We start from the raw sequence: 140,339 nt of genomic DNA on the forward strand, positions 1-140,339 counted from the left end.
ATTGGGGGCAGAGAGTAGAGGAGAGGGGAAGGGAACACAGTGCTAACCAGGGATTCATAACTGCTCGGTTCACAGGTTCATTTTAAAATTCACTTTATTTTCATGTTTGAACATTTCCAGAGCAAAAACAGAGTAATTCTATACACAGTGAGTATATAGAATTGGAGGCAGGCCAGAAGAGTCCCAGGCAACACAAGAGGACGGTGGTGGACATTCTTGGCACTCCTTGAAGGCAAGTCCTCCAGGCTGGTTGGTTGATGGACGGAGCATGGGGGCAGAAGGAAAGGGAGAGATGGAAGCGAAAGCACCAGGTGCCCAGGTGATGCCAACTCCTAAGCACGCTTAGACTGACAGGGTCAGGAATAACTGGGCAGGGGCAAGGGTGCAGCAGTGGCGAGTCGTGATTGACAGCCTGGGAGATTACCCAGGTGGAACAGTTCAGGAGGCAGACACTCTGTGGACAGTCAGCAGCTATGGGAGTCTAGAACCCAAAAATGCCTGGTTAGAGAAATAAGTTTGAATTACCAATCAATTTATGGTGTTTAAAGCCATTGCAGTTGATAAGTGTCCGAGGAAGAAGGTGTGGAGAAGACCAAGCCCCGAAGTATATCAAGAGACTGAGCATGAGAATGAAGCTGGAGAAAGACCCAGAGGAAGCCAAGCAGATGGTTTTGGAGCCCTCAGTCTGCTGTGCAAAGCAGCGCCTGAGGCCCAGGAAGGTGAAGGCTGAGCAGAGCCTGTCAGCAACCTTGACAAGAGCAATTTGGATGGAGGGTGGAAGGAGACATCGGGACAGAGCCCTCTGAGAGGGGCACCACTGGAGGGAGATGTAGGTTCTAATGCGGGGCAGATTCTGAAGATGACTGTATGCTAACGGCAATGGCCAGGGACTGGGAGGAAAGGGCAGGAGGGCATAGAGGGGTTGGGCCTCTCCCACAGGATCTGGCACCTTGTACTTCTTTGGCCTTCTTACCACTGGGATAGCTAAATATTTAAGCTATGAAGAAGTCCAAGAGCAAGTCTGACCTGTTCCCGACTCTATCCCAGCATCTGGCATGGGGCCTGGAACACTGTGGATATCCCATTAATGTGTGTTACTCGAGTGAACTGAAGACCTTAAACTTTGCTTAGGAAGGTCCTGGGAATATGGGCAAACCCACCTAAAGTCAGAATGTCACAGCCCAAAGTCTGGATATTTCCACAGCCTGGCCACCCTAAAGTCCCAACCTTGAGCTTCCCCACCCCTGAACCTCCTGGTGCCTCTGGCGAGGCCTGGGACATACCGGCTCAGCCTGGTTGAGCCTTTATCCCACACCGACTGGGCCCCTGCCTTGGATGAATACCAACATCTTCACAAGAGAACTTTGCCGGCCACTCCACCACCAGGTGCCAAGTAAAAGGGAAGGAAGAATTCCTACCTACACCTAACACTGGGCGTGTGCTACCCCCTTACCTGGAATTACACTGTCAGATTAGGAATGAATCACAAGCGCCAGAATGACAAGGTCCGTACCTAGAAAGCCACAAGTTTATCCTACAGACAGATGTAGATATATAAACATTAAGTCCGTGTGCCACCCCTTTATCATCCTACTGAGGCCACACTCCTCCTGGACTGTAAACTTCACATGGTGTCTGAGAAACATGCTGGGAAGTCAGTCAAGACCTCCATCCCCAGGCCCCCCAGGGGCAGCCTCTGCCACCAGAGGCTCCAGGCCCAGGTGGTGTGCCCAGGCCCTAGCTCCAGGGTCCCAAATTCCCAAGCACATGTTCAGGGCCCCACCTGCTCAGGCGTTCTCAGCCCTGGCTCCCAGTTGGGCACCTTATATTCGGGCAGCAGCCCCAGGGCCCCCAGCCAGGAGGTGAAGGAGCACTGGGCTGGCTGTGCAGAGAGGTTGAAGCACCTGACAGGCTCTGGCCACACTGGAGGTGGTAGAGACAGTTCTCCTGGAGGTGGAGGACACCCTCCTTCTGCAATCTGGCTTAGCAGGTAGACATATGGCTGACCCGGACTCACGCCCTGCTCCACCAGGACCAGGTGCCCCAACACTCGGATGGCTGACCCCAGGGCAATAAGATCACTTCCAGGTGATCCCTCCTGGGCTGTTTTCTGAACCTTCTTTCTCACTCAGCCACACACCGTGATCACTGTGAGGGGACCCACATAGCTCCCGGGAGTGGGACTACCACTGCCCGTCTCCAAGTATCACAGAACTCATCTGGGGCAGCCCTGCCCTCCTTGCCCAGGGAGGCCAGAGGGAAAGGCCATGGAAGTGCTGGAAAGGTGAGGGCACTTGCTTCCTCGTCCTCAGGAAAAGACACAAATGCCCAAGAAACTGGCCTCTGCCCATCCCGCCTGTCTCACTTTGCCCTTCCCTTCTCTCCCAATATCGGGGTTTGCTCAAAGTAGCTATACTTTGTAACAACAGGATAGAAAATCATTAACAGGCCTAAGACCATGCAAGACAAAGCCTAAACCACATCTGCAGGTCATCAATTTACTTAACAGATCATTTTAGTCTGACTATATGTCTGGCGGTTGTCTCTGATTAACAGACTTCCTTACCTTAAAACATTCCAAGCCTTTAGACAAAGCTTCATTTCTTTACCCAATCACAAATCAAAGAATCTTTAAACCTACCTATAATCTATAAGCCCTGGCTTTGAGATGTCCTGCCTGTTTGTTTGTTTGTTTGTTTGTTTCTTGAGACAGAGTCTCACTCTGTTGCCCGGGCTAGAGTGCATCAGCCTAGCTCACAGCAACCTCAAACTCCTGGGCTCAAGGGATCCTCCTGCCTCGGCCTCCCAAGTAGCTGGGACTACAGACATGCGCCACTATGCCCGGCTAATTTTTTCTGTTTTTAGTAGAGACGGGGGTCTCGCTCTTGCTCAGGCTGGTCTCAAACTCCTGAGCTCAAACGATCCTCCTGCCTCGGCCTCCCAGAGTGCTAGGATGACAGGTGCCAGCCACTGCCCCCGGCCTGATTTATGACTTTACATGTAATTCCTGTCTCCCTGACATGTATAAAACCAACCTGTAACCCAAGCACGGCAAGACCACTTGCTCAAGGCTTCTTGCGTGTGGCTCTCCGGGCCGTGGTCACACATATTTGGCTCAGAATAAACCTCTTTACATTGTTTTACAGAGTTTGGTTTCTTTTCTGTTGACAGCTGGTGGGTGTGAGGGTGGCAAGACCAGCAAAGAAGGCTTTCCCATGATCTCGGTGAGAGCTTGGGCAGCTCCAACAAAGGGATGTGTCACTGGAGAAGGGGGCTTGGAGGTGGGTGCCACAGATCTTGTGAGAACAAGCAAACACCGGGCTCACTGGGGAACACTCTCTGAGATTAAAAAAAAAAAAAAAGTCATAGGAAGGAGCCCACATACTGGTGGAGAAAGTGATGAGCTTAACCCCGTGGCACCCTTTCCCGTCTCTCTGCAGACAGCTTGACAACAAATAGAAGTGCCCAGCCGTGGCTTCTGGGTAGGAGCAAGGTCAGTGAAAGCTATTGAAGGGCTCAGAAGAGACTTGAACAATGGTAAGATAGATCACATTCTTCATAAATATATAAATACTCTCTAAATGAATACAATTGACCCTTGAGCAACACAAGTTTGAAATGCACGTATCCACTTATATGCGGATTTTCTTCTGCCTCTGCCACCCCTGCGAAAAAAAGACCAAACCCTCCTCCTCCTCCTCCTCTTTAGCCTACTCAACATGAAGATAATGAGGATGAGACCTTTATGATAACCCACTTCCACTTAATCACAGTAAATACATTTTCTCTTCCTTGTGATTTTCTTAACATTTTCTTTTCTCTAGCTTATTTTATTGTAAGAATACAGTATATAATATATAATACATACACAAAATGTGTGTTAATCCACGTTCATGTGATCTGTAAGGCTTCTGATCAATAGTAGGCAATTAGGAGTTAAGTTTTGGGGGAGCCAAAAGTTATGTGTAGATTTTTGACTTTGAGGGGAGTCAGCACCCCTAACCCCTGTGTTGTTCAAGGGTCAACTGTATATGATTTTAATTCAATCCCAATTAAATTGGTTCCTTTCTTTTCTTTTCTTTTCTTTTTTCCAGACAGGGTCTTGCTCTGTCGTCCTGGTTAGAGTGCAGTGGCATTATCGTAGCTCACTTGCAACGTCAAACTCCTAGGCTCAAGCAATCCTCCTGCCTCAGCCTCCAGAGTAGCTGGGACTACACGTGAGTGCCACCCTGTCCAGCTAATTTTTCTATTTTTTTTGTGGAGATTCGGGCTCGCTTTTGCTCAGACTGGTCTTTAACTCCTGAGCTCAAGTGATCATCCTACCTCAGCTTCCCAGAGTGCTAGGATCATAGGAGTGAGCCACCTCACTTGGCCAAGTTCCTTTTCTTTAAGCATACTGATTCTAAAGTTCAGTCAGGAAAATCTGATAAAAGAGAGGAGTGATATAAACCTAGCCCCTATCAGTTATTCAGACATATAACTTTGGGGTCATTAAAACAGCTTGGAGCCGGGCGCGGTGGCTCACGCCTGTAATCTTAGCACCCTGGGAGGCTGAGGCCAGATGATCCCTCAAGGTCCGGAGTTCAAGACCAGCCTGAGCAAGAGCAAGGACTCGTCTCTACTAAAAATAGAAAGAAATTAGCTGGACAACTAAAAATATGTAGAAAAAATTAGCCGGGCATGGTGGCGCATGCCTGTAGTCCCAGCTACTCCAGAGGCTGAGGCAGGAGGATTGCTTGAGCCCAGGAGTTTGAGGTTGCTGTGAGCTAGGCTGACACCATGGCACTCTAGCCCAGGCAGCAGAGTGAGACTCTGTCTCAAAAAAATATATAAAAAATAAAAATAAAAAAATAGCTTGGTTATAAGTGTGATGTATAGACAAATTAGGAAACTAGGCATAAGTCTACAAACACACATGAAAGTAAATTTGCTGACATGTTGCATATTATATCAACGGGGTAAAGATGGATTCATTCATTTATTCATCAAATATGTATTTTTTTTTGAGACAGAGTCTCACTGTTGCCCAGGCTACATCAAATATGTATTGAGCAATGACACAGCCATGACTGCTCCGGCACTGGAGCTGTGATGGACGCAGCTGCCTCCTCATGGGGGCTGTGGGGCAGAGGCCTCACCACCAGAGGACCGTGCCTGGGCTGCACCCACGTACAAAGCGCTGAGGCTGGGCTTCCTGGGCTTCTTCAGGGACTGAGTGTGGCCAAGTGTTGCTGGAGTAGAGGGAGCTCAGATGAGGATGGTACCAGGTGGGATAAAAAGCAGCCAGACTAGAGGAGGAAGGCCTCGTGGGGTGGGTCTAATTGTGACTCGGAATGACCAGGACCCCCTGAGCAAAATAAAGACTGACTTTTGTTGTTTCAACTTACACAGGATTCTACTAAATGTGCTATTCTGCCACTTGCTTTTCTTTCTTTTTTCTTTTTGAGACAGGGTCTCGCTCTGTTGCCAAGGCTGGAGTGCAATAGCGTCATCATAGCTCATTGCAACCTCAGACTTCTGGGCTCAAGTTATCCTGCCTCAGCCTCCCAAGTAGCTGAAAGTACAGGCTCAACTCCATGCCTGGCTAATATTTTTTTATTTCTTGTAAAGATGGGTTCTCACTATGTTGCCCAGGCTGGTCTCAAACTCCTGGCCTCAAGCAATCCTCCCACCTTGGCCTCCCAAAGTGCTGGGATTATAGGAGTGAGCCAGAGTGCCCCACTTTCCATTTTTAATGGTTTCAGAGTATCTCATATTATGAAAGTACCAAAATTAATTTAACCAATCCCTTCTTCATGAAATTGAAATTAATTTAAGTGAGCAAAATAGGAGACTCACAAGCTATGGCAGAATTGAAGGAATATAACGGAAACTACTTTTATAATCATGCCTCCTAAGCAAAACACAGACCCACCTCAATAAAGGAAATACTGTAAAATTTGACTATATAAACACTCAAAACTTTATAATTGTTAAAAGTTAAGGGACAAACTGCGCAAAAATATTTGCAACATATGTTATGGTTGAGGGAATAATATACACATCCCATATAAAATATAATAAATGCATGTAATATGTAAATATGTATACATTGAAAACATATGAAGAACTCCTAAAAATTGGTAAAAAAAAAAAAAAAAAAAATTAACTCCATAGGGAAAAAATGGCAAAATACATGAACAGGCAATTCACAGAAGTAAAGTAAGTGGATGTATAAAAATATACTCAGTTAAAACAATAATAAGACATTTCTTGTTTATCTGATTGCCAAATGTTTCAATGTTTTATAGTGTCCACCAATGTCAAGAAATTGGGAATCTCCCACCTTGCTCATGAGAGCATCCAAGGGCCTACCTTCCAAACGGCAATTTGGGAGTATCTATAAACACATGAACGATACCTTTCTTTTAAACCAACCTTCCAGGTCTAGGAACTCCTTAAAAATTCTGGTACAAAGATATTTGCACAAAGTGTATTTGTGCCTAAGTGTATTACTAACTGTAATAATTTTTAAAGTTGGCCCTGGTGCAGAAAGAACCAAAAAGATCAATGGAACAGAAGTGAATCTATAAACAGACGCAAATGTGTTTGGGCATTCAGTTCATGAACAAAGTGGACAAACTTCTTTTCCTAAGAAAACAGTTTCTTGGCCGTTCGCGGTGGCTCACACCTGTAATCCTAGCACTCTGGGAGGCCGAGGCGGGTGGATCGCTCAAGGTCAGGAGTTCGAGACCGGCCTGAGCAAGAGGGAGACCCCGTCTCTACTAAAAATAGAAAGAAATGATCTGGCCAACTAAAAATATATATAGAAAAAATTAGCCAGGCATGGTGGCGCATGCCTGTAGTTCCAGCTACTTGGGAGGCTGAGGCAGTAGGATCGCTTAAGCCCAGGAGTTTGAGGTTGCTGTGAGCTAGGCTGACTCCATGGCAGTCACTCCAACCTGGGCAACAGAGCGAGACTCTGTCTTAAAAAGAATAAATAAATAAAAATAGAAAACAGTTTCTTATCTAATGGAAAACCAAGTCAAAAGTAATAAAAATAAATGATGGGGATAATCTTGTTGATACAAAAGAAAAGGGGGGAATACATGGGACTGGAGGGAGAAGTGGGTTGGAGAAAGTTTGGTCCCCTGCTCTTGGTCAGCAAACTACCCTCCACCAAATCCAGCCTGCAACGTATTTTCCTACTGCCCAGCAAGCTAAGAATTTTCTTCACATTTTTTTACTGGCCGGAAAGAATCAAAAGAATAATATTTTATGACTCGTGAAAATTAGTGTCTGTAAATAAAGTTTTATTGGAACACAGCCACTCCCATTCATTTATTTTTGTCTAATACTTTGGGCTAAAATGACAGAGTTGGGTAGTTACCAACAACACCAAAAGTATTTACTATGTGGCCCTTGCAGATCCCTGCTTTAAGTATAAAAGGTATGAAATTTTGGACTTTTATGCAGGCTGTTAGAGAGGCCCCCGGCTGGGGAAATTGTGATTCTAAAGGTCATTGCCGTTTCTGTGCCTGTGGTCTCCTCCTCCGTCCACCCTAAAACCGGTATGTTCTGAGCGCTCCCCACCTCCAACCCGGCCCCGGCAGGTCAGTGGAGGACAGGAGAGCCACATGTTGCTGTCCAGGCTGCACTTACAGTCACACGTTGCTTAATGATGGGGACACTTCTGAGAAAGGCGTCCATAGGTGATTTTATTGTGCGAAAATCGCCGAATGTCCTTACACAAACTTAGATGGTGTTGCCTCCTACATACCTGGACTATACGGTATGGCCTGTGGCCCTTAAGGGAGTGATTCTTTGCCACAGTTACGAACTCACTAGGCCGTAGCAATTTTTCAGCTCCGTTATAATTCTATGGGACCACCGTCGTATACGTGGTCCGTGGAATGTGGATCCGTCCTTGACCAAAACATCGTTAGGCAGCACAGGACTGTACTTCTGTGTCAGGCGTTGCCTCTCTGGACCAGCTCCTGCCCCTGCCCACGCTATCTGCCATTAACGCACTGTGGATAGAGACCCTCGCCGCCGCTTCCCACCAGATCCCCACCCTAAATCCATCCTGATGCTGCTTTTCCACTATGTCTTCTGTGCGCACTACCCCAAACTCCGCAGGCACCGCTGCTTGTCCGACATGCATTCTGGAACCTTCCAGGATCCTGTCCTGGTGCTCCGGAGCAGAGGCACAAGCAGGAGCCGCCACACCCCGGACTCTGGTCCACGGGCATCGTCCCCACCAGCAGGGTCGCGTGCAGAGCCCAGGTGCAGGCTCCGAATCAGAGTTTCCATCTCTCCAAGCTGAGGGCCTCTGTCTTAGCTCGGGTTGCTATAACACAATGCCATATACTGGGTGGCTTGAACAACAAACGTTCATTTCTCACAGTTCTGGTGGCTGGAAGTCTGAAATCAGGGTGCCAGCACGGCGGGGGTGTGAGGGGGTCTTGGTAAGGGGCCTCTTGTCATTTACACCAGCTGCCTTCTCGCGGTGTGGTCCCGAGGCGCAGTGAGACAGCAAGCGAGCGTCCAGAATGCTTCTTAAAGGCCGGTAATCCCATCTTGAGGATAGGACTCCACCGTCACCACCTAATCACCTCTTAAAGGCCCCACCTTGCCCGGTGTAGTGGCTCTTGTCTGCAGTCCCAGTGACTTGGGAGGCCCAGGCGGGAGGAAAACCTGAGCCCAGCAGTTCGAGACCAGCCTGAGCAACATAGTAAGACGTTCCCCGCCCCCGCCCCCGCCCCCCAAGAAACAAAATAACTTAGCCGGGCTTGGTGGCATGTGCCTGTAGTCCCTGCTACTCGGGAGGCTGAAGCAGAAGGATCACACCATTGCACTATAGATGAACACAGTTTTATTTAATTAATTACCAAAAATATTTTTTATTTTTTTCCGAGACAGAATCTCACTCTGTCACCCAGGCTGCAGTGCAGTGGCAGGATCATAGCTCAAGGCAACCTCAAACTCCTGGGCTCAAGAGAGTCTCCTGCCTCAGCCTCCCAAGTAGCTGGGACTACAGGCAAGGCCACCATTCTCAACTAATTTGTTTATTATTTGTAGAGACAGTGTCTCGCTATATTGCTCAGGCTGGACCAGAACTCCTGGCCTCAAGGGATCCTCCTGCCTCAGCCTCCCAAAGTGCTGGAGTTTGCAGGCATGAGCCACGACACCAGACATAAAATTATTTCTTAAAAATCAATTTGCAATATAGCAATAAATGTGCTTAATAACAAGCTCTAGCATTATATATAATAATTATCATAATTGTTTAAGTACTAAGGAGCACAAATGATGTTTCAAAGTATCTACAACAACTGTGATGTGTTAGGAAAGCACCCGTGATTTCTACTGGCAGTGAAGGTCCTGTTAATCCTACTGTGGTTTGTAGCCTCTATTGGTAATGAAAGGAAGACTCTATTTCAGTTAGTGATTAGGAAAAATATGAGTTCTGTTATTTTTTTCCCATCCAGGTTCACAGACCCCACAGCCCCTGGGAAAGAGAACCTGCCTGCCTTCCCCATGGGTTAATCCTTCACTTCTGCCCAGGGGCAGTAGATGGCGGCAACAGCCAGCTACTCCATCTGACTATTCAACGGGAATTAGGTAGAACTGGAGGAGTTAGGCAGAGCAGGCAAGCAGGGAATTGAAGAGCTTGCGTGGACTGGGCATGACTATATTAGGAGGATAACTAAGAATGCTTTTGTCTAAGTGATTGGCTTTATTTTATAAAAGAATGTGCCTTGAGATAAGAAATTATCCACCAGGCATCTACAAAAAGAGCTGGGCATTGAGGTGGAGGGTACCAGGGTCTCACTCTGTCCCCCAGGTTGGAGTGCAGTGGCACAATCATAGCTCAAGGCAACCTCAAACTCCTGGGCTCAAGCGATCTTCCTGCCTTCCAGCCTCAGCTTTCAGAGCATCTCCCAAATAAATGGCACTACAGGTGCGCGCCACCACACCCAGCTAATTTTTTTTTTTTTTTTTTTTTTAGAGACGAGGTCTCACTATATTGCCCAGGCTGGTCTCAAACTCCTGGCCTCAAGTGATCCTCCTGCCTTGGCCTCTCAAAATGCTAGGATTACACACTGGCCTGATCTTTGTTTAAAATTCTATAAAACTGGAAAAAATAATGTAGAAATGAATGCATTGACATGAAAGTACGTTTGCTGAGTATTTTTGAAAAATCAAGTTACAAAACACAATGCAAAGTATTTCTGTTAAAACATAGCACATCTTTCCGGGAGAGGTGGCACGCGCCAGCAGTCCCACCTACTCTGGAGGCTGAGGCCAGAAGATATTATAGCTTGAGCCTGAGAGTTTGAGACTAGCCTGGGCAACATTGGGAGACTGCCTCAAAAACAAAAAAAAAAAGTTACACATAGGTTAAAATATGCATGAAAAGCACCTGACAAAATATTAGCAATATGGGGGTCATAATTGAGGGTACTTTTCATTTTCTTTGTGCTCATTTATGCTAATTTTTCTTCTTAGGTGTGTCTTATCTTTCAATACTGAGCGTATATTAATGGAGCAATTTTTGTGTCTTCATAGACAGAGAGGAAATCCTAAGGAACTGAAAAAGCAGGCTGGAGGAGAAAGAACAAGTGCGCAGCTCATGAACAAGGAGAGTGGCCAGGTGACAGCTCTGGTGGAGGCTGCCTCTGCTTCCAGCCACCCCCTCCCACCCCTCTACCTCCACAGCCCCCTAACCCCACCCTGTGCTAGACAACTTAGCCTAAGTGCATGCCCACTTAGCCTGATGTTTCTAGGCCAAAACGGGAAGCTAGGGTTGCCACATAGGAAGGAGGAAAGGGCAAGACTCCCTCTCTCCTCATTTCAGGGTCTTCTTTTAACAAGTTATTATACAAAAAGAAAAGGACATAGGGACTTGGAAAGCCTGTTCTGCTGGGAGACAGTGCCATATTTGGTTCTCAGATCTATATCCCTGATAGGCAGAATTCAAAGATGGCCTCAACAGTTCCACCCCCATTTACACATCTGTATTAATAGAATCCTCTCCCTCTGATTAAATATGATGACATTTCACTCCCACAGTCCTGTTACATTTTATGGAAGAAAGATTTTGTAGTTGTAATTGAGGCTCCTGGTATCAACTGAAGAATGATGAGGTTCATAAATTTGGAAAGGAGCCAGGCTAGGTGGCTCATGCCTATAATCCTAGCACATTGGGAGGCCAAGGTGGGAGGATCACTTGAGGCCAGGAGTTCAAGACTAGCCTGGGCAGCATAGTAAGAACCCATATGTACAAAAATTTTTTTGAAATTTAGATAAAATAAATAAATTTGAAAAAGAGAGCTTTATCTCTCATAATGGGTTGCAGCCATCACGGTGGCCATTTTGACAGGCTAGGAAGCAATAGCCTCGGACAGAAGCCAAAAGCTGTACTTTCAGAGAGGAACAATGGAATTATGTTGAACAGAGTGGCTGAATATACATACTTAACAAGCTATAGGAGGAATCATAAATATTTATTAATGGAGAAATACACTCACATGCAATTGAGCTTCATGGTACTTCATGGGATCCATGTTCAGCAGTGTTAGCATGATCCAAAAGTGGAGTTTTCTGCCCTCCAAAGTCAAAAGGTGAAGCAGAGGACACAAAAACCCTTACCGCATGTCCTCTATAAACTGGCCAGAACCACTTTGTAGCCAGTGGTCTTTTATTGGGAAGGAATGTTGGTCATTTGTTGTGCCCAAACTGCAAAAAGGAAGGAGCAGCCGTGGAGCAAGTCTTTCCAAAGGGCCGGTCCTGTCATCCCTTAGGGAAGAAGCCTAACGGCGATTAGTGAGGGAGGAGGTATAACGAGGCACGTGTGACCTCCCATCCTGTCATAGCCAGGAACTCAGTTTTAAGGTTTCTCTGGGGATCCCCTTGGCCAACAGGGGCTCCATTCAGTTGACTGGAGGGCTTAGGATTTTATTTTTATTTCTCACTGCTCAGTTGACTTTGAATTAATCAAAAGGGAAATTATCCTGAATGGGCCTGACTTAATCAGACCAACCCTGTAAGAGAAGGTAAAGTTTCACAGACATGCTATGTACTGCTGACATCAATGAAAGAAGCCTCTGGTTGCTGAGAGCCATCCTAGCTGACAGCCAGCAAGCAAATGGGGATGTCAGTCCCATAACCACAAGGAATTGGTTCTGCCAACAACCAGTAAGAATGGAAGAGAATCCCCAGCCTCAGAGGAGATGCCGGCAATGGCCAACACTGCTGTTTCACCTGCTGAGATATGAGTAGCAGACCTTGCTGATCTGTACCCAGCTTTCTGACCCATAAAAACTGAGATAAATTTGTGCTGTTTTAAGACACTAAATTTGTGGTAGTTTGTTAAGCAGCAATAAAAATAAACTATAGCCTTTCCAATTAATGAACTCATATTTTCTAAAACATTTTCACAGAAAGATATTTTTATCATGAAAGTATTTTTATATATGCAAAGATCTTAAGTGCAAGCTAAGTGAACACATACACTGACACAGCCATATGTGTACCCATCACCCAGGTGAAGATAGAACATTTCCAGCATCCCCGCAAATTTCCTCATGTCCCTTCCAAGACAATAGCCCCACCTTCTTCTCCTGGGTAACAGAATTTCTAACTTCTGTCACCATGGATTAGTTTTACTCATGCTTATATGTCATGTGTATGGAATCCAAAGAATGCAGAATCTTTTGTGTTGGTTGCATTTGCTCAATATTAAAGTCAGTGAAATATATCCATATTGTTTTTTTAGCAGTAAGCTTACTTACATTGTTGTAATTATTCCATGTATGACCATATTCAACTTTATTGATCCAGTATAAAGATGGTGAACATCTGGACTGTGTTTCACAGTAAGCAGTTCTATGCAAACCTACCCCCAAAGGCTGAGGAAGCTGAGAGGTGGAAGGAAGAAGCTGACAAATCTGGTTTCTCAGAAAGAAACATCTAATAGGGACTTGCTAACAGTAGCCATGTCTTAGGCAGTCACAAGACAAGATGGTGTGTCCCTGCACTGTCATTCCCCAGACCCAGGGCTTCTGCATCATAGGGAAGAAACATGTAGGACAATTGAAGTTGACCCCTCAGGGAAAAGCAAGAATTTGCCTAAGGGTGGGATTTATTATGAATCAAGGTTGTTTTGACCTAAGCACAGAATTTATAGCAGGTACATGAAAGTAGAAATCTGTTCACATAAAAAAAAAAAAAACTCTGCACAATAATTTAAAGAGGTTTATTCTGAGCCAATATGAGTAACCATGGCCCAGAGAACATAGTTTCCCCGATGTCCTGAGAAAATGCACCCAAGGCAGCAAGGTTATAGTTTGGTTTTATACACTTTGGGAAGATAGGAATTGTAGGTAAAATCATAAATCAATACATGGAAGGCACACATTGGTTTGCCCCAAAAACGCAGGACATCTCAAAGCCAGGGCTTACAGGTTATAGGTGGATTCAGAGATTCTTTACTTTGTAATTGGTTAAAGCAATAAAACTTTGCCTAAAAGCTTGGAATCAGTAGAAAGGAATGTTTTAAGTTAAGATGAGAAGTCTAATTATAGAGCAAGCCACAATATACCTACTCAAAATGATCTGTTAAGCAAATTGATGGCCTGCAGCTGAAACTTAAGCTTTGCCTTTCATGGCCTAGGTCCTATTAATAATTTGGTATCTTATTGCTACAAAGAGTCTGTTTTGTCAGTGTTATGATCTCTGTTTTAACATTAATAGTAGTCAGTTCTGTCTAAACTCCAGAAGGAAGGGGTTATAAAGAAGTATGTCTGAGCTCCTCTTTCTGTGATGGCTGGGAATCAGTTTTAAGGTTTTACAGGGATCTCTTGGCAAAGAGGGGATCTGTTCAGTCAGTGGAAAGGCTTAGGATTTTATTTTTAGTTTACAAATCTTAGAGGCTTTCCTGGAACTGGGGTTAATCAGAAGTCAACATGGCAGATTAGCATCCAAGATGGAGGTGTCTATTCTCCACAGACTGTTTCCATATGTGAGTTATTAAGACTAAAGTTGCTGGAAACATTTCTGCATGTGACTCTTGTCATTCCTGCACATGTTGCTGTGGAATTGCTCTGTCACAGTGTTACCGAACCCACAAGGGGGGTCTGGCCTGGGTCCAGTTGCCCACCACACAGAAAGCTAATTACTGAGAAAACAAGGATTGCCAAGGGAGAAGGAGAATTTAATACAGATGATGTCACCTGGGAGATGGGAGAACAGCCTTAAATAGATCTCCCCCACCAACTGAGGGTAGGATTTTTATAAGAGGTTCAGGAAGGTGGCTATGTGTACTGGGGCAGGTTATGTTGAAAGCAACATGTGCAGGGAGTCTCATTCAGAAGTCACAGGTGAGTCTCACATGGTAACTCTTGGCGTTGTTATCCTGCAAAGACAGTGTTTCTGGGAGACAACTCAAAAGGTAAAAGAGAAAGATTACAAAGTTCTGGTTAATGAGTGCTACAGGCCTGGGAATCCCAAAGCATAAGAAAGCTACAAGGAAAGCATATATGGGAGCATCATTTTATGTTTGTTCGTGGAGCCGTCTACAACAGGGCAGGGTACACTTTCAGTCAGCCTCAGACTTGGCACTCCTAACATCTGTCTCGCTTCAGTACATGAACATAAGCACGGAGGGTGGAACAGGGCAGTCAATGTGAGATGTATTCTTTGGTAGATTTAAGCTCTGACACAAAGATGTTCATGTGTGTGGAAGGGCAGGCTGAAAATCCTTGATTATGCAAAACTGTCCATGATTATCTGGCTATTTTGTTTGTATTTTAAAAACATCTTTTAATCCTCTTAACAAAGTCTTTTACAGAGGAGAATTTTTGTAGTGAGGTCCAATTTACCATTTTTTTTTTTTTTTTTTTTTTTGGTGTTAAGTCTAAGAACTCTTTACCAAGCTTTAGGTCCTAAAGATTTTCTCTTATTTTTTTTCCTAAAAAATTTTATAGTTTTAAATTCTACTTTTAAGTCTGTGATTTCATTTGAGTTCATTTTTGTACAAGTTGCGAAGTTTTGGCTGAGGTTTGTTTTGGGGGGGAGGTTGTTTGTTTTTTCTTTTTCACAGAAGCTGTGAGAAGATTGGCTGAGGTTTATTTTGGCTAGAGATGTACATTCTTTTGCCTGTGGATGCTCCAGCACCATTTGGTAAAAAGGCTATCACTTCTCCATCACATTACTTTCGCACATTTGTCAAAAGCTAGTTGGGGAGAATATATTTGCAAATGACATATTTGACAAAGAACTTAGAGCTGAAATATATAAAAAGCTACCAAAACTCAACACTAAGAAAAAATTCTCCACATTAACAGTATGAAGGAGAGAAAAACAGCATGATCATCTTGACACTTGACAAAATTCAACACCCTCTCTCATGATAAAAACATTCAACAAACTAGGACATCAAAGGACAGTATCAACAGGGTAAAAGGAGAGAAAATATTTGCAAATCATATGTCTGATAACTGATTAATATCTAGAATATTAGTAAAGAACTCCTACAACTCAACAAAAACCAAACTACCCCATTAAAGAATGAGCAAAGGATTTGAATAGACATTTCTTTGAAGAAGGTATACAAATGGTGATAAGCACATGACAGGATGCTCAACATCACTAATGATTAGCAAAATACAAATCAAAACCACAGTGACATACCACCTCAAAGCCATTAAGATAGCTATTACAAGAAAAACAGAAAAGAACCAAGTGTTGGTGAGAATGTGGACAAATGGATATCTTTGTGAACTGCTGATAGGAATGTAAACTGGTACAGCCACTGTGGAAAACACTATGGTGTTTTTTGTGCACCACAGTGGGCAAACTTTGTCAAAACTTTAAACATATAATTACCATATGATCCAGCAATTCTACTCAAAAGCAATTCTACATATACAAAAGCATTTAAAGCAGGGACTTGAACAGATATTTGTATACCAATGTTCATAGTAGCATTATTCACAATAGCCAAAAGATAGAAACAACCCAAATGACCATTGAAGAATGAATGGATTAAAAAAATGTGGTATATACATATGATGGAATATTATTCAGCCTTAAAAAGGAAGGAAATTCTGACAAAAGCTACAACACGGATGAACCTTGAGGACATTATGCTAAGTGAAGTAAGCCAGACATAAAACAACAAGAGCCCTGCTAGTGGCAGAAGCTGTGGTCCACTTCTGATTTTGTGTGGTTTTGCAGACGCATTTCTTAATCCACGCTAGGGACCTCACTGTGGGGCAGAAAGGGTACCAACTGAGTAGAAGGTCAAGTTATTAAAACATAAAATCCTGAGCTGAGATCATCTCTGCAAGGCTATGAGGCCTGTGAGATACACACATGGGCTTAAGAGCAGACAGCTGTATACTGTCATAAGAATCAAGACACAATCTGTACATTAAGGAACGAAATATTCGTGCCGAGATTTCATGACACAGAATCTAAGTTTAAAAGGCATGATTTAAATGTTTATCTACAGCAAAATCACAACTAAGGATATAGACATATTGGTACAGGGGAAAATCAACAGGAAAACAAACGGTATTTGTTCACCAAATATTGATGGTTATCTCTCAGTTGTAGATTTACGGGATTTTTTATTTCTATAGGTTTTCCTGGATTTTGCTACTTTTTGAAAATAGATTTTTCTAATCAGGAAAAAAAATATTCCCTGTACAGTGCAAGCAAGCGTATTTTGACAAAGCTTCTCTCCAGACCGGATACCTGAGCTGGAAAATGGCTTACAGGGTGGAAACCGCCGGGCTCGGAGGCCTTCCAGGCCGCGGCCAACGTGGGCACCAAGAGACCCTTCCGAACGTATCGTTGCCACTGCCAAAATGTGAATTTAAAAAAAAAAAATGGGAATGAACATTCAGGTTTTCCGCCTCCTTTTTAATTTATAAAAACAACACATGTTCATAGTTTTTGTTTTTGTTTTTTGGTGAGTCTAGGAGTCTACAGGGCTTACGCCACTCCCCGAAGGCGGACGGTGGGGATGATGTCTTGAGTGACCTTCCCAAAATCAGATCTTGAGGTCTGCGCTTCGCGGGTCCCCTCTGTCCAGAGGGCTGGCGGAGCCGTTTCGAAGCCCATGGCTCTGGCCGAGCGGACCCTACCGCAGCGCCGTTCGCCCAAGGCCGGGGGACGCAGTCTTTCCTGAAGTAAAACATGTTAAAAAAAAAAAAAAAAAAAAAAAAAAGGGGGGGGGGTACTGGCGACGAGGTAGCGTGGCCGAGCGGTCTAAGGCGCTGGATTAAGGCTCCAGTCTCTTCGGGAACGTGAGTTCGAATCCCACCGCTGCCAACGTCTTATAGCTTCTCGCCTTGTAGCCTCGTGGGCAAAGAACTCCCTGGAAAGGCCGCTGACAGCCTCACGGTGACGCCTGGCCAGCGAGTGGCTGTCGGGTGAACTGTTTCTGTGCTGGTGTCCTCGACAGCGAAGTGAGCTGTATTCAAGTCTCCACAGGCGCGGAGAGCCAGGTTGAGGCTGGAAAGCAGTGGTATAGGTAACTTTCTCCTCGAGCCTCTGTAACCGGGTGGAGCCAGGGATATTCTGGATGAGCTTCCAATGCTGTATAACAAACGTCAAGTATTAAGCAAAAAGCATCATTTTATCTCTACTCCTGGAAAAAAATAATAAAAACTAAAAATAAAAACCTGTGAAATTAATGCCTATAAATAAAGAAAAAAAATAAATAAAATGACATAAGAAAGGAAAGATGAAAAACACTTTTAAAACTGATGTGAAAAGGGAACACAACAAGCTGTTTCCGCCCGGTTTCGAACCGGGGACCTTTCGCGTGTTAGGCGAACGTGATAACCACTACACTACGGAAACCCGCGGGAAGTAGTTTTGCCGTAATTCTATTGACTGTTGCTGACGAATTCTGCATGACAGGTGGATATTGGTTCTAACGGCTAAGAGAGCCCCACTACCCACACTGGAAGAGACACCCACGCGCGGCTCTGTGCCCAATCCCTCGCCAACAACCCTCAGCTCTGGTGTGGCTCCCTCACTCCCTTATCCGCACTTCTTCCCGAAGCCCAGCACGCCCATAAATTTTGGTAATGCTCTCTGCCCCAGCCCGGCAGTGTGGGATCAAAACAGTCACTAAAATATTTAGCGCTAAGTAGAGTAAAAAGTCGGGCTCGTCCGGGATTTGAACCCGGGACCTCTCGCACCCAAAGCGAGAATCATACCCCTAGACCAACGAGCCAGCTGAGCTAGTGTTTAACGGAGCAACTCATGATCGTATTGTATGCGGATCATTTCCTCACCGAAAAAGTGGATTTTATTTCTAGCAGCCTGGAGACACCTTCAAGGTCTCCGAGTGCTTCAAGCCCAAGCTATCCCTGCTCGTCTCTGCGTCCGCCATCAACTCTCAGCAACTGCTAGCTCCGTATCCCTTGTCCCTCTGAGATATGGAATCCTAATGAGCGCCTCCCCTCTAGAGCCCCTCGAGAAGCAGCAGGGGCGCCCACCCGTTCTGCAGGCTGGGCGCCCTCCCAGTGTAGCCCAAGTGAGGCGCAAAACCCGAAGCCCAGGGCAGGGTGCACAGGCTGGTGACGCGAGGTCTCCGGGAGAGAACGCTGCGTTCGGAGGCGACGCCGGACGGACTGGGTCAACAGCCGCGACAAGCGAAGTGAAACCAGGGGGCGGAGGCTCTTTGTCTTATTAAAATACAAAAAGCAACACATACTTATCTGTAAAACCTTCAGAAAATGTAGGGAAGCCTATGGCAGAAATGACCAATGACGGGCAACGGTGCCCCCTAGGGTGACGGGCCCCCGGGCGTGGCGGCGCTTTCCTCCTCCCTCGCCTCGGACCTGCTCGGGCCCAAGGGCTTTAATAGCACTGGGTCATTCAGTGGTAAAAAAAACAATGATTCGGATTCCCTGCTGTAAAATTCACAATAATCCACTCAAAGCTGTGTCACAGATTTATTTTTGTGTCACCAGCAGGGAAATTCCCTACGGCGTTATAAAACAGCGCGGGAGACACTGTTTTGTATAAAAGGTGATACTTTTTGCATTTCTACTCGCGGCAGCCCCGCGAGACCTCTGCGCTGACCGCTCCAGCCGCTCCCCTCTTCCCCTTCCCCGCGCGGTCCCCTGGCTCGGTGCTGGTCTCTGGCTCATCCCACGGTAAACGTCTGTTCCGTGAAAGGGCCGTGTATGCAAAGAGACCCCAAATGCCGAAGGAGCCGGGAAAGCAAAGGAGACAGACCAATTCGGTTTGCTGGGAAACTGTGATCTTTTTTTTTTTTTTTTTTTTTTTTTTTAAGTATCAGTGTGGTGAAAAAGGTAAAGGGTCATTTATTTAGAGGGACTTACGACGGAGCGTGGTCCCGGGCCAGATCTCCGCACCGCAACTGCCCAGACCCGGGGCTTATAAATCTTGGGGAAAAGTATACGTGCTCTGGAGGCAACAGCCTATGATACATTCAGCGACACCCAGGGCTGCTTTAAGAAGAAAGGCGAAACTTAGAGTGAATAGGTGTTTCTACATAGTAATACATCAGCTAGACATTTTGGAGGCCTTCGGGACTCGGGGTTGGTCAGGCGGATTAGCATTTCAAATAAGGTTGCTCCCGGAGCAGCAGCGCCAAGATTGGACCAGGCAGTCTGGCTGCAGAACCCATCTTCATTACCACCTCTCCTGTGAGAGGATTTCCAGCAAGCCCTAATGGACCACTGGTTTTATTTTATTATTTATTTCCTTGAACAGATCACCCCTACAGAAAATTACCATTTTACGCATCCTGCCCAAATATTCCAGCTTTCCCACGTGCACACGTGTATCAGCCCTTCTGGATCAAACAAGCCAACCGGGCACGTCCCACTCACCACTTCCAGCTCCCTGCGCTTTTCCTGAATCTCAATCTGCTGCTCTTGCTGATGGACTTGGAGGAGCATCTATATTATCAATACCGTAGTCCTCAGGGCTGTAATGAATATTCATGCCTATGTATTTTCGTTGTTGTGTTTTGTTTTGTTTTGTTTTGTTTTGTTTTGTTTTGTTTTTTGAGACAGGGTGTCTTTCTTTCGCCAGGGCTAGATAGCAATAACGTCATCATAGCTCACTGCGACCTCAAACTCCTGGGCTCAAAGGATCCTCCTGCCTCAGCCTCCCAAGTAGCTGAGACCACGGGCCTGCACCACCACGCCTCTTGCTCCGGCTGGTCTCGAACTCCTAAATTCAGGTGATCCTCCCGCCTCGCCCTCCCAGAGTGCTGGGATTACAAGCGTAACCGTATATGTATTTTTGATGTAAAAATATTTCTGAGATAATCATCACTATTTCAAATCAGCACTGTTTGAGACAGCCCTAAATAAGATGTGCCTATATATTATCTGTAATTATCATGTAGTGGTAAAATGTTTATGTTCAAGCTGGTGTTTAATGAACTGCATTCGGTAATATATAATCAGTTCTCATTAACTAATATAGTTAATGTTCTTTTTTCCATTTTGCTATTTATTTTTCCAATATTTTATTACAAAAATTTTCAAACAGAGAGAAAAGTTGAAAGAACTCTATAGTGAACATCCATACACCTACCATGTGGAATTTACAGTTAACATTTTGCCATATTTTCTTTATCACATATCAATCCATCTATACATCCTTCTATCCATCATATTTTCTAATGAATTTCAAAGTAACTTACAATATCAGAACATTTCTTCCCAGACACTTTGGTATGCATACCATTAACTATTCCTTTTTTAAGGCAAAACTTATGTTCAGTGAACTGCAAAAACAGCAAGAGCAATAGTTGATGAGTTTGACAATTGCATACCTGTATAACCCAACCCCTATTAAGTTAAAGAACATTACCATCGTCCCAAAAAGTTACATTGTATTCCTTTCCAGTTGATCCCAGCCCACACTCCCCTGGAGACAACCACTGTACTGAGTTTTTTCACCATAGATTAGTTTTGCTTGTTCTAGAACTTCATATAAATGAAATCATAAAATTTTACTGTTGGGTACTTTCTTCACTCAGCGTAGTTTTGGGGTTTGGGTATTTTTTTAAAAGATTGTTTCATATTGCACATACAAGAAGTTTGTCATTTTTATTGCTGAATGGTATCAATTGTTTTAGTGTACCATAATTTATTCTCTTGTAGATAAACCCCTGGGTTGTTTCCGGTTTTTATTTATTATGCATAATATTGTTATAAACATCTAAAAACATAAAGTAACTCTTGTTACTACATCCCAGGTGAGCTGCCTCCCCCCAGTGTCCATCCCAGCCTAGATAGCTCTCCCTCCCAGCAAGCCTCGCACCCACACCTCCAACACCAGCTGGACAGGGGCGTGAGATTGGGAGCTCTCTTCCGGGCACCTCACCTAGATCTTGCCTGATTAGGCCAGGTGACTTGTGAGTGTACTCCGGCCGCCCTCTCTTGGGCGTGGCTATCGCGCCCAGCCTCTGAGTCCCCCTGAGTGCAAGGCCTGAGTCATTCACTAGTTTGTTCAAGTATTGTTAAGGAACACCTGCTGGCACCCCCGACACGCACACGCACACGCAAACGCACGCACCCTGGGAATCCATGGTTTTAGTCGGGAGGATAGCTATATTTAACTCCCGGTGGTCCCAGCTATCCGACTTCTACAGTGAGGTGACATTTCCAGGGCGGCAGAGTGGACGAGTCCGAGGAACCCGGGACACCCAAGTGCCCGAACATGCCCGCAGACTCCTGGCCTATCCGGAGCGAGTCCCTCGGGTTACCCAGAGTCTCACCTTTTGGGAGGAGAGCCGGCCTGCAAGAGAGAGGGAAGCGTGTGCCTCCGGGTCTGGGCCATCCTCACCCTCCCTCCCCCACGCTCCCCACCCACTCCATTCACCCCTCTTCCTGCCTCTACCCAGGTGCCTGCAGTGTTTTTCTCTCCTCTGGTGGCCCGGGATTCTGATTTCGAACCCTGAGCCACTCTGGAGCAGTGCCTATTGTCAGCCGCGGCCCCACGCGAGGCGGCAGCTCGCTCAGGCTGTCCGAGGCCCCCTTCTGCCAGGGAGAGGGCTCCGCGATCCCAGCCTCCGCCCCGGCCAGGACCGCTCGTGCGCGTGGTGCGGCGAAGGCCGGGGGCGGGGCGGGGGGTGTCCCGGAACACCCCGCGGCCCTGCCTCTGCCACTGGGCAGCGCCCGGCTGCTCGCCGAGGACGTAGGCTCAGACGTCAACATACATTAGTTGTGTGATTTTTTTCTTTAAAAGAAGCCAACGGAGGCCGGGCGCGGTGGCTCACGCCTGTAATCCTAGCTCTGGGAGGCCGAGGCGGGTGGATCGCTCGAGGTCAGGAGTTCGAGACCAGCCTGAGCAAGAGTGAGACCCCCGTCTCTACTAAAAATAGAAAGAAATTATCTGGCCAACTAAAAATATATATACAAAAAAATTAGCCGGGCATGGTGGCTCATGCCTGTAGTCCCAGCTACTCGGGAGGCTGAGGCAGTAGGATCGCTTAAGCCCAGGAGTTTGAGGTTGCTGTGAGCTAGGCTGACGCGACGGCACTCACTCTAGCCCGGGCAACAAAGTGAGACTCTGTCTCAAAAAAAAAAAAAAAAAAAAGAAGCCAACGTTTTAAAAAGACTGAAAGCGAACGTGACAGTTACAGACTGTAGGCCAGAGTGTCACGAATGTGGAAGTTTGCACTTTTCTTTCACAATTCCACAGAGAAGGCTGGACGCAGTGGCTCACGCCTGTAATCTTAGCACTCTGGGAGGCCAAGGCAGGGGGATTGTTTGAGATCAGGAGTTCGAGACTAGCCTGAGTAAGAGCTGGACAACTAAAAATATGTAGGAAAAAATCAGCCGGGCATGGTGGCGCATGCCTGTGGTCCCAGCTACTCGGGAGGCTGAGGCAAGAGGATCGCTTGAGCCCAGGAGTTCAAGGCTGCAGTGAGCTATGATTGCACCACTGCACTCCAGCGTCGGCAACAGAGAGACCCCAGTTTCTTTAAAAATATATATTAGGCCAGACGCGGTGGCTCACGCCTGTAATCCTAGCACTCTGAGAGGCCGAGCAGGGCGCAAGACTGAGACCCGCCCCCATCTCCACTAAAAATAGAAAGAAATTATCTGGACAACTAAACATATATAGAAAAAATTAGCCGGGCATAGTGGCGCATGCCTGTAGTCCCAGCTACTCGGGAGGCTGAGGCAGGAGGATTGCTTGAGCCCAGGAGTTTGAGGGTGCTGTGAGCTAGGCTGACGCCACGGCACTCTAGCCCGGCCAACAGTGCGACTCTGTCTCCAAATATACATATATATATATATATATAAATAATAGTAATGATAGTAAAAGTAACAAATAATCAAACAGTGACTATTCTTGTTATGGTGATCTCCCACACTTAATCTGTTATCTTTTGACAAAGGGGATAAATGATTTCAAGTTAGCTCCTTTTGACTGTATTATTTTCTGCTTTCTTATTGTGAAAAGTGATAGGTTTTACTTGTGGAGACAGAACTAAAGACCAGAGAACCAGTGACTTAAACTATGTTATTTTTCCTTATAATAGGTTAAATTGACATAAAACTCAGTATGTCAAGCATAAAAATATGAATGTTGTCCAGGCGCGGTGGCTCACGCCTATAATTCTAGCACTCTGGGAGGCCCAGGCGGGTGGATTGTTTGAGCTCAGAAGTTCGAGACCAGCCTGAGCAAGAGCGAGACCCCATCTCTACTAACAATAGAAAGAAATTAGCAGCCCAACTAAAAATATATAGAAAAAATTAGCCGGGCATGGTGGTGCATGCCTGTAGTCCCAGCTACTGGGGAGGCTGAGGCAGGAGGATCGCTTGAGCCCAGGAGTTTGAGGTTGCTGTGAGCTAGGCTGACGCCACGGCACTCACTCTAGCCCGGGCAACAGAGTGAGACTCTGTCTCAAAAATAAATAAATCAATAAATAAAAAAATGAATTAAAAATATGAATGTTGTAGAATTTTGTTCTTCACAGAACTTATTAAATCCAAGTATCATTTAGTCTTCTAAAGGATGCAAGTGTGAGCATTTTCAAAACAGAGAAAAGATTAATGCTGTGTGAGGTTAACTAGGTATCAACTAAGTATTGTTAACAATTTAAAGTATTAAAACTGGCCGGGCGCGGTGGCTCACGCCTGTAATCCTAGCACTCTGGGAGGCCGAGGTGGGTGGATTGTTTGAGCTCAGGAGTTTGAAACCAGCCTGAGCAAGAGCGAGACCCCATCTCTACAAGAAAGAAAGAAAGGAGAGAGAGAGAGAGAGGGAAGGAGAGAGAGAGAGAGAGAAGAAAGAAAGAAATTATACGGACAGCTAAAACTATATAGAGAAAAAAATTAGCTGGGCACGGTGACACATGCCTGTAGTCCCAGCTACTGGGGAGGCTGAGGCAGGAGGATCGACTGAGCCCAGGAGTTGGAGGTTGCTGTGAGCTAGGCTGACGCCACGGCACTCACTCTAGCCCGGGCAACAGAGCGAGACTGTCTCAAAAAAAAAAAAAAAGTAATAATAATTCCACAGAGAAAAGAAGCAAATGTTTGTGACACAGAGGTGTTAGGGACCCCGAGGCCAAGGACGCGCGGCAGCGGCGAGCACAGCCGAAGACCTCACGAGGGGGGCCCGGGAGGGGAAGACGGACGCGGGGTGAGGAAGGGGTGCGCCACCCCGTCGTCGCCATCCCGGAGAGAGCGAAAGGACGAGAAGCAGGGCGCGCAGGGCCCGAGTGGGGCGACAAGAGAGGAACGTACAGACCGGCCATGAACTAGCCGGGAGCGCGGGCAGACGAAGTGAGAGAGCCCCGCGGGGCGCGGTCGCGCAGGGCCCAGGAACCCGGGCTCGAAAGTGAAGTCCATGGTGGGACTGGCTCTTTAGGAGACAAGGCAATGGTGGGGAAGGAGCCTAGGGCGGCAGACGCCTGAGAGGAGGTAATTCGGCCAGGGTCTGGGCGCCCGGTAGGGCGGAAATCCAACTTGGCTCGCGTATATTCCGATTTCCTACCTTTTAGGAAAGAGTGAAAAAAACTACGTGGGGAAAAAATACAAGCAGGCCCCAGCGAGATTTGAACTCGCGACCCCTGGTTTACAAGACCAGTGCTCTAACCCCTGAGCTATGGAGCCATCTTCGACAGAAGACTCTGCGCATCGGCAGTTGACGCCGCCCTGGAACTGCGCAGCCGCAGATCGCCGTATCAAGGAGCTAAACGGCGAAGGGGCGGGACGGATGTTTCTCGGTCTAGCAGCCGCTGCCGGTTCCGTAGCGTCAGTAAGTGTAGGAGACGATGGCCGGCAGCTAATCCTGGGAGAGCCTTGGGAAGGCAATGCGGGCGCTGGGCGCGCGCGGACAGACACGGTCAGGGCGAGGCGGTGCCTGCGATGGGAGGAGCTGTGAGGAGGGACCCGGGCATTGCGGCGCCGGCTGTGGTCAGGGACGAGCGTAGGATTGCGAGCGCGGTCCAGAGGTCAAGGCTATAGAAAGGGATAGGGGAGGAATGTCAATGGGCCTGTCCTGCGGGAAATCCAGGCCTGAGCTGTTAAGGTGGGCCCTGGGGTGGGCTGGGTGGTGAGGGAGCAGTGGGGGCATAGAGAGGTAGAGGCTGAGAGGGAGTGTGTGGAGGGACTCAAAAGGTCAAGATGTTTGGAGGTGCTGGGCCAAGAAGGATTAGGCCAAGGTGGGGCAGGGGTGGTGAGGGGTGACCCCAGCATCACCTGTGGGCGAATTAGGAAAAGGCAACTATCAGGACTTGCCTTGACTGTAAGAGCTGGTCTGTCAAGACCCCTAAAAGGCCCACGGGTTGGAGGACAGGGAAAGAGGATGAGGGCCCAGGTGACAGGAGTCCTAGCCTGGCAAAGGACAGAAAGTGGTGGCTTTAGGTGGTGGACCTTTGTCTGGTGGCCCAGCCTGCCGTATGGTCCCTGCAAGGTGAAGCAGCCCCTGGCTGCCCTCTAGTCTTGATGCTGAGGGGCCTGTGAGGGTCTGCTGGCAGGGGCCTGGACTCTCATGGCTCTGCAGCTCACAGGGATCTGGGACTCATGAATGGAGTAAGAAGGGACCAAGTCAGGCCAGTCACTGTTCTCACAGACCCAGAGATCTCAGAGAGCTTATGATGCTCCAAGGACAGGAGAGGAAAGTGCACACACACACACTCTTATACCAGCATTGTGATATACTGCACTGCCCTTTTGACCAGAAACAACATCTCTTCCCCTACACATGCAATTGTAACAGTGACTGTTATTACCTCTCTTCAGATATATGCGTGTGTGTGTAGTTATTCTGCAAATACACATTTTCTGTTAGACACAAAATTACATTTACAAACACAAAAACTGAAAATTATACACACAGCCACCCCCACAGTCCCCATACTTGGCTCTACAGGTAGGGATGGTGCCTCCACCAGACAGCCCACCTTCAGTGTTGCAATACTCAGCACAATTGTTGGATAGTACAAAAGGAATTGTGATATTCAATCAAAAAGCCATACCAGCCAGGTAACACTAGGACTTGATGATAACATTAGGTGATTTAATTAGTAAATGTGTTAGAAATGGGTTTTCCTTGTGGAATCAGTGGAATTCAAATACATGGATTGGCTACAACATTTTAGAGCTACCTTCCATGTATGAACAGGACATAGAATTCACCCTGCAGAATGCTGCCATAGGCTGGACATTTAAATGGCCCTGTCCCCAGCCCATACGACACAGGGTTCTGTTCCCTGGTGCTATGTCAACTGGATGTGCATTTGGAATAGTGTCCTGCTTGACCCACGAGAACCTTGTATGCAAAGTCAGTTTGAAGCATCTCAGGGACAGACCACCGATGCTCCATGACACCTGTAGACAGGACTATTTGACTGTCATTGTCCCTGCATGCCAACACATCTGTCTAAACAACCCATGCACAACAAAATGAGGTCTGAGACTGGTATTCATCTATCCTGGTAGCCAGGTAGTGGGCAAGGAAACCTGTGGCCCTCACCTAAATATGGGGTGGTTAATATTTAACAACAACAGCAAATCAATAATAGGGTATGACCAAACTGACCTACCTCTGTTTGCAACACTTAAATCTTATACATGTACTCATAAATGCCCTCTCCAAAATTCACACCCCCTGTACCCCCCTTCCCTGAGAAATCTGAGATACGAAGACACGTGCACACGCTCCTCCCACCCGTAGACACACATGCTAGCTCACTCTGGCAGAAACCTTTGCTCATGCTTATGCTTCTGTACTCAGACCCAGGGAGTCAAGAATGAGCCAAGCTGCCCCTAAAGATAATCCCACAGTGTGTATTTCCATCTCCTCATACCCCTTCCAGGGGAGCACGGAACAGGGAACAGCCCACTGCCACCCTCCCAGAAGCTCAGCCATCCAGAAGCTGGGAGACAATTAGCCAAGGGGAAAGGAGGCAGCCACCGGCCTCCCCCCCCCAGGGCATGGGCTGAGCAGGCTTTGGCACGGGCATGCTCCACTATTGGCATACATTTGCCAAGTTCCAGAAAGGATCTGTCAGGGGTATACTTGTGTTCTGTGCATTTCTATGCTGGTGCTGGTTGCATCTGTAAAATTATAAATACCAACTTTTGTTTCAAAGTTCCAGAAGCTTTAATCTCAAGGAACGCTGTACTTTGACACTTGGAAGTGGAGGGTTAGGTATCTGTAAGAACATGTGTCACTGGGGTCAGGATGCACATAGCACTCTGTATCATCAGACTAAGGGATGTTGGAAAGTAGCAATGCCTACATGCTGTTGTCCTGGGCTTTTCCCTCACAAATGCATCAAGAGACTCCTCCCAGTTCTGGCTCAGACTATCCTATGAGCTGGGAGCACCTTGCTCCTCCCTGAGTAGACAACTTTATCAGGCCAGTTGGATCCAGAGGTCCAGTGGCCTCTCAAGGCAGAGCTGGCAGCTATCAAGAAGGCAAAGCAGAAGTGATGATGCAACTGGCTGTCCCAGGCCCAAACTTGCCCTTGAGCATAGGACCGGTTTGACATCATTGCATGGAACCAAAGGCCCTCCTGAGTCAGGGCAGTGAGCCGCTGTGATAGGAAGCACCCCCGGCAAGAGCTGGGTTCCTGTCCTCCACCGCCTCCACCTCCTCAGGGCTCTGGCCAAATCCACATGCTGCCCCCAGGGAGGGGACAGCTCCCAAGCATCCAAGGCCTCCTTTCCCTACTCAGATGGCCACAGTTCCTTGCTGTCATGACTCCAGGGTTGTGTGTGTAGCAAGCCCTGGGCAGCCAGGGGCAAGAGTGTGGAGGGCAGACCCAAGACAGACCGACCAGGTGGCTCTGCCAGAGGGTGACGGCTCTTCCCACAGGCAGACAGGAGAGGAGGAACTCCCCCAGTAGTGCCCCTCAAGGCCAGATTCGCAAGTAGGTGCCAGTGGAGCAGACAGAGAAAAGCGGGAACACACGCTCCTGGAAGTTGACGCGGAAGGTGTAGAGGTGGCGCATGTCCTCCACGGCATAGAAGGACACAGCTCCCACCTCCAGGTCCAGGGCCACCCGCACACGCGACAGGTGCCCACAGCTGAGGAGCGTCCGCTCAGGGCTGGTCACAGCCCAGTACTGGCCACTGTTGAGCTGCAGAGCCCAGACCCCCTCCTCGGGGGTGAAGGGCGTGAGGCCCTTGCGTCGCACGCTCTCGCGGGCCACACCGAAGGCCCAGCCGTCCTTGGAGCCCACTTCCACTTCCCAGTGGTGCCGGCCAGAGGAGAAGCCGCAGGACGCCAGGACGCGGGTGTTGGTATCGAAGCGGCGGGGGTGGCTGGGCAGGTCCTGGGCCCGCGGGCCGAGGCGCACACTCTTCAGATCAAGAGAGAGGATCAGGCGCGGGTTGGCCGTGTCGGGGTCCAAGGTGAGCTCCACTGCCGGCAGAGACAGAGGGACAGGAGTCCCCATGCAGGGCCCTGGCAACTCCCCTCCTCACAGGGCCACGCCCCCTCCTGGTGCAGCAAACCTGCCTCCCCTCCCTACGGCATCTTGTGCCAATGCCCAATCCATCCCCACTCTGTGCCTCCCAGGTACTTTGTTTTCTCATTCAATAAGCACTTATTGAAATCAAACAAATGCAATGTATGGGCCTGATTTGGATCCCAATTCACACAAATCAACGAATCCAATTTAATAGACAACTGAGGAAATTCAAATACTAGATGTTGGGAAAAACCATTAATTTTTCTAGGTGTGATGATGGCTTTGTGGTTACATTTTTGAAAAGTCTATCTCTTTAGAGATAACATAATGAGATATTTATGGAAATGATATGTTGTTATCTATGATTTGCTTTAAAATAATACAGTGGAAAGAAGTGGGTAATGGCGTCTATGAAAAATATTGGCTACAAATTGATCACTGCTAAAGGTGTGTGATGAGTACAAAACATTCATTGTGCTTTTCTGTCTACTTTTGAGTATGTTTGAAAATTTCCATAATAAAAATTTAAAATATGTGTACTTATTTATTGTGAGCACCACTATGTGCCTGGCACTGTTGTGGGCCCTGGGAATACCACATAGAACAAGACAGGGCAGTACCCCTGCCCTCTTGTAACATTCTTCTGGCCAGAGAGAGAGGCAGTAAATGACAGACATAGACAGTAAGAGGGGCCAGAGGACCAGCTGCAATTTCTGGAGTGGCCAGGGAGGACCCTCACTGAGAAGGGTGCTGAGCAGAGACACAAAGGAGGTGAGGAAGCTACATGGCTGTCTGGGGGAAGCATGTTGCAGGCTGAGGGGCACACAGTGCAGTGCAAAGGCCGTGAGGTGGATGTGTGTTTGGTGTATTCTAGGAGCAGCAAGGAGGGTGTGTATCAGCACAGAGTGAGCCAGGGGCGGTAGGAGGAGGAGTGTGCAGTGAGGCCAGATCCCTAGGGGCCTTGAAGGCCACTGTGAGGACTCTGGCCTTAACGGAGTGAGAGGGGCCACCATGGGGCTCTGAGCACAAGAGGGGCATGGTCTCACTCTGTTGGTTTATGTAGACTCTGACTTGGCTTGATCCTTGGCATCAGGCATATGTGCCCTTCCCTCCTCTCCCCTCCTTTCCATTCCCCTGAGTGTTGGATCCCACACCCTACAGAGCTCTGCAGGAGTCAGAACCATCTTCCTTTCTGTCTTCAGCCTCCCCTTGCTTCCCTGGTCCCTACATCCCCAGGAGAGGCCTGTGTCTGTCCTGGAGTGGGGACAGGGAAAAGGTTCATCCAGGTGACTGACAAGCCTTCCCCAGTCTGAGTATCCCAAGGTACAGGGCACTCTTGCTCCTGACTGACCTTTAGCTTATGGGCCACCTGAGGAGCCAGAGCTGCCCATTCCCGGGGGAATGGGGCAGGGTGGCAGACTGGCAGAGTCACTGAGATGGGTGGGCAGAAGGAACCAACAGCGTGTAAAACCTTGAGATGGTCGCTGGCAGCGAGTGGGTTCTTTGTTAGGCAAAATACTCAGTACTCACTATCACAACCACCATCCCTACCTTTCTCCTCTTTCTCCAGCTCTCCCCGAAGATCCTCTGAGGAGGAGAAACAAAGCAGGGTGTGTGTGTATGACTCAGGAGATTGTGTAGCAAGGACACTAGCTCTTCCAACGTTTATAGCCCAATGGACTCATTCATTCCCCAGATACTCCAGAGGCTGCGAGTTGCTGTGCAGATACCTGGGCCAAGCATGGGGGTAGGGGCAGGGCCAGACACGAAAGTATCCTAGCTCTGGCCCAAGCTGAACTTCCACTCCTCAGACTTCTTTCACCCCCAACATTCTTCTACCCCATCTGTCCTGGTGGCAAGCTGCATGCCCTGGGGGGCCTGAGTAGATTTGCCACCAATGCCTCCCCATACCAGCCTGGCCTTGGCACACCCAGCTCTCTCCTGTTTTCTGTTTCTGGAAAGGCACACCCTGGGGAGCCCTAAGCTACCAGAATCTGACCACCACCACCCACACTGCATGAACCCAGCCCAGAACCCAGGCCCTTACCTTTGAACTTCTTCAGCAGCCCTTTTAAGATGAAGGTCTTAAGGGAAACATTCCAGACTTTATTCTTCATCTCAGAAGAGACTGTGGTTGGCTTGGGGCCAGGCACATTGCTGCATCTGCAGGACAAGGGCTCTGAGGAAGGCCCACCAACACCGTCCTGCTCCCACTGGGCTGTGACAGTTAGGACGGTGAGATCCTCTTGGCAGAAGGAGGTAGAAAAAGGAGAGCCAGACCTCATGTGGGAAAAGCCGTAGCCAGGCAGGCAGATATTTGCCACAGAAGGTAGCCAGGCGAGGAAGGGCGGGGATCAGGAGGTGAGAGGGGATCAGGAGGTGAGAGGGTGGGCGAGGAATGAAGAGAGAGCCAGCTCAGCCCCAGGCACCATTAGGTTCACTCACCTGTCTAGTGTGCTTTTGAATTCCTGGAAGAAAGGATGGAAGAAAACCAAATCAGCATCAGGTAACTTCCATTCGCCTTTGGGAAATAAACCTTGCCCTTTTGTCAAAGAGTGAGCAGCAGGCAGGTGTGCCACACCTCACTGCCTGCATGGGCTCCAGGTGGCAGTGGCTTCCAGAGGTGTCTGGCTGCTGGGTGTCTCTCCATGTGGACTCCTTACCACAGTTTATTACAGAATCATCACTGGAACCATTCTGCCCTCGAAACTACCTGAGATAAGTCACAGCCCTTAGGCACTGACTGGTCACTCAGACCAGTGTCTTTTAAATGGCTGTTCTTAACCCATTTGTAGTTTGTGAAGTTTATCTAAGTAGATTGTGACTACTTTTTTAATGATATAAAATAGAATAGAGAACATCAAAGGGCATCACATGTAGCAAAGGTATTATTTCTGACTTTTGTCTCGAGTATACTTGTAATATGATGTAATATACATAATTGTGGCTCACAGTCAAGGTTTTATCACATTCCTCTAGACCTCCAACCCCAGGAGAATCAGGGTGCCTCCCCTCAGTGCCCTTTCACTCCAGGTCACATGATTCTGGTAAACCCCCAGGATCTGACTCTGTTCCCCAGCTGCCAATCCTCATGTCTCAGGATAAATGACTCAGACTCACCTGGAGAAAGTCGAGGTCAGGCTTTCCAGCTGTCTCCTGGATCTGGCTGCAGAGCTTGGAGAGCTGGGCAATCTCACCCTGGAGCTGGGTCAGGTTCTCATTCTGCTTCTGTGTCACTTCCCGGGATAGCTCCTCCAGGCGGCTCAGGAGCCGGCCCTCCTGCTCCACCAGGAAGGCCCGCAGCGCCTGGAACTCTGCCCCTACCTTCTCCCGCTCGGCGGCCATCTGCTTCTGTCCCAGAGGAGAAGTTGGAGAGGCAGGGGTCTTGGGCATCGAGATATAACATTTGGAGAGGCACCTCTGAGTCGTCCCACAGGGCAGGGCTCCTCCCCTTCATGGACTGGGGCTCAGGGGCACCCCAAGCAATGTGTGCTATGCACAAGCTCTATTTCCGATATCCCAGCTCTGTGTGAGATGCAGTCTCAACACATGCCGTCCTCTGCAATGCCACAGATGTGCCCCCACATGTCTTTGGACCTGGGCTCTACCACCTAAACTAGGGTAACTTCATACTCCCCCAGAACTACCTGGGGCTGCTGTTTCCTCCCTTATAAAATGGAAGGGATAAATTAATAGGGCCATCATAAGGATTAAACTAAGGTTGCCTTTTTCCTCCCCAAACACATTTATTTCACCATCCACAAACTTTCGCTCTTCACTTTACTTTTTTTTGTTTTTTAATTTAAGACAGGGTCTAGCTGTGTTGCCCAGGCTAGAGTACAGTGGTATGTTTATAGGTCCCTGAGCCCTCAAACTCCTGAGCTCAAGTGATCCTCCTGCCTCAGCCTCCGGAGTAGCTAAGAATACAGGCGAGCACTACCAGGCCCAGCTAGTTTTTAAATTATTTGTAGAGACGGAGGGGGGGGGGGCGGTGTGCCTGTGGGTCTTGTTATGTTGCCCAGGTTGGTCTCAAACTCTTGGTCTCAAGCTATGCCCTGCCTGGGCCTCACAAAGTGCTAGGATTACAGGTCTGAGCCACCTTGCTGGGCCTATTTCTTTTTAAAGAGCACCTTTCCTGTGTAGCAATTACAGCAGTAACACATGCTGAGGATACAAACCTGGGAGACACAGAAAAGTAGAAAGAAGAAAGAAAAATCTGCTGCCAGTGACCAGAGGTAGCGGCACACCCAGAAATAACCAAGTGAGAATATGCTGCACGCAAGCTTGATATTCTGTTCTTTCCATTAACATAATACACAGAATTTTTCACTTCTGTGTTTTTAGGCAAAGACTCACACTCCTGATCTCTTGATTTTTTACATGAACACATGTGTGGCACTTGGCATGCTACAGAGAGCAAGGCTTCTCATGGCCAGTGACAAGTGAGAAGCTCCACTGTCAAAGTTCCTTTTCCTTGGAAACTCTAGAGAAGAGGAAGGAATGGTAGGAAGAGGAGACTGTGGGAACTGTGAAGGGGTGTGGAAGTCAGGAGACCTGTGTTGAGGCCATGGTTCCCCAGACAGCCCACAAGGCCCCTGCCTCACCTTCATCATTGGGATATTGTGCAAGCAGCAGCGACAGCACAGACCACTTTACAGTATTAAGTCACTCAGCCCTGACAACAACCCAGGGAGGTGGGTACCTTCCCATCCCATCTTACAAGTCAGAAGACAAAGATAGACAGACACATCACCAAGAAGTGGTAGGCCAGGCTTCTATCCCAGAGACTCTGACCCCAGAGTCTGAGCTTCTCAATGCTACATCATACTGCCTCCCAAGGAAACAGCACATGTAAAACAGTATTTGCCAAAATACTCTTAATTGGGGTTTCCCAACCTCAGCACTATTGACATTTGGGGCCAGATCATTCTTTGTTGATGGAAGTTGTGCACTGTAGAATGTTTAGCAGCACCTCTGGCATCTACCACTACATGCCAATAGCACCCCTGTCCCAGTGTTGACAACCCAAAATACCCCCAGACATTGCCAAATGTCCCTGGGGTAAGAGCATTTTCAAATAAAAGTGTTCCTTCTCCTTTTGATCATGTAACAATCGTTGTATTCTACCTCCATTTTTTCATTAAGCAGGTACTTTATTGCTATAAAAAATGTGTGGCCTGGAAATGAGGGTGAAGGGGTGGGTGTGGGGAGAGGGAAGATGTGGAAGGTGCTGAGTGATGTCTGTATGTCTGGGGATTCAGGTCAGAGAACCAGAAGCTGCCTGTGCTGTGGGAAGGCCCTCTGGGTCATGGATGTAAACCAATGGCTAAAGAGCTACACACATACTTACTCCAGCAGAAGTGGGATGGAGGGCTAGAGGGATGAGCTCGTCTTTGTGGAGGGAAGTAAGTGATCAGATGGGAAGGTCTAGGATGGACACTGGATGCAGTTGTAACAAATGCAGTTGAGGGTTATGAAAGGACTCTTGGGGTCCAAGGGGGCAGGTGCCCAAAACTCAAGGGTCCTTCCCTGCTACCTCCTGACATTGAAGATAGGAGAGTGCTCAAGTTCCTCTTGTTCCAATTCCAACTCCAGAACTGAATGGCCCTGCCCTAACAGGCCTTAGTAGATCCTTTCACTCTTTCAACACCTGTATATTGAGCTAGGAACTGGATTTGCAAGGTGGAAACTGACAGTCAGTGATGCATGTTTGCCTACCTTAACCAAAATGAGCCCCATTTCACTTTCCTGTTCCACCCTAAGGAAGTCAAAGTATCATCCCAATTGGGGTGGTGGGGGTGGGGAGCAGGCAGTGCCGGCAGCCTGGGGTGCTGCAGCAGGGGCTGCTGTAAACCCAAGTCCCCAAACCTCCTGCCCTCTGCCAGAGCCAGGTTCAGCTCTGATACCCGCTGAGCCCCTTCTCCCTTTGGCTCAATTTCAAAAATGAAAAACTCCGAAAATGGAAACTTTTTTCACTATTCTTTTGGTGACAAAACATGCCTTGAGCTGACATGAGGTTCTTTATTGTATTTATGTTCCCACTTAATATGAATATTCATGTTTCTCTGCAGAAATATTAATGTGTTCAATCGGTGTGTTATGTAATATTAGAGTGACTAAGTCCTGATGCACTGGGATAGTTTCACCTTAAGCCAGCTGTTCTGCAGTAATTATTGTAGCACTCCCTTTCACGCTCAAAAGTTCTGGTTTGTAAAATAAATCATATGGTCATCCTATATAATACGCACCCTATTATCTTTCTAAAATCTACCCTGCTGTTCCACAGCACACACTCCAACACCTCACACACAGAGCCCCTGGGGCGGTGGCGGGCCCATGCTGTCCCCCATGGGGCCCACCTGAGGGGTGCCTGGCTCACCAGGAGCTCCCTGCTCTCCTTCTCTTCCGTGGTCCGGAACACCTCATAGTCCTCCAGTTCCTTCTTCAAGACCCTGAGCCTGGACTCCAAGAGCTCCTGCGTGTAAGAAGGAAAACATTGTGGGGAGAGAATTCTGGGAGTCCCCACACGTGCCTTCCTAGAGCCATCCAGGAGAAAGAGAAGTCCCTATTCATTGAGGAGGACGGGTGGAAGTCATCTCTGTACACCGGGTTGGATATAGTCTGTGCAGGCTACACGCAGATGTGCAGAGCAACAGCAGAGTGACTCCAAAGGCCCCGGGATCTTGCTTCCCCAGAGCGTCTGCTGCACGATCCGGACTGAACCATAAGCCCCCCTGCAGCCCAACCCGCCTTGTCCTCTCCTCAGCTCTCCTCCCCACGATCAGAAAGCCCTCTGGGTGGTTGCAGCAGGGTAGGATAGCAAGGCGAGCCTAGGGACTGTGCTCACTCCGCCCAGACCCTAGCAAGGAAGCAGCCCAGAACCGGCAACCTTGGCACAGCACAGACGGCTCTGGACGCTCTGCATAATGCAGGAGCCCAGGAGCTCAGGAGCCCAGGAGCCCCTCATCCCCGACCTCTTGGCGAGATCTTCCCACTCAGCCCCACAAGGTGGGGCTTTGAGCAGAGCCACGCTCCAGGGAAAGAGATAAGAGCGGGAGCAGTAGATGTGTGGGTGTGACAGAGGCTTCCCGCGGAACAGGCGCAGTAACACAGACCAGGCTAGAGGCGAGGGATAGACAGAGAGAATCTCCAAGTTCGTGGAGGCGTCGCTCAGGTGGCCCTGTATGCGGCGCAGAGCGAAACGTAGTGGGGAGCATTGGGAGGGGTGACAGAGGCAGAGCCGCGCTCAGGCCCGGAACCAGTGCTGGGCAGCCCGGAATAGGAGAAAGGAGGCAGGGGTTCGACTGGGCCCCTGCCTGCCCCTCCGTCCCCTGCGCCGCCTGCGCGGGAAGGCCGGACCAGGGCCGGAGGTCTGGGGGACCGGCAGGGGTGGAGCCTGCGCTCACCTTGGCCTCCTGCACCGCCTCGTCGAGCGGCAACACTGCGTGCGCGCGGTGCTCGCGGGCGCGGTCGCACACCACGCAAATGGCGCGTCCGTCATCCTGGCAGTAGAGCTTGAGAGGTTCGCGGTGTTGAGCGCACCGGACAGCCACCGAGTGGGCCGCCGCCTCCGGGGACCCGAGCTCCCCCGGGGCCGCCGAAGGCAGGCTGAAGCGCCGCAGCAGTGTGGCCACTGCCGCCAGCTGCCTGTTGGGCCGCAACTGACTGGGGCGCGCAGGCTCGCGGCACTGCGGGCAGGGCAGTGGGCAGGGCATCCCGCGGGATGCGGCTGCGGCCCCGGCGCCAGGGCGCTCCCAGCAGCGCGCGATGCAGGCGCGGCAGAAGCTGTGGCCGCACTCGACGGACACCGGCTCGCGGAAGAGCTCTAAGCAGATGGAGCACGTCGCCTCGCCCTGTAGCTCTGCCGCCAGCGCCAGCGCCTCAGCCCCAGCACCCGGGCCGGTCCGCGGTCCCACTGCCGCCATGCGCGTCCTCCGCGCACCCAGGTCGGGCGGCTCCGGGCAGGCCCCTGAACCCGACAGTACGCGGCTCGGAGCGGCCTGGGAGCGCCTACTGGGACAGGAAGGGCGGGGCTGACAGCAGGCCGGCAGAGACGTGAGCAGACGTCTCGGTGGCAGGCCAGGAGACACAGGGCGATTCCAGTGCGGGACAGCGCCCTGCGCCCCGGATCTGGGCTCCCCCAGTAGCCCCCTTAGCCAGAGGCCTCCGTTCTGTCGGCCCCCTCCGTCAGCCTCTCTAGGCCGCCCAGCCTGACCCAGTCGGCCGCGGCAAACGGGCCGCAACAGGTGGGCGCACAAGGCCAGCTGGGTGCCACTCCCGGTTACCGACCGAGGTCGACCCAGCACCACCCGGGCAAGGGCCTGGCGAACCGGCCACGGTGTCAGGTTCCCAGAGCGCGGGTACGTCCGGGCCCTGTGCTGAGCTAAATTTAGATCTGGAATCTAACCTTGTTCCCTCACCCCCAAGCATGGCCTTGTATCCACTTATGTAACTACCTTTCCCGCGACTGTCCCTCTTCTTTATTCTTTATGTAATTTTATTTTTGGGGAGGGGACAGAATCTCGGTCTGTTGCCCAGGCTACCCGGGCTAGAGTGCGGTGGCGTCAGCCTAGCTCACAGCAACCTTAAACTGCTGGGTTCAAGCGATCCTACTGCCTCAGCCTCCCGAGTAGCTGGGACTACAGGCATGCGCCACCACGCCCAGCTAAGTTTTCTATATATATTTTTAGCTGTCCACATAATTTCTTTCTATTTTTAGTAGAGACGGGGGGGGGGGGTGTCTCGCTCTTGCTCAGGTGGTCTCGAACTCCTGAGCTCAAACGATCCGTCCGCCTCGGCCTCCCAGAGTGCTAGGATTACAGGCGTGACCCACCGCGCCCGGCCTCTTTATGTAATTTTTGAACAAATACAACATTTACAACTTTCCCACCTTATTCGGTATTGTTCCCCACCCCCAACCCCATCTCCTAATAACTCAACGTTCTCTCGTCCCTCCAGTTCGTTTCCACGGCCCCACTCCAGAGCTGCCAGTATTATCTGCTTCCGCCTCCTCTCTCCTCATTTCCTCTGGAAGCCACTCGAATCAGGCTTTCGCCCCACCCTCCTCAGAAACTGCTCTTGTCAATGTCACCAGGGACCTCTGCTAATCTACCCCAAATGCCGAGACCTCACCTTGCCTGCCCTCTGATGCTCCCTCCCTCCTGATATCCTTTCTCGGCGCCTTCCAGGACACTGCATTCCCCTGACTTTCCTCCCACACGAATGACTTCCTCCTTCCTCCTTAGCCTCCTGTGGTTTCCTCCTTCTTTCCCTGCACTCACTCCCTCCCTGGACCTATGTCACTCATACCCTTGTAATCACTTCCACTTTCTTGGTTTGAAAAACCCTCTCTCCCTGCTGATGACTGCACAGTATACATCCGAGCCCTCCTCCAACCCATCTAGCGGCTACCACTTCTCTCAGAGTAAAAGTCGAAGTCCTTAAAATAGCCTGAAGGCCTTATCCATTCTTTGTCCTCATTTCCTGCACCCACACCTCCCTGCCCTGTCTTCTGCTCTCTGGAGTTGACTCCATTCTAGCCACATAGCCTTCTTGCTATTCCTGCATAATGTCAGAAACAACCCTACCTCATGTCCTTTGCACTGGCTGTTCCCTTAGCGTGGACCCCTTTTCTCCCAGACCAGCATGGCTCACGTCACACCTCCTTCAACTCTTCTTTCAAATGTCACGTTGTCAGTGAAGCCTGCCCACACACACTATTCAAAATCGCCTGTTAACCAGACTCACTCCCTCCCACTTAGCTCTGTTTTCTCTCTAGCACTCCATCTCCTCTGGAATGCGAGCTGGAAGAGGCAATGGACTGGGTTAGGTTGTTTCACATCGGAACCTCCAGATTCTAGAGCAGTTCTTAGCAAGCTCAGGAAACTTGTCTTGGATTGAACAGATTTAAATGTGGTTCAAAATTCATAAGATGAGCAGTTCACAGTGAAAAGTCAACCCATAGCCTCTATCCAGTTCTTTCCCCAACCCAAGCAATCAACTTTGTAATTTCTAGGTTATTTTATTCAAATAGTCTATATTTTACTACCTCAACCTCTCCTTTTTAAAAAGAAAACGTTGCGTGCTGCACATATTGTTCTTTTTACTGCCCCTTTTCAGGCCACAGTTCATTTTGGGCATTGTGCCTGATGATACTCCCTCCTTTTCCCACTGCTACTCCCAGGTATTTCCACCAGGCTCAGTGTTCCCTGGTGCCACCCAATGGTCGAGATCCGCTGGTGTAGAGTCAGCGGAGGACCGCGCAACGCATCTTGAGCCGGACATAAGCCACCGGCTCCCCTCATCCTGCGCGAGAAAACAATTAAGGGAGTGACGAGAAAAGGCTGAAGCCATAGTGGGGATGTAGCTCAGTGGTAGAGCGCATGCTTTGCATGTATGAGGTCCCGGGTTCGATCCCCGGCATCTCCAGTTGGATTTTACACGTTTCACTTATATTTTCTCTCGTTTCTAATTTCGAAATCCAGTTTATTTGCAGAGTGCTAGGGAAAATCCCAGCGGGTAGAGTCTTCGCAGGTTGGAAAAGTTCCGCTGCAGCTACCGCCCTCCTCCAAGCCCTACCTACTGTCTTTCCCTCCTGAGTAAAAAAAATCCACAGGCGGAGTGCTCTAGTGGCGTCAGGATGTATACGTTTTTCCTTCGCGCCGTGCACTTCATCCCGTGTGGAAAAAGGCTTGATTGCTGGTCGGGTAGAACAAGCAGAAAACGGAAGTACGTGAGAGGGACGGTCAGGCAAGGATGGCAGAGCTTGAATTTCCCGGGCTGCCTAAGGCGCTTTCTTGGTTCTATTGCAGTCCAAATTAATCCAACCGCAATGGTGGAGCCGAAGCCAGCGCCAATCTTAAAGGAAGAGTTATTTACCACTCTCACAGCCCTCCCCAGCCCTATAGGATGATGCCCGGCTAGCTCAGTCGGTAGAGCATGAGACTCTTAATCTCAGGGTCGTGGGTTCGAGCCCCACGTTGGGCGTGGCTCTTTTTGCTTCCAAATCTACCGATGATTGGTCATACCGGACAATTTAATTGGCTGACTGGCTTTTAGAAAACCAAAGAAATCCTGTTCTGGAAACTTTGTATGCGCATTCATTTGAGTGGTTTTTTGTGAGTATTTTCTTGTTCAATCTATCTTTTATCTGGTAACAAAATGAAATTTTTTTTCTTGTCGTAAAATATACATAACAAAATTTACCATTTTAACCATTTTGAAGTGTGCATACAGTTCTGTGGCATTAAATACATTCACATTGTTTTGCAACCATCACCACCATTCACCTCCAGACCTTTTTCTTCTTTCCCAACTGAAGCTCTATACCCATTAAGCGCTAATTCCCCATTCCCCTCTTTCCCCATCCCCTGGCAACCACCATTCTATTAATACTTTCTGTCTCTAAGTACCTTGTATAAGAGAAATGACACAATATTTATTATTTTTGACTGTCTTATTTCACTTAGCATAACGTCTTCAAGGTTCATTCATGTTATAGCATTTGTTAAAATTTCCTTCCTTTTAAAGCTGATTAATATTCCATTGTATGTATATACCACATTATCCATTCATCTGCTGATGGACCACCTTTTGGCTATTGTGCTATGAACATGGCTGTACAAATATCTGTTCCAGTTCTGAGTTTAGACTTTCACTTCTTTTGTGTATACTTCTAGAAGTGTAATTGCTGAGTCATATGGTATGTTTATGTTTAAGTTTTTGAGAAATCACCATGCCGTTTTCCACAGAGGCTGCACCACAAAATGAATTTTTTAAAACATTTTTTGAGTAGATTATACACTATATGTTTCAAAAATTGCACTGTCAAGAAGATATTCAGTGAAAAGCATTTAATTCCCTCTTTAGGTAACAATTTTTGTACCAGAGATTTTGATGCAAGTATAGTTTACTTTCCAGTATTTTATCCCAAAAGATAATTACAAGTAAGTTAGTTATCTTTTGAAGATCTTTCCATTTCAAGACATAGAAAATAATCTTTTTTTGAAACTGCACAATATTCTACTGTAGATCAATTATGATTTATTTAACAGATGCTTACTGATGGACTTTATATTATTTCCAATCTTTTGTTATTACAATCAATGCTACAGTTAATAAGCACATAGCAATTGTCATTTGTCGCTTTTGTACTTATATCTGTGGGGTTAATTCCCAGAAGCGAGATTTGCTGGGTGCAGGTTTATTTGCAATTGTAATTTTATAGGAATAAGTACATCACCCCACTGTGGATTCTATACGCTGATATCACCTCCCACTAACCAAGAACTCGATTGCCTGTTTCTCCATGGCCTTGGAAGCAATGGGCTGCTTAACAACAAATCTAAACATGTGACTCCTCCTCTTAAAATTGCTGGGGTCCCTTACTGCCTGTCCTACCGTGTAATACCCATTGGAAGGCTTATAGGGTACCATCTAGCAGAGAGAAGGACTCTTCTTTTGCCCTTCACAGGGCATACTCAAATAAAAGATTTTGAAGATTGCACTGTCAATTTCATTTTTGGTTTCTAATCTCATTCTATATAGCAACACGGTTTTTTTCTCTTCTCAGGCCTGTTTCTGTGGAGGCTATCATGTTCTCTTCACTTGCAAAGCCATGGCATCCTTGAAAAGGCTTACTCAGTTATTTCTTACTCTGCAAATTTTCTTCCTTGGACAGGAAGAATTCAACTAGATATAAGGAATCAAAATTGTATGTGATTCTTATTTGGTCTTCGTATCATGCGGGGCATATATAAATTATTAGATCACAGATGTGTTTTGTAAAGTGGTTTATGAGAATGATTACATATTATTTATATGTAAATTATTAATCAATCATCCACTTGAATGTTTTCATTTAAAAACCCCATTTGAAACAGAAGATTATCTCCAGGTTTGACGTATTCATGGCTATTATCTAAGTAGCCTGAAAATACTTCAGTGTCTCTTTCTTTAACAGTCACCCGGTGGCTCACGGGTGTAATCCTAGCACTCTGGGAGGCCGAGGCTGGTGGATTGTTTGAGCTCAAGAGTTCAAGACCGGTCTGAGCAAGTGCAAGACTCCGATCTCTACTAAAAAAGAATAGAAAGAAATTAGCCGGCCATGGTGGCACATACCTGTAGTCCCAGCTACTCCGGAGCCTGAGGCAGGAGGATTGCTTGAGTCCAGGAGTTTGAGGTTGCTGTGAGCTTGGGAAACAGAGCGAGACTCTGTCTCAAAAAAAAAAAAAAAAAAAAAAAGAGTCACAGGCTTCTCTTTACTAAACTTGAGAAAGTCATTCTCCCAGGGTCTAAACTTGAGAAAGTCATTCTCCCAGAGTCTGTGTAGCTTCAGGAGAAATGGCTCAACGTCATTATTTCATTGCTGTTTATATCATATCACATTGGTTCAAGGGTACAAGTCCCCCAGATTTAAAACAAAACAAAACAAAACAAAAAGGCAGGTCTTAGTCACATGCTGATGTTCTGGGGAATGTGAATTTTGGGCACGGAGGAAACTGAAATGTCAACCAGAGCAACATAGAGGACTGCCTGCAAGAGGAAGAGTGGCCAAACAGATGACCCAGAATGACCTGCTCTTCCATTCTGTGTCAGGACCAACTGGATGAGAATCACAGGGTATTTTGGGAAACTCTCCCTGCTTAACACTGTCATTTGAGATGTTTCAGGGTGAGCGGGGGATGCTGTTGAATATAGAAAAGACTACACATTTGCTTTGTGACTAATATTCAGTTTATTAGAGTTATAAATAGTAAGGCCTAGTTTTTCTAAAGGCCTTAAATTCAATTTACAAATATTGTTGTTTTTCTATAAGACTAGCAATTCTTGGAACAAGAACAGGTCGGGCGCAGTGGCTCACCCCTGTAGTCTTAGCACCCTGGGAGCCTGAGGCAGGATGATCGCTCAAGGTTCAGGAGTTCGAGACCAGCCTGAGCAAGAGCAAGGCCTCGTCTCTACTAAAAATAAAAAGAAATTAGCTGGACAAAAACATATATTAGCCGGGCATGGTGGCACATGCCTGTAGTCCCAGCTACTTGGGAGCCTCAGGCAGGAGGATCACTTGAGCCCAGGAGTTTGAGGTTGCTGTGAACTAGGCTGATGCCACGGCACTGTAGCCCAGGCAACAGAGTGCGACTCTGTCTCAAGAACAACAACAACAATCCCTTTCACTGGTTTCTTCATGAATTAAGGCTATCAAATGGAGTCATTCTGAACATCTAAACTATTAGAAACTTTATATTTCTGAACCCTCGTTTAGTGGACAAGGAGACAGAGGCACTGAAAGATTAGGTCACAGAGCTGGAAGTGGAAAGTTGTTTACTGTTACAACTAACTTTAGCTTTAACCACTAACCCATATCACTTTTAGAAATCCTGGGTGTATTGTTTATTGGTTCTCTTCTGAATAAAGCTAAATCCTCACTTATCTGTCTTTAACAGCTCTACCCAGAGGTCCTACTCCTGCCAGCCTCATTAGCCAGGGAATCCCCTTAAGACTGGATCTGATGTCCTCCACTCATTTTTCAATCCATTTGTGAAATCAAAACAGCTAATGGTGTGGATAGAGTAATCAGAATGCAGATTCAAGGAAGTATATGCCCCCTCCTTTCTTCTGTTCTTGAATACACCAAGCTCGTCCACTCCAGGAACTTTGAACCCTCTGCTCCCTCTCCCAAAGGCCTCTTCCCCAAGATCTTTTGAAGCTCTTGGTCCCTCTCTCCAATGCCCGCCACTAAGTTCCGTGCTGGTTCACAGACGCCCTGATCTGTAAATTCTACACAACCGTTATGAAAGAGCAGTGACTAAGAAACGCGCACGACATAAGTGGCCTAATAAGTTTTGCCATCATTAGGCTATTTTTATGCTTTGTCTGCATTTAAGATGTTGAATTTGATTCGCCACTTTGATGTTTTATTTATTCGACTTTCAAGTCGAGCAGAAGTGCAAGGAAAGAAGCTGCTGGTCACATGTGCTGAGTGTGCCCGTCCAGTGTGTGAAAGCTGGATGGAACGCATTTTCCAGGCGTGGAAACAGGCTGCACTGCCTGGGACCACACGGCGCGTGAGTCCCTACGGACACCTCTCGCTAGGAGGTCTGTGCTGGGGTCCCGGGCCACCGCCGCAGCGAGCTTCCCAAAACCCCTGCGGCGTCCCTCCGGCCCCGTTCCGACGCGCCCCAAATGACGGCGGGGTAGAGGGAGGGTCACCGAGAGCCGGGGCCGGAGACAGGTAGGGGTGTGGGGCTGGGGAGTCCGCAGTGCGGCGGGTCAGCCACCGGGGCGCGAGGGCCTTACCCAGGGGGTTGTCCCTGGGACTCGCTGTGCTCTCCGCCTTCCACCCGGTCGCCTGCAGTCAGGGCGCCGAACGAACGTTGCGTTTTTCATCTGGTTTTCGCGAACTTCTACCGAAGTCCTATTTTCCTTTTCTCTGTCCTTTAGCTCCGTCCGCCCAGGTTTCCTCATCTTAAGTGTCTGTGCTGCTTCATCTGTAAACTGGAAACAGTAATGCTAGCTCCCTCCGCGGGCAGACACCCCGCCGTGCTGTAGGTATTGAGGGTATTGCCACCAGTAATTTATCTTTCCTCTGAGACTTGTCCTCAGCCTGAACTTCCACCATACACTTATCTACCCATTCCTTCCTCCCCAGCATTTTTTTTTTTTTTTTTTTTTTTTTTTTGAGACAGAGTCTCGCTCTTTTGCCCTGGCCCGAGTGCCGGGGCGTCATCATACCTCACAGCAACCTCACAGTCCTGGGTTTAAGGGATCCTCAGCCTCCCGAGTAGCTGACTACAGGCATATTTTTTTTCTATTAACTTCCTTTCTATTTTTTTTAGTAGAGACGGGGGGTGGGGGCGGGGGGGGGGTCTCCCTCCTGCTCAGGCTGGTCTCGAACTCCTGACCTCGAGCGATCCTCCCGCCTCGGCCTCCCAGAGTGCTAGGATTACAGGCCTGAGCCACCACGCCCGGCCTTTCCAGCACTTTTAAACATTTCATTTGTCATTGCGTGGCATTCTCGTGCGGCTGGCTGTATGTGATGACCTAAGACCGTCTTTTTTGCAATACAGGCTTGGATCTGGAATACGCAGGTTGAAGAGAATTGGTAATGGATTGGAAAAGACAGGAGTATGGATAATTGTAATAAAATGTAGGAGTATGGATAATTATAATAAAATATATAAATATATTCGCATACATTCAAAGTCAAATGGCTGAACAAAACGAATATTCGGATCAGAAACTTCTCTAAGTTGTGAAAACGTCCCGGCGAGCACTGTTCCCGCCCGGTTTCGAACCGGGCAACTTTCGCGTGGTAGGCAAACGTGATAACCACTACACCACGGAAACTGGTGAAAAGCAGAGTTCCATAACTTTAATAAGGCTTCTACTAACCGCCCAGGTATCTGAGCCTCACCTACAGTGCAGACCTTTGAAGGAGGCCAATTCCTCCCCGAAATATTAGTCTTCTGATGGCCTAGGGTAACAGTGTTTGTCAAACTATGGAGAGTGACCTCTAAGCAAGTAGTGAAATCAGTTGTCTCTAGCAATTAAAAAAAAAAGGACGAATGAAGAACGAATAAAAGTAGTGAGTCTCGCAGGAGCAAAGGTAAATGTGGCTTCAAAGGCTTAAGACTGGATAAAGCTCCCCTTTGGTTCCTTTTCTTCCAGGGAAGACAAGGATCTAGAGAATTTTAAAAGATGCAAAGTACATTCAACAAAGTATAGGAGATTTGAATATCTTTTCTTCAAAATGTAAGTTAAATGTAAAAATCAAACAATGGAAGTGTTTTACATATGGTTTCAAAAATAGTGTATTTCTATTAATTATGCAAAATTATTAAAAAATAAAGGGCAACATAGAAATTAATGAATATCAAAGTTTAAGCCAGTTATTTAAATAAAGATTAAACTATTAAATTTTTAAAATGTAATGAAATCTCATCATTCAATGGATGTACAGACTTGGAATGAGGTTTAACGAGTGTTATATGTACATCTGCATATATTGATATTTAAGACTAGTATCGATTGTTTAATACTACAAAATGATTTTCTGTCGCCTACGCTGATTTCCGAATACCTAGGGAGCCAGAATTTGGAAGGGAGGCTGAGTCCTAATGAGGTCCTTGCTGTGCCTGTGACCCAGAAGCCCCTCTCCATCTGGGCCCAAGGTGGGAGCCCGTGTTGAGTCCGGTTCTCCGGTCAAGGTCACCACAGGCCTCCACGTGGCCCAAGCCAAGGAAGTTGTGCTGAATTTGACTGTGCCGATCTTTTCCTCCCTTTTGCACATCAGGACTCCCTTGGCCTTGATGAAAGCTTCGCCGCAGGTTCTGCTCCTATCCGGCCTGCTTCTCGATCTGCGCGAGGCTATCTCCCTGGGGGGTCCCATCCGGCTCACAGCACGACTCACACCTCAGCTCTGCCTTGCGCTCCAGCAGTGACCGCTCTCCCAAGCTTCAGAGGCACGTGTCGCGGGCATGCCCTCTTAGAAGTCGCACAGCATCTCACGCGCAGCCCGTTCGAGACTTCGCTCTACTTTTTCTACTTCGCCCGCCCCTCCCCCTCAGTCTCTGATCTCGGTTATGAAACCACCCAAAGCTGCTGCGGGTGCAAACCATGAACCCCCTTCCTTCACTCTCTTCTCCGCCTCCTGTCTGGAGTGCCTGTGTCCTTCCAGCCCCTCTCCCTAACACAGTGTAACTTCCCCTCGGACCCCCTGCTTACATCATTCCTGAAGGAATCCCTCGCAAGTGCAAATCAGAGCGAGTTTCTCAGTCTCCCCAGCCACCATCACTACGGGGGTGGCGGGGAGGCCGCAGATCCTGCCAGGGCCCCAGGCGTTGGTTGTTCGTCCGACTGTTGAACGCTAGACTCTGCTCAGAGCCGCGTGGGTCTCTTACCAGGAGCCGCATCCCAAACCTGGGCTGGCCGGAGCGGCAGCGGTGGGAGGGGCGGGGAGGGCAGGGAGCCCTTGGCTTGTTGGGGGACAGGGAAGAGAAACCTGTCAACTTTTGCCTCACCTTAATGAAAAAGCCAGAATCCTTTTGGGAGTGTTTTCCACTCCCCGCGAAGGTGGCAAGAAATGACCAGGGAACCACAGGAATCGGCAAGCATTTGTGCAAGGGGAATTGTCCGAGGTCAAACTCTTGAACACCAGCTTGTCCAGACCCTTATCTTGCCAAGTAAGACCACGCGCAAGTGCTAGGACTACACTGGCAACCCTGCCTGCTTTACAGCCCGGACCAAGCTGCCCAGGCCGCCTTCGTAGGGGGCTGCGCACCCTCCTGGCCCCCTTGCCGCACTGCTGAGACCGACGGCGCCGCAGCCGGATAGGCCAGGTCTCCGCGATCAACACACAGACTTCTCTTCCGGGCCGCCGGGCGTGGGGGGGAGCCTGCGACGGCTGGAAAACGGAGAACGGGCTGTATTTGCAGGGCTGAGGAAACAGTCCACGTGGACGAATGAATTTCGACTGGAGTTAAGGAATAATTTCGTGACAGGATCGGTAAACTGAGGCTGTTCGTGTTAGGGTGTTTCAAAATAAAGGTCATTTTTACATCAAGGAGGAAAAGTGGAGGCTGGAATGTGTGGGACAACCTCTCATAAAAGACTCTTAAAATCAAGAGCATAAAAGAGAATGTAGGGAAGATGAAGCTCTCGATTACACAAAGCGCCTCTTTCTTGACGGGAAATCAAAAGCAGGCCGCGGCGGGGCGAGCGCCCACCCTAGGCGCCAGACGACCAATAAAGTGCGAGCGAGCCGGCGGCTGCGGCGCGGACGCTCACGATGCCTGGGGCGGTCCGGGGTCTCGTCCCGGCTTCAGGAAACCACGCCGGTGCAGCTAGTCCTGGACACCCAGGTAGGTCGTCTGGTAAACACAAGGTGCTAAGCACGTGTTGAACGTGGGGGAATGGGCTGCAGCAAGCGGGGCCGCGGCCGGAGTCGTCAACTGACACCTGTATCTCACCCATTACCCGAGGGTCTGGGAGGGCCCCCGGGCTGTGGGCCTGCAAGCCAGCTCTAGGTCTTCCACCCAGCTACTGGAGAAAACCTGGTCCGCCCACGCTCCAACTTCTACCGCCTGGGAAGCCGCCACAGGCACGCTCTTGCCTGGGAGAGTGCCGTTGTTGCCTGTGGGACAAAAGTGCGTTGTCATTTCCAAAATGACCGTCGCCCAACGTGGGGCTCGAACCCACGACCCTGAGATTAAGAGTCTCATGCTCTACCGACTGAGCTAGCCGGGCGGCCGGTGTAATGTTTCTCTGTTGTGTCTAGAAGACCAAGGTTCAGCTGCAGAGGCGCCCGGACGCTCTGAGAAGCACCTGCACAGATGCTGCGGAGAGCCTACAGAGAGCCTGGCTGTTAAACCTCCAGAGCCCTCGACAGGAGAGCGGTGGCTGCACGGGCTTCCGAGCGGAAGAACAAAAGATTAGATGAGGTGCAGAATTTTCATTTAGAATCTTTATGGAGGCCTCGCCATGAGCGGGGCTCTGCTTCAGTGCTTCGCTTCCTCTCTCCTGAACAGACGGACAGGTTGACATCTATGTCCTCCCCTCCACGTGACGTGAGACGCAGTTCACCGGGGAGAAACGGGTGACGAGTTACCCCACAAAAAAAAAGAAAACAAAACGTGTTTCCGCCCGGTTTCGAACCGGGGACCTTTCGCGTGTGAGGCGAACGTGATAACCACTACACTACGGAAACCGTCGCGGAGGAGGTTTGACTGGCATCGTCCTGAAGCTACACATAGCCGGGAATGACACGTTTGAGCGTGGCCGGAGTTCCAGCAGAGGGGTCCCTGCAGCGGCAGGCTGAGCGGCGTGTAGGTTCGGCGGTCCGACTTCGCCAGAGCAGAGTGCGCAGCGCCTGGCATGGCCTAGTATAGTTCTCTCACGAGGGTTCGTGGTTTTGTCGCGTTCGATCAGACGTCCTCAGAGGCCCCAGACCATGCCCTGAGGAAGCGCGGCGAACACCTAGAGTTTGCCCATGATGCGGGAAGCGCGTTGAGAGCAGGGTAAATTCTATGGGCCCAGCCCTGTCACCAAGCAGTGCCCGGCACTCACTGGTGATTCTGTACATGATCTTGGTCCTGTAATTTCTCCCTCACTTAAAAAAAGTTAAAATAGGCCGGGCGCGGTGGCTCACGCCTGTAATCCTAGCACTCTGGGAGGGCCAGACGGGGTGATCGCTCAAGGTCAGGAAGTCGAGACCAGCCTGAGCAAGAGTGAGACCTCGTCTGTACTAAAAATAGAAAGAAATTATCTGGACAACTAAAAATATATATATACAAAAAATTAGCCGGGCATGGTGGTGCATGCCTGTAGTCTCAGCTACTCGGGAGGCTGAGGCAGAAGGATCGCTTGAGCCCAGCAGTTTGAGGTTTCTGTGTGCTAGGCTGACGCCACAGCACTCTCTAGCCGAGGCAGTAGAGTGAGACTCTGTCTCAAAAAAAAAAAAAAGTTAAAATAGCTTTTTAGCATATGTGCTGCAGAAGCGAGCACTGAAATAGCTTTTTAAATAAAGCATCAAGTATTGTTTCTGTCGCACAAAGAATCTATTCGGCGGAGATGCTCTCGAGTACCACAGCAGCATCTTTCCTAATACACCCCGGACAGTATTCTTTAAAGTAAAATCAATTCCATAAACCCAGTTCGAGCCCCTGCTTTTAAACTAGGACTCCATGGTGTCAAACCTCGAGATATTTCGGCTGCGAATCACGAGCGGTGCACGGCTCAGAAAGTATTTGTAAATGAATCGATGGCACTTACGGAAAAAAACTTTTTTTTTCTTTCTTTTCTCTTTTCTTTTCCTTTCTTTTCATTCTTCCTTCCTTCCTTTCTTTTTCTTTTCTTTCGTTCTTTCCTTCCTTCCTTCGATCCCTCCCTCCCTCCCTCTCTCTGTCTTTCTTTTTCTTTCTTTCTTTTTTAAAGATACATATTAGCTAGGTTCAAAATTCAAAGGCTACAGAACAACATATACGAAACTGGCCTGCCTCTGACTCGCACCCTTCCCCCCCAAAATTCTGCCACAAGTATTCTTCCACAGACGATGATGATAATAAAGAGTAGCTAACCCTTACATCGCTCTATGTGCTAAGCAACGTTCTAATCGCTTTACATGACATTAACTCTAATTTTTACAAAACTCTCCGAGGCATTAGCCTATATGAGTAAACACAGGATTATAAACATATCAAATACTTTCAACATCCTCCCCCTTTTTTTTTACAGTTGAAGTATACTCTGCATACTGGTCAGCACTTTTTTTTTTTTTTACTTGAATGCATCTTGACTAAGAGTCCCTCTTTACAGCTAAAGTGTTTCATTGTGTGAATGTGAATGCAATGACTTGTCACTATTCCTTTACTGATGGGCAGTTAGGGAATTTCATGCAGACGACGCGACAGCGACCGGTTGACAGTTTCTAAAATAGGTGTGGAAATGCTAACTATAGTTGGGGGAGGGTGGGATGTCTCTGGCCCCGCCCCCAACACACTCGGAGGGACTCCTCAACAACAAAGTCCACCGCCTAGAAGGGCCGGAAGTACTTCAGGGCGCTGTCCGAGGCCCGCCCCTCCACTTCCGTGGCCGGCGTTGGGGAGTCCGTGCTGCAGTCGCCCGTGCCTGATCGGTAGGATGGCGCTGGGCCGATACGGTTATAGCACCAAAAGCAGACAGCCGCCAAGCGCTCCCACGGCCCTCCAAAGTTTGCTCCCAGTGGCGGGGGGCGGGGGTGGGCTATCCTTCTGTCTGCATTCCCCGCTACCCCGCATCACAGAGAGGCGGGCCTCCACCGTCCTAGCCCTTCCGCCCTGTTCCCGAGTGCCGGCTAGAGCGTCTCCTCGTCGTTTCCTGTCGTCTTGGGGCCCGGCGGGGAAGAAGCGGGCGTAGCGCCGCCGCTGAGGGAACTCGCGAGCTTGGACAGTGTGTAGAAGCCGGAAGTGTTGGGAGCGAGGCCGGAAGCTAGGGGTGGGTCCAGGAAGTGAGGTGGGGCGGGGGTTTATGAGGAGGCCAAGGGATCGCTGGGGCAAATTTGCACTCAGGGCCACCTGAGGGACTTGGCGGTGGCGCTCAGCTCTGTTCCCTCCCCTCGCAGAGACACGGTTGCCGTCAAGGAGTAGGGAACTCTGTGTGGAGGGGTGGGTTGTCGGAAGGACTTTTCTCTGGCAGCGATTGAGGCGAGCTGTGGAGAGCCAGGGTTGGGGGTGGGGCCCGGTCGCCAGGGCGTCTGAGAGGGAAGACCCCCGCCCCCCCCACCGCACATCTACACTGGCTGACTGGACACTAAGATGGCTGCCGTTGCCATGACACCCAACCCTGTGCAGACCCTTCAGGAGGAGGCGGTGTGCGCCATCTGCCTCGATTACTTCACCGACCCCGTATCCATCGGCTGCGGGCACAACTTCTGTCGAGTGTGTGTAACCCAGTTGTGGGGCGGGGAAGATGAGGAGGACAGGGAAGAGTTAGACCGGGAGGAGGAGGAGGAGGAGGACGGCGAGGAGGAGGAAGTCGAGGCTGTGGGGGCCGGTGGGGGATGGGACACCCCTATGCGGGATGAAGACTACGAGGGCGATATGGAGGAGGAGGTCGAGGAGGAAGAGGAGGGTGTGTTCTGGACCAGAGGCATGGGTGGGTCCAATTGGGACAACATGGACTACGTGTGGGAGGAGGAGGACGAGGAAGAAGACCTGGACTACTACTTGGGGGACATGGAGGAGGACCTGAGGGGGGAAGATGAGGAGGACGAGGAGGAAGTGCTGGAGGAGGATGAGGAAGAAGAGTTAGACCCCGTCACCCCACTGCCCCCGCCTCCAGCCCCTCGGAGGTGCTTCACCTGCCCCCAGTGCCGAAAGAGCTTTCCTCGGCGGAGCTTCCGCCCCAACCTTCAGCTGGCCAACATGGTCCAGGTGATTCGGCAGATGCACCCAACCCCTGGTCGAGGGAGCCGTGTGAACGAGCAGGGCATCTGTCCCAAACACCAAGAAGCATTGAAACTCTTCTGCGAGGTGGACGAAGAGGCCATCTGTGTCGTGTGCCGAGAATCCAGGAGCCACAAACAGCACAGCGTGGTGCCGTTGGAGGAGGTGGTGCAGGAGTACAAGGTGAGAGAAGTTAAGAAAGAAGATGGGAGTTTTTGAGGGGGGGAGGATAGGGGTGGAGGAGAGTAAGTAAGGGGAGCTGGGGTCCCCTGAACAACCTCATGTCCTGGTGATTCTCTTTAGATTCTCTCTTAAGGAGTAGATTTTCTTTAAGCACTCAGTGGCACCCAGGTGGGTTAGAATGAGAAGGATCCTGTACACAAGACAAAGTGTACAGTGAAGACGACCAGGGAAAGCTGATTTCCTCAAAGCAAATAGCTCATCTCCTGGGGAACAAGCCACTCCTGTTTCACAATTCCACTGTCCCTAAGTGTAAGTGTGCAAGTGACAGGTCCCTAGGGCTTTACCACCACTCTCATTTTCTTCTGGGTGAGTCGTAAGTCCATCCTTGACTGAGATACCTAGAGTGGAAAAAACTGGGGACCTCAAAGAACCAGAAGGGGCTCTGAAGCAAGAGCATAGAAATGACTACTAGTGTCAGACCCAAATGCCCTGCACTTGCCTCCCACCAGGTTCCCCACCCGCCCCATGATATGGCTTAATTCTCCCCTTAAGAACTTTTGTTGGATCTGCATTAGTCTGGTGTACTGACCAGAAAAGAGAGGGGCTTCTAAGTCAGAAGACCTGGCTCTGCACTTATTAACTATCAGATCTTGGTTAGGTCTCTGAGTGTATTTGAACTTCAATTTCCCCAGGATTGATAGTTAATATTTACTGGACACTTATGTGTATATCAGGCACTGGGTAGGCACTTTTCACACACTATCTCATAAAGCAATCTTGTGAGTTTGATATGTTTTCCATTCCCATTTCACAGATTGGGAAACAGGTTTTAAGTACTATACACAGGGCCATACAGCTTTAGTAAGTGACGGTTATTAGTGTCCTTTCCCATAGTGTATACTAATAATGTCACCACCATTTGGATGTAGTAGTTTGACTTTACTGACATGTGACCTTTCTTCTTGGAGTCAGATTCTGGTTTGGCTAATGTCCTGCCCCCTACGTCTGATCCTGACTCTTCTTTGAACACATGTAAAGGAGATTTGTCCGTGAGACAGCTAGCACAAACACAAATAGCACTACTTAGTGAAGGCCTGGATGGGTTTAAAGCAGCAGGACCAGGAGGAGGAGAGGGTAGCCTCTGTGTGTTCTGTTTCTTTGTTTTTTTGAGACAGAGTGTCACTCTGTCACCCTGGTTAGAGTGCAGTGGTGTTGTCATCATAGCTCACTGCAAACGCAAACTCCTGAGGTCAAGTGATCCTCCTGTCTTAGCCTCCACAGTAGCTGGGACCACAGGTGCATGCCACAAGGTCCAGCTAATTTTTCTACTTTTTTGTAGAGATGGGGGTCTCACTCTTATTCAGGTTGGTCTGGAACTCCTGACCTCAAGCAATCCTCCGGCCTCAGTGTCCGAAAGTGCTAGGATTACAGGCATGAGCCACTGTGCCTGGCCTCCTCTGTGTGTTCTGCGCTGAGCTTTTTTGTTTTATGACTGTTTTCACACCTTCTCCTGATTCCTGCAGTAACTTCATTTAGGTATTGTCATCATTACTCCAATTTTAGAGTAATGTGTCTATGGCTTCTCCGCTCTAACACAACTTAAGACAAACGTACATCATCTCATCACAAGTAACTGTTCCTTCTACACAATGATTGTCAAACCTGGCTGATTGTCAGAATTACTAGGGAAGGTTTTCAAAAGTACAGTGGATCCTACCACTAGAATTTTTGAATCGGTAGTGGGGAGAATATCTTTAGAAAGCCCATTCTAGCCTAGGAATCACTGCATTGGTAACACTGTTTGCCTGTTAGGCCTACATTTTTAGTGGAAGTTGTGAGCTCCTTTAGTCTTTCCCTTTTATATTCTCTCGGTTCCAGATTAACTGTGCCCATCACATCATGTGCAGCCGCTCTGTTAACTGGAACCTAGGTGGTGGACTATCCATGGGCTTTCTGCCCCTTCACCTTCACACCCTCTCACCCTCCACAGGATTCCTCCAAAGAGCTTCTGAAACTGGATTTTAATTTGTATTAGCCAAATCTGTTGAATGCCAGCTGCCTGAAAATCCTGTATTAATTAGGTCCTGAAGTGGGTGAGGAATTAAGTCATAATCCCTTTTCTTGATGGGTTTACTGGGCTCTGCAATTTGGGAGGCCAGATACACATATTTAATCTGACATTAACTGAACAACAAATGTAAATACATAAGTTTTATTATATAGAAGTAATGTGAGCGGTTTCCTTTCTGACTTCTAGGCTATTTTATAGGCGAGTAGTTCATTCTTTTCAGATACATACATACATACACTAACCAGCACTGGCTTAACACAGTTTTGTTTTGCAGAAATATTCTTTATTGAATAGGTAATAACACACAAATGATATGTAAATAAAGCTCGTAAACAGTTAAATGTCCTTGAAATTTTTTCCTAAATATTACTGTATTTGTATTTATGCTTATTAATTTTTTGGTCAACAATTTAGGAAAAATATTAATGGTAAATTTAAGCATTATAAATTATGAATTAATGGAGTAGAAATTATTGACTGTAGAAAGGTAGAAAGTATTATCAAAAGGTTAAATTTTGTGTAATTTATGGTGTTTCCATGTTCTGGATTGACTATGATTTAATTATTACTGTCATTTTTTTCTCTAATCACTTATCCTGTGCAACAACTGCCTTTTCTACTCTGGGTCAGTAACCTCTTTAGTGCAAGAGTCATTATCAGGATGTCACTGGCAGCTTAAGGCCTAGGCAGCAAATACTAGATAACATTTACTCCTCTTTTGCTATATGCCAGACACTGCACTAAGTACAGTGTCCATGAGTTAGATTCCGTTCCCATTCTGAGCTGAGGAAACTGGAAGCATGGCTTGCCTCAGGTCACCTCGCGCTGCATTCTGGTCCTGATTGGAGTCCAGGCTTGAGCTCTTCTACTGTGTATTACTTAAGGAAAAGGAGGGAGAAAGGCTAGTATAGGACATAAAAGAGGAAAGTGCAAGTAGGTAGGGCTTATTTCACCCATTCTGGTCTCTAACAGCCCTTTAAAGAAAAAGATTCAGGCTGGGTGTGGTGGCTCACACCTGTAATCCTAGCACTCTGGGAGGCTGAGGCGGGAGGATTGCTCGAGGTCAGGAGTTCAAGACCAGCCTGAGCAAGAGCGAGACCCCCCCCCCATCTCTACTAAAAATAGAAAGAAATTATATGGACAACTAAAAATATATAGAGGGAAAATATTAGCCGGGCATGGTAGCACATCCCTGTAGTCCCAGCTATTCGGGAGGCTGAGGCAGGAGGATCACTTGAGCCCTGGAATTTGAGGTTGCTGTGAGCTAGGCTGACGCCACGGCACTCTAGCCTGGGCAACAGAACAAGACTGTCAAAAAAAGAGATTCAGCTACGAATTGTTGGAACACAGAGTTTACATGCCTGTTGGCTGTGAAAGTTACAACCTTGGGAATTCTGAGAGGGTTTTTGTTTTTGTGTTCCATTTAGCAAATAATTGCATGGAAGAGAAAGCAGATAGGCAGAGAGAAGCATTGAAATTAAAATAAGTAAAATGGGGGCAGGGACCCCCAGTGTGTCCTGAGGAGGCACACTTGTCAATTATTGGTACCGTGGGAGTGAATAGGTTTTATTTGGTATTCCTTGGGATCACAGAGAAGCTGGGGCTGGGGAAGGTCAGGGCCATGGTCAGGGAACTGGGTTTTAGAAGAATACCTTGGGCCAAGTGTAGAAGGTCAGTCCTAGGCAGAGGGAACCACATGGAATTGTACTCAGGAAATGACAAGTAGTTTTATGTGGCTAAACCTAAGAGTCTTTGTGGAAGCTGTGGGTATAGGAGGTGAGGCTAGAAATGTAGGGTCAATATTTTGGAAGTAGTGGAGAACCACAGAAGGGTTTTTGGCACAGGCACAAAACTATCAGAAAAATATTTAGAGATGAAAATCATGGGGAAGATTGCCTATGAGGCAGCAGGGACAACAGGCATCAACACAGATGTGGAAAGACTCCGTGTGGTGAGGGGTTCAAGCCACATCCACCACAACTGTGAGCGTGAGGCTCTCTAGTCATAAGGATCCCACCTTTAGAGAATACCCACAGGGCTTTTAGACATGAGGACAGGGAGGATTGGAGGCCCTTGAAATACTCCGAGAGAAGAAAGGGGAGAAGGGAGTACAATGTTCATTTGAGACCTGTGTTGGGGGATCAGGCTTTGAGCCCCAACCCACTGTAGGGAGGATTAGAGAGGTGGGCTCTGAAGGGGCAGGTGCCTCTCCCAGCTCTCACCTGTAACCTTCCATTTCCCATTCCCTCAGGCCAAACTACAGGGGCACGTGGAGCCGCTGAGGAAGCACCTGGAGGCTGTGCAGAAGATGAAGGCCAAGGAGGAGAGGCGGGTGACAGAGCTAAAGGTAGGCAGGCATCCCTGACAGGGGCTGATTGGTCGTGGTCAGGCAAGGAAGGTAGGGCTCCCACTCTCACAAGTGGTGACTAGGTCTCCTGAGGAGAGTATAGCCAAGACCTGTGAGAAGGGTAGACACTTTCTCCAGGCCCTGAGAAGGGGTCCTTGAGGGTCGGGAGGCATGATGGTTCCTAGGTTCTAAAATGGAGTGCAAACTGAGGCCTGTTTTGTGGAGGGGTCAGGTGCCAGCCCAAGGCTGCAGAGCAAGGCTTTCTACCTGGACACCTAAATCCAGAGCCTGGAAAAGGCAAGGCAAACCCACATTACAGCCATCAGAGAAGCCCCAGGTCCCAGAACAGATGCAGGCGGTAGGCAGAGCAGCCCGAGCATGAGAGGGGTGTGGTCCTAGGACACTTGTTCTGTCTTGGGAAGGGGCCGAGGGTGTTTTGGTGTGAGGGAAAAATTAGTGAATGTTCGCATTGCAGAGATCTAGTAGCCTAGTGCATTGTTTCTCAGCCCTTCTTTTATTATTGCTCACCTCTCCCCCAGGAGTCTTTTTAGAAATTTTCTTCAATCCCCACCCACTTTTGGAATGGGCTGGCACTGTGAGCTTCAGAGACCAAACTGGCACATCCTCTTCTGTCCCTCTTTCCTCCTCCCTCCTGGCACCTGCCTCCCAGGCAGTGGCTGGGCCTTGCCACTTCCCAGGGCTCATGCTCACCACCACCTACACATTAAGGACTCTGCTGCTGGCAACTGCCAGGCACTGAGTGGTGGAATCTGAGTCTGGGAGTTGGGGAGTCATCCTGCCTCTGGCCAGCTGCCCAAGTTGATGCTTTTGGGCTCTCTGGGGTGCAGAGAAAGATGTGCCAAGATCTGAGTATCAGTGGGGCAGAGAGTGAAACTGACTGTGGTGGCTGTTTCCCTTACCCACCTGGCCACCACTCAGGCTTGTGACTCTTTGTCCAGAGAATGTCTGCAGCTGGTGGTAACTGAGTGAAAAGCGTGACCACCACCTAGGATTGTCCAGACCAGGCAAATGGGGTGGGACTGGGCAGACATGTTTTCTGTTATAGGACATTAAGTACCTATATATCCTTGATTTTGCCTCTTGGCCCACAAAGCATAAAATATTTACCATGTGGACCTTCACAGAAAAAGTTTGCTGATTCCTCATCTAGAGGTTTTGGGTGACTTTCCTAAGAGCACTGTGATTAGTGGTATAGTCAGGACCTAATTTCATGTCTTGATTCCTGAATTATATATTCATTTAATTTCAAAAATTCTTACCCAGTGCCTACTCTGGTTGGTGCTATGCCAGAGTCCAAGGACGCTGTGGCAAACAAAGACATTCCCAGCCCCTGCCAGTGGGCGCTTACGGTGTAGTGGGGAAGAAAGATGTTGAAACTCCATTGTAAACATAGCATTTCAGCATTCTGTATGCCGTGAAGAGATACAGTGATATTTATGGAGATGATCCTGATTTAGATCTGGGGGGGAGGGAAGGCTTCTCTAGGAATATTTAAGCTTAGCCGTGAAGGGTGAGTCAAGTCAGGTAGGCCAGGTGGAGATAAGTCTTCCAGGCAGAGGTTGGCGAGTTTGGGACCAGTGTGCTGGGGTTAAAGGGTTGGTGACTGGTAAGGCTGGGAGGCGGGAAAGGAGACCCGGCCTCTTCCACTCTCAGGTCTTTCTTGGACCTGGAGAATGTAGGGCTCCTTTCCTTGAGTAGAGAGGTGGCAGTTGCAAAGCTAGAGGTTTATCTTCCAGTGTGTTGAGGTGGTATCCATCATCCCCTTTGCATCATTCCAGAGCCAAATGAAATCAGAGCTGGCAGCTGTGGCTTCAGAGTTTGGGCGTCTGACACGGTTTCTGGCCGAAGAGCAGGCAGGGTTGGAGCGGCGCCTCCGAGAGATGCACGAAGCCCAGCTAGGGCGCGCGGGAGCTGCGGCCAGCCGCCTGGCAGAGCAGGCCACCCAGCTGAGCCGCCTGCTGGCAGAGGCCCAGGAGCGGAGCCAGCAGGGGGGCCTGCGGCTGCTCCAGGTGAGCAGTGTCTCCTCCCTGTCCCCCCCCCACACAACTCCCCCAGCCCCCTGTGTGGCTCTGTCAGGCAGTGCTTACTAAGACAGCTGTCCAGAGCCGCCTGTTTTCTCCTGGGAGAAACCCACCATGATTTAATCTGAAGACCAAAAATGTTTTTTGAGGCTGGAGACAGAGATAATGTCAAATGTGTGTGTGATGATGATTGTACCCAGTGAAAGGCAAGAAGGTAGAGTTGTAGAGTGAGGGACTTAAATGAGAGTTGAGGAAAGAATTTTTGACAGTGACACCCTGAAAAAGGTGACCAAGTCAGTACTGTGAAAATTCTACTATTGGGCTCAGCAGGTGAGATGAGTTAGGTGTGGTAAGGCATAGGGGTCGTTGAGAAGGGTGCATGTTTGTTGAGGGCCTTGAGGCTGCTGATTCTCCCTTCCTGTTCAAGTTCAGTCCTTTCTCTGGCTGGAGATTGGGGGAAAGGAGCTGTCCCTGTGCAGCTGACACTTTTTTTGTCTCTTTCTCCCTCTCCCTCTTTTTGTTTCTGTTACTCCCAGGACATCAAGGAGACTTTCAATAGGTGTGTTTCCACTGTATACCCTTTGTGACCCAGTGGCATCTGGTTCCTTGTCCCTGCCTCTTTTGGGTATCCCTCCCCTCTCCTTCCTTCCCCAGGACCTGAGTTTCTGCCTCCTGGACCCTCCCCTCTCCTTCCCCCAGCTTCTGCTCTTCCCTCTGGGAATATCATGGTCCCACCCCCTGCCCGCTCCCCTTCCTCCAGGTGTGAAGAGGTACAGCTGCAGCCCCCAGAGGTCTGGTCCCCTGACCCGTGCCAACCCCATAGCCATGACTTCCTGACAGATGCCATCGTGAGGAAAATGAGCCGGATGTTCTGTCAGGCTGCGAGAGGTAGGGAGGTCACCTGTACGACCTTCCTTTGCCTTTCCCTTCACAGACCTGAGATTGGGTCCTGAGGGAAGTTGGGCCCTGGGGGAGGTGTGGGGAGCGGTGATGGAGCAGGATACAGGTGGGCTAATCTGCGGTTTCCAGCTACTGCTGGTCCTAGCTCAGCTAGGTTTTGGGGGTTGGGTGGGGTGGGGTGGGGTGGCAAGAAGAGCCAGGGCCAGAGGACAAACCTGCCAGGTGTCCTGGGAGCAGGAGTGAGGAGAGAGGTGGAGCCATAGGAACCTGGGCCTGGCCTCTAGGGTGGTGTGGGGAGTTAAGGGGAGCTGGATAGGGACAGGCGGGGAGGACAGCAGGAAAGGCCGGACCTGTGGAGTTGGCTGCTGCTGGGGAACAGTCGTTCCAGCCTGGGCATATTTGTCCTCCCCCCCCAAGTGGACCTGACGCTGGACCCTGACACGGCTCACCCGGCCCTGATGCTGTCCCCTGACCGCCGGGGGGTCCGCCTGGCAGAGCGGCGGCAGGAGGTTGCTGACCATCCCAAGCGTTTCTCAGCCGACTGCTGCGTACTGGGGGCCCAGGGCTTCCGCTCTGGCCGGCACTACTGGGAGGTAGAGGTGGGCGGGCGGAGGGGCTGGGCGGTGGGTGCTGCCCGTGAATCGACCCATCATAAGGAAAAGGTGGGCTCCGGGGGGTCCTCTGTGGGCAGCGGCGATGCCAGTTCCTCGCGCCATCACCATCGCCGCCGCCGGCTCCACCTGCCCCAGCAGCCCCTGCTCCAGCGGGAAGTGTGGTGTGTGGGCACCAACGGCAAACGCTACCAGGCACAGAGCTCAACGGAGCAGACACTGCTGAGCCCAAGCGAGAAACCACGGCGCTTTGGCGTGTACTTGGACTATGAGGCTGGGCGCCTGGGCTTCTACAATGCAGAGACTTTAGCCCACGTGCACACCTTCTCCGCTGCCTTCCTGGGCGAGCGTGTCTTCCCCTTCTTCCGGGTGCTCTCCAAGGGCACCCGCATCAAGCTCTGTCCTTGATCAGCCTGCCACCCGCAGGGGCCCCTCTGGTCAGCACTAGGGGGACGGGTGGTGGTGGAAGGTGGCCCGTAAGTTTGGGGGCTCAAAGGCTCCTCCCGCTGTTTGTTACTGTGATGTTTCCCCTTGACCCCAGGCCCCTGCTTCTCCTTCTAGGAGCCTAAAGAACCCTCCTGGCCTCCAGCTCGGCCTTCTCTCACCTCTGTCCAACAGGTCTGCATGGGTCCCTGATAGTGAGAACAGCTGCCTGGCCTTCCCCCACTGTCTGCCCATCCCATCCTAAGGAAGGGATGAGGGGAGAGTGTAATTTCATTCCCCAACTTCTTTCCCCACCCCTACTCCTCAACCGCAATGTCAGTTCTAAGGCTGGAGGGTTTGGGCAAGACTCACAACATCCCCATTCCAATTCCATTTTCTGATGCAGATTTTAGCTAATGGATCTGGAAGCTGTTTTGGGGAGGAAGGCTGGGCCAAAGGGTAGAGCTGGGTAATAAAAAAATGTCTACTCTCCTGGGGAAGGAGGGATTCTAAACTTTTCCTTCCATCCCCAATTTCTACCTCCATAGACCGGCCAGAATTTAGCTTCAGTGAGAGATCTGGAATGGTCGCCATGATTGAACCTACATACCATACATCACCCAATAAATTATTTTCTCCCCCTTCCCTTTTCCAGCACTCAATCTAGGAGCAAAGCTCTTTGCACCCTACACCCCTCCAGGTGTTTTCACTGCCATGCTCCTTTCCATTTTGTTCAAATGGAGTTGGCTTTTCTGTTTCCAGTAAAGTCTCCATGCCTTTAGTTCCATTGGCAAGCCCTGAGAGGGTACTTGGGGACAAGGGGTTTGGGTCCCCAGGTGGAGAGCCTTGGGTATAATCTATTTTTCTAATAACCTCTCGCCTTGTCACTTATCAGCTTTTGTCCTCTGCTTTGATGGCCGAGGTGAACTCATGTTCTTGGGGAAAAGGGAAGGTGGGTTGTGTTGTGGAAATAAAATGTTTATTTGCTTCTTTTGTGGAGTCCCTTCCTTTACAGGAGCAGAAACAGGATGTAATGCAAGTGATTTCTTTCCCACAGTAAGCCTGTCCCTCCAGTGAACACACAACAGAACTGGTAGTTCCACTTCACGCCACATTTCTGCACCTGTCACAGCCGAATAAACAAGGACTGGATGTTGATCTTACCCCCCTTTTGAACACCTTACCTAGTTTCTTTCAGAAGTTACTTGAAGATAATTTGCCATTTTTTTTCTACCACTGCTTTGAGGCTCTAGGACTGAGGTTCCCCAGAATCTCGTACCCCTAGCTCACAAGCCCAGGTCTCTAGAACATATTTCCAAGGATATGTGTGACCAATACCTAGCTTAAACTCAAGCCAAAGGCCTCATGGACGTTATGAGTCAAGAGAGTAGGAACGGGGGGCACATATATACCTTAACATGCTGCAGTTGTTCAGCTGTCACTAGAGTACTGTGCCAAGAAAACTGCAGTTTTGAGGTCTCAACTGAGTTAAGGTTATTGCAACCACGCCTGTACTGAGATCTGAAATTACAGTGGTAGTTTTACAGCCCATTTCTGACCTTTCACCAGGCATCCATCCTTACGATGAACAGGTGTAGGTTGAGAACTGTTTGGAAGGGCCTATTTTAATTTATGAATACTCCCCTGGTCACTCAGAACTTTAAACAAGCTGTGATTAAGCACCAATTCTGGTGAGAGTTGGCTTGCCTTAAAGATTAAAAAAAAAACCCACTCCATTTAGATCAAACACCAAGCTGACGGAGACTATGCCAAACTGAAGTTTCAAGGAGTCTGCTGTTCCCAACTTGATTGCAACCACTTTGAAACAATCAGTCCCTTTCACTCAGGAACAGTTTCCCTAGGCTTAAGGTAGGCTGATTATCTGCACTGGAATGTAGGACACAGGGATGGGGCAATTGGGGGAAACTCCCTCACCACTTCCCATAAATGTTACATCTGACACCATTGCAACCCTACAGAAAATGGACACAGACGGACATCTCCCTTTCCCCTCAAGGCCTTGTTTACTTGGTCCCCACGTTTCACCCCCAGCTTCCAGGTTGCCAGTGCCTCAACTAATGGCTTCTTAACCTGTAAGCAACATAGACAGGGATGGAGCCTTAAATCACCAAACCAGTTTTTTATTTCTAAAAGCTCTGCCATAAATTTCTAGCGGGTGCCGATGGTCACCTGCCACACGCGTACCAGGTTGTCTGTGTAGCCAGCAAACAGAGTCTGCAGGAGAGAAAAGACAATGATAGCTCAGCCATGAACTCTGCAGTTCCACTAGTGCCAGTAAAAGGCCTGCCTTTTAAGAACCCCACTCTAGGCGGGGCACAGTGGCTCACACGTGTAATCCTAGCACTCTGGGAAGCCAAGGCGGGAGGATCGCTTGAGCCCAGGAGTTTGAGGTTGCTGTTAGCTAGGCTGATGCCACGGCACTCTGGCCCAGGCAAGAAAGTGAGACTCTGTCTCAAAAAAAAAAAAAAGAACCCCACTCTGATTGCTAAAAAAAAAAATAAATAAAATAAAAACACAATTCCTTGTAAAGTTTCAAGATCATTAAAAAAACCAACCCCACTTCTAAACTACCACATTGTAGGTGGTGATTATGTATTCCTAGAGGAAGAAACAGCCAGTGATAAGGATCTACACATTTAAAATCTCGTAAATTAAGCAAGGTATGAACTGAAGGATGGTAACCACTGTCCGCCAAATCACAACCTTCTCCCTGGTGCAGGAACACACTCATTGGCATGGCTAACTAGATCATGGTCATCAACCTGGCTAATTGTTTTTGTCTTTTCACTTTATGTCAGATATACTGATCTTGTGCCCGACAAACCAGACACACTAAAAGCTGAGAGAGGGAAAAGGCTAGCTGGGGCATGGTGGAGCACTTGCCTGTAGTCCCAGCTACTTGGGAGGCTGAGGTGGGTGGATCACTTGAGCCCAGGAGTTGGAGGTTACAGTGACTTATGATCAAGCCACCCCACTATACTCTAGCCTTGGCAACAGAGAAAGACCCCCATCTCAAAACAGAAACAAAAAAAAAAAGGAAAGAAAGAAAGAAAAATTGGAAACTGAGTCACCTGAGAGGACAAATCGACTTACCTGGCCGTCAGCAGACCAGGCCAGAGAGGTACACTGGGGTGGCTCTGCCTTGCTGCTGGTACTGATAACTTCTTGCTTCAGTTCATCTACAATTATCTTGCCCTCTAAGTCCTGGGGAACAGGGTAATACCAACAAAAACACCTTAACGCTTCCATCCACGATAGAGGTTCGCCTTCAAAGCCCCTTAATAACTCAGATTCTCAACGGGATGATTTTCCCCCAGGGGACATGTGGCTATGCCTGCATGCATTTTTAGTTGCCACTACTGGGAGGGAAGGATGGTTTGCTATTGGCTTCTAGGGGGTAAATGCTAGAGATGCTGCTGGATGTCCTAAAATGCAGAAGACAGCACCCGACTACAAATGATTATCCAGACCAAAATGTCAATGTATGCTGAGGCTGAGTAAGCTGCTATACATGGCCATCCCACCACTGCAAATCCCAATCCTGGGTATTTAAACCTTGCTGGGATCTCTACTGACAGCTTGATTAGCCATTTATTCAGGAAGCTTGGCTCCCAGCTGGAGTCAGGTGGCATCTACCGTCATCACAACATTGCCAGGGCTCACTGTGTGCACTACGCACTCAGTCTGAACCACACCCACACTCACCCAGATCTTGATGCTGGGGCCCGTGGCAGCACAGAGCCAGTAGCGGTTGGGGCTGAAGCACAGGGCATTGATGATGTCCCCACCATCTAGTGTATAAAGGTGCTTGCCTTCATTGAGATCCCATAGCATGGCCTGGCCATCCTGGGCAGACAGGTAAGGTGAGTCGGGGCAGTGTGACCTCTTCCAGATGTTAATCCCACCTATCTCAAGAATTCTGTCAGAATCCATCCTTCTTACTTTCTCCCAGTACCCCAGACTTCCTGAAAGCTAATGACTCAAAGGACCAATATTTATTTCTGCATGCCTTTCCTTTAATGCAGAACACCTCACTAACCCCATCAAGAGCCACTGACAGGTTATAAATAAATTACTATGATTAGTCCCAAAAACAGGATCCCAATCTCATCAAATGCTCCAAGAAACCCAACTTTATAGAAAACAATCCTTTAATTTTAAACCGCGTGCCTTTCGCTACATCATTTTCAGAAACTGATGTTCAGGAACATATTCTTGGATTGCTATCTCATTATCCTCCTGCATCAATCCAGCTAACCTTTTAACTGTCATTTCATTTTACGTTAAAGACACTGGTTAAGTATTCTTCCCACGATACTGTCCCTCACTAAATAGGAGACTTTTGGCCCCAGAATACCTTGCCTCCAGAAGCACAAAGTGATCCATCTGGTGAAACAGTCACGGTGTTCAGATAGCCCGTGTGGCCAATGTGATTGGTCTTCAGCTTGCAGTTAGCCAAATTCCATACCTACATCAATGGGTGGGGTTGACAGGTGAGGCACCTAGCTCTGGATTGACTAGGGCCAGGAGAGTTCAGGCTCAACAAAAGAGGTGTGGCGCCTTGTTTAAAAAGCATTCCTGGATAGAGTATCGTTTATCATCCCATCAGTAATAACAAGAAGAAAAGGTTAAAAACTTGTCTTGACCACTCAAGGACTGCTGAGATCAAAAAGGTACCAAATGCTGTGTGCTGACTTAAAATCAACTAATTAGCTACTTCAGATCATAAAACAGCAAGACGAAAGTCAATTGAGGGAATGTGCAAAAACCTCTAAAGTTGGAGACTGTCTAGGAGTACATTCTGGCCGGTAAAGGCCTGTGCCGTGGCTCAAAGCTCACCTTGACCAGCTTGTCCCAGCCACAGGAAACAATGATAGGGTTGCTGCTGTTGGGTGAGAAGCGGACACAAGACACCCACTCTGAGTGGCTCTCATCCTAGAGGATGGAAAGGAAAGGAAGTAAGGGAAGGAAGTAAGGAAGTAAGGGAAAATGGTCCTGCCTCATGAAACTCTAAATCCCCCACTCTTCCCCCTTCAGTGGGAGGGATGTTGGCAGCTTTGCATTGGCATCCTTGGAATTCCCGACAAGACTTTAAAATCACCACATTAAGGCAAAGGTTAAGAAAAAGGGTGGGAGAAACCCTGAATATGTGTTCTCTGCCCATGCCTTTATTTTACCTGGACAGTGTATTTGCATACACCCAGAGTATTCCATAACTTGATGGTTTTATCTCGGGATCCAGAGACAATCTGCCGGTTGTCAGAGGAGAAGGCCACACTCAGCACGTCCTTGGTATGCCCTACAAATCGTCTCGTGGTGGTGCCCCTGAGAGGGAGGACTTGATCATTCTCCAGACAGACTCTGCAAACACTAGTCCAGTCACATCATTTTCCTGACCTAGTCCCTGTCCCATTGCATCACTCACAAAGCCTTGGTAAGGGGCTCTGATCACAGCAAGCCCTTGGCTAAGTATATATATGCCAGAGAATCCCTTCAGAATTGCAGGACATGTCCTCACTCCCACAACGGGGTTGGCTGACAATGTCGTCTGTCATCACCAGGACCCTCTATTCCGCCTGCCAACTGCCTACCCAGGACAGAGCTTTCAAGAAAAAACATACTCAAACTAGTGTTGCCTACCCCAAACTGCTGCATCTGGCAAAAATGTTCAACCAGACCACTCCTCAGCAATTTTGAGCTATCTTCTCTAAGTAATCTGCTTTACAGTTCCAAATGGACCTGATTTCCCCTGGGAAACTGCCCCCTCACCCAGTCAACCTCATCTCTGCCCAGCTTTCTCCCAAGCTCCCAGAGCTAAGTGAGCAGCTACTTGCGTTGTGAGATCCCACAGGCGCAGGGTTCCATCCCAGGAGCCTGAGAGAGCAAACTGGCCATCCGAGGAGATAACCACGTCACTAACAAAGTGGGAGTGACCCCGAAGAGCACGCTGAGGGATACCATAGTTGGTCTCATCTCTGGTCAGCTTCCACATAATGATGGTCTTATCTAAGGAGAGGTGAAACAGAGAACGAAAACAAGTGAGAAACTCTGCAGCCCATATGTTAACCTACTGGGTAATTCAGGATGTCTCCACGTTACAGTGGGTGGGGTAACAAGATAACAAATTAAGGACACATAAGGGAGAATGGAAACAGTAGGCTACAAGAGCATTTACTAGGCCAGGGCTGAGTGACTCACTATCCAGAATAAAATCACAGATACAGCTAAACCGTACCCTGAGAATTTAACTCAGATGCCAGAGACCATGGAGATCCTTTCCTGAAATTCAGACTAACTGAACTACTTTATTATTTATTTATTTATTTATTTTTTAGTAAAAAGCGAAAGATTTATTCGATCTGAAAAGAAACCAGAGTGAACTACTTTACCTTTTCTCAGAATACAGAAACAGTTATTTGCTATTGATTACCTAGGGGCCTCCTGTGACTACTTCTCAGGGCTGACAGAAACTCAGTAATCAACACATTAACTGCCATGTGAGCTGTATTTAACTAGTTTTAAGCCCAGGGCCTCGTGAAGCATATGTAACTCACACATCTCTTTACCTTTACCCTTATGAACTATTTTTCAAGTTGCATAGAAAACAATAAAAAGTAACAAATTTTTCATTACATTAGAAATGACTGTCTCGTTTTCAAAATTTTTATAAAACCCATGGCCCCAGGGTAAACACATTCTTTTTGTAGTGTGGCAGTGAATGCTGGAAAAGTTGCTTTTTGCACTACAGGACTGGATGCTTTTACTGAAACGTGTCGCACTCCAGTTTTACGACTAAGAGCCAAACATGATGATCCCAGCGTCAGACAATTTTAAATAGTAGGCACAAGAAGCCTACAAACGCAATCAGGTACAAAGGGAAAGAGAGAACAGAGTAGAAAGGACGAGCCAGGAAGAGATGAGTCAGGGGGCCCCCTAGCGTCCACCCCCGTCCCACCGAGCTGTGAACAGGGCGGCAGCTCAGAAACAGCCTCTGGATTTCAGCACAGGCACTCAGATGGCATGTTGGGGTCATCACCGCTCCGCCCGTCCCTAGGTCCCTGCAAACACTTAGCCACATCTGCGGGGAGGCAGGCAAGAAATGAAAAAACCCCCAACTCACTAACCTTCCTAGCAGCCACAGGTTGATCTCAGTGTCCTTATCTGCAATGTAGTTTGCCCGGACTGAGGAGTCTGCCAGGCCCGCCAACTAGCGCGCTACCGGCCCAGCCACGCAGCACATGCAACCCGTAGTCCCCAGATCTGTCCCGCACCCTAGCCCGTACCTCGAGAAGCAGACAGTATCATGTCCGGGAACTGCGGGGTCGTAGCGATCTGGGTTACCCAGCCATTGTGACCCTTGAGGGTGCCACGAAGGGTCATCTGCTCAGTCATGGCGAAGGTGGGTGCGAGTGTCGCCGCAGCGATGAGGATGGCACCGGATAGCCCAGAGAGACGAGCACCAGGGCCCTTCCCGCCGCGGCCCTGCGGAGAAAAAAGAAAGAACCACCCCCCCCGGAACCGGAAATACCCGATGGCCCAAGCAAAATGGCGACGCCCATTATATATTTCTGCTCAAGATGACGGCGCCCTGTAGTTTAAAGGGGGAGGTGAAATCTCCGGCTGTCGTGGTCCCTCCGCCATGCAACCTAATTTGGCAACGCTGTACAAATACATTGGGAAACAAATACATTCAGGTGTTTAAAAAGGCTCCTCAGACGATGATTTGAGGTGTGATGCCGAAGAAGCGAAAGAGGTGAAGCGTACATTCCCATAGGGATCACCGAGCGGCTTCTTTGCCCCTTAGTGGCAGGGTGGGAGCCCCGCCTTTTCCGCTTGGTGCTGCGTGGGTGGGCAACGCGGAGGGAGCTTAATTTTCAGTTCGCTACTGCGAGGAAGGATGGATGGGCCATTTTAAAAATGCGGCATTAAAATTTTTAAAAGAAACTTTAAAACCGTGAGCATGTGAACTACCAAACTCTAACACATTTCCATGTGTGGAGGGCGGCTGTTCCTTCGGGAGGTTTACGTTCTGATGCACTCCAAGTACGGGACTAAGGCAGAAGAGAGTTACCGTGTATGAACTAAATGAAAATCTGGGCTGCCGCCAGCTCTCTCCGCTATCTGGCTGACGTGGAGGGCCGGCGGTGGCAGCTGGAAAAATATATATATATATATATAAATATATATATATATGTATCTCGGCCTGTGTGTTGCTAGACGGCCACTCCTTCCCGCCTAGGCCAGGGCGCCGAAAACTCGCAGAAAAAAGACTCTCTCCGGAAAGGACCTTCAGGCTCTGACTTCTGGGGACTCCAGTCGAAAGCCCCCTCCAGGCCTGCCGACCACACAAAATCCCACCGATCCGGGGGTCCAGACGTCCCCTGAAGGAGGTGTCCCGAGACAGGGAAGCGGTGGAACATGGATACCTGGCTGCCTGCCGACTTTCCGCTCAACCGCATGGCAGGTAAATAAGCAATGCCTTCCATTCTCACACGTCCCTCACCATAGGGGTCAGTGTTGGCAGCGCCCATGCTCAGTTTTAAAGGGAGACATGGAGATCAGGATGATAGCAGCCGTTAACATCTATGCAAAATAAAAGGGGCATTATACGTATTTACTTTCTACTTGTAACATGTATTAACCTTAGATTCCCATCAGTGAAATGAGATTGGAAATAGTAATTGTATAATACTTCCATCACATGGTGGTGTGGAAAGTAAAGGAGTAAATAGATAAAGGGCCCAGAACAACGTCTGGCGCAGTAAATGCTATGGAACTAAGTATCTCTTGGGTACCAGGCCCTGTGTTAGGTCTTGGGAATACAACTGTGAACAAGGCAGATGGGGCCCCTGCTTTATTTTGTTTTGTTTGCAGTTTACATTCTATGGCGGGGGGGGGGGGGGGGGGAGGGGGGAGGGGGAAGATTAAAAACACACCGGGATGTGAGAGAGCCCTGTGGGTATATGGGAGACTAATGTTCCAGTCGGAGGAAATAGTTAGTGAATGCAAAGGCCCTGAGCTGGAGCGTCGGAGGAGCTGAGGACTGAGCAGTGAGGTGGAGGCAGTTGACATATGGCCTTGAAGTCTTGAGGAAGGATCTTGGCAATGCAGGAAGGAAGGCAGAAGTCAGGCGAGGGGCAGTGGCAAAGCTACCGCAGAAGGCCAGGCTTTCTTCCTTGAGACCCCTTGCAAGACTCCCCTGCCTTCCTCCGCAGTCCCCGCTGGGCTTCGCAGGACGCCATCCTGGCCATGCTGCTCCGCAGCCTGAAGAGCAGACTCCTAGCGCCGCAGGCTTGCTCCTCTCCTGAGGGAGGGCCGGGAGCCCAGGCTCAACACGAGCCCGGCTCAGGTGACCTTTCTGCACCGCAGGTCCCCTTTCCGGAAGCCAGAGGGGCCCGAGGCCAGGCCGGGCCCCAGCCCACCTCTGCCCCGCCCCGCCCGGGCTCCGCCTCTCTCCCCGCCCCGCGAGACCAGGACCCCGTACGTGCCTCCGTCCGCCGGCCGGACTCTCTCGGCGCCCATCCCTGACCCTGAAAGAGACGATTCTGACAGCGGCCCTCCAGTTTGGGTTTTGTCCTGGAGCCCACCTGGACCTCGATGGCAGTGCCACCCCGAGGAGAAGGAGAAATGGAATATATGGTGGACTTTCCCGACGACCAGACCCTCCAGGATTCGGGCTTTCCTTTCAGAGTTTTCCTCCAACACCCTCCACACGCCCGGAGGGGATCCCCGCAGGCCACAATGGCCGCGGAAGGACAATCCTGAGCCGAGGAAGGGGTCGCCCCACCTCTGGGGCGACTTCAGGTGTAGCTTGGGGTGGAGCGGCGCCTTTCCCGTTCGGCGCTATCTGGCGTTGACCCATCCTCGCCTGCTTCTCTTGGGGACACCACAGCTCCCCGCATAGGCACACGCGCCTGGCCGGGGCCAGGGACCCACCTCTCCGGGAGGAGTCGGCGGACTGACTCTCAGCCCCAAAGGCAGCCCTGCCTCTCGCGGCAGGATGACGTCCTGCTGCCCAGGGAAGGTCGAACCATCGGCCGCGCTCCTCCCACAGAAGTCGGGCTGTGCCTGCACCGGCTGGGCCACCCAGCGTCTTCCCTCTCACCCAGGGGACTTTCTCTCCAGCCTCACGGAGGTGGGAAGCCTGCTGGGGGCCCCCACTTGCTTTATGGATAAGGCTCCGAAGCCGGCCGACGCCCTGTTGGCAGGACCTTTCCTGGCTGGGCCCGGCTCTGCTGGCTGGAGTTAAGCGGGGTCTCATCACTTCTCGCCCAGCCCCGCTGCCCCCTCTCTCCCACGCCTGGGTCCTCACGGGCACACTTTATTCCACACAAGGTAAGAATCCCAAGGAGAAATTGGAGAGGCTCTTCTAAGAAAGTCTCACCATTTCTTTTTGGGAAGGAGTGATACAGTTGGAAAGAGCCCCTGAGGCTTCCCCGCCAGAGGTCCAGGGCCTTTTCTGGAGCACACGCCTCTGTCGCCTGCTAAGCATTCAGGACCTTGGCGGGGTTGGGGCCAGGTTTTCCCCTGAATGCCTAGGTGAGGGCTACTGTGGATGGCAGGTGAGGGGCTGAGGAAAAGGAGTGTGGCCAGGACCACAGGGGCTGCTGACTGCCAGCTAAAGCTCTGGGCAAGTGGCTTTCCCACTGTACTCTAAGATAATAATCAAAATCTTTACTGTGGCTCTGCAGAATCTGTGTGACTGGCTCTGGCATGCCCCATACTTTGTTTTGTGGCTACAGTGGCCCTCCCTTGCTCCTCCAACTTATCAGTTCTCTCCCACACAAAACACACATTGTAACGCGTAGAAGCATACCATATCCCTTACTCCTCGCCTCCTTAGTTAAATCTAAGCTTCCTTGGAGTCTCAGCCTAGGTTGCTTACTTCCTCAGGGAAGGCTCCGTGACCCTCAGGTCTAGGTCACATTCCTTTATTGCATGTTCTCATAGGTGGTGTATGGTCCTTTGCTCAATGTGTAGTTATTTCAGTCCCTCAGGGCTGTCATGTATGAAGGCCCTGAGCACAGGGACTGGTCTGTTTCTGGTCAGTCCTGCATGCTCAGCACCCAGTAGAGGAAGATTCCTCTACTGGCATGTGGAAGATTCTATTTTGGGTGGCCAGCCTCACAGGTTGAATAGTAAAGGGCATGTAGTTACAGGGCTTTCAAGGCCGAGCAGTCAGCATGCGTGCAGAGGTCAGGAAGGGATGGCTTTGAGAGGGATGGTGAGAGAGTGTGAAACCCCACGTGGGCAAGGAACCCTAGTCAGGAAGGCATTTGCTGCTAAGGAAACTGGATTTTGTCCTGAGGCCTAGGGCAGTCTCTTTAGGATTCAGATCTCATCACTCTCTTGCCTAGGCTTTTTTTTTTTTAAAGCAACAGCTTTTATTACTACCTGCCAAAGGCATGTGTTGTCAAGGTGGAGGCTACCTTGGAGGAGTAAAATTAGAAACAAGAAGTGTTAAGAAACTACTTCAGTAATCTAGGCAAAAAGTGAGAAAAGCCAAGGGCTGAGGCCGTGGACAGGATGGGCTCTAGGAGGGCTATAAGATGGCCACAAGGGAGGGAGGGGATAAGTACTTAATAAAGGCTTTAGGATTAATGGATTGAACATCTCTTGTAATCCTTGTCTCATCCCTACCCTGCCTTCCTTCACTCCATTGTCTAGACTTGAGGCCTAAAGAATTAAGCACAAAAAGGTTGGAGACCAGGAAACATGGGAGTACAATTATAGGTGCTGTTCCACTCCTGGTGAGAGGTGGGTTGTGGCACTGTGATATTAAATCAATTCCTGGAACAGATCTTACATGGAGATCATGTAATTTTTTAAAAATATCTCCTGATAAAGATTCAATGTCCATCTTATGCAGGAATCAGGTCTAATAGCAACCCCAGAAAGCAGATCCTAAGTTATCCTGTTGGGTCTTCCTTGGGATATGGACTGTGGCATGGACCTGGGTGCTTCAGCAGGTGTGCAGAAATGGGGATGGTCCAGGCAGGGCTGTAAGAAATACTGGGAGAAGGCAAGCTTCTGGCCTTCTTGTTAAAGGATTTAAAGCATTAGGTGGTAGAGAGAAACAAAAGACCCAATTCACTTTCTCAGCTTTCTATTGGGAAGACAATTTCATATGAACTAGGGTGAGAAAAAATGCCAGAATGGAACCTTGAGGCTGGCTAGCTTTTGAAAGTATGAGGGATGGAGAAGAGCTGTCCTCTCTGATCACACTTAGGTTAAATAACCAGGGCCTGCTGAGAATCGCATCCTTTGCTGCAGAGGGAGAGGGGAATCTATGTGCCTAGGAAACAGAGAAAAAGGGACGTGAACTCCAGGGATCCTTAGAGGCCACCTGCATCCCTCTTTATCTTTGTGGGGCCCTGCTTGGTTACAGCTGGAATTGTCAACCAAAGGTCTCTAAGTTTGCATTCTAGTCCTTTAAGATGAAGGAAAAAAGCTAGGAAGGCCTAAACACAAACTTCAGCCGAGGAAATAGCTATGCAGGGATGAGCCTCCTTTTTCTCTTTTTTTTTTTAAGACAGAGTGTCACTTTGTTGCCTGGGCTAGAGTGAGTGCCGTGGCATCAGCCTAGCTCACAGCAACCTCAAACTCCTGGGCTTAAGTGATCCTCCTGCCTCAGCCTCCCGAGTAGCTGGGACTACAGGCATGCACCACAATGCCCGGCTAATTTTTTCTATATATTTTTTTTTAGTTGTCCATATAATTTCTTTCTATTTTTAGTAGAGACAGGGTCTCGCTCTTGCTCAGGCTGGTCTCAAACTCCTGACCTCGAGCGATCCACCCGCCTCAGCCTCCCAGAGTGCTAGGATTACAGGTGTGAGCCACCGCGCCCGGCCAAGCCTCCTTTTTGTTAATGGCTATTTCTAATTCAAATCCCTGATATAGGCCAGCGTGGTGGCTCAGGCTTGTAATCCTAGCACTCCTAGCACTCCAGGAGGCCAAGGTGGGAGGATCGCTTGAGCTCAGCAGTTTGAGACCGGCCTGAGCAAGAGTGAAACCCTGTCTCTACTAAAAATAGAAAAATTCCCTGTCTGTAGTCCCAGCTACTCGGGAGGCTGAGGCAGAAGGATCGCTTGAGCCCAGGAGTTTGAGGTTGCTGTGAGCTATGATAATGCCACTGCACTCTAGCCAGGTGTTTTCCCCCTTCTTTGGGGTGGGGGGTGGGGGGATAGGGAAGCAAGTAATAACTTAGGGCCATTTCCTTCCTTCTTTGCAGGTATCCTAATAACAGGAATCTTGTTGACTCTCCTGCACTTATATACAGAAATGAGCTCATTTACCCACACCCAGGATTCTCATAGTACCACTGAGGGCTCTTGGTTTGTGGGCTGACACCAATTAAATTTATGACCACCTTTAGCTGTCATGCCCTGAGGAGGGGACTATCTCCTCCTCTTCAGCCCTGTTACTGCCAGATCCTCTCTTCTCATTAACTCTGCCAGCACAAACTGCTTTCCCTTTTAGGACTCCAAGATCTCCTCGCCACCCTCTATCAGGATCCGCTGTGAAAGGAGAAAGACGGAACCTACTTACCTGCTTTAATACTAGGTTTGCCCCACATCCCATTTTTAGTCAGGCAGCAAGTAAAACCTTTTTTTTATATTTAAATCCTTCCTATTTTGAGACTCCAGCCCCAGCTCTTTTTTGATAGGAGGAGGTAATACAGTTGATATTTTTTAAACAGTGTTCCCCTGTCACATCTCCCACATGTGATACACCTGGATCCGAAGTGTCAGCTGGCTCAAGATTGTTTTGGTCAGATTTTAAAAATAAAATTTTCTTTTTTTATGTCTAAAAATATCAACTTCAGCCTACCTTTCCTGAATGGAAAACGAGAGTTGTCTCATTTCTCTATTTTTATCTTCCCCTTTAGACTTCCTACTCCTGAGGGTCCTAGGAAGAATCAGAATTCAACCTACCTTCTTTGTATAGAATTGTACTGTTCAATATGATTTGATATGGCTACTTAAAATTAATTAAAATTAAATACAACTAAGAATTCAGTTCCTGAGTTGCACTAGCCACATTTCAAGAGCTCAATAGCCGTGGAGCTAGTGGTACCTACTGTACTGGACAGTACACATACAGAGAACACTTCCATTTTTGCACAGTGTTCTATTAGATTTAACATATAGGGCTAGTGTCCCTGTCTCCCCTTCTTGTAACCCCATTTTACCAGCCAATAAATATTTGTATTAACTTCACTGTTACAGGATAACATTTCAGGGGGAAGGGGTCAGGGGTAGAGAGTGGAAAACAGCATAGAATCTATAGGTCCTATAGCGGTTTCAGGAAGCACAGCGTAAAGGCCAAGGGTTGATACTCAATAGCAGAAGCCTTAGGTTTTAAGAAATTGCCTTAGGGACTGACGATGTATGTATCAGTCCAGGGCCACCCCTGGAGTGGTCTTGTATATTAGTTCTGAACAATACTAAACAAAACACGACTTCCCTATGACCCTGCTGAAACTGAGGAGTAGCTCAAGTGACTGTATTTTATTACTCATCATTTCTAGATCTCGATTTTGTATACTGCTTTATCTGTCATGGTCCTTGTTCTCCCAAATGGAAGTGATATCGGCAATTCTAATGTTTAAAAAAGGTTTGTTGACCCTGCCACATCCACTCTAAGAGTTGGGAGAAATGGGTATCATATCCATTAATCCACTAATGCCCAGGCTACTTTTAGAGGTTCCAGCTAGATGAGCCTATTCTTCCACTGAACACTTTCATTAGTGACCACTCAGGGAAAGTGGTCATATCCACATTACCAGGCTCACTTAGGCCCTATATCCAGGCACTGGCTGTGGGGAGTAAACAGTGCAAGCACTGGCGATGGGGCCTAGGTGAGGCTGGTAATGTGGATATGACCACTTTCCCTCAGTCTAGACTAGGGACTCAACTGGGAATGCTTTTGCAGTGTCCCCTCATGGGCCATTTGGCAATGTCTAGACATTTGTGATTGTTACAAGTAGTGGAAGGGTGCTACCTGTATGTGGTGGGTAGAGTCCAGGGATGCTGCTAAGCATCCTACCATGCATAGAACAGCCCCCATGACAAAGAATTATCTCACTTAAAATGTTAATAATTCTGAGGTTGAGAAATCCTGGTCCAGCTCACAACATGGGATCAGGTCTTCATGTTAAGACTAGTCGTGGGGTCGAGGCTCAGTAGGATAGTAAGTAAGGCTAGCAAGGGTCTGATAAGTTGGGAAGGAAAAAAATATGGAGTCACTGGAACAGTGGGCTTCCTAAAGCTGAAGGGCAAGTATAATAGCAGCGTGTTTAAGTGTACTAGAAGGCTAAGAGGTAAGGTCATAGTTCAACTGCAGTTGAAGATTTCACATATGTAGCAAATCTGTGTAAAGATGAGGTCCACAACACAGCCACAGTAGTAGAGGAACAAGTTTAAACAGTCTGACTTGTGATATAGCAGTCAACAGCTGAACCTAGTAGGGAAGACATTCAATAAACAGATGAGCATCTGGTGCAAATGGATATACCAGTTTTTTCTCAACATTTCTGTAACCCACACCCCTACTTTTCATATGCGTAAAACTCTCACATTTTCACTCCTTCATTGTTATCTTAAATTTCAAAATTAACTATCATGACTAAAATTAATCAAAGCAATGGTAATTTTAGAAGGAAAAAATTTATTCAGATGATATGATAACCATGTCACTGTTAAGCCTGAACTTTTCTTTCCTGGGTGGTGTAGAAGATGCAAAAAAACACAAGCTGTTTTCAACAACACTCTGTACTCCTGCACTATTTTCTCCCCACAGCTAGATATAACCAAAAAGAAAAAAAGCTTTTTAAGATGTACAGAGAAAATGGAATAACGAATGGAATAAAGGCTTCCAATATGTTTAGACATTTTACACCTGTTTCTCTAGAGTATTTATCTGGAAGATTCTAGTCAAAATAATCAGACTTTGAGTTTCACAAACTCCTCTTGAATCTCTTCAGTGAGGACTGAACATTGGTGTGAAATACATTCCTCCCAAAAGCTACCAGAGGTAGGTTTTAGGAATAAGGTCAGGAACATATCATCTGAGATAATTCTGAAAATTTCACTTTTTTCCTTGAAATAACATTTATGAATCTGGTCCTCAAAAGATTGGCCAAGAAAATTAGACATTTTTAGCATGAGTTTGCTTATATATACATGTGCTTTATTTTTATGGTTGTATTTTTGGCAAGTTTTGAAGTATCTCATAATGTATTTTAAGCTCAATGTGTTAAAACTCTGCTGAAATTTTTAATTTCTTTGAAATTTTAAAGTATAGATTCTCTTTCATTGTTCCAACATTGGGGTTGTTCTGTCCATAAATTCAGCTGAATACAGTTCTCTTTGACAATCAAGAAACTTTTAGTATGTAACAGAAAACACTGAATGGTGTTCAAATCTTCAAAAAGCAAGACAAACTAGGACGGAATGTACTGTTTCTCATAATGGTCTGTGCTGACAGCAAGGCTGAAGATTTCCAGTAGATTATGGGGAATCGATGGAAGTTGATGCTTGGTGGTGACTGCTTCAGTTCATCTTGAATGCAATTTATCTTCATGAATGCAATTTATCTTCAATTTTTGCCCAGAAAACGGATCTAAAACACGGAATTGCTGTAGCACCATCAACATATACTCCTATAAAATTTTCTCCAACTCAGTTCATTTGATACAGCTTCAAAAATAGTCTTTAGTGGTCAAGTACTAGGCTTGTGAAAAGAGCACATCCAGTTTTGAAAGTCCTCTTTTGAACATAAGCAAAGCAGTTTTCTTCATCAGGAGATTCATCTCAACTAGTACCAATGAAGGGTGAGCTGATGTTTCTTAAAAGCTGAAGTTTGATATACTCAGTCATTAATTCAGAGTTCAGACTGCAGAAGCAGATGAAGAAATTCTGGAATTCCTTAATTTCCTCTCAAAGTTGTGGCAACACTCAGAATGCAGGGTTTCACAAGTTTCTCCATTTTTTTCTCCTTTGTAATTAAAAGGGCTATTTAATATTAAGCTTTCATGGCCTCTGAAGATTCCTGTTAATATTCCAATACTGTCCACTCTTAAAACTGCAGAGAACTGTGCTTTGCAGAACACTCCACTGTTTTTAGTGGCATGAATTTTACAGTGTTTGGCAGTGTCACCGCCCAACATTTTCAGATAACACAACTGAAGAAGTCGACCCTATCTTCTGCATCATAACATGAATATATACTTGAGAAAAGCCTCAAAAAAAAATGTTTGGCTGCTATTTTTAGCTACCTCAAAGGAGAAAACAGAAAAACAAGGAGTACTGATAATGGAAGCATCTGGTCCCTCTTGCAGAGGGATGAATGATTTTATTGGCGGCAGGTGGGTGGCAGGGCAATCCAGGGATCCAGTTATGCCTGAGCCCCGATAAGTGAAATCTTTGTTCATTTTCTTTTTATACACCTGTCTGCCACCTAAAACCTGGCACCATTTAGTGGTGCCCTAAATAGTAGTTATTAAATCTAAATGATGTTACTTTCATAATCCTCTGATTCTAGCTTGCAGAGTCAAGTCGAACTCTAACTCATGGGATGGGCAAAATGGAAGATGTAAATAAACTTTTCAGGGCTAAAAAGCCTCTTCTTACACAAAATCAAGTTTTAAAAGAACACTCAACCTCAAAACACTCAACCTCAAAACAATGTAATTGTCCTGGATATGTGATAGAAATAGATGTATAAATGGAACCATTTCCACAATGACCATCTCCTGTGGCTACCCAACCTTTCATACCTTTCATGTACCTCATTGATTACAGGTCTTGCTCTGAATGCTTTCTTGCTCTATCTTCTTTGTATTCCCACCAGTCAAGGAGTTCTTTCCAACTTTATTTCCTATATTATGAAAAATTAAGTATTTTTTTCTTTTCAACATTACAATACTAAGTATGATTTTATAAACTATAATTCTCCCACACCCTGTAATGCTGATATGATTTGTTGGGGGAAGGGGAGAGAATGTCTTTCTCTCCTCTTCCTGAATATCACTGACCTATTCCTTCAATCTATTAGTTACAACCTCCTCACTCAATGCTCCTAGAACTAAAAAACTTGATTACCTCCACAATAGATAAAAAATGTGTGCTGAGTTAGTCGTTAGCAAGAGAGAATTCACTGCAGCCAGAATCATGTGATGAATAATGTATACTAAAAGATATTAAATACATCATTATACAAAAGTAGTTCCTTGTAATGTTAACTGTTATTATGAGTTTTGTTTAGTGAAATTCTAAATCATGCTATTATAATTTGCATGTTTACCAATGAAAGGAAGTGGCAAACTATGGAACCACATAAAGAATAAGAGAATTTTAGCTGGGCGTGGTGGCACATGCCTGTAGTCCCAGCTACTCGGGAGGCTGAGACAGGAGGATTGCTTGAGCCCCGAAGTTTGAGGTTGCTGTGAGTTAGGCTGACACCACAGCACTCTAGCCTGGGCAACAGAGTGAGACTCTGTCTCAAAAAAAAAATAAAAATAAATAAAAAATAAGAATAAGAGGCCGGGCGCGGTGGCTCACGCCTGTAATCCTAGCACTCTGGGAGGCTGAGGTGGGCAGATTGTTTGAGCTCAGGAGTTCGAGACCAGCCTGAGCAAGAGCGAGACCCCATCTACTAAAAATAGAAAGAAGTTATATGGACAACTAAAAAACAAACAAACAAACAAAAATATATATATATAAAGTTAGCTGGTGCGCCAGCTGGTGCGTCACCATGCCTGTAGTCCCAGCTACTCGGGAGACTGAGGCAGGAGGATCACTTGAGCCCAGGAGTTTGAGGTTGCTGTGAGCTAGGCTGACAACACGGCACTCTAGCCAGGGCAACAGAGTGAGACTCTGTCAATTACTATTAGCTTACACCTAACTTACATAAAATACAAATTATTACCTCTTCAATATAATTCTCATATTTGGCAACACCATTACCTAAGTTTTAGTATATGTTTGGAAATAAAAGTATACTTTTAAATATTCTATATTTCAAAAAGGCATTATTCCAATTTATTTGACTTGGTTATGCTGTTTGTTTATATTTACTGATTGCTTTATAAGTAATTTCTAAGATTTCAAATGAATGTTATCTGGCTTCCCCAGTTGAAGAGACCATCTCTTTTCTGTCTAAATCGTCTTTCATTTAAACTTTCAGTTTCAGAATCCTTTCTAGAAAATTCTAGCAGAGGAATGGAAGTTTATCTCTTTTCCTCAGCTTCACTGTACTGAAGCCCAGAAGCATAGGACATAGTTTCTTCCGTGGGCAAACTTAGTTATTACCCTGGGTAAAAACATGGTGCTAGGGTTAGTCTTTAACGTCAGATTGGTATGATAGAGGTAGCAGTGATTTATAGTTAGACTTGTGTCTTAACTGTGCATTTACCAATATTTACATAAAATGGGGGATGATATAATATCTAATATATGATGCCTGCAGGACAATGTTCTGTGTTTGTGTTTTAACTGCAACCCAGAGTAAGCAATATATTTTTTTCCTTTATTCACCACCCGCACCAATATATTTTACTTTGAGATTAACTATACACACATGTATATATATAACTTTAAAGTTTCATGAAACAATACTCACCCTTACTATGCTCCATTTGCTCTGATATTTTCTCTTATTTCATTTTAAAATAATGCTGGCATGACCCATTTATTTTAAGACCCACTAATCAGCCAGAAACCATAGCTTGAAAACCACTGCTCTAGGAGAACATGTGGCAATACATTTTATACACTATAAAGCACTACTGAGATGTGAGCAGCTGCTATTGAATAACCAGGTTAAGACTTTTATGGGCCTGAAGACTACCTCTCCTTCCTTGGGCACTGCTCTGTATTCATGCTCACTGTCATTGAGACAATTCTCTAATGCATATAAGATCAGGTCTAGAAAGCAAGGCATTAACCTCAGTTTAGTGCTTCATGGTTTATAAAATATATGATCTTTAACGCATATGACCTCTTTTAATTCTAACAATCCTGGGAAAAACTGAAGTTCAAAGGGGTTGAGACCTGCCCAAAATTATACAGTAAGTGGCAGAGCCAGGTCATCTGATCCTAAATCCCTTACTCCTCCCACTGTGGTAAAATACCAGGAAAGGAAAGTGATCAGGACATGACATTCAATCTGATTGATCAAAAATGTTTCTGTCCTCTGCATTTCCCTAGAGGGACAATGGACCCTATTGAAGGTGGAGAAACAACCTCAGACTTTCGGAGGTGGGTGTGGCCAGTTGCTACCATTAGTTCAGGTCACACCTGGCATTTCTGTCTACCAATACCTGTCATTTGTTTGAAACTGCTTGTGCCCTGAGATCCCAAATGTCTATTATCTGCAAGTACTACGGCTTTCCACTCTGATCTGTAACTGTCCCAAAGATTTGGTCAAAGACTCAGGGCTCACCTTAGAGAGAAATTGAGTACTAGGTATTTGTTACCTATCCCCCTTGTACTTAGGTAGATTGACAGTATTAACAATAGTGGTCTGCTTCCAGTGACCCTCAAATGTTTGTTTAGCTTCCTCTGGGGAAGCCAATCTGCCCTCTCTCTCTTCACCGAGCTCCCTCTCCCCCTGCAAATTAAGTTCAACTAGCAAGTACCTGAGGGGTGGGAAAGGGATTTCTTGTTACTTCTCCACTCCCTTCAACTCTCCCATACTACCTCCTTATTCCTCTCACCTTGTACTCCTGCATCACCTCCTCCAAGGGCACCACGCTGTGCTGTTTGTGGCTCCTGGATTCTCGGCACACCACACAGATGGCCTCTTTGTCAACCTCACAGAAGAGTTTCAGGGCTTCCTGGTGTTTCAAACAGATGCCCTGATCGTTCCCCCGGCTCCCTCGATAAGGAGTGGGGCACATCTGACGAATTATCTGGACCATGTTGGCCAGCTGTAGGTTGGGACGAAAGCTGCGACGTGTAAAGCTCTTTCGGCACTGGGGGCAGGTGAATTGCCGTGGAGGGGTCGGGGGAGGAGGTGGGTGGATGTCAGGATACAATTCTTCATCCTCTTCCTCATTGTAAGCTTCCAGTACCTCCTCCTCTTCTGGGTAGACATCAATTCTCAGGTCATATCTCAAGCCTCCTAGGTAATAGTCCCGATCTTCCTCCTCTTCTTCCTCCTGGTCCCACCCATAATCCACATTGTCCCAAGTCCTTGCACCATTGTAACCAACCCAGAATTCATCATCCTCTTGGTCCTGGAACAGCTCCTCGTCAGCAGTCCCCCGATACAACACCTCTCGAATGGAGTTGTCCCATCCACCGATGGCCCCCACGGCTCCCCCATCCTCCTCTTCCTCCTCCCATTCATCTTCCTCGTCCCGGTCTTCCTCATCCTTACCCCACAGCTGGGTCACACACCCTCGGCAGAAGTTGTGCCCGCAGCTGATGGACACGGGATCCTCGAAATAATCCAGGCAGATGGCACACACCGCTTCCTCCTGAAGTGTCTGCATGGGGTTGGGAGTAGTGGCATAGCCAGCCATCTTAATGGGCTGCTGGCCGGTGTAGATGCGTCAGCTCGGAGCTGAGGAGCGGGGATGCGCCTGCAGGCCTGCCTCCAAGCTACGCTGGTGACCTAGGCTGTCCTCAGCCTTGCTCTTCCTATTCAGGCCAGCAAAGAAGCCTTGATCGCCTCTCTCAGGACGCGATCGCCCCCGATCTAGACTCACAGCCGCCCTCTGAGGTCGGCAGGGATAGAACCAGGCTGCACCCCCTAGTTCCCTTCGAGGTTCAGCGTAATCCCTGACGCTGTCACGTTTCTCGCTAGCCTCAGAGTTTGCCCTACTTGGTGGCGTCCTCCTCAGGTGCTGCCGCTCCTCACCCAGCCGGAGGCGACAGAAAATGACGTAGGCGCTCTATCCCACACTCGGTGGCCGGCTGGGCTGTCGGAGGACCACATCTCTACGGTGTTCCAGGAGACGCTCCAGCCGGGAGTCCCGGCCGCCCATTCAGCCGCACCTCGTAGGAGAGACTGACTAGTGGCAGTGGGCGGAGACAGAATCAACTTAAGCCACTGAGCGGCGTAAACGCTGCTCTAGCCAGCCAGACACGGAGGGTCACCGGCCGCTCTGGAGAGCCGGTACCCGAGAGCGGACCCAAACGGTGGCCAGTAAGGCGGCAAAGCTCGGATGCTCTCGTGCACTTCCGGCCCTTCTAGCCGCAGGGCTTTGTGGTGGGGAGGACTCAGACGCGCCGGCAGCGCGCCTTGGGGGCGTGGCCTGCAGGAAAGAGGCTGCGCCTGAGGTGTGGCGGGGTGGGGCTCGTGGTGGCGGGGAGTGGCGGTGATGTCAAAGGGTCTCGCGTGGGAACTTACGTGCTTCCAGCTTTCCTCCTCAAACCATTGCACTCCTTTTCTTGCCACCTGCAGAGACTTGGCCTCCTAACCCTGACCTCTTTCGCGACCATAACGTCTATGTACATCTCTGCTGTCCTGAGACCTCCCTCAGACACCTCAAATTCACCATGCCTTACACCTACTTCTGCAGCTCTTTTTGCCTCCCTCCTTCCATTTACCTTTCACTCATCTATACATCCATAACTCACCCCCTACTCACCTAAACTTCCTTCCTTCCGCTTTATCTCTCTCCGCTCTCTCTCTTTCTCTCTAAGAGGCAGGGTCTTGCTGCGTTGCCCAGGCTGGACTCGGCTCAAGGGATCCTTCTGCCTCAGCCTCCCCAGTAGTTGGGACTACAGACCCCCTGCCACTGCGCCTGGCTAACCCATTCATTTTTAATCCATCCATCATATGCATGTATAACCCATCCATTTATCCGTCCGCTTGCATTTGTCCACGTGTACAGACACAACAATGAGTAAGACATGATTAGTCCCTTCAAAGAACACAGTTACAGGCATGTGCTCATCCTTCATATAAGGTAGTTTTTTTTCTTTACGTACTTGTCCCTCCGTAAGAAGTACATTGCACAGACTTGCACATATATAACATAGACAAAATTTCTGGAAACTGTTCTTTCCCTTAAGACACCCTGGTGTTTTCTATTTTATTTCAGTGAATGCTGTTTAAGACCCTTTGGATCAAACCCCTTATATGTAATGGGGGGAAAAAAAGACCCATTGGAGTGATTACACCCCTCACTAATTGGTCACTGGTTTGAGGAATACCACCTGCCCTAATGGAAACTTCAGCACACCCTGGAGTCCTTCCTTTCCCTCTCTGGACCTGAGAGAAACTGTAAGTTTCACAGCACAAGGATAGTATACATTCTGCTCAACACTGTACAAACAGTTCCTTTATCATAGTGCTGAGCACATAGTGAACACTCCCTACATATCTGCTGAATAAATAAGTGAATGAACAAACCCAGCAAATTCCAACAATCAAGTTCTGCTGATTTGTTTCTCTTCAAATCTACCCCCTTCTCTCCATCCTTATTCCTGCCATTCTAGATTTGACCTCATCAGCTTCAGACCGAACAAAAGGAAAAAAGTTTCCAAGCCCTCTCATTTCAGTCTATCCTGCAGCTGGCAGAACCATCCACCTGAAATGAAAGTCTGACCCCTTCATAGCCTTTAACAAAATTCTTTCAGTGGCTCTCAATTATTTCCCCAGCTTTACCTAGAAGAAGCCTGGGGTCTGTAGGCATAGGGAGTTGAATTCTGGGTCTTCCACTCTGCTTCAATCAGAACAGACCTATCTTCATCTGCTTTGTAAACATGGGCTTCTTTGTTAGATTTTGTTTAATCATAAGGACTCAAAGTTTTAGAAACGTTTGAAAACCCATAGGTCTGTAGTCCCCTTCTTATGATAGGCATTGCCATCTGTGTCAGTTCAGTTCTCTAGGAATTAGATGCTGAGATGGCATTAGGAATGCAAGTGGTATATTGGGGGTGGGGGGTTATGTGTATGAAAGCACAGGGGGAAGGAAGCAGGATTGGGCAAGGGGGCCTCAAGCCATGATGCAGGTTTGTCTCAGCCACCCCAGTGCAGAACTCTGGAGCCAGGAATGCCTGTCAAGGTGAAACCACCCTTTACAAATTAATAAAGAGGTGCAAGGCGAGAACTGTGGTAGGGGCCTAAAACTCTGCAAAGGCACAGGCATAGCTAAAAAATAATGATAATAACCAGCTACTGTCCCCTAGTTAGCTTTCCTATAATTGTTACTCAGGAGTCACATTGCTGATGAGGATAAAGGTTCTTAACTTAGATAACATCACCCTTGTGAAACCTAAGGCTAGTTTTTGAGATATCTTCCAGGCCCTGCATTCCAGGTGGAACAGATGACCCACCCAGACCAGTGGACTGTGCTGAGAAACTGACTCAACTAGTACTGTGACCCCCACCCAAGAACTGACTCAGCAAAGGAGATGATCTCTACGGAACCTGAACCCAGCCAATTAGCAGAACCAATTGCCTAGCCTTTTACCCACCAAACTGTGTTTAAAAACCCTTTCTCCCAAATTTTCGGGGAGATGGATTTGAGAAATCCCTCCCACCTCCTCACATGGCGCCTGCAATATTAAACCTTTTCTCTGCTGTAATGCCTGCTGTCTCAGGGTATTGGCTTCCTCTTGAGCAGCGGGCAGTGAATCTGGTTGGGCGGTAACAGAGGAATGCCCTGCTGGACAGAAATAGCCAAACCCAGTACCACGGTGATGCTTAGTCTTTGGCTGGGAGCTGCCTGGGGAGAGTCTGGCCTCAGCTCAGACACTGTGGCAGATCCTGAAGGCCCTGAGCTAGAGCCTGTCAGCTCGTCTCAGCCCTCTGATGTGAATGGCAACTTTTTGCAGGATGATCAGAGCAGCTCACCCCATGATCACCATCCAGGACCTGGCCCCCACTCTCTCTTTAGTCTTACTTTTGTCACTTGTGACACTCTGGTGACACTCCTCTGTGGTTTGCACACACTCATACCGAGGTGTTGCTTCTGTCTTTGGGCACGTTGTTCTCTGCCTAGAAGGCACTTATCTCAATGCTTCACCTGGATTTAATACCTAATTATCCTTTAGTTCTCTGTCTAGACTCAAGCTCCTGAGGGAGACTGTTCCCAAGGCTGGTGCCAGTCTGTGTTGGATCCCAACTTTGTCACTTACTCTGTATGACCTTAGATTAGTTTCTTAACATCTCTGTGCTGCAGTCTTCTTATCTGCCAAGTGACTATTGTCAACAGAAAAGAAACTAAACTGTAAAATAATTTAAAGAGGCTTATTCTGAGCTCAATATGTGTGACCACAGTCCAGAGAACCAGGCCCAAGAAGCCTTGAGCAAGTGGTCTCACAGTGGTTGGGTTACAGTTTGGTTTCATACATTTCAGGGAGACAGGAGTTACAGGTAAAGTCCTAAATCAATACATAGGAGGCGTACATTGGTCTGACCTGAAAACGCAGGGCATCTCAAAGCAGGGGATTACAGGTTATAGGTGGGTTTAAAGATACTTTGATTTGCAATTGGTTAAAGAAATGAAGCTTTGTCTAAAGGCTAGGAATGTTTGAAGTTAAGATAAGGAAGTCTGTTAACTAGAGAGAAGCCACCGAACATGTATTGGACATATACCAAGACTCAAGAGATCTGTTAAGTAAATTGACCCGCAGGTGTGGTTATCCTTTGTCTCAGATGGCCTTAGGCTTGTTAATGATTTTGTATTTTATCTTTACAACAAATAACTCCAAAAGGGATGGGGCATAACTAAGCATGTCTGACCTCCCTTCTTCTCATGGCCAGCAACTCAGATTTAAGGGTTTGGCTTTTTTGTGGGGAGGTCCCCGTGGCCAAGAGGGGGTCCATTCAGGTGGCTGAGGGGCTTAAGATTTTATCTTAGTTCCCAAGATGGTCATAGCACATATTCCATGCACTGTGGTGAAGTTGGATTAATAGATATCTGTAAAGTGATTGTAGCACCATCTTCCTTTCCTGTAATAGATGAGCCTTAGGAGAAACTCTCCCATCTCCTATTCTCTCCCACTGAGAATAGAGTCAGATGACTGGAACCTGTAGCACAAAATAGCCCACCACATATTGTTTTGGTGGTCCCAAGATCCTTATGTCTGGAGAGGGAGGGAACTGAAACCCAGGCCTTGCTGGCCTCAGGTGGGACACCTGTGGATGGTGTTTGATAGTTTCCAGTAGACGGTCTGGGAGCCTCCTAGAAGTCAGGACAGGGCCCGAGCAAGAGGTAAAATCTGAGCAACAAGCAGAACTGGAACTGAGCATCAAGGCCGGAATGTTTCTCCATTCCTGGATGTAGGTTCTGCCCTGCATGTGGTAGAGGGTGGGTGGGAGACCGTGCTGGGAGAAGGGGCTGGAGAGCAGACCCAGGGAAGAGGGGGATGCTCAGAAGCATCTAGCGCTGAGCCCAGGAGGGAAGAATAGCTACAGGGAAGAGCCGGGGCGTGGGTGAGAGAGGCTGGTGAGAGGAGGATGGAGGGAACAAGACCTAAAAGGAGCATGTAGTGGACACCATTCTCAAGAATACCTAGGTGAATGCAGATCTGTGAAGTTTAATATCTTTTTTTTTCATCTTCCTTTCTCCCCTGTAGAAAGGAAATCAACCTCTCAGGGCCACCCAACTCCTTATGCAAAAGGGAAGGTAAAGGCCTCAGGCACCTGTGAAGAGCTGCCCCACAGATCATCCACTGAGGAAATTCCTAGCTGGCCTCCCATAAACGAGGACACGCAAATTGTAACTATGTCTAGCACCTAAAACTAAAGCCTGTTGGATTCCACACTAATAATGAATTACAAGTTATCTTTACAGGTAACAGAACTGGAGACAAGACAGAATCAGATATTCTTCCACCTACTCAGGGACATCTACATAATTAATGCTTCCTTCACTCCCTTCTTCCCTTCTAACATTCCCCTTATTTTAGGTAAAAGGTAAATTTCCTGCACCTCACAAGAATTTAGAAATTTTGCCTCATCAGCTTCCCATGCCTGCCTTTTGTTTTCTCTCTATGTGCCTTTAAATGCTGAAGGTTCCAACTTCCCCTTCTGAAAAAACAGCCACAGCTTGTCTGCAGTTTGTGTTTCCCCAGGCGCATCCTCAGCTTTGGCTTAATAAATCTCCATTGATGGAGATTTTTGCCTCTGTCATTTGCTTGGGTCTGCACCCCTGAACTACCACCCCATGCCTCTCAAATCCAAGTGGCAACTGGATTCCCTCATATTCCTTCACGTTGTGAAGCTCTGCTGACCTTTTTTCCAGAGTGGAAGGGAGGCTGGGTCTTCAGCCCTCCCACAACCCCGCCATTCCCGCCCCCCGCCCCCAGGCAGCTGTCCTATTAGCAGGAGGACTGCTAGTCTTCTGAGCCCTGCGGCTGGGACCTGTGCTGAGGTACAAGGGGTCCCTGGCGCACACGCACTGTCCCAGAGGTGCTGGGAGAACTGTAGCAATGGGGCGCATTTCGGGCTGGGGTTCAGCAGAGGTTGGCTGCCGGTGTGTTTTTCTCAGGACTCTGATTCCAGAGAATTTATCTGTGGAAACTCATCTGAGCCATTTTATGCTGCAGAAGCCCACACAAGAGTTCACCTGCAGATGATGAGATCCAGTCTATGAGGAGGCAAGCCCTTGCCACACAGACCCTGGGGGCCATTTGTCAGAGGTACCAGAGAGGTGGTCTGGCATGGGCTGGGTCACACAGGGGTTGGCAGACTACAGCCAAGGGCCAAATCTTGCACTCAGCTTCCATCTGAAAGGCCTAAGAGCTAAGAATGGTTTTTAAATTCTAAAAGGGTTATTTAAAAAGAAAAGGAATTATTAAAAATATATGTATTTTAAAAGTGTATGTTTTGATACGTTTTGCCAAATGTACACACAACAGTCCAGATAATGAATATATTGATAATTCCCAAAAGTTTCTTCTTGACCCTTTCTAACTCCCGCCTGCCCCTCCATACCGTCCGGCACTCCCTCCCAAGACACCAATGATCTGCTTTCTGTCACTATAGACTAATTTGCATTTCCTGGAATTTTTATATAAATGAAATCATATAGTAAGTACTCTTTTGTGGGGGGTTTTCTCTTTTTTTACTTTCTTTTAAAATCATCATAGCTCACTGCAACCTCAAACTCCTAGGCTCAAGTGATCCTCCTGCCTCAGCCTCCAGAGTAGCTGGGGTTACATACAGGTGCTTACCACAACGCCTAATTTTTCTTTTTCTTTCTTTTTTTTGTAGAGATGGGTCTCGCTCTTGCTCAGGCTGGTCTGGAACTACTGGCCTCGAGCGATCCTCCTGCCTCAGCCTCCCAGAGTGCTAGGATTACAGGCATGAGGCACTGCGGCCTTAGGGCATGGAGGGGGGAGGTTCTTTCACTTAGTATAGTTATTTTGAGATTTATCCATGTTACATTTATCAAGAATTCATTCCTTTTTATTGATGAGCAATATTTTCTTGTTTGGATCTAACAGAATTTGTTTATCCATACATCTGTTGATGATCATTTGGGTTGCTTCTAGTTTGGGACTATTACAAATACAGCTTGTGAACTAAAATAAAATCTTAAGGCTCCCCCAACCAGCTGACTGAATGGACCCCCTCTTGGCCAAGGGCATATCCTAAAACTAAATTGCCTGCCAGGAGGAGGAAAGTCAGACATGCCTCATCATGCCCCCCTCCCTTCTTGGGGACATCCTTTGTAACTCAATAACAGGCCTAAGCGTATGCAAGACAAACCTACAAGCCCTCAATTTACACAACAAATACATGTCAGGTGGTTCATCTCTGATAAACAGCTCCTATGTTAAAATATTCCAAGCCTTTAGACAAAGCTTCATGTCTTTAACCAATTACAAGTCAAAGAATCTTTAAACCCACCTATAACCTGTAAGCCCCTGCTTTGAGATGGCCCAACCTTTCGGGCCAAGCCACTGTATGCCTTCCACGTATTGACTTTACCGGTAACCCGTCTCCCTGAAATGTATAAAACCAAACTGTAACCAAACCACAGCCAGTCCACTTGCTCAAGGCTTCTTGGGCATGGCTCCGGGTCATGGTCCTCAAATTTGGCTCAAAATAAATCTCTTTAAAATTATTTTACGGAGTTTGGCTTCTTTTCCATCGACAAGCTTCTATGAATATTCATGTACAAGGTTTTGGATGGACCAATGATTTCATTCCTCTAGGGTCATATTTGGGAGTGGAAGAGCTGGCTCTTATTATAGTTGTTTTTGAACTGTCCAACTATTTTCCAAAGTGGTGGTGGTTAGGTTTGTTCAGGGTGGAAACCCGAGAAGTATGCATAGGATGGAATTCAGTTAATGGAAAACTTTGGCTTGTGAAACAGTAGGCGCAGGAGTCTGGAGAGTCTGGAGGTTGTAAGTCTGACTCTGGCCACAGTTGCCCGCAATGCCGGCATTCCTACCTCCCCCTCCCCCCCCATAAGGATGAAGTTACCCGCCTCCCCCATCTCTGCAGGATGAGACCGATGCAGGGGTCCCAGAAATTGGTTATTTGAACATAATTTACTACAGCAGCTGTTCTAGCCCAGTTGCTCACTCCCCCCAGAGAGACCCTCTATAAAACCCAAGGCTTTCCCCTCCCTCAGGGTGGAAGCTTTTTAGGCACCTGCTGTGTGCGGGAGGTCACAAGAGAGTTATGTAGTCTCTAGGGTCAGCTCCTTCCCACCCAGCCACCAGCGAGATGTCCGGCATGTAGGAGCCCAGGGCCCGGCATGTCAGTATGAGTTCTCCGCCATGGGCCGCGTGCCTTGTCACGTGCACTGAGGGAGGATCTGCGGAGAGAGGCAGAGGGAGGAAGGCTGGCAAGTGGCCACGCTGCCCATCCCCATGCTGTGCCCAGCCCCTCCGGCAGCTTCCACGGGAGGAAGACATGGAGGAGATGCAGACGAGGGTCTCCAGGAGAGGCACGCACACATGTCAGGGGCTCCAGCCATCCCAAAGGGGCATTTTCCTAAGAATTCCCACAGGGGCGAGTAGGGCTGTTGGGTCCTCTATGGACACACCCACCCCCTTCTTCCCTGAGATCTACGTTTTTTTCAGAGACTACATAACTGTCTTGTGACCTCCTGCACACAGTAGGTGCCTAAGAAGTGGCTGTTAAATGAAGGCAAGAATGACAACACTTTCCTCAGGACCAGGCTGGTTACGAGTGTGGTTTGGAGTCAGCTGTGTGACCTGAGGGAGGCCCTGTAACCTGTCTCTCAAAGCTTGAAGGGGTTAAATGTTGCTTCCTGTCAGGGCTGTTCTGAGGATTCCATGAGATAGTCCAGGTAAAGGGTGTAGAAGGACTCCCGGTGCCGAGTGAGTTCACCACCTACTTATGTAACACACACTTGTATGTTGCTTCAGGGAGTTCAGAGAGGCAGGTGCTTTTATCAGCATCCCTGTTATATTGAGGAGGAAACTGAAGCACAGAGAGGGCAAGTAACTTACCCAAGGTCACACAGCCAGCAAGTCCCAGAGCTGTGATCTGGCTCTGGAGCGTCGGGCTCCGGTGCCTGAGCTCTGAACCACTACATTCTGCTCTTACAATCACATCTTCTCCTCCTGATGCCATTTGTCCTATCCTTGCTGCAAGGAATGTCTTCCCCACTGCCTCAGCCCATTCACATACACCCCTCCCTGACCACAGCTGCCAGCAAGGTACCCACCCTCAGCACGCCCAAGTACCCATCTTCCCTGGCGACACCCCAGCGCTTGTGCCTTGGAGCTGAGATGCCTCCCATGTCTCCAGCCCTGCCGCTCAGGGTCTGCAGGAGTTCAGGATGAACCTGCAGTCTGGGGGGCATGTTTAGAACAAGGGGTGTGGGGGGGGGGCAGGGACGTGAAAGGCCTCAGCTTCCCAGAAGCCTTGAGTGTCTGGGGGGCCTGGCCTGGTGAGGGATGTCATGCTCTCAGGCCTGGGTCTATTTCCCGAGGAGCAGAACTGCAGGGCATTAAAACCCACAGGGACTTCCTGAGCCACCTAGTTTAACCCACTTGCTCTGCAGACAAGGACAATGAGGCCCTGAGCCTGCAATTCCTCACTCAACCACAGTGGGGAAGGACGCTCCTTACTCCACCTGCCCTGGTGCACGGCCCCCTCTAGAGGAAACGAAATGGTGCTGACCTAACCAGAGTCTTGGGGGCCACAGCCTATCGTGTCTCCCAGGCCTCTGTCCAGTGGGATGGCTCTGGGGGTGGCAGTGTCGCTGGGGGCTGGGCCCTACCTGTGCAGGCGAGGCTCTGGCCGCCCAGCTCCAGGTACCTGTGCAGGGAGGCGAGGCGGAGGCCTCCGGGTAGGCCCTGTCGCACTCCACACGGCAGCACTCCCTCCGCATGGCCGCCGTCGCGGCTGACACCAGCTCAGTGTCTCCAGGTCCAGCGACAGACAGGTGGTCGCCGCCGTCAAAGCCAAACTGCCAGAAACTGCTGCAGCTGCCGTCCTCCCGGATCTCACAGCGGGAGGGCCCTGTGAGCGGGCCGCGGGCGGGGTCCCTAAGAGCTGGGGGGCGTCCACCACGCACCGGGCCTCCAAAGGTGGGGGCAGGCCACCAGCATCTGAAAAATGCTCCCCAGGTAATTCCCATGAGCAGCCAGGGATGGGAGACCTGCTGGGCCCCTCTGCACGCTCAGAGAATACCTGAGTTCATGATTCTAAGACACACTGATTATTTTCTATGCCACTCAGAAGGAGAAAACCCAGCCATGTATGGGTGGAAGATGCGTGGACTGAGACACGCTCCAGTTTCAGAGATGTTAGAATGTGAAGCCTGGTGAGCTGGCTCAGAGGCTGGCTCAGACCTCCCCTCCCTCCTCCCCAGGCCTCTGTGCGCCAGCTTCACTTCCTTTGATATCAGCAACAGCCCCGCAGGGGCATGAACTCTCCCACCGCCGCAGGGACCAGGAAGCACCGGCGGACAGGAATGCTCCCCTTTCTCTCGCTGACACTGGGCTCCCGGGCAGAGTGGCGTTTGAGGGGTGGGCATGACAGAAGCGTTAGGGGCGGTGGAGAGAGAGGCCGGGAAAGCCTCCTTCAGTCTGCTGTGGTCTGGAACCCCGGGTAGCCAAGTAAAAGGCATCAGCCGCACCTCTCCGCCCCACCCCCTCCTATAGGAGTTGGTCGCACTGGCCCTTGGCTGGTCACTGGGGCCACAGCTGTTTTTGGAGGCCCCGAGGGGCCCCCGCTGGGGCCGTGGCTTGAGGGCCTGGGAGGGGCCGTGCACATGGAGCGTGCCCCATACCTCTGCCAGGCGAGGACCCCAGCCTGGAGGGTCTGCGCGCAGGGTGTGACCTGGGGGGGCGGGCTCCGGTTGCGGTAGCCCATCACCGTCCACATCCCCACCTGCTGCACCGTCTCCCTGGCCCTCCGCTTCTGGGTCTCCGTCTCCCAGTATTGGGCGTCCACTGGCGCCATCCACGCGGTCTGAGGCTCTGGCCTGCCCAAGCGACCCTCATACTGGATGAGGGGCTGGTCATCCACATGGCCCACAGCCAGAAACTGGCGCAGGCCCGAGCCTGGTTCCGACAGCGCCAGGTAGTGGGAGTGGAGACAGTGGGTCCCTGCAGACACAGGCGTGGCCTCGGGCTCCCATGCACTAGCGGGGGCTGCACGGGAGGGGTCCGTGGGACCGGCTGGGCTTGGGGGCGGAAACCTATCCGTTGAGTATTCGCTACCAGTAAGATCAAGAACTGGGAATTTCAGTTAAAAAAAAAAGGGGCAGGAGTGGGGAAGAGGGAGTGGGGAGTTAGTGTTTAACCAGACAGAGCTTCAGTTTGGGAAGATGAAAAATTCTGGAGATGGATGGTGGTGATGGATGGTGGTGAGTGTGCTTAATGCCATTGAACTATACACCTAAACATGGTTAAAGTGGTAAATTTTATGTTAGGTGTATTTAATCACAATTAAATAGTTTAAATAAATAATCAACCAGTACGTCAATCAAACGCTGAGGCCAAAGACCATGCACACAGGCTCATGGCCTTCACTCCTACAAAGTTTCTCAGCCCCGCTCTGGGGCTTCCCCACGCTTTACACTCACCTCCAGTTAAGTGTAAGCATCTGGTTTCCAGCTCACAGTTTAAAAGGGTGTGATTAAAACAAAGCTGGTTGTTTTGCAAGCTTCCTTTATGTGGAATTTTATGTGCCCCAGAAATGCCTGGTAAAAAGGTCAGCATCCTTCTTAGCTTGAAGCATCGTTGACAAGTTGGTGGCATCGTCTCCGTGACCCATCCCTCCTGCTCCCACAGCAGACACTGCGAGTCGGTTTCTCTTCTCTTTAAGTTCAGATGCTGTCGCAGGGCTCTGCATACCTGAAAAAGCCCCAGATCATCGATTCAAACGATTCAACCTTGGTGCCGGAGATGAAATCTATTCAGCAGCCTGTCCCAAAGCACGCTATTAGCACAATGCTATATGTTGAAAGATTCAGCACACTTTTCTCAGAGACAGCACAGGACTATTAACTGTGCTTCCCATGCTGCACATTAGCTCTCCTGCTCCTGCTCTCACCCACGGCAGCACCGCCTGCCCTAGGCGGGACGGAGGGAAAAGCAGCTTGTGTCCCTGCACCGCTGCTGGGCCTCCTGGCAGTGGGGCATCTGTGCTTGCTGTGTTTTCTGTCCTTTCTCCCCTCCAAGCTAAGGAAGGAGGCTGTGATAGGCTGAATAATGGCTTCCTCAAGATATCCCCGGGGCCTGTGAATGTTACCTTACGTGGTAACAGGGATTTTGCAGGTGTGATTAAATTAAGGATCTTGAGAGGGAAAGATTATCGTGGACTGTCTTTTTTTTTTTTTTTTTGAGACAGAATCTCGCTTTGTTGCCCGGGCTAGAGTGAGTGCCGTGGCGTCAGCCTAGCTCACAGCAACCTCAAACTCTTGGGCTTAAGTGATCCTACTGCCTCAGCCTCCCAAGTAGCTGGGACTACAGGCATGTGCCACCATGCCCAGCTAATTTTTTCTATATATATTTTTAGTTAGCCAGATAATTTCTTTCTATTTTTAGTAGAGATGGGGTCTCGCTCTTGCTCAGGCTGGTCTCGAATTCCTGAGCTCAAATGATTTGCCCACCTCAGCCTCCCAGAATGCTAGGATTACAGGCATGAGCCACCGTGCCCAGCCAATCCTGGACTGTCTAGGTGGGCCCTAAATGTGACTTCATAAGAGGGAGGAGACCCTGAATAGCCAAAGCAATCCTGAATAAAAAGAGCAAAGCTGGAGGAATCACACTACCTGACTTCAAAATATACGACAAAGCCATACATACACACAATGTACATACATACATTCATCCTGGCATGAAAACAGATACATAGGCCAAGGGGGAAAAATAGAGAACCCATACATTAATCCAAATATCTACAGCCAACTCATTTTTGACAAAGGCACCAAGAACACTCAATAGGGGAAAGGACAGTCTCTTCAATAAACGGTGCTGAGAAAACTGTACATCCATAAGCAGAAGATGGAACTAGATCCCTATCTCTCACCATATACAAAAATCAACTCAAAATGGATCAAAGATTTAAATGTAAGACCTGAAGCTATGAAATTATTAGAAGAAAACATACAGGAAAATTCGGGACATTGGTTTGGGCAAAGATTTTTACAGAGAAGATCTCAAAAGCATAGGTAACAAAAGTAAAAATAGAGAAGTGGGATTATATAAAACTAAAAAGCTTCTACACAGCAAAGGAGATGATCAACAAAGTGAAGACATGACCAGCATAATGGGAGAAAATATTTGCAAACTATTCACTTGACGAGGGTTTAACATCCAGAGTATACAAGGACCTCAACAGCAAAAAAAAAAAAAAAAAAAAATTAAGAAATGGGCAAATGATCTAAAGAGACGTCTCTCAAAAGAGACACATACCTGTTAGAATGGCCATTATCAAAAAGACAAAAAATAACAAATGCTGGTAAGGATGTGAAGAAAGTGGAACTCTTACACACTGTTGGGGGGAATGTAAATTAGTAGAGTCATTAAGGAAAACAGTATGAAGTTTCCTTAAAAAACTAAAAACCAGAACTACCATTTGATCCAGCAATCCCACTACTGGGTATGTATCCAAAAGAAAGGAAATAGGTATATCAAAGAAATATCTGCACTCCCATGTTTATTGCAGCATTATTTACAATAGCCAAGATATAGACTCAACCTCAGTATGTATGGATAAAGAAAAATGTGGTATATACACACAAAGGAATATTATTCATCCATAAAAAGAATGAAATCCTGTCATCTGCAGCAATATGGATGGAACTGGAGGTCATTATGTCAAGTGAAATAAGCTACGCATCGAAAAACAGATGTCACGTGTTCTCAATCATACATGGGAGGTAAAATGGTTGATTCCACAGAACAGAGAGTAGAATAGTGGTTACCAGAGGCTGGGGAGGGTCCGGGGAGGGTGGGGGGGAGGGAGGATAATCAGAGGGTGGTTAACAGATACAGAAGTACAGCTAGTCAGAAGAAATAGGTTCTAGTGTTCTATAGCAGTGCAGGGCGACTATAGTTAACAATAATTCATTGTATATTTCCAAATAGCCAGAAGAGTGGATTTTGAATGTTCCCAACACAAAGAAGAGATAAATGTTTGAGGTGATAGGCATGCTAATTACCCTGATTTGATCATTATATGTCGTACACATGAATTGAAATCACATTGTACTCCATAAATATATACAATTATTATGTGTCAGTTAAAAATAATAAAAGCAAAAAAAATCCAACAAAAAAAGAGGGCAGCAGAGGGAGGTTCCAGGACGGTCAAGGACAGGGCAATGACAAGGCAGACCCTGGACACGGGGAGGGGCCGGAGCCCAGGAGTGCCGCAGCTGCAGGAGCTGGGACCGGCAGAGGCGGGACCCTCCCTGACAGCCCTGCCCACACCTCGGTCTTGGCTCAGTAAAACCCATTTTGGACTTCTGATGCCCAGAACTGTTAGGAGAATAAATATGTGTTGTTTTAAGCCACCTGGTTGTGGTCATTCGTCACAGCAGCAGTAGGTCATGAACACACACTGTGTGCCTGTTGTGTCCTGTGAGTCTGATGGCCAGTTCACACCTGCGAGCACTGAGGCAGGGCGAGGGGCGCATGGCCTGGGAGGAAGGCCATCCTCTGAGGGCTGGCGAGTCCAGAGTCTCTGGCTGCTACTGTGAGGGGCCAAACGTATGCCGAGGGGGAACAGGGAGCCCTGGTTCTCCCACCACCGAGGCGAAGGTGCTAACGTGCTGTTCCCCAGCTGTGGGGAAGGGGGGAAAGAGCAAGTGGTCCCCAGGTCAGGTCTGGTGAGAAAGGGAGCCATACCTACCTGGTCGTCCCGTTAGGGCAGGTGCGTGACCTGCTTACTATTTAATGGTGCTAGTTATTAATGTTAGCTGCTTTAATGGCCAGTTATTTTCAGTTGGAAATACAGGGAAGTCTGGCAATGTATTATTTTTTAAATCTACAAAACACTTCCCAAGCACTTATCTTGTTTGTCCCACATTCATGAAAGCTTCCTGAGAGCTGGGACTTCGAGCTATTCTGCTCATCACAGCATCCCCAGGGCCTAGGAGAAGGCCAAGCCACCAGTGGCTGCCTGGAGAACCCTTGTGAGGAGGTCACTGCTGGGCCTTGCTCTGAGCACTTTACAAAACGTTGCCTTAGTTCATCCTCATAACAACTCTGTCAGGTAGGTACTGTTGATACCTATCTATGACAGATGGGGAAACTGAGCCACAGAGAAGCGCAGTCACCTGCCACGGCTGCACCAACAGTGCAAGGCAGGGCCAGATTGCACATCCAGCCTCTTGGGGCAGCCCCTGGCTCACACTCGGGGCTGGAACTGTGCAGCTGGGGACACGGGAGTAGCCTCCACCCCATGGCGTCTCCCTACCCTCTGTCCTCCCCAGACAGCAACCCGGCCATGGCGTAAGCCACCTCCACTCTGTCCTCTGTCTTGCTGCTCCCTGCCCACCCCGGCAGCCTGGGTCACATGGCCCAGCGGTGACTTCCCACGAGTGCCCCACTGGCAAGTGTTTTCTGAGCACCTACTGCTCACCTGGCCTTCTCTTAGGCCGGGGGGACTCTGTGATCCTGGCTCTCAGGAAGCTTCCATGACTGTGAGACAAGCAAGATAAACAAGAAGAAGGCATGACAGGCTGGACAGCGATAAATGCTGAGGAGAAAAAACTAAAGTGGAGATATAAGAAATGTTAGGGAAGGGGTTTGAAATTTTAGATAGAGTGATCAGGGAAGGCCTGGCCCAAAAGGAGACCTAGGAGTAAGGTCTGAAGGAGCCGGTTACGTGAAGGTCCGGGAGGGAGCGGTCCAGGTTTGCAGAGGGAAAAACCGGTGCAAACGGCCCGAGGCAGGAGTGCACCCGGGTGTTCAGGGGCTGCTGCAATAATACAGGGGAAATAAAATGGTGGTGTGAGTCTTGGTGTGAGTCGGGGCAGTACAGAGAGGTGGAAGGAGGGGTGGAACCCCAACTCCTGCCCAGGCTTGACCAGATGGTGTCTGAATGGCCTAGACACAGCCTTGGGCCAAGTATTCCCGGATGTGGGGGCTCTGGTTCACGGCCGTGGCCTCCTCCCCGGACTGCTTCCACTGCAGTTCCCATGCGGGGTGTCAGGGACCTGTCCTGAGGCAACAGATTCTCTCCTTGACCAAACCCTAGCCGGGCTCCTCTGAACTCTCTTCTCAACTGGGCCCCAACTCTCAGCCTCACGGTCATCTATGCATTGTCCAGTTTTAGCAAGAATTCTGAGTCAGTTTACCAAAAACTGCCCCCTCCGCCTTGGTCTGACCACCCTCAATATCTTATCCCTCTGGCCTGACTTTAGCAAAAATCCTGTTAGGTCAGTTTGAGAAAGAATTACCCGATCTCTTAGTAATTTTCCATCCACCGACTTCCCAGCCTGCTCCGTGGCTATAAATCCCTGCCTTTCCTTTCTGTATTCAGAGTTGGGCCTGATCTCCCTTCCCTGCTGCAACGGCCCCTGGAGTAGCCCCTCTCGAATAAAGTCTGCCATACTTGTCTTTGACAGGTGTCATGAATAGTTGTCTTTAACAGAGGACAAGTTCATGACTGTGGCCCCACACTCCGCTAACTTCCAGGTGCTGCCTCCCACGTGCCCCGAGACAGCCTGCTGCCACTCCCGCCCTGACAACCCCACAGATGTCACTCCACCAACCAGGTAATGGTCCTGGGAGCGCTGCCTCTCTCGGGGGTTCACATGCTGCCCATGGCCATCTTTTGCCCAGGAGGACGGTCTGTGCTGGGACTAGACTCCCACTTGCTACCTGACCAAGGAGGGATCCTCATGCCATGGGCTCTAGCCCGGAGCGGGGCAAAAACAGTGATGGAGCAGTCTTCTGACCACTGTCCTGGCTTTGGAAGGGCCACCCCTGCCAGGTGGGTCAGTGCCAGGCCCTGTGCACCAATGCAGAAGGAAGTGGGGGCTACGTGGCAGCATGCAGGCCACCTGCTCCTGCTGGGACACTGCCGAAGGCATTGGCCGCGTGCCTGTCACTGCCTCAGCCCCGTCTGTGCCTCCAGCTCCCACTGCCCCTTCCTGGTCTAGGCCATGCAGCCAGCTGCCCAGCAAGGGGCAGTTTCACCCACACTTAAGCACAACCTCCTCTTCCTCTGCCCCTCCCTGCCCCTCCCAGGAGACTTCTTCGTACCTGCCCCACCGTCCAAGCGGCACTGCCACTCTCTAGCTGTGTGGCGGTGAGGAAGTCATTTCTCAGCTCCAGGCCTTGATTTCCGCATCTCTAAGGGGCAATGAATCGGCCTGCACCACGGCTCGGTGAGTGTTCCGTGAGATGGAGGACTCCCGGGAGGAGGGGCTCTGCAGACACCAGTGCTCTTCTGCAGGGACAGGTGGGGGGGGGCGCTAGTTGAGTGAGGGGCCAGCCCTCTGGCACCTTCCAGAGACTCTGGCCTCTGTGTTCCCACCTGGCAGACCCCCTCACCCAAGACAGCCCACCAGATTCCCAGACTACAGACATGTCCTCCTGCAAGCTGGTGGCTCCTGGCCTCTGCCAGCCACCCCCTTTAGGTGGGCAGGGGCTTACCTCCAGGCCATGGCTCATTGTCTAACTTCAGGCTGGCCAGTTCTGCCATTACCACCTTTGCCAAGGAAGCTGGGCCATGGACCACAATGGGCAGCCCCACGGACTCTCTGCAAGGGAGAAATGGGGAGAGGTCAGTGCGAACCTGAAGGCACAAATACCCTATCCATCCCTGTCAACAGTGGGAGAGATGGTATGAAATGCCCATGACAGGCACGTTCAAAGATGACCTGGCCACAGAAGCGACTGGACACCTGCCCCACGCACAGGGGCAAAGCCCACCGGGCTGAGTCTGGGCCCTGTGCAGGCACTGTTCCTGTGCTTCGTAAGAGGTGGCTTGTGGCATCTCCACTGCAGTCCTGGGAGGGGTCTGACTGCGCCCACTCGGCCATCCTGCCTGCCCTGCTGGGCCGCCTCCTGCCTCTCCCAGAAGTTTCTCCACCTGGCTGCTCCCAGGTCGACCTGGGAGCTTTGAAGATCCACCACTGACATGGATAGAGCTGGCCCGGGTGGGGCCTGACCAGGGGATGCTTCTGTGCGGCCCCAGGGCGAGCCCGTGTCCTCCCTGCCTCCCAGAATCCCGACAATCCCAGTGTGCTCAACCGTGCGCTGGGACCTCCCACACTATATGTCCAGCCCTGACCTCTCCCCTTGTGGCATTACTCATCTCACAAACATCTACTGAGCACCTACTCTAAGACAGGCACTGAGCTAGGTGGGGGGCTGTGACATGAGCCGAGACAGACACGGTCCCTAAGGGCTCCTGTGACCTGGCAGGGAGGGGGTACAATTAAACAAGCAAGTCCAGTAAGGCAAGCAGGGGCTGGCGAGCGTCAGAGCACAGGAGGTACCAGGTGCTAGGGGTTGGGGGTGGGTGTCTTATAAGCAGAAATCTCACCAGCTGTGAGTCCCTAGGCAGTCAGGTGGGTGAGGAGGGAAGAATGTTCTGGGATAGTGAGTCTAAAGTGTCGTCCCTGTACCAGCTGCATCAACGTCACCCGGGAACTTGTTAGACAAGCAAATTCTCGGGCACCATCCCAGCCCTACTGGATCAGAAACTCTCAGGGTGGGGTCCAGCTTTGTGTAGTTCAACAAGCCCTCTGGGTGATTCGGAGAGAATTCTCAAGTTTGGGAACAAGTGCTCTTGACAAGAGGAATGCCTGGAGTGAAAAACTAAGATCAAGGTAGACAGCAAATGCAAGAGATGAGTCTTGGGAGGAAAGGGCTGGGTTTCCTGTCTGTGCCTCAGTTTCCCTGTCTGAGAAGAGGGGTACAGGCTGTTGCGAGGGGCAACTAAATCGATATTGTAAAGTTCCCAGACTAGTGCCTGGTGTGGCGAGGTGGGTGCTGTTGGAACCATCTGTCAAATCAACATAAGGGTGAGGACAAGGGCTGGAGCTTGGGGGCAAGGCCTGGGCCTGGGAACCTATGTGACTGCGGTGGCAGCATGGAGGACAATGAGGGGGAGGGGGAGTGAGAGGCACCTGAGGAGGTGGGAGGAGGGGGCAGAGGAAGGCCAGAGGTCACAGGGCTTATGAGCCCTCCACTTCCCATGGGGACATCTCTCTCGGTGAGCCCACAGGGCCCGGCAGCCCCTCCCCCAGTCTCAGTGCCAGCAGCACTCTCAGCCAGGTACCCAGGCCGGACACCCGTGAGTACCCCCTCACCCCTGCCAGCCCCCAATTCCAGTTTTGCTGTAGCCAGCTTCGTAATCATCTGCCCTCTAAGGTATCTGTCTCTTTGGGGCTTGATGCGAGGACCACTGATGGGTTCTGCCTTCTTGCCTCTCACCGGCTCTACGCCAAGGCAGCATGGGCTCCAGAACCGGCCTGCCAGGGTCCAAGTCCTGACCAGCATGTGACTCTGTGGGACCTTGGGTAGCCAGATAACCTCTCTGAGCCTTAGTGTCCCCATCGCACCATGGGGATAGTAAACTGATCCTTGTCACAGGGTGCTATGAGGCTCAGAACATCCTTGATCCAGCACTCATGATACCTGCCCCTAGAAAGCCACTGTCCACTCTGCAGATCTGACCACGTTGTTACTTCCTCCTCACTTCCCACCTCCCCAGGGGGAAAGCCGGGCCCTCCTGGCCTGGCATCTGGGCCTGATGAGAACCGTTGGCCATGCCTCCCCGGACTCCCACACACCTGCAGTTTGGCAGTTTGGCACACACCTGGTTTCATCTCTCTGCTCCTTGGCCTGGGGGACCAGCCCTGACTGGGGGAGGGGAGACTGCAGGCCCGACCCACAGCCGCCCCTACCCTGCAGAACAGGCATCACCTGTCTGTCCCCTGATGGCACTGTAAGAAGAGCAGGGGCTCTTAACCCGGGACCCAGGCGCCTCCAGGCTGTGTGAACCTGAAAACTCAAGTTCAGAAGCCTCAACTTGGGCGAGAAAAAATAACATCTTCACTTTCACTAACCTCTAGTTGAAATTTAGCCTTTCCTACCATGAAGCGTGGAGGCTGCAAAGCACAGCAGGGTCAGCAGGACCTGTGCTTTCCTGCTAGACAGAAGCCGCAGGTGCTTGCAGACGCGCGGAAATGCTTCCCCCGCCTCACTACAAATCTCTCCACTTAACTAGCTTTGCTGCTATTTCATGCATTATTTGTTAACTTACAAGCACATGTATTACTTATCACAAGTTTATCTTTTTAAAAATTTTTTCGGGTGGAACCAGAGATTCTTTTAATAAAAAAACTTAAGTAACTTTATAACAACATCACTGGGTTCCTTTGAAATCCTGTGTGTTTCATTTTGCGTATTAAAAACATTCTGAGAAGGGTCCCACCGCACAAAGAAAGGCGGGAAAACTCCGACTCAGCCCGGCGCTGCCCCCCAGCGCCCTCTCTGGGCCTCCTTTTAGTCATCTGTAAATCGACCGTGTTCCGAGAGCCCAAGTGGCTTCCTGCAAAGCACCTGGAACCGGGCACAGTGGACAGCAGCCTTCGTACCTGCCCTGACGGCGGAAACCTGCCCGGCCGGCGCTAGTGGACGCGCGACGCCCTTGCGGCCGCCGCTGGCCGCGTCCCGCGAGTGCGGCGAGGAGGCAGGACGCGGGCGGCCGGCGCGCTGGGCCACCTCTGCGCTCACAGTCGCAGCAGGGAAGGTGGAAATTCCAGGCCACGTCCCAGGAATCCCCGTTGCTTCTCTCCACCCTCCAGCCCAGCCGGAACGCAGAATGAGGGGTCTTTTCTTCCGGGCCGCTTAGGCCACCCGCGGGGCACTCGCCAGGGGCCAGGGGGCCCACCGCGATGGGTGGGGCTTGGCCGGGCCGGGTGGAAGGCGACGTGCCGGCCACCCTTACCTCTCCCGCGAAGCGCGCCCTGGGCCTTCCTCGAGGCCCCGCCCCGGCGGCCGGGCGCGTGAGGCGTCCCACGGGAGGGCCCACGGGGACCCCCAGGAAGCTGTGGCGTAGGTTGGGGCTGGGCGTGGGGGGGGGGCTGTCACTGCAGCCCCCTCGCGCTCCACGGGCTTCCAGCTGTCCCCACCCGCAGACCCAGTCACCGGGATCCGGCAGCCACAGTGGGAGGCGCCGAACAGGGCCCCTTCTCGGCCCGGGGCTCTGCGCCCCGCATACCCGGGATTGGCTCTCCAACTCACCGTGCCCCCGAACCTGGAGGTGGCCGCCTCGCTCTCAGAAGTTCTCTCCTTTGCCTACCTCCACCCCCAGCCTCGCTCCGGGACGGAACTAGGGGTCCGACCTGGGCCCTCCGCGATCCGCGGCCGCCCGCACCCCTCACGTGCCGCGCGCTCCGGCTCCCGCCCCATCAGCAGGCACAGCAGCGGCGGTGGCGCTGGGCGCGCGCTCCGGGGCATCCGCTGGTCCCGGGTCTCCAGCCTCAAGCGCTGCCCCGGGGCGCCCTGCCCCTCGGAGCCAGTCCTCGGCCGTGCGACCCGCGGCCAGATGGCCAACGCCGTCCGACCACGGGACGCGTCCCTCGCTGGGTGCCCGGCGGGCGACGCCTCGGCCGGGGCTCCGCAGCGCCCCTGGCGCCCGCCCGCGTCCCCGCCCGCGGCTTGTCTGCCGTCGGTGGCCGGCTGGGGAGGGGCGGGCGCTCCCGGGCTGCCCCACCGTCAGCCCCAGGAGCCGCCGCTCCTCTCCGCGGTTCCCTCCGCGGGCCTAGGAAGTAGAAAAATCAAGACGATCATGAAACCCATCCTGTGACTGTTGTCACACACAGCTTGTGTGTTTCTTCACTAACTCGCGAAACGAGAGCTGGCGGTGGAGCTGACGCTACTGCCATTTGGAAAGTAGTGAGGTGGTAAGTGTCTGCAACAACGGTCATGTGTTTCGAAAACACTTGGGGTTTTGATTGGGGACCGAGGCACAGGTCTTGCTGATCCTACGGAACTTTACTACCTGTGTTCGTCACGGGAAGGAAGCCAAATTTCAGCTGGAGGTTAGTTAAAATAAAGGTTCTTTTCCGCAACCAAGTTCACAGGCCCCGCGAATTCTGACCAGGGACCCCCAATGTTCAGGACGATGGCTTTGCCGGGCGGTTTCGGATATTTGAAAATTTGTGGGGACAGCTTTGGGGGTCCGGATGATGTCTGTGAGCTGGGCGAGGAACGCCGGAGTCCAGGCTTGCCTCCCTCGAGGCCGCCACGCGCAGGGGGTCTGTGGAGTCTTCCCTGGCGCAGCAGCTCCGTTGTGATGGTCCAAGTCTAGCACACAACCGCTGCGGAGTTTTAATATTGTCAAAGGAACACATGGAAAGGAAAGAATACAGTTGCAAGAAAGGCAGGCATCAGGAATTCTGGCTAATCAAGTAAGTATTTAAAGGGAAAAAACCCTGCAAAATTAATAAGTTTGCATTATGACATGATTATCATATTCACAAAGCTTGTGACACGTCTGCAGACATTAGTGTTGCAAAAATTTATGTACATAAAGCTAATATATAGCTTTATTACATTGAGATAGTTTCCTTTGGTTCCTAGTTTGTTGAGTGTTTTTGTCATGAAAGTGTGCTGAATTATGTTAAATGCTTTTCTCTAAATCAATTAAGATGATCATGTCTTTTCCCCCTTCATTCTGTTAATCTGGTTTAATAATTGGTCAATTTTCATATGTTGAACCATCCTTGCAGTACAGGAATGAATCCTGCTGGGTCATGTGTATAATCCTTTCACTGTGCTGCTGAACTTGGTTTGCTAGTACTTTGTTGAGGATTTTTGCATCAGAGTTCATGTGGACATTGGTCTGTAGTTTTCTGTTCATATTGTGTCTTTGTCTGGTTTTGGTATCAGGGCAATGCTGGTATAAAATGAGCTACAAAGTGTTTCCTCCTCTTCAATTTTTTGGAAAAGTTTGGGAAGTGTTGGTATTAGTTCTTTAAATATTTGGTAGAATTCACCAGTGAAGCCATCATTCCAGGACTTTCCTTTGTTGAAAGATTTCTATTACTAATTCAGTCTCCTTGGTAGTTATAGATTTAGTCAGATTTTCTATTTCTTTGTGATTTAGTCTTGGTAGGTTGTATGTTTCTAGGAATTTATCTGTTTCTCTTCACCCTTGCTAACCATCTGAGTTCTGGGTGCAACCCTCTAGTCATCAGAGCCTGTCTTCAGCTCCAGTTACACATTTTCATGAGGAATTCTCATAACACAAAATGATGGCAGAATGTCAAGGAAACACAAGAGCTCACCTAAAAGAGCATCTAATGGCCAATGCTGAAACAATTTGAGCAAGAAAAATTTTTTTCAATGTAGTTTTAGTTATAATCCCAAGTATAAAATATATATCCATCATTCCATACTGATATAAATAAATGATTTCACGTAACTAGATAACTGAATAAATCAGTGGTGAAAAGGGCAAATCTGCCTTACAGAACAATTCAAAATATTGTACATAGATATTCTACTCCGTGAAGTGGAGCTTCATCTCCCCCACTCCTTGAGTATAAGCCGCTCTCAGTGACTTGCTTCCAAGGAGTACGGTATGGAAAGGGGTTTAACAGGCAAACACTCCCTCGTTTAGGTGATCAAGTTTAACGGACTTGTCATGAGCCATGCTAGCTACCAACAGCTACCTCTGATAGGATGAGAATGCACTTCACCTCTGTGGTCCACCCCGCAGACACCACCACCACCAGTCTCACTATGAGAAGGGCATCAGATCAACGCAGTTTTAGGAACACTCGGTGAAATATCTGATCAGTACTCCTTAAAATTATCAAGGAAAGTGTTAAAAAAAAAAACTGTACAAACCCATGGGACTAAGGTGACAAGATGACTAAGTACAAAGTGGCTTTCTGGATAGGATCCTTGGTCAGAAAAGTGACATTGTGGGAAGGGAGGGAGAAAACAAGTTAAATATGAATGAAGTCTAGAATTCAATTGCTGGTAATGTACCATTGTTCCTTCCCCAGCTGTGGCAGATGCACAGTGCCAAAGTGAGGTCAAATGTCAACAGCAGGGGAAGCTGGGAGAGGGGTGTGTGGAGACTCTCTGTATTACCTCTGGAAATTTTCTAAGTTTATTATAAAATAAAAATTTATTTAAAAAATAGTGACCTTTGCCTATGTATCACCATTCCCCTCACCATTCCCAGGAATATGTCTTTTATTGACACAGTATTCCTTCTTTTATATCAAGGGTTGTCAAACTACAGTCTGCATTCTGCTGGGGGTTCATTTTTATACTGTCTCCCAGCTGAAATGTTTTTACATTTTTAATGTTTTGTTTTAAAATTAATATGTGGCAGAGACATATCCAGTTATCATTGTTTATGAACCAGGAGCAATTTTTCCCCCAAAGGCCATTTGGCAACGCCTGGAGATATTTCCAGTTGTCATAGCTGGGAGAAGGGCTGGTTACTACCAGCACGATGTGGGTGGAGACTGGGACTGCTGCTACCATCCTACAATCCACGCGGCAGCCGCCGCAGCGCAGACTCTACAGCCCGATGGCAGTCGTGCGGACGTTAAGGAACCCTGTGATAGAGCTTGATTTCTTCTTTTTCCTCTTTCTCTTCTTCTCCTTCATTCTATTCTCCTTATTTTCTCCTGTACTAAGCCTCTAGTTCAGGGTCTGTTTCATCTCCCCATTGCATATTCTTTTGTTTGTTCTTAACCTGAAAGAAAATTGGTCAAATAACTATGAACTCTTTAGGCACCAACATAATTTAATAGCAAATAAGCAATTGAGTCACATGCAATTACACAAATATTGAAGGTGACAAAACTTTTGTCTTTATGATATTGACATACAATATATTCTTGGAAAGTTCTGTTTTAAGAGATTTGTTTTCAAAATAGTTGTAAAAGCCTGTCCTCCACAATAACCTAAAATAACCTACACATATATCAAGGTAAGTTAAAAAGTATAATTATTAATAAATTCAAACAAATATTCAGGATGAACCAGCAAGTAAATTATGCATATTTACAAAAGCTTTAAGGAATTACCACCTAGCTTTGTAGGGTTCATAGATAAAAGGGTAAAAATCATCTAATAATGAGATAAATTATTCCTATAACATGAATAGTATCAATTACAAAGTTTTTAGTATAGATTTAAAAATACAAAGTAAATTACATATAATAATTATATGACCAATCTTTTAAAAAATCTAGTAAAACATCTGTCATATATCTATCATCCCATAACTTTAACAATATTGTACATCAATTTGTTAAAAATAAGTATTCTTAACTGCAATATAAAACCACTTTTGGGCAATGTCTTATCTATTTGCTCTAGTCAAAGTGTCATAATTCCTAGCCATTTTTTTATGCCTATAACCCAAATCCTATTGTTATATGTTCATTTCCTTCTTTTCGGTATTCTTTTTGGTGTTTAGTGCTCATTTGAATCAGTGATATCTCACTTTTAGATTATAATGTGTTTATAGATATAATTCACAATGTATGACATAAAATGTTCTCTTGCAAAGAAAAATGGTCCTTCTCTATATATCCCGATCCACTATAATACGATGAGTTCCCTTACTACTAATTTTCTTCACCTTTTCTTCTAGAGGACTGCTCATTTCTCAATCTGGTATTTCTCTCGTGGTCACAGCTTGCACGTTCGTTCGAGGACTGCTGTAGTTTTTGCTTTCCTCAGGCTGATGACGTCAGGCCTCTGTGGTCTGAGGGGTTCTAGGGAATGAGGGTGTGATCTTGCTCTGGGTCATAAGCCTGGATCTGAAAATGAAACAAAACAAAGCAAATGTCTGATGGCTAAAATGACAACACTCCAGAAGAACACAGCCCTCTCTCTCCCTCTCCCTGGCACTCCGTCCCCTGTGTGCCCTCTCTCCCATCCCATCCCATTGTTCTGCAAGTTCTGCCTCCTCCCACTCAGCCGAGAGAGCCCCGAGTCTTCCAGCACATGGAACAAATAAACTGGCACCGTATTTTATGGAATACGGGCCACTGGATGCAGCTCTTCCCATAGAGGAAGGAAAATATGGCTTGTTTAGGGGCCTGGTTGTCCTTCTCCATATCACTGGCCAAGTGACTAGGAAAGAAATCAGGTATCTTATCAGAAACAGAACCAGGGGAAATCTTTGTTCAAGGTCATCATACTAGGAACTTCTACGGGCTGACCACCTGCAGCACATGGTCTTGTTTTAATCAGCACTATTCACTTGTCACAGTGCACATCATAGATCAAGAAAAATGCTGAAAAAGAACAAACAGAATGACTCTTTTCATACCTGGATAACAAAAGACCACACTGGGAACCTTAAGACTGTATTCTGCCAACATGAAGCAATACAATTTACGTCACAATTTTCTATCACCGTCCTCTCCCCCATTCACTCCTGCTTGCATGTGCAACCAACTTTTTCCACACTGTATTGTCAGAATCTCAAAGAGAGGAACTGTCCCTGCTTCACTTGTGTTTCGTCTCTCTCTCACCAAATATCTAATAAAGCTCCTTGCTTACACTGGTGCGTTAGTGGGCATTTCTTAATTTCCTCCTTGTATCTCCTCCCACCCCCTCATGGTCCATGGCACACTGGAGTCACTTAATAAGCTTCTGCAAATGGAATGAGCCAATGCATGGACATCTATAGACTCAATCTACTTATACAAACACTTTTAAAATAAAATTTGGTTTGTTCATTGCTTTGCAGGACACAGTGATCTTATGACAAGACCTTGTCTTTAAACAGTGTCTAGTCTAATGGGGTGGTATAAGAGAAATGGGGATATGATAAATAACCAAAAATAGTGTATTATAATAATAGGATTTAACTCAATGTCACTGAGATGCAGAAGGTCAGGTCAGGAATAGATCATGAAAAAGCTGGAATGTGAACTGGCTTTATTTATAAAACATCTTTATTAATTAGATATTCCTGAAGAATCCACATAGAATATGTAGTATAAAACTAGAGAGATGTAACTGCAGGGAATTTGGAAAGATGTGTGAGTAACTCCTTTAAAACAAATAAATGAAATATCTGAGTATAAAACAAGGTTCACAGAGGTTGTAAATAATGTAGAATGAAACCGGGAATTCTGGACTTGATTAACAAAAATTGGGCACCAAAAAATTTTTAGGGTGGTGTGACTTGTCTGATCTGTGTTTTTGACCGGGGAGTGGAGATGGCCACAGTGAGGACTGTGACCTGGGAGACGTGAGAGTAGGGCGGTGTGAGGCACGCAGAGGGCTTCAGAAGGGGAAGAGGATTATCAGACTTAGCGCCGACATGGGAATCAGAAATGATGATGGTTTCAAGACTATTTGCTTAAGGCACAGTGGTATTATTTATTCTCCACTTAATAATAGAAGAATCTTGTTTTTTGTTTAATTTCGTCTCGGTTTTTTGTTGTTGTTGTTGTTGTGTTGTTTTGTTTTGTTTTTTTGAGACAGAGTCTCACTCTGTTGCCCAGGCTAGAGTGCCGTGGCATCAATCTAGCTCACAGCAACCTCAAACTCCTGGGCTCAAGCGATCCTCCTGCCTCAGCCTCCCGAGTAGCTGGGACTACAGGCATGCGCCACCATGCCCGGCTAATTTTTCTATATATATTTTTAGCTGTCCAGATAATTTCTTTCTATTTTTAGTAGAGACATTTTATATGATACCAATAAACAGCCCGATAAAGGGATACAGAGGGTGAGGCCTGGAAAGATCCCGAGTGCTGGAGCTTCTGTCCCGGTGGAGTCGGGACGCGCCACCCTCCTGGCACGTGGGTGAGTTCTGGTCCACCTCCCTGTAAGCCTCCACTGTTCAACTACCTGGAAGCTCCCTGAACCTGTCTTTGTGAACCTCGCAGGGAGACTTCACTGGATGGGCATGATCGACAACCATGTAGAAATGTGGTTGGACAAAAAGGGTGTCCTCTAATACTAGTCGTCTGAGTGGGAAAACCCAGCAAGGCCTGTGTGTAGATTCTTCTTGGCCTCTCTGTGCAGCTTTCCTTCCTCCAGGGTAAGGGGCAGAACCCTCTATGGAATGAGGACCTTATGACCCACAAGCAGATTAGAGTCCTGCCTTGGGCAGATGAAAGGAAGACAGGAGAAGGTCAGAGAGAGAGATTCTATTTTCTGAGGCCTACTTCTGGGGCCTAAAGCCCCCAACATTATAACAAAAGACTGTAACAAGGACTTTGGGAGTTATAAGCCAGGAACTATGGACAAAAAGCAATAGATATACATCATAATATCACAGTGCCCTTTAGAGGTGTAACTTTTTAATCTTTCATACCATATTTTAGCTACACCTTTTCTATGTTTGGCTATGTTTAGAGATACACATATTTACCATTGTGCTCCAGCTGTGGAGAGAAACAAACATGCGTGGACCTGGTTATCTCTGACCTTGCACTGCTCATGACAATTTGGCTCAAAAAGATTTTTCTAAAAATATAAAAAATATAGTGTAACAAATAAATTAGCTGGGTATGGAGGTGCTTGTCTGAGTCCCAGGTACTCAGCAGGCTGAGGCAAGAGGATTGCTTGAGGCCGGGAGTTTGAGACCAGCCTGGGCAACATAGTGAGACCTGGTCTCTTAAAATGAAGAAAATATTAGGCGGGCGTGGTGGCACACACCATGGAGTCCCAGCCACTGAGAGTGAGGTGAGGCAGGAGGATCGCTTGTGCACAGAATTTCCGGGCTGTACTAAGCTATGACAGTATCAACACACTCCAGTATGAGTGACAGAGCAAGACTCTGTCTCTTAAAAAAGTACAAAGAATAAAAGTCCACCTAAAGAAGTTGGTTCTGATTAAAAATCATTTGTGAGTCACTGTGAATATTTAGAGGTGGGAACTAAAGCTTTTCCCACTTGTTCATGCAGATGTCAGTGTGACTACTTTTGGTCCAAGGAAATGGGCTACTTTGGATTAAAACTCAGGAGGCAGATTCGATCTTAGCAGACACATTAGGTTTCTGGGTTGTTGTTGCTGTTGTTATTGTTCACTGCAGCTTGAACTCCTGGCCTCAAGCAATCCTCCCACCTCAGCCTCCTGAGTAGGTGGGACTCCAGGTACATGCCAGCATGCCTGGCCTGAGGTGGGTTTGAGATGTCCTTGTGCCTTGGCTGGAGATGAAGCCTGTTAAGGTGGCATACTTGTAACCCTTCTGTCGCGCCACCTGTGAAAGGAATCTCGGAGTCGTTGGCAACAGTTGTTTTGCCGAGGGTCTTTTTCTTGTTTGAAGAGGCACTTGTTCCTCTCTGGGGCTTTAATGCCCATTATGGTCCTCCTGGGAGTGGGGAATTGGGAGGCGGGATTGCTCTCAACTTCTTCCAAAATGGCCAAAGATTTCATGGGTTGGCCCTCATCACTTGGTAGACTATCCAGATCCTAAGGACTGTCGACCCGACCTCGTTCTTCTCCACCTCACACACCAGCTCATTATCACATGATTTCATTTAGAATGATTCTTGTCACTATCAAAGCCATACTTGTTTCATTGTAGGAAATATTTAAAATAAAATTATTTTTTTAAAAAGGAGAGAAAGAAAAATTACTCACCCCCCAGAGATAACACTGCTAATAGCTTGGTACCTATCTTTGCAGTATTTTTTTAAACATCTAATTTACACAAAAATTTTATTTACAAAAAATGGCATTAACAATTTTTCCTTCCATAAAATATTCCTCTATAGAGCATAAGACCCAATCACATGATTCTATCATATCCTTTTTGATGAAACCTCTCTTAGTGAATAATTAGATAGTTTGCAATTTTTCGCTGTTATAAATAATCACGAATTCAGTCAGCAACTATTTGCTGAGAACTTCCTATCACCAGGCACTGTGCTGGGTGCTGGGGATACAGTGGTGACCAAGAGAGACAGAGTCCTCGCCCTCAAGCAGTTAACGTTCTGTTGGGGGAAAGAAAAATAAACAAGTCAACACAAATTCAGTCCAGAGGGGAAGCTGAAGGGACTAATGAGAGAGAATAACTGGGAGGGACCCCTCAGACAGGCCAGTCAGGGAACCCTCGCTGAGGAGATCCAATGCCTGAGAGCCAGCCATGTGAACTCGCCCACAGACAGAAGCGTTCCCAGTGGGGGAGGGGTCTACTCATGCTGTAGAAAGTTCCAGTGTGGCTGCAGCTTCTGGGGAGGGGGCAGCAATGCAGGCTGAAGTGGGAAAGGCAGGCACAGGCCAGACCCCCCAGGGCCAGCCTGTGCCCCTCAGAGCAGTGGGAAGCTACTCAAGGGTTCAAAGCGAGGGGGACTTGATCCAACATCTATGTTTTAAAGAGAGTCTGACTGCTATGTGGAGGACACCACAGAGAAGAGGAAGAGGGTGTTGGGAGGTTGTCACAGTGGTGAGAGTTACATCAGGGTGGGAACACAGGGGATGGAGACAGAAAATTCCATAGCATGAAGAGGGTAAAGACAACAGGAAAAATCTTGGCTCAACAAAAGTTTTTACTTGTAGGCCTTCAAATCCATCAGTCTACAGCATCATGTTGATTTAATTTATATGTAGATCAGAAAAAGTGCGCTGGGCTTCAGTTCTAACAGCAAAGATGTAAGGCATTTCAAAAACCATTTCTTGATCCCACGGTTTCTTGGACACAGAATATGGGTACAAGCGGAACTAGAAGTACCTTCCCTAGCAAAAACTTTCCCTTGTCCAGGTGATTCAGGAAGTCTATATTGGAAGCAGGGTGCGATGACAAGGCAAGGTGAAATCTCTGGAGGATTGAGGAGTCTAGGACATGCAGCAGAGATCTCAGTTTTGAAAACTAGGACAGAAGGCCTCAGAGGTACCAAATGTCAAGGGTTAGAATTGAAGGCAGGGTTAGAGCCCAAAAGGAACAGGTACTGCTGCCTACTTGTCAGTGTTCTGGCTGCAGCATGGCTACTCTCTGAGAAGCAACAAGCAAACTCATTTTTCCCTCACCACAGCTATAGGGATGTTCCCTACCTGCCACTAACAGCACCATCTGCCCCCAGCCCGGAAGCCTGAAGCAACGCAACACAAATGTACTGTGGGACACCTGTGTGCCAAGCAAAGCCCAGTGCTTTATGCACATTTTTGTTCAATACTTAAAACAATGTTTAAGGTCAGCACTGTCATCCTTGTGATACAGATCAAGAAACCCGGGCATAGAGATTAAGCAACGTTCCCACATTCTCAAGGCCAGTTACTGAGAGAGCTAGTACTTGAAAACTGTCCAGCTGATGTTAGAGTTCATGCTTTCTCATTATAGCACTGACTTTGAGGAAAGAAAGGACTTTTCCAAATCATTTAGTCCAATGCTTGATTCCCTAGATAAAGGGCTGTGAATGAACCATCAAGGAAGTGAGGACCTGTCCGTCTCCAGTCGTCTGCCAGGCATTTCCTCTGAGGTATTGTTCACCGTATCTCAAAAGCAGCTTGTTCAAAGTATTATCTCTCAGCAGACACTGGAACAGTCTAATTGGGTCCCAGAAGATGAACACCCTGAGGGCAAGTATAGGCGACAGGAAAACAGCAACTGCAGCAACCTGTGACATCTACATCAGGAGATCCAAATATACATGTGCATTCCTACTTACAAAAGCACTTAGACATATGACGAACAAAAGAAATGGTTTGTTTTTTGTTTTTCAAAAGCCTACAACACCTGGTATCCTCAGGCAGTCTCTCATCCAAGTGCTAACCAGGCCAGGCCTGACCCGGCTTAGCTGCTGAGGTCAGGCCTGTTCACGGTAGTATGTACATTGACAAGCAAACCTTCTTTTTGTTTTGTCTCTGCACCAAAGGAAGGAATTGTGGCATAGAAAATAGTGAGGAACAAGTAATTCAAAAACCATTTCTATTTGGTACCGGAATGAATTGGAAGTTAAGCCCTGGAGACTGAGCCACACTGCACGTTTGCAACTCTGCTTTATAGATCACAGGCCTCTGCCTAAATGCCCCTATCAAAGAGGCCTTTTCTGTCACTCATCCTCTGACACTTCTTATCCGCTTCCGAGCTTTATTTTCTCCGTGGTGCTTATCTAACCTGTATGTAGCTGTTTAGGCCTGGCTCCCTCCTCCCCCACTTGAGAGTTAGCTGCAGGAGGCCAGGGACATCAGTTTCATTCAGTGCAGTATCCCCAGGCATTAGAAGAGTTCCTGGCATACAGCAGGTTTTCAACTATTAAGAAACGAATTTTATACAGACAGCAAGGGCAGGGGGTCAGTAGAAGTTCCATTCTGTGTAAAAGTGAGCTACGGCTGGGGGGAGTGGTTCCCACCTATAATCCCAGTGACTGGAGAGGCTGAGGCAGGAGGGTTGCTTCAGCCTAGGATGTGGAGCCCCCTTCTGTCTCAGCACAACAAAACACACAAGAAGACATGAGTATGACTGTCTCAGGAGCTAACAATGGGCTTTGAAAGGTCAAGTCAAAATTTTTTTCTAATATACATTGGAAATATCAGCTCTTCTTTCTCTGAACCCCCAATTACCATTCCTTTCCTCTTTTTTTGGACTTTGGTAAGATAAAAAACAATGAAGGGAACGTGTGTTAGTGGGAATAGCCCTGAACTGGAAATCTGTGTACTGCTCCTCCCAGTAACTTACTACATTACCTGGAATGAATCATTCAGCCTCTAAAATTAGTAGGCTTGTAAATTACGACTAGTAGATGCTTCTCTGAAGTGCTCCTAACTTCAGAAGCAGAAAAAAAGCAATTGGTAGTCTCAACATCTGAATGAGTTGCCTCAAGCTCCTTATAGTCTACACATTGTTGGAATCTCTTGTCTCTTAAAAATTCAGGCATAGCTGGCATTTTAGTCCACAATTTGTCCATTATGATTTTTAAGTGTTTTAATTTTAAAATATATAAGTTAGAAATATGAACCAATATATTTATGGATGAAATAATATGAAGTCTGGGATTTGATTCAAAATAATCCTGCCAGGGAGAGGGTGCATGTAGGGAAATTAAAAAAATAAAAACAGGCCGGGCGCAGTGGCTCATGCCTGTAATCCTAGCACTCTGGGAGGCCGAGGTGGGTGGATCGTTCGAGGTCAGGAGTTCGAGACCAGCCTGAGCAAGAGCGAGACCCTGTCTCTACTAAAAATAGAAAGAGATTATCTGGCCAACTAAAAATATATATAGAAAAAATTAGCCGGGCATGGTGGCACATGCCTGTAGTCCCAGCTACTTGGGAGGCTGAGGCAGGAGGATCACTTAAACCCAGGAGTTTGAGGTTGCTGTGAGCTAGGCTGATGCCACGGCACTCACTCTAGCCTGGGCAACAAAGTGAGACTCTGTCTCAAAAAAAAAAAAAATAATAATAATAATAAAATAAAAATAAAAAAACAAGGTGGCCATGAGTCAATATTTGTTGTAGTTGGGGGTGAATACATGGTTCTCAAAACCATTCTCTATGCTTTGTTAGAACATTCAAAACAAAAATAAAGACCTTAAAACAGAAAACAGACTGATCACCTACAAAGGGACAAAAATTAGAATGATCTCAGGTTTCTTAATTGCATCAAAGAAAGCTAGAAAACAATAGTGTGATATTGTCAAAGTACTGAGAGAAAATCATTGCCAACCTAGAATTGTGTCACCAGCAAAGATATCTTTCAAGAAAGAGAGTAAGGGGAGCCCCGCCCAACTGCCACTGCCATTACAGACCCAGGCAGAAGCAAACACCTGTAACCACCTGCCCCTGCTACCACCACCTAGGGAGCCCTGCGCAGCCACTGCTGCCAATGCAGCTGCTGGGGAAGCCAGGTGGGAGCAAATATCATGGCCACCCACACCCACTGCTGCCACCCAGGGAGCCCCACTCAGCTGCTGCTCCCACCTGGGAACCCTGGTGGAAGCAAAACCGTATGGCCACCCACCTCTGCTGCCACCATGGCGGGGGGATGGTTCTCCCTGACCTTGCTGAGGTTTTCAGCAGTGACTTGGTGCCAGCCTACTCCTCCACACAAACATCCCTCAGCCCCTGCTTGGACTGTGACAACCACAGAGGAAAGTGGAGATGCAGGAGAGCAGCACTGTTACAGGCTCACAGTGCATTCGCCCCTCTAATGCCTGAGCAATTTTCTGGATCAGGACTGGAGCACACCATGCTAGGGCCTCGGAACTGGGGATTACATAACATAGTCCAGCACCACTGGCACCTGAACACCTCCCAGGGGTCTGAGTTCCAGCAGACTCAAATTGCCAGCAACAACACAGTGGGTAGCTAATGGCACAAGCCAAGTGAAGAGGCTTGTTTTCAGCTGAGAGAAGAGGTTCAAGAAGAGAAAGAACCAGAAGAAGAACACTGGCAATATGAAAAAATCGGCTCTTTCAACACCTCTAAAGGATCACACTAGGTGTCTAGTGATGGACTACAACCAAAAGAAAGTTTTGAAATGTCAGATATGGAATTCAAAATACAGATCCCAAGTATGCTTAAAGGGGTCAATGAGAAAGTAGAAGAAGAACACAAACAAACAAAGAACCCCACAAAACAAACAAACAAACAAACAAACAAAAAAAGACATGAATAAAAAATTCACTAAAGAGATAGTTTAAAAAAAATAACAGACTTCCTGGAAATGAAAGAGTCATTTAGTGAATTTCAAAATAGAGTGGAAATTTTTTTTTTTTTGAGACAGAGTCTCACTGTGTTGCCCAGGCTAGAGTGCCGTGGCATCAGCCTAGCTCACAGCAACCTCAAATTCCTGGGCTACAAGCTATCCTCCTGCCTCAGCCTTCTGAGTAGCTGGGACTACAGGCATGTGCCACCATGCCCGGCTAATTTTTTCTATGTATATTTTTAGTTGTCCGTATAATTTCTTTCTATTTTTAGTAGAGATGGGGTCTCGCTCTTGCTCAGGCTGGTCTCGAACTCCTGAGCTCAAATGATCCACCCTCCTCAGCCTCCCAGAGTGCTAGGATTACAGGCGTGAGCCACCACCAGAGTGGAAAATTTTAACAATAGACTAGACCAATCAGAAGAAAGAATTTCAGAGCTAGAAGACAAGGCTTTTGAATTATCCAAGGTAGTCAAAATTGAAGATAAAAGAATCAGAGAAATGAAGAAAGCTTCCAAGAAATATGGCATTATGTAAATCTCTCAAACATGAGAATCATTAGGTATCCCCGAGGGAGAAGAAGAAAAACCAAAAAGCACGGAACACCTATTTGAGGGTATAATGGAGGAAAACTCAGGTCCTGCCAGAGATTTAGACATCCAGATACATGAAGGTCAATGAACTCCTGGAAGATTGCAAATAGCACATCACCAAGGCACATAGTCATCAGTCTGTCAAAGTCAAAGTGAAGGAGGAAATACTATGAGTTGCGAGATGAAACCATGAAGTAACATACAAAGGAAAACCCATCCAATTAACACCAGACTTCTCAGCAAAAAAATTTCAAGCCAGAAGGGACTGGGGTCCCACCTTCAGTAGTCTTCTTTTTCTTCCTTTCTTTTTTCTTTTTTTAAGAAAAAGGATCTCTCTCTCTGTTGCTCAGGCCAGAATGCAGTGGTGTGATCATAGCTCAGTACAGCCTTGATCTCCTTGGGCTTAAATGACCCTCCCACCTCACCCTCCTTAGTAGTTGGGACTACAGGTGTGTGTACCCATGCCCAGCTAATTTATTTTATATTATATGTTTTGTAGTGATGGGGTCTATGTTGTCCAGATGGTCTTAAACTCCTACTCTCAAGTGATCATCCCTCCTCAGCCTCCAAAAGTGCCGGATGACAGTCATGAGCCCCTGCATCTAGCCCCCATCTTTAGTAATCTTAAACAGAATAACTGTCAGTCAAGAACTTTGTATCCTGCAAAACTAAGTTTCATGAATGAATGAGAGATAAAATCTTTCCCACACAAGCAAACTCTAAGGGAATTTGTCACCACTAGAACTGCCCTGCAGGAAATGCTGAAAAGTTCTCAAAACACCAAAAAGGACAGTCAATATGCACCAATGTAAAAACACCCAAAAGTAAAAACTCACACTTGCAATAAAACAGTAAAACAAGGAAGGATAGAAAGCAAACAGGTAACAATCAACATGCTGATTGTTGAAGACCAGAACAGTACCTCACTTATCAATATTAACATTAAATGTAAACATTCCAAATGTCCCACTTAGAAGATATAGATTCATGGAGTGGATAAAAAAGAACCCAAACATCTGCTGTCTCCAAGAAACCCATTTAACTCATAAAGAGTTCCATACACTCAAGATAAAGAGGTGGAAAAAAATATTCCATGCAAATAGAAACCAAAAGTGAGCAACAGTAGCTATTCTTATATCAGATAAAATAGACTCTACATTAACCACAGTGAAACAAGACAAAGGTGGTGATTGTATAGTGATAAAGGGATCAATTTAACAAGAATATATAACAATCCTAAATACATATACACCCAACACCAGAGCTTCCAGATTTATAAAGCAAATACTACTAGACCGAAGAAATGAAATAAACAGCAACATAAAAATATTGGAGGATTTCAACACTGCACTGACAGAACTAGACAAATCATCAAGGCAGAAAATCAACAAGGAAATATTAGACTTAAATGAGACTCTAGACTAGATGAACCTAACAGACATTTGCAGAAAATTCTACCCCCAAATTCCAAAATATACATTCTGCTCATCCACATATGGAACACTTCCAAGATAGACCATATTTTAGGCCACAAAACAATTCTTAGCAAATTTTAAAAAATGGAAATTGTACCATGTATCTTCTCAGATCACAGTGGAATGAAAGAAAAAATCAACTCCAAGAGGAACTCTCAAAACTATACAAATACATGGAAACTGAACAACCTGCTACTGAACGATCTTTGGTTCAACAATGAGATCAAGATGAAAATCAAATCCTTTTTTGAATTGAATGACAATGATGACATAATCTACCAAAATCTCTAGGCTATAGCTATAGCAGTGCAAGAGGGAAGTCTGTAACACTAAATGCCTACATCAAAAAGACAGAAAGACCACAAGTTAACAACCTAATGTCACATCTCAGGAAACTAGAAAATCAAGAACAAACCAAACACAAAGCCAGCAGAAGACAGGAGAGAAAAAAGATCAGAGTGGAACTAAATGAATTTCGCACACACACACAAAAGGATCAATGAAAAGTTGTTTCTTTGAAAAGATAAACAAATTGAGTGCCCACTAACTAGATTAAGCAATTAAAGAAGAGAGAGAATTCAAATAAGCTCAGTCATTAATGAAACAGGAGACATTACAACTGATACCGTACAAATACAAAGACCATTATGAGCACCTCTACGCATACAAACTAGAAAGTGCAGAGGAAATGGATAACTTTTCAAAAACACACAAACTCCCAAGCTTGAAGCAGAAGAAACAGAAATCCTGAACAGATCAGTATTGAGTACTAAGATTGAATCAGCAATAATAAAAAAAAAACTCCCAAGAAATAAAAGCCCAGGACTAGATGGATTCACAGCTAAATTCTACGAGACCTACAAAGAAGAACTGGTACTTAACCTACTGAAAGTGTTTCATAACATCGAGAAGGAGGGAGTCCTCCCTAACTCATTGTACAAAGCCAATATCACACTGGTATCAAAGCCAGGAAAGCAAAAAAAGAAAACTATAGACCAATGTTCCTCATGAACATAGATGCAAAAGTCCTCAACAAAACACTAACAAACTGAATCCAACAGGACATCAAAAAAGTAATTCACTATGATCAAGTGGGTTTCATCACTGGGATACAACAATGGTTCAATATACACAAATCAATAAATGTGATTCACCACATAAATAGAATTAAAAAAAACTATATGATCATTGCAATAGATTTCAGACAAAGCACTTGATAAAGTCCAGTACCCCTTCATGATAAAAACCCCTAACAAACTAGCCATAAAAAGATCATTCTTCAAAATAATAAAAGACATATGTGACAAACCCACATCCAACATCATACCGAATGGGGTAAAGTTAAAAGTATTCCCCCTAAGGACTAGATCAAAACAAGGATGCCCATTTTCACCAATTCTATTCAAGATAGTACTAGAAGTCTTAGTCAGAACAGTTAGGCAATGGAAAGAAACAAAGAACATCTAAATCAGAAAGAAAGAGATCAAACTATCCCTATTTGACAATGATTATCACCTCATATCAAGAAAACTCCCCCAAAAGACTCCTAGAATTGATAAATTCAGTAAAGTCTCAGATTACACAATTTATGTACACAAATCAGTAGCATTTCTATATACTAATAACAGCCAGGCTGATAATCAAATCAAGAACACAATACCATTTACAATAGCTGCAAAAGATAAAATAAAGTACCTAGGAATATACTTAACCAAGAAGGTGAATGATCTCTACAAGGAGAACTACAAAACACTGGTGAAAGAAATTGTTGATGATATAAACAAATGGAAAAATATCCCATGCTCATGAATTGGAAGAAACAATAGTATTAATATTAAAATATCCATATTGCCCAAAATGATTTCCAGATTCAATGCAAGTCTCATCAAAATATCAATGTCATTTTTTACAGAATTAGAAAAAACAATCCTAAATTTCATATGGAATTAAAAAAGAGCTTGAATAGCCAAAGCAATCCTAAGAAAAAAGAACAAATCCAGAGGTATCGCAATGGAACAGAATAGAGAACCCAGAAATAAAACCACACACCTACAACCAACTGATCTATTGCAAAGCCGATAAAAACATACACCGAGGAAAGGACGCCCTATTCAACAAATCATGCTGGGAAAATTGGAGGTGACTGGTGCACTAAAAGCCTTGACTTCACCACTATACAATTCATCCATGTAAGAAAAATCCAGTTATACCCTCTAAATCTACTTAAAAAATGAACAAAAGGAATGAGAGTAAGATAAAATCATTACAAACAGAATCCAAGAGAGCACACCTCAAGATGCCAGCACTTAAAAAACTTCTAAAAAAGATATTCTCCAGGATGAAGACAAATGGTCCCCAAAGGGTGGTCAGAAATGCACAAAGGAATAGTGAGGAATGTGTGTAAGTCTAAAGAGCTTGTATAAAAGAACAGCAACAATAGCATTTAAATTCTGAGTTAACAAAGTAGAACTAAAATATTGGTAAACAAAAGCCTGTAAGTTAGGGCTTTCTAAATCCAACAGTGGTTGGATTTAATGTCAAGACAGGAGGGACGTTTAAAATGTCGTTTTACTTTACACTCTGTTAAGCTTAATATGCATGAAAAAAATCTATGTTTTGGTATGTAGCCTGTAGAAACCTTTACAGATATCTATATATCTATATCTAGATATAGAGAGAGACATACATAAGAGTGTTTGTGGTGGTGGCATTTGAATAGAAAAACATTGGGAACATGAATGTTCATGCATATGGGAGATGGTTAATCAACTATAGTATATCAGTACTATGGAAGACTATGCTGCAGTTAAGGGAATGCAGTAGGTCTGTATATATGCACATAATAGTGGGAAAAACAGTATATACGTGAACAGTTTCTGAAACTTTCATATATGCATAATATATACACAGAAAAAGAATACAAAACTCTACAGCAAACAGGTGGGGGGAAGGGAGATGGGTGAGACTGATGATACTTTTTCTTTTTTTTACAAAAAGACTATATTTGTGTATTTGTTCTATAAACAAATTAATGTTTAAAAGAGTTTAATGTAATAAAAAGGAACAAAAAACTGCAAGGTTTTTAGGGGCAGGGACTGTGTCTGTCTTGCACACCATTGCAGTGTAAGCACCTACAGCACATAGTAAGTGTTCATTGGACTGGAAGGATATATCCCCCAAATATTAGCAGTGTTTTTATCTAATACGTAGGACAACGGAAAATGTTTCTTCCTACTACTTTTCTCCATTTTCTACTTTTCTATATTATATTCATCATGGTTAAAATAAAACGTCCTTAAGAAATGTCCCCATCCTCCGTTCTCTCCCACCCACCCACGTGCGTCATGCAGAACCCTGGCACCAGACCCAGACTCACCAGTCCTTATCACCTGACGCGGTTCATATTGATGTTTCTAATTGTGAATCCTAAAGACAAGACAGATGTAAAATCGTTCCAGAGTTCCTGGACCTTTGGGCTACCTCTTTCCCACATTCAGTAGTCAAAAAGGAAATGTCTAGACAAGTCCCAGCAAGGGGTATACGTCAGAGATGACTTGCAGCCTAGACAGCAATGTCTTAGTAAAACAACAACCCTCAGAGTGGCTGTGCCCCCAAATTGTCATCAGCATGTGACAAGTAGAGCATGAGCCCAGGATGCTAACCTCCATGGGGCTCCCACACCAACAGGATGATGGGCAAAGCACACAAGGTGATTAATTAGCAAAAATGAAAAACACATTGCCAACAAACACAAAAAAGATTTAATCTTGCCGCTGACAATAAATATTAACAATCAAAACAATGACCAGATATTATTTTTCACCTATCAAATTGGTAATGATTTTTAAAATATTACCCAGGTTTGGCAACTGTCTGTATAAATGGATCATCATATATCGTACTGGTGGGGGCAGAACATGATTCAATCATTGTAGAGAGCATTTGGCAATAAGCATCAAAATCTTTAAAATTCTGCATAACCCTTTGGGTCTAGCAATTCTACTTGAAATTTATCTTAACAAAGTAATTATGATGTCATGCAGAGACTTAACCACTGCATCCCCGCTTATAAAACAAGAAAAGACCTAGTCCCAATATTCAACATTATGCTCTCATTTAATAAATTGTCCCATAAATCCATCCATACAGTGGAATTAATAATACACAATCATTAACAATAATGTTGAAGAATATATAAGGGTATATATTTATGATACAGCAAGGGAAGAAAAACAGTATAGCAAACTGCAGTTTTAAAAAGTGCTTATGTATAGGTGTATGTGTTTGTGTATATAGTATATTCTTAGGAAAAAACTCCAGAATGTTAGCAATGGTTAAATCCAAATGGTGGGCCGGGCGCGGTGGCTCACGCCTGTAATCCTAGCACTCTGGGAGGCCGGGGCGGGTGGATCGCTCGAGGTCAGAAGTTCGAGACCAGACTGAGCAAGAGCGAGACCCCATCTCTACTAAAAAATAGAAACAAATTATCTGGACAACTAAAAATATATATAGAAAAAATTAGCCGGGCATGGTGGCTCATGCCTATAGTCTCAGTTACTCGGGAGGCTGAGGCAGGAGGATTGCTCGAGCCCAGGAGTTTGAGGTTGCTGTGAGCTAGGCTGATGTCACGGCACTCTAGCCTGGGCAACAGAGTGAGACTCTGTCTCAAAAAAAAAAAAAAAAAAAATTCCAAATGGTGAAAGTTTGGCATTATTTATTTTCTTCTTTTTGCAAATCAGAATTTTTTAGTTTTTCTAACATTAACACTCATTACTACAATAATTCAAATCAAAAATAATTTGGAACGTCTATAGGGCCCCAGTGGAAGCAATAGTTTTTTCCCATTTCCAATGCTTATGGCTCTCTCCCTTACAAAGCAGCAGACGGTGGGGAGACCCACACAGACCTGGGGTAGGACACACAGCTTCCTCTGCCTCCCCTGAGCCTGTCTAAAGCAGAATTTGAGGCCTGGCCACAGGTCAACCTCTCTCATCAGGTCAAGACTGGGATAGGAGGTGACCTGCTTCATCATGCCATGGGTCTGCTTGGCCTCTAGCAGAAGATTAAGGAGGGTCCTCCTGCTGACGAGAGGAGGCAGGAATCTACAGGAGCCCCCTCCTCACCTACAAAGTTGAGGGCAGCTGCCCTGAGGGAGGTCTGTGGGCTCTCCAGGAACTCAAAGCTCTAGGACAGCAACTCCCCTACATGGACCTCTGGAGCCAAGGAGGGTGGTGCTGATCAGGACAGGGGCCACTGGGGACTCTACTAAAGACCTTCTATAGCAGCCACACCCACCCACCCTGTGCACAGCAGCAGCCGTCTGTCTCCAGGCAGCTTCAACTGCTCCACCCTGCACACTCAGACCCCCCAGTCCCTCACAGGCCAGCAAGAGCACAGACTCAGCAGGAAGCTCATAAGGAGAATTTTGTTCCTGGCTACCGAGAAAAGGGAAAACACACCTGACATGGAGCCAGGAGACCCAGGTTTGAATACTGGCCCTGGCATTTCCTGGCTTCACTGTTCTCTCCTTAGAGTTGAGGGAAAACCTGCCCAGCCTCCCTCACATAATTGTAAGGTGTCAATGGGGTAATGGCTGCAAAAGTGCTTTGTAAAGTGCTCTATCTATGTAAGCGATTCATAATATCAGAATTACTTGCATCATTTCCTCACCTACTTGCTTAGCCCTTAAGTGTTTACTTTTCAACCAGGATTCCTGATCTCTGGCCTGTCCTTGACTGCAGGAGCCACAGGCCCATAACTCCTGCCAAAAGGGCTTCCTGCCACTGTAACCAGAGACCTGTGTCCTCTGGTCATCCACTAACCCAGCATGATGTCCCTGGCCTCTGAGGCAGGGATTGGGATGCCATGAGGTTCAAATGCAGAGCACCAGGGCCTGGCCTCCCAGGTGAGGGTTCTCAGAGGCCACTGATGCTAAAGAATGAGAATCAGGAACTGAGGGAACATATCTGTCACCGTGCACCCTCTGTACACTGAGCCTACTGTTCTGTCCCCAGGATGGATGCTGACACTTAGTTTCCTCAGAGACACTCACTCACCAGGTACTCGCGTGTGTCCTGTAACACCTGGAGGTGGTCGCTGAGGGTGGTGTGCTGGAAGGTGCTGGCCAGGGATGCCCAGCCAATCACCTCCGCCCACTCAGTGAGGGCCCCTCCACAGGCCTATGGGTGGAGGGAAGGGACCCCCAGGCGCCAGTCCTATGCCTGCCCAGGCCAGGGGCTGAGTGGAAGTCCCCACACCACAAAGAGAGGGTGAGAGTGCTCAGGGCCAGCCCAGAGGAGGATGCCAAAGAGGTGGCTGTAGAGTGCACAGCCACAGCCAGTCTCATGAAGACAGAGCCAAAGGGAAGGGGCTCTGCTCTGGCACAAAGAGGGCATGAAGTGGCCTGGGGTTGGCAGCACAGAGACAACCAGTGTACCTTGACCATCTCACTGTTTTCCTCCTGCATGTTCAGCAGCAACGGGAGCAGAAATTTATACAGTTCCCTTTTCACTGTGGCTCCAGGCTTATATTTCACGTCCCGTCCCAGCATGTGGCCGAGGGCAGAGGAGGCTGCGATCCTCACCGGCTCCCTCTCCTGCCAGGGAGCACAAAACGGAGATGAGGGGGCCGTGGTTCCCCTGGCCCTGCCTGGCCCGGCTTCCTCTCATCCCCATCTCAGCGAGGCTGTCCAGAGCGCACTGGCTGCACTGTTACTTACTGTGGAGACCACGCTGCCTGTGTCTCTCAGTGACTCTCTTTAGACCTTATAGCTGAGGAGCCAGTTAATGTAGGCACAGTGCCCGGGAAACAACATCATAGCTTCAGTTCTACCATGGACCACATCTACAGCTCGTAACTTTCTTCCCTTTTAAGGATTTATCTCTAGCATTCCAAATTTTAAAAAATGCTTATTTTCATCCTAGTTATGCTATGAATAAACTGTTTACGTCTATATTAGCTTATATGAATTAATAATGACCACAAACAGCTAAGTTTTACACATTTTCAGGAGTATATTATATATTAATTGGACAAATATTCCTTGAATACCTATCATGAGCTAGGTAGGCACAATGCCAAATGACAGAGGCATGGTGGGACAACACAGATAGTTCCTGAACACAGAGGCAGACTTTTAAACAAGTGGGATGTGCATGTTATAGCATACTGGCTAAACAGAGAGATAATTCCTTATTAGTACTTTAGTGACAAAAGTAAAGAGAAAAATATCACATGCACGGTAGCTTAAAATGGGTGACTGAGCATTGCTGCAGTCATCTCATTCCTAGAAAAAAGAGAGGAAATATGTTTTTACAATTCGTAATGGATCTGAAGTATGAGGTGGAGTTCTTCCATTCCCCTCCAGAGGACTAGAACATCCCTGAAAGATGAACAGCAGACAGAATTGGAATTAAAGCAGAAATTATAGCCTGGAGTGTGGGCAAGAAAATACTACCGCAGGAGGTGGCAGGAGTTCCGGGAGTGCTCTAAGCTCAGGGGCTGTGAATACAGGGAGTGGGAGATAATTCTGGGCAACCAACAGGTGGCGGTTTGGGGGCTGCAGTTCAGCCGTCCTGTTCAGTTTCTCCCTCGCAGTATCCCCCTTGTCAATGACCAAGCAGCAGGAGCATGGGACACTCCAGCAGAGCAGGGAGTGGGGTGTCCAGACCAAAGAGAGGGGAAAGTTCCCTGGGGGTCTGATATCCCCCAGGGATAGGAGGGAGCCCTAGAGTCAGAGGACTGGCCACTGGCACATCCGACTGTCCACTTATCCCGGGATGCTCCCCATGATTCCTGACATCAGGCTGCAGTAGGGGGCGTTGCTTTCACTGGGGGCCCGCCGAGATTCTCTAGCATAAAAATGCCAGAAATCACTTCAAGGATCGGCAAACATTGAGGAAAACCAACACTACAAAAGGAAGGGACCACATTTGAGAAATACTGTAATGTTTACATTGTAAACTACTAACAACTAAAGACAAATATGAGGCAAAATAAAGACATTTTCATACTAAGACTGAAAATGTTTACTACTTTCAGACCCTCACTCAAGGAACCGGAAAGGAAGGGGGAAGCAGACTCCCAGAGGGAGGAAAGAGCTGTAAGAAGGAAAGGTGAGCAAGATTTGCTAACATATGGGCAATTCTACGTAAGTATTGACTGTATAAAATAGTAACAATCATGATGATGATATAAAGACCACATTTGGAGATTTAATAAGCAGGTAGAACTAAAATACTAGACAACATTCAGATATAACTGGGGAAGGTGTAATCAGAATTAAAGCATTCCAGTCTTTATGTTGTTTGAATGGAGGGAAAAGATATTACCTTTGGGCTTTGTTAAGTCAAGGACAGTATAAGTGCTGAATTTTAAAGTAACTGAAAGATGGATGAGTCAGACATGGACCTAGCCATTTGGGAGTTTCCAGGGTCATAGAGGAGATGAGACCTATACCAAAATAATTCCAACCTAAGGTTCAAAAGCCAAACAAGTTACAAATGCCACAACAGGAGTACTATCAACATGTGTCTCAGGGACATTGAGTTCCCTTCAGCTCTAAGATGCCATGGTCTGTAAGGAGCATGAGACATGGGGAGGGTTGGTATTGGTCTGTTAGTCCAAATTGCTGAGTCTCAGATTTCTCTTGCCACAAGGACTCTAGCATTTTAAGGTCCCTGTATTATTTGGGAGAAGGGTAGAGCCATCAGTTCTCTCCACTCTTCACTCCTTGAGTGGAATCTGGGTCCTTAGAGTGAACACCAACTTCATACCAGTGTGTGAGCTTTCAATTTTTGGTCCAGTGGCTCCTCCAGGGAACTTCTAGGGGCAGAGTAAGTGGAGGCATGTGCTGCGTCTGGAAGTGATAGGCAAGGCACTTGCGACGTGTCCTGTGCACTGCTCCATGTGGCCAGGAGTTTCGTCTGTCCCTCCATTATCTCAGCCTTGGGCTACAGGCCCTTGGCCTAGCCCAACCCTTAGTTAAGCCCCAGGGTTCACCCCCAGCCCCAGCCCATATTGTTCCCAAGGGCTCCTAGGGCTGCAGGCACATACATCATTGATGAGCGGATGCAGGTGCCGGCAGATGCTGCAGAACATTTCCTGGATGTCCTTGTCCTGCCTGTGGTGGATGATGTTCTGCAGGCTCTCCACTGCCTGCACGGCCACCCATGCCTTAGCATTCAGAAAACCTCGTAAGAATGGAACCAGCTCTTGAGAGCCTTTGACTATGTGGGAGAAGGCAGAGATCATGCAGCACTCTTGGGACTTAGAGTACATAGATGGTGCCTAAGAGGAATAGACGTAGGAGACCTAGGGGCTGGATGTGCCAAGGAAATGAAGGCGCAGTGGGTCAGGCAGCTTGAGGACACTCCTAGGGAGGCCCACACACTGGATGTTGTGATGTCCTCGGATGAGGGGTGGGATGTACTAAACCTGGGGCAACTGAGGGACCCAGGAGGAAAAGCAGATGTTCCAGGGATTCCTGGGTGATGCCACTGGGCACTCCCCCACTCTTACATATCCTGGGTGCAGGGCCAGGTTACTGATTCCCCGCAGGCCAATTTCCTCCATGATGAGGTTGGGATCCTTGATCCACGGAGTTAGAGCACCCAGAGACTGACTGGTGCATCAACGTCTACACCACTGATGGTGCCAGAGGAGCTGAGAGGGAGAACACCACGGTAATGGATGGAGGAGAGGTCAGGGGGACCCTGTGCTCCCTGAGCCCTCCCTCAGTCGCCTGCTCAGGCAAGGACTGTGTCCAGGTGAGAGCAGTGGCAGATCTGGTCACATGGGGTGGAGGCTATGGGGAAGGGCTTAGGGGGTAATGCTGGTAAGGCTTGAATTTGGAGCCTGATGCCGGGATCCTGCATCGTTCAGGAAGGACTAGAACTGCTAACCCCTTCCCAGCTCTCCTGGCCTCCTTGAACCAGTCTGTTGATGTGCCAGGGAAGGGAATGCCACTGAGATGGCTTGATTCTCTTTTTTTCTCCTTCCTGGGACAAGTTAGTTAACATCCTGTTAAATAGTCAGTCCCTCAGCTACAGGAAGGGGATGGCTACTGCTGTTGGACTCTCCCCACCTCTCACCTGTGAATAGAAGGCCCTGCCAGGATTTTCCTACCCTTATCCACACTGTAGAGGTACTTCTTGACATAGCTGTTGATTCAGTGAAGAAGGGAGGGGTCACACATCTTAACCATTGTGCTGGCATGGGACACAGGAAGCAAGCAGTTGCTGGGCGTTGGGGGGTGGCCAGGGGCCAGTGCACACACAATAGGGAAGACTTGAGGGCTGAGGAGTCAGGAGAGCAGAGGGCTGGGCGGTTGGGGAGGGAGGGTGGAAGGCTACTATATTTGAGTGCTGGGACCTGGGAGACTAGAGTCAGGGGTTAGAGGGGTGCCAGGAGCACTGGGAAAGTGGTTCCACCTTGTCAGGTTCATGACCCATATGTAGAAAGATTCGGAGCTGGAAAAGAAGGTCCCAGCAGTGGTGGTCATTTGCATAGGACATCACTCCCTTGTAGGCAGCTCCCAGTAGCACCAACTTCACTACCTCCAGGGTACAGCTGAAGGCCAGCACCATATGGTTTGTGAAAAGAAAAGGCCAAAAAGATGGACAAGGTGTTACACCCTGGGTTGCGTTCCTGTGCTGGCTAGTTGGAGACAGTGCTCAGCCTGCTAGCTGGGTTCCGCTCTCCTGCTGACAGGATGTCATGACTCTATGGCCCCATCTCCGATTGCCCATCCACTCACCTGTCACCCCAACACTCTTCCAACCACAGAGTCCTACGAAAGACACTGCAGGGATGTCCTAGTGCCGTGGTTTTCAAATTCTGTTCTCACACTTCACCTCCGCACCCACCTAATCCGAGTGTCTCTCCTTTTATCGGTTTCATTTATTTTTATTTTCATCTCAGATTTCATTGGAATCAAATGTTCTGAGGTTAAAAAAAAGTATGACAACCACTAATTTAGGAGTCCAACCCCCGTATAACAGGTAAGAAAACTGAATTCCAGTAGGGACTTGCACAAGATGGGGCAGCTAGTGAGGAAGCCAACTCGGGCCAACCAGGCCAATTCAAACGGCCAACCCTGAGTGAAGAGGGTGACACAGTCTTGACCCTGTCCTCTACCATCTAACTGAAGCTCTTCACGTACAGCATTACAAACATGGGTAGGAACCCTGGTGTAAGTCAGCAGAAGAGTGCACATGGTGAAAGGAGTAATGAGAAATACGAAAATCTGAGAGAATATTCCAGTGCATGATGCTGCAGCACCCACACCATGTCCTAGTCTTCTCTTCTTTGTGTCCTTAATAGATCAGCATCTATTAACAGTCATCCAGGGCTCTCATGAATCGACTCATTGCATTTCTCCACCGCCTAGAGGTGAGGCTTACCTAGTGGGGTCAAAGGACTTGCTCTCGCTGCCCCGGGCCCCCTTCTGGCTGGACACCACCATCTTCTGGGGAGCACTTTGCTCAGTCAGTCACCCAGTAGAGACGACACAGCGCCACCAGCAACAGCTGGGGGAAGAGTTCCTGGGCAGCCTCCTGGCACAGGGGTCCTGACATCATCTCACACAAGGCACGTGTCACCTGGGGAGCGGGGAGCAGAATTGACCAGGCCTGGGCCACAATCCCTCACACTGAAAGCCTGGGCTGGAAGCCCACCCTGTCCCTCTCTGTCACTGCCTAGCCGGCACAGCTCACTGTGACCCAGGCTTGTAAGAAACATCCAAAGACTGAACAACACCCACCTCACCCCTAGGGAAACGAGGGGACCACCACATGCAATCTGCCTCCTTTTCTGCTCACTTGACATTAAAAATGGAAAGGAAACTGGCTGTAAATGCTCAGCAGAAGTTGATTTCTGGCATATTTGTCTACATTAACTTCAGGCAACCAAACCTCCTCCCGTCCTACACCCCTTGCCATACCCCCAGGCTTCCTGTAAAATGATGCCAGCCCCCAAATCAGGAGAGAGCACAAGCTGGTGACCCTGCCTGGCAGCTTCCTTGTTCATACAATGCGGCTGGTCCCCACCCTTTCTCCACCAGGCATTCTTAGGTCCAAAAGCACCAAAAGGAGGTGAAAGTGCTCCTGTGAGGAGCCAGTGTGAACCCTCTACTCTTTGCCCCTCCCCACTACCTGCTTGAGCCCTGAAGTCAAGCCCTGTGATCCCTAACTCTGCCCCCAAGCTCCCAGAACAGGACATCCTAGGTCCCCTCCTCCCTTTGCAGACCACACAGGCTGGGCGTCCTCCACTGTGCCCTCTCTGAGTAGGTCCTTCCCAGGATGTCAGCGAGCAGCCGCAGGACATTGAGTGTGGCGTCTCGCTGGGTGCCAAATGCCTTCTACCGGGACAGAGTGGAGCTGCAAGACTCAGGGACAGCAATGTCATGGGCTCTGGTGATCACAGTCCTAGTACGAGTCTGGTCTCAGGCCCATGAAGAGCCAGTTCTCAGGGACTAGAGGGAGTGAGACCAAAGCAGAATTGGCCAGAGGACACGGAGAGGACACGCTTGGGATCAAAGAGAAGGGGGGGAAACAGACAGCATCCTTGCAGAGTGACTTTTAGTCTGGGCCTTGGGGCCAGGTACTAGGGGCTTCCTGCACTGCAGAATGTGGCCCTGGGCCAGGGCAGAGGCACCTGTCCCAGGGCAGGGGCTTGCTGGGCAGCACGGGGACCACAGTGCAGGTGCTGCTGCCTGCCAGAGAGCGCATGGCCTGTGGGGTCTCCCCTTTGTGCTGGGCTCCAGATCGGAGTTGAGCTGTTCAAGGACGCCCTCCACAGTTTCCTCAACCTACAGGGCAGAGCCAGAAGTCCCCGTATCTCCTTCCATGCTTCTTTCCGGCCTTCCTCCCCTATCAACTTCCAAACTCAGTGGGCCTAGTTGCAGTCCTGCCAGTGACTCCCTTCCCAAGGCAGAGTTCTGGGGCACCAGATGCCAGACCAGCAAGGGCCACAGGAAAAACTGCAGAAGCTGGCACCAAGGCCACTGTAGCAAATGCCTGCCGCAGCCCCAAAGTTTGTAGATGAGTTCCCAGGTTACTCAGGCAGTGCAAGTCCACCAGGAGGGAAGGCAAAAGCACTGCAGACACTTCAGGGGTTCCCCTTCCTGCTGGGATCAGCTTTCACTCAACTTTCAACCCTCAAGAGGTGGGGTCCCCTATGTTCTGTCCTGGCCCCCAAGTCCCTAGCACAGAGCCCTGGGAAGCCCGTTCCAGTGCGGTGCTCCCAGACACCCTCAGCGCGTCCTTCCAGTTCCAGTCCCCCGGCCCGGCAGGTCACACAAGTGAGTAAGGGCAACGGTGTCAGGGGACTCAGAGAGTACGATGGTCTCAGAGGGCCCAGGCCCCATCTATAAAAGGGACAGTGGCCACTCAGACAGGTGTGCTAGGTGACTCCATTTGAAAGTTTTTTCAGTGAAGTGGAAGATGTAGATTGTTATTCTAAATCTTCCATGTTAAACTAAACAAACAAACAAACAAACAAAAAGACAACACATTCAAAGGTGAGAGTCACTCCATCCATGAGCTTGTTGATTTTCAATCCACAGCCTAAGCCCTGACACTCTGGGGGACCAGGAGAATGCCCCCAGCAGTGCCTCCCCGCGCTCTGGCTTTTAGCCACTGCAGCTGCCTACAGCCCTGCCCGTGCTGGTGTGAACTGAGGAACCAGACCCCAGCACAGGAGGCAGTTTCGAGCTCAGGACTACAAATGTCACAGCTCGTGGGACCACAGAGAAAATCTAGTCCAAGTCTACACTTTACAGGTGAGTGAACTAAGACCAACAGAGGAGAAGGGACTTGCCGGAGGCCCTGCATCTGGTTAGTACTAGAGCCAGGAGAGAGCCCAGGGCTCCTGATTTACAGGGCAGAGCTCTTGCCATAGTGCCACCATACCTTTGTCATGTCTCTGCCCCGCTCTTCCATGACAGCGCTCGTCAGCTGGGCAGCAGCCAGAGACGACTCGGCCTTGCTATCGGGCAGGCCCTCCACGGCCTCCAGCACCAGGTCGCAGAGCCGGCTCTGGGTGAAGGGCTCTGCAAACGCCTGCAACACGGGCCGCCAGTCTGGACTCGCCCGGGCCCCCTGCCTCAGATGGCCCGGACCACCCTTCCCGGGAACAGGGCGAGGGAGAATCCCTCTTGGGAGCAAGATGCCCTCTTGTCCTAGGCCTGTGCTGTCTGCTGAATTCCCAGAGGACGCTGTCCCTACAGCCAGAGTCTTTGGGGTGGGCGGCAGACACACTGACCTCAGTGCAATGTGGGGCTCAGAACCCAGAGGCTGCAGAGGCAGAGCAGTGGGACAGAGGGGCTGGTGCTATGTTCCTTAGGGCCACCTCTCTGAGGCAGGAGTTGGGATATACAATGCTCAGGAAACATCGGGACCATGAAACCAATGCTTCTAGGGGACAGACCAAGACAAAGGGTCAGGACCCAGATGCTCAAGGGAGCACGTGTGGGCCTTCCATCACACAGGTACAGTCCCCCCAAAAAACCTTCACAGCCAGTCAGAGAGGGAAGGCAGATACAAGAGTCTCACCCGAGGGGGCTGGAACACTACGTAAATGAGAGGCCCCAGCTCTCCCCACATTGTCCTGGCCCTGCCTCCTCACCTTGCCAATCTGAAAGGTGTTGTTATAGAGGGTGTTGGCACTGTAGGCTTCACTCTTGCCTTCTTCTTCCAATAGCCCTTACGTTTTCCTCCTCACGTCTGAAACAAAGACCCCAAACCCACCCCTCAGACACTCAGAAGGCTTAGGCCCTCTTTCCCACCTTTCAGGGACCCCAGCCTAGCCCAGGGCACCTACTGAGCTAAGCTGGCTTGGAGAGGGGTGGGGGTGGGCAGGGAAGGGTGGACATCACCATATGGGATGCTGACGGCTCGTGTCTAAGGAGCCCCCACTTTGCTGCCTCAAAGCAGAGGTTGAATTGGGTATGAGTATGAAGCTCAGCTGGAGGGGAGGAACTAAGTCAAAAGAATTCTTTCCTGAGCAGGTATTTTGTCCCAAAGGGTCACTGCAGGTGTTTGGGGGCAGGTCTCACCAGGGAAATGACGTGATCAGGTAATTTCTAGGCCCTCACTCTTCTGGAACGGAGCACGTGGGGAGGTTGGAGGGGAGGGACGAGAGAGGGCTGTGCATAGGCCTTCACAGCAGGAGGATACGGTAGAGGCTGTAGCGGCCTCAGCAGGCAAGGAGCAGACACTGTCCACGGGGTCCTGGCAGCACACGGCCGGCATCCTCACCAGGTGCCCCAGCTGGGTGAACTGAATTTCCTCCTTGTGGGGAGAGCCAGAAGTCACAAGTTATCCCAGCTACTCCTTCAGGCTGGGCTGTCTTGGGAAAAACTAGGAGGCGACACAGGTGCTGGAGTCTTGAGCAGTGCAGTCCTAAGTACAGGGAACAGGGAAGGAATCAGATGAGGTGTGGCTGGAAAGCACATACATCAGCATAGCTGGGGTAGGACTTGACACTATTCCCCCTTCTCTGCCTCTTGACACCCCACTCGTCCTTCAAGATCAGCTCAAATGTGTCCTCTGTGAAGTTCTCCTGGATTCCCTCTCTTGCATCATTTGTGTTTCCATATATTCTCCCACCTCACTTGGTTTGTATGTTCATCACGACATTGAGGGAACTGTCCGGGTCATCTCCATATCCACTATAGCTCCTAGCATGGTGCCTGGCCACGGTGAGTGTCCAGTAACTACTCGTTGAGGTGAATGGAGACTGAAGCATGTAGAATAAAATTGAATTGGCAGATGGACAGGAAGACCATAAGGAAGATGTGGGAAACTGGGGGTTGGGGAGCAGATAGTGAGGCTGAGTGATTGAGGCCAGGTGATAGATGTGATAAAGTTGGGGACAAGGGTAGGGGTCAGAGTGACAAGAAGGGGGCACCAGGACCCAGGCTCTGGGGCAGGTGGCCACTGACTTGGAAGTTATTCATTTCTACAGTAAAGCCAAGAACAGAGGGAGCACACCACACGGCCTGTTCCCACTCATGGTCGTCCAGGGAGTTGAAGCTGGATGGAGAAGAAGATGAAAGGAGAGGCCCAATCAGCTGCATCCCAGAGGGAAGAAAGGGAACCTTGAGCCTGGCTTCTGCAAAGGATCGGGGCCATACCTGTGAGAGCAGGATTTCTCTGGCCTAGAGGCACATTGTATGTGGGTCTGAAACCAGAAGCCTTCATTTTCCCAGCCTCCAATTTTCCCTTCTCGAGGTGCTAGAAATTTCTCCGCTAGTGCCTGTTTCTTTCAGGTGAAAGGAGAGACTCTCAAATGATAGTGACTGGCGCTAACTTCAATGGGTTGACATGCCCCACAGTTCCCCCACCCACCTCTACCCATTCTTCAGTAGAAAAAGAACTTGGTAATAAAAAAGAAGTCTCAATTGTATTCACAAATTCAGTGGTCAGTCATGTACAAGTTGTTGGAGAACATAGTTATGATGATTCCTATTTGAAACACAAGGCGTAAGTGTCTCACCACTGGTAAATTACAGGCCCCAAATATCACTGATCCAAATACACGTCACTCCGTGTCAACCTGTAGCCACTGAACTGACTGTGGTGCAGGGAAACAAAAGGCAATTTATAATTGAAAAGGAAGAATGGCACCACCACCAACTCCGGAAAACATTGATGCTACACTGTTTACAAACACACAAAGCACACCCTTCCTGAAGACAGGAGGCTCCGGCGGGAGCTCTGCAGTATGTCCCCATGGCCAACCCTCATGAAATCCCCAAGCCAAGGCTGTGAGTCTAGATACCAGTTTCCACAAACAGGAACCAGAGCTCCTTGAAAAAACAGTTGATTCCTGGCCAGGGAAGGAAAGTACACAAAATGCTTTACTGGAGAACAAGGAAGCTCTTGGGGATTCCTAGAGTCACGTTAAAAGGACTCAAGAGCCAACTTGAAGAGGCTCCCATTGACAAAATGGGACAACAAAACGGGACAACTGAAGCATTAATAAGAAATACAGTTCTCATTGAATCAGACATATCGAATATTTTAAAATTCATTTTAAATTACAGTGATACAACAGGACTACTTGTGAAGTAAAGTTGCTGAAAATAGGAAATCCTGGGACAGAGGAATTTGTTAAATGAGCCTAAAAGGATGTAACCAGTGCAACTCACAATGTGGAAAATTTACAGAAGAAATGACTTGGTTTCTTCAACAAATATATTTCAAGGAAAAAGTGACAGAAGGGGAATCTCTAGATGAAGAGACTTAAGTGACCAACCAATGGGAATGTGTGCACCTATTTAGGACCTGATTCAAGTGAACAGATTTTTAAAAATATATATTTGTGAGTCTATCAGGCCAAATTAAACATTGTCTAAATATTTATGACATTAAGAAATTAAAATGTTACATTTTAAATATACTAATGACAGCACAGTTATATATTTTTAATAGATCCTTATCTTTGATAAACATACTAGAATATTATGGATCAAATGGTATGGAATTGCTTCAACATATTTTAGGAGTAACGAAGTTGGGGAATGTGAGAGGTGTAAGTAAAATGACATGGGCCATGGCTGACCACTGAAGCTGGATGGTGGCACATGGGGCTCGTAACTTTATTCTCTCCATTTTGGTAGATGCTTGAGATTTGCCACACTGAAAAATCTTAAAAATTAGGATGGAAAATAGGGAATAACAAACATAGGGACTCTAAAAGAACTGTTAAAGGGAGAGATATGATACCAGAAGGAAATTTGGAACATCAGGAATGAAGAGCAACAGAAATGGTAAATATCCAGGTAAACATAATAGACTCCTTTTATATTGAATTGTGTGAAATATGTTGTCTGACTCAAAGAAAATATTATAATGTTGTCAGATGGGGTTTTAATGTATGTAAATGTAACATAAGAGACAACGCCAACGTAGAGGGAAGGAAGAATCCAGGGGTCTATATGCTGATCAAGCCTCCACATTCTACTCAAAAGAGTAAAATAGTGATTCTAGGCAGGCTATGAAAAGCTACATGTGTGCATTGTAGTTCCTAGAGTGACCACGGTAAACTATATAAAGAGCCATAGTCAAAAACACAATAGGTAAAATAAAATGTAACATTAAAATGGGAAAATAATCCACAGAGGGCAAGAAAGAGCAAACAGAGGAAGAAAAATCAGATGGAACAAACAGAACACAAGTAATAAAGTGGCAGATCTAAAAGCATATCAATAATTTCTTTAAACATAAAGGATTTAACACACCAATTAAAAGACACTGATTGTCAGAAGGGATTTTTTGAAATGTGCCTACTAAACAGATGTAAACAATGATCAACTGTATGTTAAAAGGGAAAGGATGGATAAAGATGACAATGATGCACATGCTAATAAAAAGAGAGGGTAGCTATAATAACAACAGAAAAATAAGACTTCATAACATAGACAATTACCAGAGATAAAGAGGATATTCTGTGATAATAAAAGATCAGTTTATTAAGAAAATATAACAATCCTAAATGTGTATGCACTTAACAACAGAGCTTTGGAATACAAGAGGCAAAAACTCATAGAACCAGAAGAAAAACTGAATCCACAGTTAAAGTTGGAGACTTCAACACTCCTCTCTCAATAAGCCATAGAACTAGTGAATAGAAAAGCAGCAAGGATATGCTAGAACTGAACAACACCATCAACTGGCATTTTAGAATACTCCATCCAACAAAAGCAAAATATATAGTCTTTGCAAGTGCACATGAAACATTCACCAAGACAGGCCACATCTTGCCTCAGAAAATAAAACCTTAACAGGCCAGGCATCGTGGCTCACGCCTGTAATCCTAGCACTCTGGGAGGCCAAGGCGGGAGGATCCCTTGAGCTTAGGAGTTCAAGACCAGCCTGAGCAACAGTGAGAACCCATCTCTACTAAAAATAGAAAAATTAGCTGGGCATCCTGGCATGCCCCTGTAGTCCCAGCTACTCAGGAGGCTGAGGCAGGAGGATCACCTGAGCCCAGAAGTTTGAGGTTGCTGTGAGCTAGGCTGACGCCATGGCACTCTAGCCCAGGTGACAGAGCAAGACTCCGTCTCAAAAAAATAAAAAATAAAATAAAATAAAATAAAACCTTAATAAATCTAAAAGAATTAAAATCATACAAAGGAAGGATATGGACAGCAAACATGCATGTGCAAATATAATCAACATCATTAGCCATTAGAGAAATGCAAATAAAAGCCACAATGCAATATCACTGTACCTGTTAGAATGGATAAAGTAAAAAATGACACCAAATGCTAGGAAGAATGCAAAGAATCCGGATACCTCATACATTGCTGGTGTGATTATACAATGGCACAACCACTCTGAAAAATAGTTTGGCAGTTTCTTATAAAACTAAACATGCACTTATCACATAACTCAGCAATTGCACTCTTCAGCATTTATCCCATAAAATGGAAACTTATCTTCACAAAAAACATGTACATGAAGGTTCCCTAGAGCTTTTTTCATAATGGCCCCAAATTGGGAACTACCCAAATGTCTTTCAATGGGTGAATGATGAAGCCAACTCTAGCACCCCCATGCAATGCAATACCACCCACGGATAAAAAGAAAGAAACTTGATACATGAGACAACCTGGAGGATCTTAAAAGCATGAAGCCATGAAAAAAAAGCCAATCTCATGAAAGGTTACCCACTACATGATTCCATGTTGTAACATCCTCAAAATGGAAAACTATAGAGCTGGAGAACAGATCAGTGGCTGCTGCCTGGGGACAGGAACAAGGTGGGAGGATGTGACTGAGAAGGGGTAACACAAGCAAGTTCTTGGTGATGAAACAGCCCTACATCAACAATGGTGGTGCTGCTGTTACACCATTCTATACTTGAGATCAAATGGCATAGAACATGCGCGTGCGCGCGCGCGCACACACACACACAAACTGCTGAGTTACTCTTCTAAGATCCTTTATGATGCTAATGTTGTGGTTATGTGTTGAGGAAGGTCTTCTCACTTGTGAAGGAGATAATAATGCCCAGGGCTCAAAGGACCAAACAGGAGCCACAGGCCTGAGGAGAAGTGCCTGAGCACAGCAGCCTTCCCGGACATCACCCCTCATTCCCCTCACCGCTGCCTGCTGGTCTCCAGGCTGCAGGGCCTCACCTCGGGCTGGCGGAAGTCATGGTCACTGCTCTTGTCTTCACTTTCCAGGCCCTTGTCATCGTAGGACACATGCCCTGCCTGGAAAATGCAAGAACCATCTGGCTTTTGGAAGACCCTGTTCGGACTCCAAAAAGGACAATTGGAGGCACCTGAGAAAGAGGAGTTCCACAGCCTCAAAGGCACCTAGTGGTGAGCCTGTCCCTGTCTCTGTCTTTGGGGAATTTATGGTCTCAGTGGGGAGGTCAGGCACCTACCTTTACCAAAATACTGACCTTAGGTATCTTTAAGGGGATTGAATGAGGCCTTCTCAGTCAGTCATTCTCAACCCTGACTTTGCATTAGGCTCATCTGAGAAGCCTTTAAAAAGCACTGGTGTACAGGCCCCCTTTAGGCCAATTATTATAAAAATCTGAGTGAGGCGAGGGTATCTGCTTTTTGAAAAGTCCCCTAGGTGCTGTGATGTGCAGCCAGGGCTGAAAACTACTGATGCCATTCAAAGCACTGGACACCAGACATGAGGCCTTTTTCCCATACATGATCACACAGAGCTCCACGGGGTGGTTCCAAAGCATGGGGACAGGCCACTGTCTCCAGGCAATGGGGGCAGGGGGAGGAGAGAGAGCTGCAGAGACCAAAGGCTGAAGGAGGGACTGGATTTCATGGGCAGAGCCAGGAGGGCAGGAAGGTGAGCAGGGGGAAGTTCAAGTTTATGTGGAAGACCAAAGGAATCCAGGTGAATTTGTTCTTCTGGGAGAGGCAGGAAGGGAAAGGTGGTGATTGGGACCTGGTGGTAGACCTGGGTTCCCTGTGAATATGCCTGTCTGCCTCTGTTGGGGTTGGTATTTGCTCAGGGGGACCCACAAACACAGTCAAAGCTCAGCCCTGGCATGTTGCCGCAGATCACCACTCATACACAATGCATAGTGTCCAGTGGACCCTCAGAGCGCTTGTGGAATGAGTTGATGGTGAGTTGGCATTGTTTTACTGATATGGTCATGTTCTTTCCCCAAATAAATGTAGGGACCATGAACAAGAGAGATAACTATTTTCACTGTAGAGAAGGAAGGGGGGTAGCACAGCAGTGACACATGGAGGCTCTGTGCACCATCATGATTTAGGAGGTTGACATCTCTCTTCTTACTGTCCAGAGCACTGGTCTTCAAACTTGGTTTCTAGAACCCTGTGGTTCTACAGAGGTGCCATGGGGACTAGTTGGGTAAAGGAGTGACTGTCAACAGAGAAAAACCCAAACTGTAAAATAAAGAGGTTTATTCTGTGCCGAAAGTGTGTGGTCACCAGCCTGGAGCACCTGGCCTCAAGAGGTTTTGAGAAAATATGCCCAAGTGTCCAAGTTGCAGTTTGGTTTTTATACATTCATGGGGACAAGAATCATACATAAACCATAAATCAATACATGGAAGGTGTACATTGGTCTGGCCTGAAAAGGCAGAACATCTTGAAGTAGGGGAGCTTACAGGTTACATGTGGGTTCAAATATTCTTTGACTTACAATTTTTAAAGAAATGAAGCTTTGTCCAAAGGCTTGGAATGTTTTAAGTTAAGGAAGTCTGTTAATCAGAGATAAGCCACCAGACATATACCAGCTCAAATGATCTCTTAAGGAAGTTGATGGCCTGCAGGTGCTTTAAACTTTGCCCTGCATGGCCTTAGCTCTTGTTAATAACTTAGCATTTTATTGTCTTGAGGCATGTCCACCCCCTCTTTGTGGCCAGG

The 140,339-nt window shown here is 47.9% G+C and overlaps 5 protein-coding genes, 1 long non-coding RNA gene and 10 other non-coding genes across 23 annotated transcripts; 4 read left to right on the forward strand and 12 right to left on the reverse strand.

Moving 5' to 3' along the window:
- Window positions 1-17,240: 17,240 nt before the first annotated feature.
- Window positions 17,241-17,322, forward strand: TRNAL-AAG. Its single transcript has one exon. It is a non-coding gene; the product is annotated as a tRNA-Leu (tRNA).
- A 461-nt stretch (window positions 17,323-17,783) lies between these two features.
- Window positions 17,784-17,856, reverse strand: TRNAV-AAC. Its single transcript has one exon. It is a non-coding gene; the product is annotated as a tRNA-Val (tRNA).
- Window positions 17,857-18,163: 307 nt separating this feature from the next.
- TRNAP-UGG lies at window positions 18,164-18,235 on the reverse strand. Its single transcript has one exon. It is a non-coding gene; the product is annotated as a tRNA-Pro (tRNA).
- Window positions 18,236-25,045: 6,810 nt separating this feature from the next.
- On the reverse strand, window positions 25,046-25,118 carry TRNAT-UGU. Its single transcript has one exon. It is a non-coding gene; the product is annotated as a tRNA-Thr (tRNA).
- Window positions 25,119-27,588: 2,470 nt separating this feature from the next.
- Window positions 27,589-36,910, reverse strand: TRIM7 (tripartite motif containing 7). 3 transcript variants are annotated; one of them, XM_045530493.1, is made up of 7 exons: window positions 36,334-36,910; window positions 35,307-35,402; window positions 32,048-32,278; window positions 31,373-31,395; window positions 30,975-31,090; window positions 30,479-30,514; window positions 27,589-28,878 (listed from the first exon to the last, which is right to left on the reverse strand). In XM_045530493.1, exons 1-7 carry the CDS (start codon window positions 36,850-36,852, stop codon window positions 28,367-28,369), a joined length of 1,533 nt encoding a protein of 510 aa, XP_045386449.1. In that variant the 5' UTR covers window positions 36,853-36,910; the 3' UTR covers window positions 27,589-28,366. The 3 variants fall into 3 exon arrangements, with proteins under 3 accessions (XP_045386449.1, XP_045386446.1, XP_045386447.1); XM_045530490.1 differs by having other exon boundaries at window positions 30,975-31,207; XM_045530491.1 differs by lacking the exon at window positions 30,479-30,514 and having other exon boundaries at window positions 30,975-31,207.
- Window positions 36,911-39,283: 2,373 nt separating this feature from the next.
- On the forward strand, window positions 39,284-39,355 carry TRNAA-UGC. The gene has a single exon. It is a non-coding gene; the product is annotated as a tRNA-Ala (tRNA).
- A 485-nt stretch (window positions 39,356-39,840) lies between these two features.
- TRNAK-CUU lies at window positions 39,841-39,913 on the forward strand. Its single transcript has one exon. It is a non-coding gene; the product is annotated as a tRNA-Lys (tRNA).
- A 5,285-nt stretch (window positions 39,914-45,198) lies between these two features.
- Window positions 45,199-45,271, reverse strand: TRNAG-ACC. Its single transcript has one exon. It is a non-coding gene; the product is annotated as a tRNA-Gly (tRNA).
- Window positions 45,272-48,096: 2,825 nt separating this feature from the next.
- On the reverse strand, window positions 48,097-48,169 carry TRNAK-CUU. The gene has a single exon. It is a non-coding gene; the product is annotated as a tRNA-Lys (tRNA).
- A 387-nt stretch (window positions 48,170-48,556) lies between these two features.
- TRNAV-CAC lies at window positions 48,557-48,629 on the reverse strand. Its single transcript has one exon. It is a non-coding gene; the product is annotated as a tRNA-Val (tRNA).
- Window positions 48,630-50,500: 1,871 nt separating this feature from the next.
- Window positions 50,501-61,410, forward strand: TRIM41 (tripartite motif containing 41). 5 transcript variants are annotated; one of them, XM_045530487.1, is made up of 8 exons: window positions 50,502-52,026; window positions 56,349-56,444; window positions 58,244-58,474; window positions 59,023-59,045; window positions 59,247-59,374; window positions 59,804-59,985; window positions 60,559-60,615; window positions 60,969-61,410. In XM_045530487.1, exons 1-8 carry the CDS (start codon window positions 51,214-51,216, stop codon window positions 61,014-61,016), a joined length of 1,578 nt encoding a protein of 525 aa, XP_045386443.1. In that variant the 5' UTR covers window positions 50,502-51,213; the 3' UTR covers window positions 61,017-61,410. The 5 variants fall into 5 exon arrangements, 4 of the variants coding, with proteins under 4 accessions (XP_045386442.1, XP_045386445.1, XP_045386443.1 ...); XM_045530488.1 differs by having other exon boundaries at window positions 59,804-59,979; XR_006729852.1 differs by having other exon boundaries at window positions 50,501-52,026; window positions 59,804-60,615; window positions 60,969-61,011.
- A 1,135-nt stretch (window positions 61,411-62,545) lies between these two features.
- RACK1 (receptor for activated C kinase 1) lies at window positions 62,546-68,036 on the reverse strand. Its single transcript, XM_045530494.1, has 8 exons — window positions 67,725-68,036; window positions 66,276-66,447; window positions 65,619-65,766; window positions 65,281-65,376; window positions 64,799-64,909; window positions 64,147-64,287; window positions 63,535-63,645; window positions 62,546-62,655 (listed from the first exon to the last, which is right to left on the reverse strand). Exons 1-8 carry the CDS (start codon window positions 67,831-67,833, stop codon window positions 62,590-62,592), a joined length of 954 nt encoding a protein of 317 aa, XP_045386450.1. The 5' UTR covers window positions 67,834-68,036; the 3' UTR covers window positions 62,546-62,589.
- Window positions 67,416-67,483, reverse strand: LOC123623691. Its single transcript, XR_006729979.1, has one exon. It is a non-coding gene; the product is annotated as a small nucleolar RNA SNORD95 (small nucleolar RNA).
- A 7,906-nt stretch (window positions 68,037-75,942) lies between the features above and the next one.
- Window positions 75,943-82,615, reverse strand: TRIM52 (tripartite motif containing 52). 2 transcript variants are annotated; one of them, XM_045530495.1, is made up of 2 exons: window positions 81,161-82,615; window positions 75,943-77,439 (listed from the first exon to the last, which is right to left on the reverse strand). In XM_045530495.1, the coding sequence occupies exons 1-2, from the start codon at window positions 81,968-81,970 to the stop codon at window positions 77,371-77,373; spliced, it is 879 nt and encodes a 292-aa protein (XP_045386451.1). In that variant the 5' UTR covers window positions 81,971-82,615; the 3' UTR covers window positions 75,943-77,370. The 2 variants fall into 2 exon arrangements, with proteins under 2 accessions (XP_045386451.1, XP_045386452.1); XM_045530496.1 differs by having other exon boundaries at window positions 75,943-78,321.
- A 10,646-nt stretch (window positions 82,616-93,261) lies between these two features.
- On the reverse strand, window positions 93,262-103,741 carry LOC123623619. Its single transcript, XM_045530949.1, has 5 exons — window positions 103,658-103,741; window positions 103,114-103,493; window positions 99,453-99,559; window positions 99,060-99,246; window positions 93,262-93,695 (listed from the first exon to the last, which is right to left on the reverse strand). Exons 1-4 carry the CDS (start codon window positions 103,739-103,741, stop codon window positions 99,122-99,124), a joined length of 696 nt encoding a protein of 231 aa, XP_045386905.1. The 3' UTR covers window positions 93,262-93,695; window positions 99,060-99,121.
- A 2,196-nt stretch (window positions 103,742-105,937) lies between these two features.
- Window positions 105,938-134,147, reverse strand: LOC123623424. The gene is made up of 6 exons (XR_006729853.1): window positions 133,515-134,147; window positions 133,085-133,182; window positions 132,370-132,519; window positions 129,862-130,059; window positions 107,428-107,608; window positions 105,938-106,533 (listed from the first exon to the last, which is right to left on the reverse strand). It is a non-coding gene; the product is annotated as an uncharacterized LOC123623424 (long non-coding RNA).
- Between the last annotated feature and the right edge of the window lie 6,192 nt (window positions 134,148-140,339).

This window comes from Lemur catta, chromosome 18, assembly GCF_020740605.2.
Source record: "Lemur catta isolate mLemCat1 chromosome 18, mLemCat1.pri, whole genome shotgun sequence".
NCBI classification, from domain to species: Eukaryota; Metazoa; Chordata; class Mammalia; order Primates; family Lemuridae; genus Lemur; species Lemur catta.

Bases quoted from the DNA above. Each gene is read 5' to 3' on its own strand.
- TRIM7 (XM_045530490.1), bottom strand. From the start codon at position 36,852: ATGGCGGCAGTGGGACCGCGGACCGGCCCGGGTGCTGGGGCTGAGGCG. The intron at 31,396-32,047 runs GTGAGTCTGAGT...CCTTTCTTCCAG, and splicing joins CTGACCTCGACTTTCTCCAG to GAATTCAAAAGCACACTAGA. The intron at 28,879-30,478 runs GTAGGGATGGTG...CTCTGCCGGCAG, and splicing joins GCTGGAGAAAGAGGAGAAAG to TGGAGCTCACCTTGGACCCC.
- TRIM41 (XM_045530486.1), top strand. From the start codon at position 51,214: ATGGCTGCCGTTGCCATGACACCCAACCCTGTGCAGACCCTTCAGGAG. The intron at 58,475-59,022 runs GTGAGCAGTGTC...TGTTACTCCCAG, and splicing joins GGGGCCTGCGGCTGCTCCAG to GACATCAAGGAGACTTTCAA. The intron at 59,375-59,803 runs GTAGGGAGGTCA...TCCCCCCCCAAG, and splicing joins GTTCTGTCAGGCTGCGAGAG to TGGACCTGACGCTGGACCCT.
- RACK1 (XM_045530494.1), bottom strand. From the start codon at position 67,833: ATGACTGAGCAGATGACCCTTCGTGGCACCCTCAAGGGTCACAATGGC. The intron at 66,448-67,724 runs GTACGGGCTAGG...ACCTCTCCTTAG, and splicing joins GATACTGTCTGCTTCTCGAG to ATAAGACCATCATTATGTGG. The intron at 63,646-64,146 runs GTGAGTGTGGGT...CCTGTTCCCCAG, and splicing joins GCCCCAGCATCAAGATCTGG to GACTTAGAGGGCAAGATAAT.
- LOC123623619 (XM_045530949.1), bottom strand. From the start codon at position 103,741: ATGACCGTTGTTGCAGACACTTACCACCTCACTACTTTCCAAATGGCA. The intron at 103,494-103,657 runs GTTAGTGAAGAA...GCCCCTCCCCAG, and splicing joins CGCCAGCTCTCGTTTCGCGA to CCGGCCACCGACGGCAGACA. The intron at 99,247-99,452 runs GTAAGCCCCTGC...CTGTCCCTGCAG, and splicing joins CAATGAGCCATGGCCTGGAG to AAGAGCACTGGTGTCTGCAG.
- TRIM52 (XM_045530495.1), bottom strand. From the start codon at position 81,970: ATGGCTGGCTATGCCACTACTCCCAACCCCATGCAGACACTTCAGGAG. The intron at 77,440-81,160 runs GTGAGAGGAATA...TTAATTACAAAG, and splicing joins AGGTGATGCAGGAGTACAAG to GAGAAAAAAATGGAGAAACT.